The sequence below is a fragment of the Oryza sativa genome, chromosome 2, assembly GCF_034140825.1.
Source record: "Oryza sativa Japonica Group chromosome 2, ASM3414082v1".
NCBI classification, from domain to species: Eukaryota; Viridiplantae; Streptophyta; class Magnoliopsida; order Poales; family Poaceae; genus Oryza; species Oryza sativa.
Genome location: NC_089036.1, coordinates 8,256,523 through 8,373,606, shown reverse-complemented (window position 1 = coordinate 8,373,606; position 117,084 = coordinate 8,256,523). Strand labels below are relative to the sequence as shown.

Here is a 117,084-nt window from a genome sequence, read left to right as displayed (position 1 = left end):
TAACTAGCTACAAACTCAGCATACATCGTCAATGATGCTATGACGGTTTGCTTGAAGCTTTTCCACGAAATAGCCCCTTTGCGAGAGTGAATATGTAGCATGATGTGGACTTTCTATCATCTACATCTCCCGCAAAATCTGCATCTGAATACCATTCTATCTCTAGGGAATCAGTTCTTATGTACGTTAGCATGAGGCCTTTTGTGCCTTGCACATAACGCAAAGCTTTCTTTACCATTCTCCAGTGATCTATTCCTGGATTTCCTTGATATCTGCCAAGTATCCCGGTAACAAAAGCTAAGTCAGGGCGCGTACATACTTGAGCATACTGTAAGCTTTCGACAACCGAAGCATATGGAACCGCTTTCATTTAATCGATCTCATACTGGTTCTTGGGAGATTGAATTTTCCCAAACCTATCGCCCTTGACTATGGGAGCAGGTGTAGGCTTACTCGCATCCATATTGTATTTCTTTAGAACTTTTTCCAGATATGCCTTTTGCGATAATCCTAAAACCCCTTTTCTTCTATCTCGGTGAATCTCTATTCCCAGAACAAATGAGGCTTCACCAAGATCTTTCATATCGAAATTCGAGGACAAAAACTTTTTCGTCTCCAATAATAAATCAACATCACTACTAGCTAGTAGGATGTCATATACATATAGGATTAGGAAAATAAATCTCTCATTTCTGAACTTTGCGTAAACGCAATTGTCCTCTTCATTCTCATTAAACCCAAACCGTCTTATTACTTCATCAAACTTTAAGTACCATTGTCTGGAGGCCTATTTTAATCCATAAATGGATTTCTTCAGATGGCATCTATTTGTTCTTTCCTTTCCACAACAAAACCCTTGAGTTGTGCCATATAAACGTTTTCATATAGATCCCCGTTAAGGAATGCTGTCTTTACATCCATTTGATGTAGCTCTAGATCATAATGTGAAACAAGTGCCATTACGATCCTGAAGGAATCTTTACATGACACCGGAGAAAAGGTCTCATTATAATCAATTCCTTCTCTTTGAGTAAACCCTTTTGCCACAAGTCATGCTTTATATCTTTCTACATTCCCTTTGGAGTCACATTTTGTTTTGTAGACCCATTTGCAGCCTACTGTTTTGGCTCCTTTAGGAATTTCTACTAAGTCCCAAACTTTGTTGGTACTCATTGATCTCATTTCATCTTCCATGGCTTCAAGCCATTTTGATGAATGAGCACTTCTCATGGCTTCTTCAAACGAGGTGGGATCACCCTCTGTTTGAACTTCTTCACTAGAATAAACTTGGTAGTCACTAGGAATAGCTGTCCTTCTCTCTCTTTGAGATCTTCTGAGTTGTGGTACTTCTTCTATTTGGGGCTGATGTTGCTCTTCCTCTTGTGTGACAACTTGTTCTGGAGGATCCTGAATCTCAGGTTACTCGTGCTCATTTATTGTTATCACAGGAGAACTAACATCAGGTGTTGTCACCGCAGCGTTCTGTACTGTCGGTGCAGCAGCAGCAGGTATCGAGAAAAAAAGGTTCTTGAATCATCGGAGTAGGTACACATACCCGCTTCTCTTCAAGACTAATTTCTCGGGGTACCATGCTCCCCCTAACTATGTCATGCTCTAGAAACACTGCGTGTCTCGTTTCTACAAACTTAGTGTGTCTGTCAGGACAGTAGAAACGTAAACCTTTTGATTTCTCAGGGTAGCCAATGAAATGGCAACTTACTGTCTTGGGATCTAGCTTCCCAATAGTTGGGTTAAATAACTTTGCCTCAGCTGGACAGCCCCACACGGTGTTTTAGCGTGGGTTTCCTTCCTGTCCATAGCTCATACGGTGTTTTGGGCACCGCCTTACTTGGTACTCGATTAAGAATATGGGCAGAAGTTTTTAATGCCTCCATCCATAGACTTATCGTTAAAGTGGAGTGGCTTAGGATACTACACACCATGTCCATTAGAGTGCGGTTGCGTCTTTCTGCTACTCCTTCTGCTGAGGCTTGCCCGGTGTTGAGTACTGGGCTACTATGCCATTTTCATGTAGAAACCTTGCAAAAGGTCCATGTATTTGGCCATAAGGGGTATTTAATTGGATAAATGTAGCCATAATGCGAATAATCATCTGTGAATGTTATAAAGGTAGTTGCCAGGTCAACAATGATGCATTTGTTTTAAAGATTCTAGATTCGAACTAAACCTACGTCAAGTTACAAACTAGACCTTCTGCGGTATAAGGTCAAAAATAAGATCCACTTTCATCAATGGGACCAATGAGGGAAGTATCTCATCAATGGGACCAATGAGGCATATTTCTATGCATTTGACTTCAATTCAGCATGTTGCTCAAGATTCATTGGATTGACGTCAGCATCAAAATTAGTGTAATTAGCAAAGCATTGCTGAGAATCAATTCATGTTATATATTTTGCACCAAAGTTTGTATCATGTTATTGCTTACTATTATAATGAAGCGGTTGTACTAAGTGACATTGAGAATCAGTGTTATTTGTAATAACAACGAGGTCATGTCCATGGTTTGATTCTAAGACACCGACATTGTATCTATGAACAGCTTGCTGTTACAGTAATGTGATAAGTCTAATTTTATTCACCACCGGAGAATTTTGTAGTATACACAATTTCAATCTAAATGAATTGATACATTTAGGTTTAATTACTATGCACATTGTTGATCTTCGATAGCACTTCGATAGGGTGCACAACGAGCGCCAAAATGTCTAGTGCCGCCAATGCTTATCAGCTCACCACCTATGCAAACCCAACAAACTAACAAACCAACGCTGTTGACAGCGACATGTTTTGTGAAATTGGAGTTATCTTATATACTACCTCTGTTTTTTAATATATGAAACCATTGACTTTTTGATAAACATTTGGCTATTTATCTTATTCATTTTTTTTGCACATATAAAAAAATTAAGTCATGCTTAAATAACATTTGACGATAATCAAGTCATAATAAAGTAAAATGATAAGTACATAAATTTTTTAATACGACGAATAGCTAAAAGTATCTTAAAAAGTCAACGGCGTCGTATATTAAAAAACGGAGGGAGTAATTTCTTACTTTTTCACCATTTATTTCCGGTTCAACTAGAGGATAGAGTGGATGTTTAATGCAATGGAAAATAAAGCGGACTTAGCAATATGTAATGGAGATGGTTGCTACAGATGGGAGAATCATTAGAATGAGTCTGCAGTTAATGTGGACCGAGGGCCCACCTGACATATACATGAGGTACAAGCACAACTACCTTACCTTGGGCTAAATACTTATATGGAATGGACGAAAAACTACAGTTAATATGGACCAAGGGCCCACCTGACATATACATGAGGCACAAGCACAACTATCTTGGGTTAAATACTTATATGGAATGGACAAACACTAGAAGAAATATGACCTTCTGTGGTGAATTCCTCGTGACATCCGAGCCCTCGTGACATCGAAAAACTCTAGGGAATAATGTTTCCCTTTATTTTACCCTATGAAAGCTATCCTAAGGACTTGCATGCACGAGATTTGATATGCACGGGATTTGATTGGGGGGCCAAGGCCCTCTTGTGATAGTGAAATGAAGGGAATTGCTACCGCTCTGTTGACAACAATTCCTTTTTGCCGTTGGATGTTGTTTGAGAATCGCACTGGCTGATTCGCCCTAAGATTTGTGCATGGCAAGGACTACCCCTATGTTGACATAATGTGATTGCTAAATCTTACATTTATTTTCACCATTCAATGGTATATGATGAGAAGCACACTGGCCGTTTGATTTGCCCTAAGATTATTGCATGGCAAGGACTACCCCTGTGTTGACTGAAATTTCTTTTGGACATCAAGAACCCACAACCAAAGACTTTCAGGCACCATTGATGGTGACCAGCAGCTTGGCGCCTGACTTGAGGAGCGCGTAGTACATCCAACACTAAAACCTCAAAATATAATAGGATCTATTCTCTTCGTTCTAAAATATAAGGGATTTTGCTCATACAATTACATGAGTAAAATCCCTTATATTTTAGGACTACGGTATTAAATAAGAGGATGGTGAAAATGCTCTAATTATGGATATGTACGCAACGTATAAGAGCGAGTACAATAGCATGCTACAAGTTAGCTATAAGCACGTGTGGATGAGATAAGAGAAGGGAGAGACGGAAAGCGGTCAACAGATTTGTAGCTAACTGCAGTACGGACTCCAAAATGTTATGTGTGTATGAGAGGTGGGACCATGTATTAACAATGTAGTATATATGCATATGTAACTATTATATGAATGGACTATTAAATTGACTATAAATGATTTGGAGCTAGTAGTTGGCTATACTATTAAGAGTAAATTTCACAAAACTACGTGTATTTTGACCAAATTATCACAAAGCTACAGATTTAGTACCAAATTTATCACAAAACTGCAGATTTAAGGTTAAGTATCACAAAATATTTATTTAATATTGAAGTTATCACAAAACTACAACTTTGGAGTTTAAATCCCTAGCACCATTGTTATGGTGGAGCTAATAGTTGGCTATACTATTAAACTTACTAAACATATGGTTTTGTGACACTTCATTTTAAATGTGTAGTTTTGTGATAAATTTGATGTTAAATGTGTAGTTTTGTGATAAGCCGAGTTAAATATGTAGTTTTGTGATAATTTGATATAGTATATGTAGTTTCGTGAAATTTACTCTACCATTAAACTTGCTCTAACTAATAGATTTTAGTTAGATGATGGTTGTCAATCTTCACTTGGTGTAGAAACCCAAAGTTACAATAGGAGTGTGGTCAGGAAGCCCAAGTGTAATCAGGAAGGCCCATATGTTTCATTGGGCCCAACATGGTCATAAACTGGGCCTAGTGGGCCTCCACATACTCTCTTCTCCCAACCCCCCCTCCTCCCCCTCTTTTCCGTTTGCGCGAACCAACCCCCGCCGCCGCCACCGCCACCGCCGCCGCCGCCGCATCCTCCTCCTCGCGCCTCTCGCTATCCATGGCATTGCACGCGCCGGTGCTCGTGCTCAGTGAGTTACCTCTCCATCTCTCTCACCTCCCATATGCTAGGGTTCTTGCCACCGCGGGATTTTTCTCCTTTCTTTTTTTTGAGAAATTCATTTGTCTTCTTTCACCCCGCTGCGGCTGCTGGCGAGGTCGGGCTGGCTTGTCCATCCGGCATCCTTTCTCCGTCTCGTGATCCACTGATGATGCTTTAGTAGCTCAATTTGGATTCTTGATCTGATCCTTCGCTCGGCTGGGGTGTGCTGTGCTTTGTCACTAATCTGAGTTATTTCCCCCTTTTTTTTTTTTTTGTTTGGCAATGCAGAGGATTCTTTGAAGCGGGAGTCTGGCACCAAGGTGCATCATGCCAACATCCAGGCAGCCAAGGTACAACTGGTCACCTCTTTAGGCTTCATGTAGTTAACTCCATGTTGTGTTTGATGTCATTGACAGGTTGTTGAGTAATAAGAATGATGATGTAACCGGCTTCCCATGTTTGAGCCCATTTTTTTTTAATTACTTGATGATACCATTCGATCTGTTTTTGCAGGCTGTGGCGGATATCATACGCACAACATTGGGCCCTCAGTCAATGTTGAAGATGCTTCTTGATGCTGCAGGAGGTGCGCGACTCAATCTATGAAGTTTTTGTTCAAATCATTATTGTTTTGCAGTTTGTACGATTGTCTATGCTATGTTAGCTTGGACTGAATGAGTGGCTTCGTAGCAATATTTTGATATAGGTGATATTGCTAACCTTCATGTTGTAACATGATAGCATCGTATGAGTTGCAATTTACAACTGCCCTGTTCATGGTATGATAGAATATGTGTCCTTTCTCTTTTTGTTTCAGAACCTTTCAGGTGCATTGTACAACTCTAGCTTCATTGGTTTCATGGAAATTACCTAGTGATGTTGGGAAGATTATGTTTCATTACCTTTTCTGGGTCATAATGAAAAGAAGCTGAATATTTATCTTTGGACCAACTTTTGCATTCTTTTCCAACTTATTTGGGTTTCTTATCTACCTTCTTTATTTTATCTGCATCCAACTTGTCCTATAATCATAATTAATACAATAATTCTATCGAATTATTTGGACAATGCATTAAGGATTGTGTTCTTTAAATGTAACTTCTATGGTTATACAGTTGTTTCAAGGAATAGTTTGAATGGTGCATTAAGCATTTTATTTAGAGTTGATGGTGGATAGATTTTTGCATTCATATGTCAGTAAAACACTCCGAATATAGATGCTACATTTGTAGAACTGTCAGGACATTTTTCACCATATTTGAATTATTTCCTTGGTTCTGCAGGTATTGTTGTAACTAATGATGGCAATTGTATATTGCGGGAGCTAGACCTTGCACACCCAGCTGCAAAGGTTGGTCCACTCCAATATTAAGTTATCATAGTTTTGGTGGTCGTGCATGATTAAGGCCTGGTTGATTAGATCTAGTGAAGATAAAACAGCTGAATTTTGTTCATTTGTTATTTAAATTCATCTTAAGCTTAGCTTGTTTTGTGCACACGCCCTTATGTGTACCTTGAAGTCGTCTTATGGCTATTGTTTGTGCTGCTCACTTGGTTCACCCAGAGCATGCAGCCACATGAAAAATAAATTTCAAAACGATCACTTTATGTTGTGACATTGTAAAAAGGTCATCTGTGGTTAATTCTTCTGAATCACACAAAATATCATAGACAAGGCTGACATATAGAGTCACTAGGAGCCAGATCAACGACCATATTGCTAGATGTCAGATTTAAAACTTAGAAGGGGGCATCACATTAAACATTGTGGTATGCTACTTGCATGTTAAATCTTTGGTCGATATGCCACCACAAAGATTTTTATTTTTTTGGTGAACGATATGCCATGCCAAACAATGAAACTGCACGTAGCTCCTAAACCTTGAGCTCTTTTCTTAGCCCTATTCTCGATGCTCAGTCCTGTATTCCTAATACTTTATGAGTTGTCCATGCAGTCTATGATTGAGCTAAGCCGCACACAGGATGAAGAAGTAGGAGATGGCACGACATCTGTTATTGTTCTTGGTATGCCGTTTTTGGTCCCTTATGCTTATTTTAAGAGACCAGTTGGTTAATATTGAACGCGCAGAGATGTAGCCTAGAGGGGGGGGGGGTGAATAGGCTTTCCTGAAATTTTCTCAACAATCGCAGCGATTAAATTAACAGGGCCCGGAACCTCCTGGTGAAGAATACCGGAACTTCCTGGCAGAGATGAGCAGCCCGGAACTTCCGGAGTTTTTGAGCCAGGAACTTCCGGGCAACAGAGAAAATCAAAATTTGGGGAAGCAAAACAGGTCCTAGCTATAGACAATCAGGCACAAGGTTGCACAAGATGTAAATCACAAGATACTAGCAGATTCAAACACAGATCATGCACAAGAGAGACAAAGGCGATTTTTTCCTGAAGTTCGGATCACACGGATCCTACTCTCCGTTGAGGTGCTCAAAGAGCCGGGTCTCGATTAACCCCTTGCCTCACTTATGCAAAGATCCCAGAAGAAGTCCACAGCCTTCAACTCAACACTTCTAGGTCATTTTCTAGAATTGAGTGACCACCAAGATCCAACTCACAATTCCTTCTAGAAAAGACCACAAGTGCAAGTTGCTCTACCTAGGACAACCTCTGAAAACTCAACACAAGAATCTTTACTCACTTACCTCGTTTCCTTGCGGAGGTGAGGAAAACCTTCACAAACTTTCCCGGGACATCCACAAGATCTTTGGAAGCTCACGGGCGACACCTAACCGTCTAGGAGAAGATCTCCAAGAGTAATAAGCCCAAGTGACAGCCCACAAGGTATCCAAAGTGCTCAAACAAACATAATCTTCAAGCCATCTCCAAAACACTCCTACACTCTAATCTAATCTCTCAATCTTACAAGATAGGCTGTAGATTTGAGTGGAGGAAGCAAAGGAAGCTTAGGAGTGGCTAGAAAACCCTAGAACATGAAAGAACTGAAGTGGAATGGCCAAAGGGTGACCTGGGGACGAAATCCATATATATAACGGCTAGGTGACGTCATCTAGCCGTTACTCACAAGATTGAACTGGAAACCTGCCAGGAGGTTCCGGGCAAAAGTGCTAGGAACTTCCGGGCAGCACTTAGGAAAAAACTAGCTAAACTTCGGTGCCCGGAAGTTCCGGCCAGAACCTCCGGGTAGCCCTCTCTGTCCCGGGGAGAAAATAAACTTTGGTGTCCGGAGGTTCCGGCCAGAACCTCCGGGTAGGCCTCTCTGTCCCGGGGAAAATCATTTCCAAAAAAAAGTTCCAAAAACCTTTAGACTCATGGAAATGACTAAGATCACTTTGTATACCCTAGAACCACACTTGAAACCCCTCTTAACAGTACGGTTTTTCCTAAACTCAATTTCGAAAGAGAAAAACCTAGTCTAATCACCTTCGATGTTTTTCGCACTTAGGAACATTCAAATTGGGGGGTCTCCTTGCATTCTTAGCCATCACAACTTGCTTTGGGGCTAAACTCCTGTGAATAAACTTGATAAACACGTTAGTCCCCTTTAACCACCTTGTCATTAATCACCAAAACCCACTAGGGGTTTAAGTGCATCTTCAATCTCCCCCTTTTTGGTGATTGATGACAACATGGTTAAAGCACACAAAAAGATAATAGAATTTAAATTTGGAATGATGAGAGAAGTATGAAGCTCCCCTTAAAGATATGCATATAATAAAATGAGATGAAATACAATATGCATAAAAACGAAGGAAAGCTCAAAGGAAACTTCACACTATCCTTAATCAAATAAGATGCAGATGAGAGAGCTTAAATAAAGAGTGATGCAAATAGAAAGACTAGATGACATGGCAATCACTCAAAAAGATGAAAAGAACACATCATCACATCAAAATGCAACATCCATATGGTCTAACTTGCTGACATAAAGGATAAAAAAGCATCTAACAATCATTACATCCAACCAATAGAGAATATGATTACATGTCCATAGAGAGAGAGATAAAAGAGGGGAAATCTGCCAGGCCGGAACCTCCGGATCACAAGACCCGGAACTTCCGGCCAAATGACCAGACAACAGTCAAGGCAGCAAAAAGATTTAAATGACCCCCTTCAATTCACAATTTCTCCCCCTTTGGCATCAAGGCACCAAAAAGCAAGAAACCATGAAGGGAAGAAGAGGATCACTCATCTCCATCTCCATCTCCATCGGAGGGAACAATCTCGGTATCGCCGGAGAGATGAGACTCATCGGACTGTGCAGCGGTGTCTACATCAGTGGGAGCATCCTCAGCAGCTGCGTCAGTGTCATCCTCATCATCATCATCATCATCATCTAATTGGGAAGACTCTTCATTGAAATAGGTGGATGAACCTTCACCGGCAACATTGCGGGCTGCCTCATAAGCCTCAAAAGGATCCACATAGACCTCATCTTCAGAATCATCTGACACTTCTTTCCCAGCCTCTCTTCTATCTTCCTTCTGACGCCTTTCTATCTTCTTCACTTTCTTTGTAGTCTTAGCACACATACATTCTTTGCAGTCTTAGCACACATACAGAAGATTGCCTGAAGTGCCTTCTTGATGGGAGAAGAGCTCGAGGATTGCGGTGGGGCACTAGAAGAAGGACCAGCTGAGGTAGAAGGGATGGATCTAGGTGCCACTGGAGAAGAGGAAGGTGGAACACAAGGACGAAAAGGATTGTGGCGCCCATCTTTGATGTAGAACACCCCGGTGACTGTCTCAATCATCTTCATAATGAATGGAGCATAGATGCAACCTCGCTTAGGCTCAAGAATGGTGTTGGCAATCTCATACCAAATCAACTTCATCACACTGAAAAGTGGCTGATTGTAGCGCATGCGACTGAGAAGATGAGCATGTTTGGAAGGCAAAGCAGTGGCATCTCCAACCTTTGGAAGCAAAGACCAACGAAAGATGGTACAACACCTTGTAGTTTGGATGCAAACCATGAGTAGTTCCCATACAAGTCCTAGGAGCATCCTTAGTATACATGAACTTAGTCTTGATCATGGGGAGGGGTGCTTCACTATGAATATTAGGCCTATTGAGATCCTCATCCTCTAAGCCCAATATCTCAGCAAACTGTGCTATGGAAATCTTGTGCCTAACACCCGCAGTCATCCACTTTACATAAGGAGTTCCCTTCCTAGTAGTACCAAAGAATGCTGTCGCATAGAACTGTGCAATGACCTCCTCAGTCCAATCATACTCCAAGGCAAGAATATCTCCAAGATTCTTGTTGTGGCAAACTTGCATTGCTTGGTTGAACACTTCATTGTTCTTCTTCCTCATGTAAGTCCAATCAATCCACTTCATCTCAACCACTGGATTGTCTCTAGCCATAATCATTGAGTTGTACCAATCCAACTGAGTTAAAGTTCTGAAACGTGGATCTTGTGACTCCTCAGGCTGTGTCTCTGGATCAATCAAACGGTCCCTTCTGCACTTGGCAAGCTGATGAAGGTAGTTGGACTTGGGTCTTCCAATGTGATGAATAGGAGTGGTGTCAAAACCAATAGTCTTGTAGAGCCGAACGGGATTCTCACGAAATCCAACAGGGAAATCATGAGAGGCCCTTCCAGCCCCAGAAGTGCGACCACCACCTCTCCCACGACCTCTTGAAGAAGGAGCATCACTACCTTGACCACTGTCAACATCACGAATCTGAACTGGGCGATTGCTGGATTGCCTGGTAAACCTGGGAGAGGTACGAGTGCCACTGCCACTGCCACCTTCAACCACTTTCTCTTTTCCCAAACGACCACGAGGAAAACGAATAGGAGGACTCTCATCACCGGACACATCCTGAGAAGCTTTCTGTCTTTTCTCACGAGTCATAGTGCTTACTGCAACAGGAATCAATAAATTGGAGTGCAGTAGTTAGGTAAAAAAAAAGAGAGAATCAAGAGTGGCTGGCTGGCTGGACAGCGCCCGGAGGTTCCGGGTGAAAGAACACCGAAACTTCCGGCCGGCAAAAATGAAGAACAGTGGTCTCAAAAATAGCCAGTGCATGTGAACAAATCCTATAGATCGGTGATCTACAAGGTAGCAGAAACAAGACTATCCAAGTGGTTTTCTCCCTAGGTTCACAGATTTAGAGATCGGGATAAAAACACAATGAACCGAGAGAGGGAATCAAAAAGTGCTACCTTGAGAGAGGAAATCGCAGAACTATCGCGGGAAGATCCTCCTAGCCACCAATGTGGTTGATTCCACGAAGAAGAATCAAATTTTCACAGGTTGAAAAGGAAATCGCCACTAGGGGCACTGTAGCGGCGGCTAGGGCTGGCGTCGGGCAGGGAGTAGAAATGAGGAGAGAGACTAGGGTTTCCAACTCCCCCCGAGAGAAAATACTCCCCGACACCCGGAGGTTCCGGACAGGAAGGCCCGGAACTTCCGGCCTGACAGATAAAGGGCAGTCAGGCCCAAAAACAAGGAGGTGATGAGAATTCAACGAAGGGAAATTAGGAACTATGGACATGAAAAGACTTATGATGTATATGACCAGCCAACAAATAACATTACATAACTATGGTCACAATACATCACAAGAAGGAAATAAAAACCAAATTTTCGCAATAAAAGGCACACAAAGGATTTTGCAAAAATTTTCACAAAAGGGTTTTTGGATAAAAGGGGAATGGTTGAGCTTTATTCCTGGTATCAAGACCATCTTCTATACAAGAAGTGATCTCAAGACACAAAAGCTCATTTTTTTTAATTTACATTTTAGTGACATATGTTTGACTATAAATTAGCCAATCACCCATCACCTAATGATGCGAGAATCTAAGATATTGAGCTCACTCCTAAGCTCGCAAAATCTTTTCTCATCTAAAGGCTTGGTGAAAATGTCGGCTAATTGGGTTTTGGTTCTCACATGGGTAAGGCATATGTCTCCTTTGGTCTCATGATCTCTCAAAAAGTGGTGGCGAATATCTATGTGTTTGGTTCGAGAATGTTGAACGGGATTATTGGCTATTTTGATGGCACTCTCATTGTCACATAGGAGTGGGATCTTGGTGAAGTTGTAGCCAAAGTCTTTTAGGGTTTGTTTCATCCAAAGGAGTTGGGCACAACAAGAACCGGCGGCGACATATTCGGCTTCGGCGGTGGATAAAGCAATGGAATTTTGCTTCTTGGAGGACCAAGAAACAAGGGACCGCCCAAGAAATTGGCAAGTCCCGGTTGTGCTTTTTCTATCAACCTTACACCCGGCGTAATCCGAATCGGAATAGCCCAAAAGCTCAAAGTCACAACCCTTAGGATACCACAAGCCAAGATTAGGAGTATGGACTAAATATCTTAGAATTCTCTTGACGGCAATCAAATGACACTCTTTAGGCTCTGCTTGAAAGCGAGCACACATGCATACACTAAGCATGATATCGGGACGAGATGCACATAAGTAAAGCAAGGATCCTATCATGAAGCGATAAACCTTTTGGTCCACACATTTACCATTATCGTCGAGGTCTAGGTGGCCATTAGTAGGCATGGGCGTCTTGATGGGTTTGGCATCTTCCATCCCAAACTTCTTGAGAATATCCTTCACGTACTTGGTTTGAGAGATGAAAGTGCCCTCTTGAGCTTGTTTCACTTGTAGCCCAAGGAAGAAGGTCAACTCACCCATCATAGACATCTCGAACCTTTTAGTCATGATACTACTAAATTCTTCACAAAAAGAGGCATTAGTAGAACCAAATATTATGTCATCGACATAAATTTGGCATATGAATAAATCACTCTTAAATTTTTTAGTGAAGAGAGTAGTATCCGCCTTTCCAATTTCAAAACCATTTTTCAAAAGAAAATCTCGGAGACATTCATACCAAGCCCTAGGGGCTTGTTTGAGCCCGTAGAGCGCCTTGTGGAGCTTGTACACATGGTTTGGCAACTTTGGATCCTCAATCCCCGGTGGTTGCTCCACAAAGACCAACTCCGAGATAGGTCCATTGAGAAAGGCACTCTTGACATCCATTTGGAATAACCTGAAATTATGGTGAGCGGCATAGGCTAAAAGGATTCGAATTGACTCAAGGCGAGCAACGGGTGCGAAGGTTTCACCAAAATCGAGACCCTCGACTTGGGTGAACCCTTGCGCAATCGGGCTTTGTTCCTTAGAACCACTCCATGTTCATCTTGCTTGTTGCGAAAGATCCACTTAGTGCCGATGACATTTTGGTTGGGTCTCTCCACCAACATCCATACTTGATTGCGAGTGAAGTTATTCAATTCCTCTTGCATAGCCATCACCCAATCTGGATCACCAAGTGCATCTTCAACCCTGGTTGGTTCCAAAGAAGAGACAAACGAATAGTGTTGACAAAAGCTAGCGACACGAGAACGAGTAGTTACCCCCTTTCTTATGTCACCAAGTATGTTGTCGACGGGATGATCTCTTTGGACAGTGATGTATTCTTGGATGGTGCACCGAGGGGACCTGAGCCTGATCAGGATGCTCTACAGTGCCCTCGGCATCAATCCCATCCACTTGTGCCGTAGGCACGCCTTGACTGTCCTCTGCCCGGAACTTCTTGGCAGATGGACCCGGAACTTCCTGGCCTGGAGAGGTCTGGAGGTTCCGACCATCTGGTCCCGGAACTTTCGGGTCGACTGACACTTGACTCAATGTAGGGCTATTGGATGTCGATGACGAAGGTTGATCCCTGTCTTCTTGGTCATCCTGCGTCTCGACTGGTCGTATGTCTCCAATAGCCTTAGTACCTATAGCTTGACTTGGATCCATATCACCTACAACATGTACAACAACTTGCTCTCCTTGGGAGCCATTAGATTCATCAAATGTCACATCCCTAGTGACTTCAACACTACCGGAGGTTTTGTTGAAGACACGATAGGCATGTGCATTTGATTCATAGCCAAGTAAGAATCCCTCATCCACCTTAGGTGAGAACTTAGATGAGCGAGGCCTCTTACTCAAAATAAAGCATTTGCTCCCAAAGACACGAAAATATGAAACATTAGGTTTCTTACCACTCAAGAGCTCATATGAAGTTTTCTTTAAGATCTTGTGGAGGTACAAGCGGTTGATGGCATGACATGCGGTACTCACGGCCTCTGCCCAAAAAATATCCGAAGTCTTGTACTCATCAAGCATTGATCTTGCGGCTTCAATAAGAGTTCGGTTCTTCCTCTCAACAATGCCATTTTGAGGAGGATCATATGGGGTGGAAAACTCATGCTTGATTCCCACTTCATCAAGGAATTCCTCCACTTGAGTGTTCCTGAATTCTCCTCCATTGTCGCTTCGCACCCTCTTGATGGTGAGATCATAGAGGTTTTGGGCTTGCTTGGCGAAGCGCTTGAAGACATCTTGAGCCTCACTCTTGTTATGGAGAAAATACACCCAAGTGAAGCGGGAAAAATCATCAACAATGACAAAACCATACTTGTTACCTCCAATACTTATGTAGGCCACGGGCCCGAATAAATCCATATGTAGAAGCTCAAGAGGGCGTGTTGTAGTCATGATGTTCTTGATAGGATGTGGATTCCCAACTTGTTTCCCGGCTTGGCAAGCACTACACACACGATCTTTCTCAAATGTGACATTAGTGAGCCCGAGGATGTGTTCCCCCTTTAGAAGAGTTGCCAAATTCCGCATTCCAACATGGGCTAGTCTACGATGCCATAGCCAACCCATGGAGGATTTAGCAATCAAACAAGCTTCCGGATTCACTCTATCCACATTGAAATCGACAAGATAGAGATCACCCTTTAACTTGCCTTTGAATGCTACGGAGGAGTCATCCCTTCTAAAGACGGTCACATCCTCATCGGTAAACAAGCAATTGTAACCCAACTTACATAATTGAGAAACGGATAATAAATTGTAGCTTAATGAATTGACAAGAAGAACATTGGAGAGAGATTGATTATTGGAGATGGCAATTTTACCTAGACCCATTACCTTTCCTTTACCATCATCTCCAAACACAATATTCTCACGAGTTCCGTTCTCCTCATCAAGACTTGTAAACATACTCCTCTCTCCAGTCATATGATTGGTGCAACCACTGTCCACAACCCAACTTAAACCACCGGAGGAGTATGTCTACAAAAGAAATCAAGCTTGGGATTTAGGAACCCAAACTTGTCTAAGTTTGGGTCCCTTGATGTTAGTTACCAAAGCCTTTGGCACCCACACACAAGTGCGATATTCATCATTGTAATTCCCATTAAAATAAACAACCACTTTGCCCTCTGAATTTTTGGAAATTACATATGAATCATAGTAAAGACCATCTGGCCGGAACCTCCTGGCATTATGCCTGGAACTTCCGGTCATGTCTTGTGCACGGCCATTGGCCCGGAACTTCCCGGCAAACTGGCCGGAACTTCCTGGTGGGAATTTTTGAGAGACAGAAACTCCCACCCAGAGGTTTTGGCCGGTTTGTCCAGATGTTCCGAGTCCCTGGCTGCTCACAAGATTAGTCACCTCACTTGCTTGTGGTGCTTTTCCTTCTCTCACAAACATCAAGCATTCTTTTCCATTTACCATCACACGCTTAGACACAGGACTTCCACCCGAAAACCTGAGCCCGTGTCCATCCTTGTTAGGATGAGCGGTGATAGTCTTGTAAAGGGCATCTTTTGAATGGTATGTCTTCATGCATCCATATTTCACCAATGTGTCCAACCTTTCATTCTCTTTCTTAAGAGCTTGCATAGCATCAATATTAGTAGCATAAGAGTTCAAATCAATATTGTAACACCTAGCACAACCATTGCTAGTAGAAGGGTTAGAGGAATTAGAAACCACATTTGGTTGAGAGGTACTATTCCAAAGAGTGTCAAATTGAACTTCAAGATCTTTATGACTTTTGTCTAAACAAGCAAATTTCTCTTGAAGAGTCTCATTGGCATCTCTAAGGCTAGCTAAAGAACCATTAGCAAAATTAAGCTCATTAGCTAGTTGTTCATTTTTAGCACATTCTTTAGCTAAGCTCTCCTCTAAGGCAAGGTTTCTTTTCTTCTCAAGAATAAGCAATTCTTCTTGCCTTTCGAGTAATTGTTCTTTACTATCCAAAGCTCTCATTAACTTAGCCAAATGTTGCATAGCGGGTTTGCTAAAGCTCTTAAGCACATCATCTAATTCATTATCACTTTCCTCATCACTAGACTCAACATCAAGAGAAGTGTGAGAGGGCTTTTGAGTCATCACCTTGCGGCCTTGGGCCATGAAGCAAGAGTAGTGGTAGGAATCGTCGTCGTCATCATCACTCAAGTTGTTGAAGAGATGCTCCTTGCTTGAAGAGGATGACTTGAAGGCGACGGTAGCAACACCACCTTCTCCTTCAACCTTGTCTTTTGACTTGGGCTTGGGCTTGACTTCGGGATCTTCTTCATCTCCGGAGTACCACACTTCCGCCATGTGTGCCTCCGCCACATGAGCACGTTCCGGCTTCTTCTTGCCTCCCTTAGCCTTAGCTTCATTTGACTTGGGACAATCGGCAATGAAATGGCCAAATTCGCCACAATTGAAGCACGCTCTCTTTGATTGCCTCTTTCCCTTGTCATCATCCTTCCTCCCTTTGCCATAGCCACTCTTGCGAAGAAAGTGCTTGAATCTCTTGACAATAAAAGCCATTTCTTCATCTTCACTTTCTTCACCACTTGACTCTTCTTCTTGTTTTGCCTTCAAAGCAACTTCTTGATTTTTGATCATGGCGGCATTCTTCACCATTTGTCTCACTTCACGAGCTTCCTCTTCTTGCATCTCATGAGACACAATTCTTCCAAGAATGTCACTTGGGGTGAGTCTCTTGAAGTCTTTCCTTTCCCGTATCATTGAAACAAGAGTGGGATTTCTTGGACCAAAAGCACGGAGAAGTCTCTTGACAACAAAGTGATTTGTCATGTCCTCACTCCCAAGTCCTTTAATCTTGTTGACAAGGATCATCATCCTGTCATACATCTCTTGTGGTGTCTCCTTGTCATCCATCACAAATCTTCTCCCAAGTCCTTTAATCTTGTTGACAAGGATCATCATCCTGTCATACATCTCTTGTGGTGTCTCCTTGTCATCCATCACAAATCTTCCTAGCCTTCCTTCCAATAATTCAATCTTTGCCTCACGAACGGCGGGTGATCCCTCATGAGCCAATTGCAAAGTATCCCATATCTCCTTGGCTTCCTCTAGTCCGTCAACCTTGTTGAATTCCTCCGGACTCAAGGCGGAGAGAATTGCATTGGAAGCTTGAGCATTGCAGTGGATGAGTTGTTCTTGCTCCGAAGTGAGCTCCATGTCCTCATGAGGTACGTCAATACCTGTACACACGACTTTCCAAATACTTGGATGCAAAGAGATTAGATGCAACTTCATCTTGTGCTTCCAAGCGGCGTAATGTGTCCCATCAAATTGAGGAGCACGCCCAGAAGGCATGGAGACGAAGTTGTGAGAGGGAATGGTAAGTTTGCTGTAATCAAAAGGTATAGTGGCTCCCTTGGGAGATGGAGTTCCCTTGCTGCTCGCTCCATCTTCATTTCTAATTTCCCCGTCCTTTCCCCCTAAGTCCGACATCGTGGATCGCTCAAAGCGGTGAAGCTTGAATCAAGAGCACCTTGCTCTGATACCAATTGAACGCGCAGAGATGTAGCCTAGAGGGGGGGGTGAATAGGCTTTCCTGAAATTTTCTCAACAATCGCAGCGGTTAAATTAACAGGGCCCAGAACCTCCTGGTGAAGAACACCGGAACTTCCTGGCAGAGATGAGCAGCCTGGAACTTCCGGAGTTCTTGAGCCAGGAACTTCCGGGCAACAGAGAAAATCAAAATTTGGGGAAGTAAAACAGGTCTTAGCTATAGACAATCAGGCACAAGGTTGCACAAGATGTAAATCACAAGATACCAGCAGATTCAAACACAGAACATGCACAAGAGAGACAAAGGCGATTTTTTCCCGAAGTTCAGATCACACAGATCCTACTCTCCGTTGAGGTGCTCAAAGAGCCGGGTCTCGATTAACCCCTTGCCTCACTTATGCAAAGATCCCAGAAGAAGTCCACAGCTTTCAACTCAACACTTCTAGGTCATTTTCTAGAATTGAGTGACCACCAAGATCCAACTCACAATTCCTTCTAGAAAAGACCACAAGTGCAAGTTGCTCTACCTAGGACAACCTCTGAAAACTCAGCACAAGAATCTTTACTCACTTACCTCGTTTCCTTGCGGAGGTGAGGAAAACCTTCACAAACTTTCCCGGGACATCCACAAGATCTTTGGAAGCTCACGGGCGACACCTAACTTTCTAGGAGAAGATCTCCAAGAGTAATAAGCCCAAGTGACAGCCCACAAAGTATCCAAAGTGCTCAAACAAACATAATCTTCAAGCCATCTCCAAAACACTCCTACACTCTAATCTAATCTCTCAATCTCACAAGATAGGCTGTAGATTTGAGTGGAGGAAGCAAAGGAAGCTTGGGAGTGGCTAGAAAACCCTAGAACATGAAAGAACTGAAGTGGAATGGCCAAAGGGTGACCTGGGGACGAAATCCATATATATAACGGCTAGGTGACGTCATCTAGCCGTTACTCACAAGATTGAACTGGAAACCTGCCAGGAGGTTCCGGGCAAAAGTGCTAGGAACTTCCGGGCAGCACTTAGGAAAAAACTAGCTAAACTTCGGTGCCCGGAAGTTCTGGCCAGAACCTTCGGGTAGCCCTCTCTGTCCCGTGGAGAAAATAAACTTTGGTGTCCGGAGGTTCCGGCCAGAACCTCCGGGTAGGCCTCTCTGTCCCGGGGAAAATCATTTCCAAAAAAAAGTTCCAAAAACCTTTAGACTCATGGAAATGACTAAGAGCACTTTGTATACCCTGGAACCACACTTGAAACCCCTCATAATAGTACGGTTTTTCCTAAACTCAATTTCGAAAGAGAAAAACCTAGTCTAATCACCTTCGATGTTTTTCGCACTTAGGAACATTCAAATTGGAGGGTCTCCTTGCATTCTTAGCCATCACAACTTGTTTTGGGGCTAAACTCCTATGAATAAACTTGATAAACACGTTAGTCCCCTTTAACCACCTTGTCATTAATCACCAAAACCCACTAGGGGTTTAAGTGCATCTTCAAATATGACAGAATAGCATAACATCTTGTATTTACATTTGAATTTCATGAAATGAATCATTTAGGGTTATCTGACAGATTGACCCACATAAACTGCACAAGCGTCATCCTGGATTAGCTGACCATTTTATCAATATTAAAACATATATGCTGCAAAGATAATATTAGAGAAGTTCACAAATCATATCAAATTAGTATGATCTGAATAAAGACTCATTTCAAGTTGACCTTCCCTGTTTAGAAGGGCCGAAGAATATATGTATGCTTGATCTGTTTTGTTGCTGTACTTAAGCAGTTGTCTGCATGAGCAAATTTCATTTGATTTATGCCCTTCTAATACACGTATGTATTCTTTAGCTGGTGAAATGCTCCATGTTGCGCAAGCATTCATCGACAAGAACTACCATCCCACCGTTATTTGTAGAGGTAATTTTCTGAAGAATTAGAAACATGCCTCTGAAATCAACACCTTCTATATGTCATAGAATTCTTTTTTTTTCTTTTATTTTTTGCAGCATACACCAAAGCTCTTGACGATGCTCTATCTGTTCTTGATAAGATTGCTATTCCTGTTGACGTGGACGACCGTAAGTAGACTAAGTTCAGCATATCAAATATTTATTTGAATCATCATCTGTTCTTGAAGTTCTCTTGGAGATTCATATTAGTGATGCTTTTCATAATTCATAATTTAGGTGTTGCAATGCTTGGTCTGGTGAAGAGTTCCATCGGTACAAAATTTACTGGTCAGTTTGGTGACCTTATTGCGGTAAGTACCTTTCTTTAAATGAAATCAACTCCATTTTCTTCCAGTATCTCTTTTTTAGAGCTGCTAATAAAATTTCTTGCTTCAGGATCTTGCTATCGATGCTACCACAACAGCTGGTGTTGACCTGGGTCAAGGCATTCGTGAAGTTGATATCAAGAAGTACATCAAAGTAGAGAAGGTTCCTGGAGGCCAGCTGGAAGATTCCAAGGTTCTTAAAGGAGTTATGATCAATAAAGATGTTGTTGCTCCTGGGAAAATGAGAAGAAAAATAGTTAACCCACGCATCATTCTCCTGGATTGCCCTCTTGAATACAAGAAAGGAGAAAACCAGACCAATGCTGAGTTGATGAAAGAAGAAGATTGGTAAGGGATCTGAATGCATATTTTAAGTCAAAATAGACAGGCAATTCAAATTCTTCTGTGCATATATTTTACTGTGGTTTAATGGCTTATTGCAGGCAGGTGATGCTACAGATGGAAGAGGAATATATAGAGAACCTGTGTGCACAGATTCTGAAATTCAAGCCTGATTTGGTTATAACAGAGAAAGGGTTGAGTGACCTAGCAGTCCATTATTTAGGAAAGGCTGGTGTAAGTGCAATTCGAAGGCTCAGGAAGACGGACAACAACAGGATCGCAAAGGCTTGTGGAGCAGTTATAGTGAATAGGCCAGAGGAACTTCAAGAATCTGATGTAGGAACAGGAGCTGGCCTCTTTGAGGTCAAGAAGTTTGGTGATGAGTTCTTTGCCTTCATTGTTGACTGCAAAGATCCCAAAGCATGTACTGTTTTGTTGAGGGGAGCAAGCAAGGATGTCTTGAATGAGGTTGAGAGGAACTTGCAGGTGCGCTTATGTTTTCCCCTGTTATGCTGTTATATTCTATAGTGGAAATATATCTTCTAAACTTTCTGGTTTGTAGGATGCTATGTCTATGGCAAGGAACATTTGGAAAAACCCTAAACTGCTACCTGGAGGTGGTGCTACTGAATTAACTGTATCTGCAACATTGAAACAAAAGAGTTCTTCAGTTGAAGGTGTAGAGAAGGTATGATTCAGATTTCAGATAGCCAATGCATGAAACCTGCAGATAGCGAACCTCTTCCTGTATGTGCATGAATACTTTTAGTAGTATTCTTTCTCAAATAGAGCTGTCGATGATGTGTATGATATAGGTCATGTATAACTTAGCTTGGTATAATTATCTATGTGATCATTAACTCAACTGATGTAAGTCAACTTTGCTGTCTGTGTACCAGTGGCCCTATGAAGCTGCCGCATTAGCATTTGAGGCAATTCCAAGAACTCTTTTACAGAATTGTGGCCTGAACGTTATTAGGACAATGACACAACTTCAGGGAAAGGTAAAATCTGATTCTTCATTAATTCAACAAGTTGTCTTCAGTTTTGTGCCTAACATGTATATCATGATATTTTTTAGTTGAATAATATATTGTTTTACAGTTTCCTGTGCTTTATCTTGGATTTGTTTTCACTAACATGCCAAATAATTGCAGCATGCAAATGGTGAAAATGCTTGGGTTGGCATTGATGGAAGCAGTGGTGATATTGTGGATATGAAAGAGCGGAAGGTCTCTCTCCCCCCCTCGTGCTTGTGCTTTTGCGTGTTTGCATTCATCTTGAAACCTCATTATCTATCCTTTTCAGATCTGGGACTCGTACAGTGTCAAGGCGCAGACATTCAAGACAGCTATTGAGGCTGCCTGCATGCTCCTGAGGATCGATGATATTGTCAGTGGCATCAAGAAGAAGCAAGCTCCTGGAGCCAGTTCAGCTCCAAAGCAACCTCAAATAGAACAAGAGGGTGATGCAGACAATGAACAGATGATCCCAGAGTAGAATGTCACATGAATGCATCAATCACACTTAACCTAACATATAAATCAGTCTGTTGAAATTCTTTAAATTTTTGTGGTAGCCTTTATAATCATTTCCCAACACAACTTTTGTATCTGTCAGTTTGTATGGCTGTTAGCCATCCATGTTTATGTTGGTCACATAGTTGAGTACTCAATGAGTTTGCTTCTAATTATTATTTTCTGTGTTCTAACACGGTTTGTGTTTCAATTGAAATTTTTACGGCTCTTAATTCTCTGTGCTATGATTATATAGTTTGTATGCGAGGGGGAGGGGGGAAGGATCCAGTTGAATCAGCTAAATTTGAGATAAAGAAAGCTGAATTTGTGTTTGGGTGTTTCTGCTCTTGTGCCAGCAACCATTTGTCCTTCTATTTCATTTATCTGATATTTGTTATACACTGTAAACTTGTACAAAACATCAGATAAGTTCATTGCTATCTCAGAGTTGTCACCAGTTTCCTTCCATTTCATTTATCGGAACTTAGCATAAACTAGATTAGCTGCATTTTGCAAGAATACACAAAACTGCTGAAAGCAACCACCTTTTCTGGACAAATGTAATTGGGGTCCAAACAATACATCCACATCAATTCTCCCATCCCAGCACAATTTTTTTGCTAGGATGAGCAAAACGAAACATAACATTATAAAGAAACAACAAAATCAACCAACTTTTTAACAAGCTGCACAAAACTACTGACCAAGCTGTGTCATCTTACACATGGCAAATTGCCAAAAAAAAAAAAAAAAAATCCCCACCGGCCGACGGTCACCGGTCACCGGTGGCCTTCCGCTATCGCATCGCCGCTCCCTCGCACGCCAGCAGCTCATGCTTGGCCTGCATTGAGGCCGCCGTGGCGATGTCGGCGCCTCCGGTGGCCTTGATCTGCTGCTGGTGGTACACTTGGCGTAGCCGCTCAATCTCCTTCTTCAGAGCCTCCTGGTGAGCTGCATTGCACATGAATTTTTGGGAATGAGTTTACTGAAATGTTTACAGGATCCTCATGGCTAGTTAGAAAGCAATCATAAACAAGTTTCGCAAGTTTGTTTGAAAAGAGTAGCTCAGAACATTTACGATTGCGGTTACTGCAATTGTAAAAATTCTATGCAAAAGATGGATAGGGAGATTTGGTACCATCTTTGAAGATCTTGTCTTGTGCGAGGGCGGCGATTCTTTGCTTGAGATGGCTGTTGCCGACGGTGAGCAGCGACCGCTGATGATCAAGGAAGGCCACACGAGGTGACAGTGCTGACACCTCCATCTGCAGTAACAATCAGCCAAACATTCAGAATTTCAGATCACAAATGCATTTTTGAGAGAATTTTGCTCAGTTGCAGTCGTTTTCTTTCCCTTTCTTTTTGTTTTTTTTTGAGAGAGAGTTGAATTGATGGATCACCTGGAGAGTGGTGACGCTGCGCTCAAGCTCAGAGATGTACTGCAACTTTCTCACCCTTGACCGCTGCGCCGACTGCCTGTTTGCCAAAATCCTGAAAACAGAAGCAAAGCATGCCAGAATTACAGCTAAATTCAACACGATTTGTCACTCGAATTCACGGTCTTTGGTGAATTTCAAATGGTTCATGCACATGGCATTTAGTATACAGTTAATTACGGGCAAGTACATGTTTCAGTAAAGCAGATTGTTGACATGGAAGAACATGTATATTCAAGTCTTTTTGTTATGCACAATTCTCTTGAATTTTAGACCTGAAAAATTCACTCAAATGTTGTGCATTTGTCTCCGAAAATTACATCGTGCAAAGCTTGGAATTGTGCGAAATTTTGTTTTGACATGACTGTTACTCTTAACATTGTTTATGGATAAATATTACTCTTTTTTATGGTAAATAGAAAAACAGAATATTTTTACTGCAAAATTAATTGCCACTAACCTCTTGACTCTCTTGGGGTCGGCAATGCCGTCCGCGGCGGCGGCGGCCGCCGCCGCCGCCATTGCGCCAGCGCCGGCCGGCGAGGTCGCCCCCATCCCGTCGTCCCCGTCACCCATGTCCATGAGGTGCGCCTCCCCGGCCGGCCCCCTCTCGCCGCCGCCGTCGGACACCGCCGGCGCCTCGACGTCGGAGAACATGGACATGAGCTGTTCGTCGTCGAGCCGGTCGAACTCGCCGCCGCCGCCGACGCCGACGATGACGTCGTCCATCGGCACCGCCGCCTCCATCAGGAACGCCGCCGAGTCGCTCGCCGACCTCCTGTGCGCCCCCCTCCTCGCCGCCGCGAACCCAAGAAACTCCCCCGCCGCCGCCATCGCCGACCACTCCTGCCCCGCCGCCGCCGCCGCGCTCGGCGCCCTCGGCGGCAACTGCGCCATCCTAGCTCCTCCTCCTCCTAGCTAGGCTACTACTAGTAGTAGGCTAGTAGCTAGCTATAGCTAAGCTAGTGTCCTTGTCTAGATGTATGACATGTGCAAGTAGAGATAGCAAAGAGAGAATGTGTAAGGTGAGTATAGGTGGTGAAGGTGAGTATATATTGTGGAAAGATAGATGGCACATGCAAGTATGCAATTGTGGGGGCATATATATGCAATGCATTTGTGTGTGTGTGTGTGTGAGTGCAAGCTATCATATAAAGCTAGCTAGCATTAATTAGCATCATGCATGTGATTAGAGCCATGCATGCAACAAGTGTATCAAGATCCAAGAGATTTGGTAGTTAGTAATTAGGACTACTACCATAGTATACTACCATGCATGCATGACAATACACTCATACACAAAAAGCTTAATCCATGTCTAGCTGATTCTTTTTTTTTAAGTCATCACCAACTTTGCTAAGCAAACTAACTACACACAGTATTATTACCTGTTGCAAGCTGTTAAGGTGTAAGTTGCAATGTGTGATAATTGATGGCATGTGGAAGGGCTTTGGGTGATATAAGAGATGAGATGGTTTAACCTGTAATTAGTCACATAGTTAGTTAGAGAAGAAGAGTTTGTTAGTACTATTTTTTTTTAATGGGAAAAGGTATTGCATGCAGCTAGGAACAAGGATGGAAGTCACATGATGGGGGGAAAGGGGACAGCTAGCAACAGCTAAGTGAGAGACAGTGCTACTACTACTAGTAGTACTAGTACTATTGTGCAGTGCATGCATACAGATGAAGCAGTAGATGAGCAGTATATGCAATTCTCGATCTCCATTACATCCTCTTTAAAAAAATAAAATTTAGAGATAAATTAGACAAACAATTCATCATCAGAAGTTATCCTTTTTCGGACCAAGGGAGTACTACTATAAGTCTCAAAATATAGTAATTTAAAATCGGATAAGACACATCATACTATTATAAATAGACATATATCTAATTACTATATTTATTTTAAAGTAAACAAACATAATATGTAATATATACATCGCACTATAAATTTAAATAAAGTATTAGAATATTTCATATCCTATGCTAAATTTAGTTTATTTTGATATAGATGGAGTATACGTATTTTGGAAGAGAGGGGGTAGTTGTTGCGGTTAAGCATGGAGTGGCTGCAGAGGCCGGTGAGTGAGAGAGAGTACGTTATCCCTGCACGTACTGCTCCTCTTCTGGAGCTGAGGCTTCAGCTGGCGGTTGGTTCATCATCAGGGCCGGCCTCGGAAACCACGTGCTGCATTCAGTGGGCCCCACTGTCAGTGTGTCAGTATGTGTGTGTGAGAGACAGTGAGAGACATGTCACTATATGCAATGGATACCTCGGCCGTGGTTAGATTCAAAATTTTTACATCAAACTTTTAACTTTTTTATCACATTAAATATTTAGACATATGTATAGATTATTAAATATAGAAGAAAAAAACTAATTACACAGTTTGCATGTAAATCGTGAGACGAATCTTTTGATCCTAATTATGTCATGATGTGACAATGTGATGCTACAGTAAACATTTGCTAATAACGGATTAATTAGGCTTAATAAATTCGTCTCGCAGTTTACACACGGAATCTGTAATTTGTTTTATTAGTAGTCTATGTTTAATACTTTAAATGTGTGTCCGTATACTTAAAAAAAATTTGGCACACTAACCATGCCATTGCAATGGACGTCAAATCGAGCATCTGTTTGCTTTCCAGATCCAGATTCTTGCAAGGATGAAAACTACGAACTGGAGATCGTAGATAATGATATCCTAGCTTTGCTGGTGTTACTGAAAATACATGTCATTCCGAATCCATGAGGCGCCTTTTCTCGCGTTGGCTTCAATTAGGGCTTCAAATTAAGGTGTGGTAGTTCTCCAAAATAATAATAATAATAATAATAATAATAATAATAATAATAATAATAATAATAATAATAATAATAATAATAATAATAATAATAATAAGGTGTGGTCCCCTAGCTTGTTTGCAAAATTGCATTGACTTGAATTTAACTTGAGTGAATTTTCGACAGCATAGTACTATTGCCCTCCCCCCCACCATATATATTTAGTTCTTGTTTAGCTAGGGAGCTGAGATTTGAAAAGGCTGATATTTTAAGAAGCTAGATACGAAAAACCGATCCGGATTAAGTAGGAGTAATTCATTCAGTTTGAGAAACCTAGGACAAAATGTTTGGCATAAGAGTTGAAGTGGTAAATGAACTACTGCAAAAGTTAAGGGAATAATTAATTCAGACATTTTTCTTAGTTCTATACTATCTCATACATATTAGAGTTTATAACTTACTCCCTCCGTCCCATAAAAAACGAATCTAAAACCGAACGTGACATATTCTAGTACTACAAATTTCGACATATGTCCATCCAGATTCGTAGTACTACGATTTATCGCATCCGGTACTAGGTTGTTTTTTTACGGGACGGAGGGAGTATGGTGTACATTTGGTGCCGTAAGATTCGATGTAGTTGTATTATTTTAGGTCACTAAAAATTTGCAAATATTTAGACGCCTGAAATCACTACTATACAAATTGTAATAGGTACCGTGGAAACCCCACATGGTGCTGGATTTTCCAACCGACACCTCACAGGAGGAATCAAAGGTATTGATTTAGGAACCAATACCTTTAATGTTGCACGAATGCAAAAAAAAAAAAGCTTGCTCGATGCGTTGGCGAGCCGCTCCCCCATCACATCTAGGCCACCATCGATTCCCCCAATCAAATTCACAAGAGTCGCCACCGTCGAGGGGCCAGGATGGACGCCACAGTGGTGGAGAGGGGACAAGGAGGGGCTGTGGTGGTGGGGTTGGAGAGAGGAGAGACGCCGCCACCGCCGGATCCACCCACGAGAGAAGCCGCTGCCATCAGATCTGCCCGTGGGAGAAGCCGTCGCCGTCGGATCCGGTGCCGCAACATCGCCATGCTTCCCACCAACCCAAGGAGAAACCGCACACCAACCGTGTCCGGAGGGGAGGGGAGGGGAGGCGGACGAAGAGGAGGAGGAGGAGGAGGCAGGCGTTTGTCGAGTGGGAATTATAGGTACCGATTAATTTAAAAACCGTGATTAGACTGATCGACCTTATCCAACCCTCTTCCCATGCACCCCATCAACTTATCCTTATCCACATCTCTTTCTCTCTCTCCCGCTCTCTTTCCCACTCGACAAATGCCTGCCTCCTCCTATAATATATTAGGGAGGGGAACCTATGTGTACATGTACAAATTTTCATCAAAAACTATAAATGATTTTATTTTCTAAAAACACCTATATAAGAAATTGTCGGATTTAATGACTCATGCTTTGCAATTTTGGGAATTAGCTAATTGTTTGTATACTCATTCAGTTATATTAATTACTATGTAAGACTTGTTGTAACAAATAATTTTAGTGATCCATCTTGGAAAAATAAAAGTACCCTTCTTCAATTGTCATTTCTATATATCCTTAAAAAGGCGTAAAATCATCATATATTTGGTCCTCATTGCTAGCCCATTTTTGGGGCGAAATAGATGGATTATATATCTCCATCTCATGGTCAAATTTACTAGGAGTATTCTTAATAATTAGTTAATTAGTAGACAGATCAATATATAAGTAATTACTTAAGAGCGTTGTACCTCTATGTATATCAACTCATGATTGTATACAGTTAGTTGTCGTCCTAACTGTATAGGCGTAGAGAATTAAAAATGTAAATTTGATTGGAACATGGAATGTTCTATTTGTTCTTTGTCCTATATATTTTGGAGATTTCGTTTTTTTTTTGCCACCAAGGTGAAAATGAATGTTCTATTGTACAGTGGAAATTAAAGACAATTCGCACGGCAAAAGCAAGATAATCTTTTTAGCGATGCCAAAAACAATTGTTGGCAAATCATTTACTCCCTCCGTTTAATAATGTAAGTCATTATAGCATTGTCCATATTTATAGATGTTAATGAATCTAGACATATGCATATGTATATATTCATTAACATCTATATGAATGTGGACAATGCTAGAATAACTTATATTATGAAACGGAGTAAGTATATTATAAGTAACTTAATTAACACAGAGCAAGATATAATTATAATAATATTATATTATTAGAGATGCTACCCGGCGAAGCCAAGATCATATATATCGAGAGGGTTGAAACGGTGGGCCTGCATGCAAATCCTAGCTTTATTTTGCTCCCTACTGTCATGCGCTGTCTGGCTGCAGTTAATTAATTTATATACTTTATATTATATTATATATCAGGATGGAAAAACATATAATGATATAAAGCTAGCATAGCCGACGGCACATGAACGTGACTCGGTGAGAGGCTTTGAGAGAGCAAATAAGCTAGCTAGCCAGCGTTGCATATACGCTCAACGTGCAGTGTGGATGATGCTGCCTGTGAAGTGGTTAGCAAGAAAACATGCTTGCTGGTTAAATTATTCTGACTCTCCATCAAAGTCCACCCTCTAGCTAATGCTCCCCTCTAATCATCAATTATTCCCCCCAGCTGCAATAATATATATTGACACACCAGTTAGAGAGAGAGATTAAGTATATATGACGTACGTACTCTGTTTGGGAAGTTTCTGACATTCACTTTTACTTGCAGCTACTCCGAAATCTTCAGCTAATTAACTAGCTATTTCACAGACAATCCCGATTCTAACACTAAGTCACAAACTAGCAATGGAATCCAAAAATGAGTAATGGAATCCAAAAATGACTAGTAAGAAAATGGGATTATTATTATCTACTACCTCTGTACCAATGTATATGGTTAACTTTTTAGTGTAAATTTTAAAACAGAAAGGTAGGAATAGTTAGTATATTTTAAGACAGAGATAGTAAATTCTTTACATTCTTACTAACTTTGTACTCCCTTCGTTCTAAAATAATTTTTTTCCCTTCCATTTGTCCCGAAATAAATTTATTTTTAAATAATCATTTTGCATCGGAATTTTGTAAATGTTGATATAAAACACAACGGGTTAGATAAAGTAAAGAATAATATATTGTATTGCAATTTGATAAAATGCAGATATTATAATCTTTTTGATTTTGTATTGATATGTGAGGAAAAATAAAAAAAATAAATTTATTTTGAGATGGAGAGAGTACTCATTAGCTACTTTTCAGATTCTACGATTTCCTATCTACAATGACATATTGGCATGGGCATATAGGGTGAGGAAGGGCAAGGAAACAAGGTAGCTAGCTAGCTAGTGGGGAAATAATGCGATGCGGCCCAATGGAGCATGCAAGCATGTGCGTGGGTGGCCGTAGGACATTCTCACGAACGAACGAACAGGGTCGATCATTTCCACATGCATGTCACATGCAACGGCCTCTCCTTTGCTCCCTCCACCCAGCTAGCAAAGCATCGCAAATACGCGTGCATATTTTTGCATGCCTACTGTACACTCATCGACCGATCTACTTCCCAACTTGCTTATTTACATCTACTAGCTAGCTAGCTACTACTAGAATGTAAGTATTTTTCTGAGTATTCTTTTGTTAAAATATATCTGAACATCCCTCCATTCGAATACATTTTGAAAACATACTGAAAAATACTTATATTTTAAAACCGAGGAAATGAGTATATGCAGGGGCGGAACCAGGAGTAGGGCATCCCTATTCCTGACCCTAAATACCCATGGGAATAACACTTCAAATTTTTTTAAAAAATTAGAAGAATAAAGACTAATATATGAAAATTACATTAGTTGAGCTGTGGTTTGAGAAATTTTTTACCCCTCCACCGTATATGTTTAGTTCATCTTTGCAAGTTGCATTCTAACTGCATCATATCTCTGCCATTTCTGTAGTAGTACAAGTGCACATGTAAATGTATATACAAAATGGTAAGATTATTCTGCCATATGCACATTTGCATTTCCATCGATCCTTGCCGTGTTCGTAACGCGCGTACTTACGTCTCTTGCTGTCTTTGCATGCTGTCCTACGGCTGTCCTAGCTCCTGAATACAATTCTTTGTTTTTTTGAAATGTTTACTCATGTGCAGTGCTGGGACGTACTAGTCTAGTGCCACTCGCGAACGTGATTCTTTTGGGCAGCCAGGGTACGTAGCACATGCTTATGCATTGCTGCTGGTCCCTGTTTTAATTAATTAATTTGTGGTGTTAATTAAATCGACATCTCTCTCGCAGATTATGTTGGTGTCAGAGGCATGTAGACATGTAGTTGGAGAAGCGAAGCATGATGCAGTGGCTCTTTGATTTGTTTCTTTCAAGTTCTGCAGCTGCAGAATTCAGACCCGGCGCTAGAGGCTTCAATTACAAAATCAACTGGAATCTGTTGGTCTGTGGGCCAACTTCAGTTATACTATGCTATACTACCGTATTAGGCCAGACACTGTTGCTGCATTACAGTTCTTTCAGACTGTGGCACAATAAACAAAACAAAGGTAGTACAATGTTTTGGTTATCCTGATTTATTGTGACTTAAAGCGTTTTCAAATTCATTTGTAAATCTTCTGTTAAGTGCTGCAGATCGCAAGACAAACGAATAAAAAAAAAATGTTTTGATAGGCCCATTCACACTCAACTCAAGAGATGCTCTCCTGGAACAAAGCATGCCTTTGATAGCTTGCAGGCACAAAAAACAAATGAGAATGCTACGCGAATATATCTTCATGTAAACTCCCAAGTGATATACATAGCATAGAAAAATAAACTTTAAGCAAGCATAACAAGAAAAAGCTGCTCTGAGAAACAGAAGAATCGATGCTGAAATCCCCAATAAAATCACAGGTGTATTTCAGTAATTTGAGAGCAAATATCCGTGATGTTGTATAATCTAACATGACTTTCGTCCAAGAGCAATAGCACGGCATTTCTGTGTTACAGAAAGTAAGAAATGGTATGTGAAGATAAAACTAAGTCTAGATTTAAACTCTACATAAAAACTGAGATGCTAAATCCGTCAAACTCGTATGGGCTAATTAAAGAATGATGGATCACACTGTATACCGTATAATATGTACACCAGGATACAGAGAATTATTATCATCCTGACCAACCAATGGATCGTATTCACAACTCCAATTAACAAAGCCATCAGTTATTACCTCCGTTTGGTTTTCCCTGCAATAAAAGGTTGGATCTGCAACTGCCTAGAAAATGCCCTGTTGAAAAGAACCCTGGTTTGGATGGCGGAGATAACAGGCATCCATGCTAATGCAGCGATCGGAAAAAATAGCAGTGAACCCATTCCGTAGTCGTAAGCATGAGCAATAACCTGAATAGGCTCCCATATGGCATAGTATTCAATTTTTGGCCTCAAAACTTGAACGATCTGCACCAGCAAGAAACCATTAGGGTGACAGAGACGAGAAATAATCTTGGGATAAATGGTTACCATACTGTTGACACTTACAAGGAGGAGGCCCCAACCAGTTGGTATGAAAGCGAGGCAACAGATGATCAAATCCATGATGGATAGTTGGCAGAGGCAAGAGAGAAGGATTAAGGAGGTCATCACTGAGAGGAATATTAACAATTTGATAAGCCTGAAGACAAGCTGGTGCTTTGAGCTCAACCGACGGCTAGCACAATTAACAAGCTGCATAGAGTATTACACAACCATTAGAATTTTCCAATAAATGGACATGAGGATGAATGAAGACAATTGCATGAAACAACAATGCATCGAAATTTTTGAGATTAAGCGTTCACCTTAACTAACCCAACAATGGCAATAATAACAACCCAAGAAAGCAAGTAGACTAGGAAATTTTTGTTGTCTTGAGATATCTTGAGATGATAGACAAGTCCGTATTGATACATGAAGAAGCGCAAGGAGAGCAACACTTCAAGAATCCTAGAACTCAGTACTGAGTGACGAAGATGTGCATTCTCAGCATTCCACCATGATTCCCAGCTCTTTTCTGGTTGCACTCCTATGCCCCCTTGGTTCCTCATCCATATTGTCCAGTCTGCCCAATCCTCAACAATCTTACGCCAAGCAAAACCAGCTGGGTTAAAAAGAAAAGGTGCAAACAGCCAAGTCACTGCCATAAACCACGTTGAGTATGTGATCATCACATGTACCACAGTGCTCACATACGATCTTCTAAAAATATGGTAAATTATCAGAAGGAAGACCAATTCAAATCCTTTGACAAAATGACTTCGGGAGTATAACTGGTAGTTTTCTGTAAAGCTTGCATGGAATGCCACAAATTTGCGCCCTGTTGGTCGGTATTTTGCACCACCGTGAAGAATAGTACGTCCATAATAGTGAGCTTTTGTTCCAAGAGAGAATGTGAAGAAAACTGAAGCCAACTGCAGTTGCATGAGGATAAAGTCACTCAAAGCTACTCGGAAACCTTTTTCCAGACCTAGCTCCATCACCATAGGTAATCCTGTAAGCAGACCCAGCTGGAGAAAAGACTGAGATACCAGGGCAGTTTCTAAGGACTTCATATTCTGAGTCTCAGCTTCAATTAACAGAGCTCTCTGTAGGCCGCTAAGAACCAAATACAATTGTCCATAGAGGAAAACATAAACGCCTACAACTGATATCTGCAAACACATGGACCAATTGAAACAATTAGACTCAGTGCCCCTGTGTGTATTCAAATAAGACACAAAGGAGGCAAGGATCATGATTATTAAGAAGCATATAAATGTTGTCAAACCCTTAAACATTCAAAATTTCATCGAACGAATATGTTTTCGATGAAATTTAAACATGGAAGTGTAAAAGGTAATATTGTTAATGATTCAATATCTCTAGAATAAGATTCTCAAAAGGTAACCGTGGAAACTTCAGGTTTCATCCTTCTAGTTGTTCCCAATGACCTGTTTGAAAGATAGTCTTAATATTAGGATGGAGTTGTCCATAATTGACCATCCACTGATTTCTGTGGCAGCTCTACTGTCATTGTGGCCATATTGAATGGCACGGGATGGATCAACCCAATTCATTCCTCAAAATAAAAAGGATGGCCATGTTCATAGTACCTATTAATGGTTCAAGGATCGGTGCAAAATCAGATGTATAGAGATGTTTTTTCATAATAACTATAACAAGGTGAAAGAGGTCAGAGGCTGCTCTGCTATTTCCTAGAGTATTGAATGTTTATTGAAAAAATACGGAGGGGCATGCTTGGCCTGCATGCACAGCCAAACCACCCACACCCGGTGGATGGCACCGATGAACAGCAGTTCAACCGGAGAACCGCGTATCAGCAGTCTCACTCACCCATGCGAGGAGGCAAACCCAACCAAAAAATATGTGTCACCCAACGAGATAGCCAGAAAAAATATCAAAAAAATGAGAAACAGTATGATTGTGGTTGTTATCAGCTGATGATGTGCCTGCTTAGAGAAAAGGACTAGGAATATTAGAGCAGAATACTAAAGCAGCTAATCTCAGAAAAAGGAGGGAACCAAAGCTTAGTCCATAAATTCAAAAAAAAAAAAAAAAACTTAGTCCAGTCTGGCTATATGACTAGGCCATTCTCAAACCAATTTTGAGCTGGCAAAGACAGCCGATTGAACCAGAGAGCTTTAAAAAGAGCAGCTAGATGGGATTGCTGAACAAGATGACCCTTTAACTTCTTTTACTGTAAGTAAGATTTGAATGGACCTCTAGATAAATAAAGACGTGCTACGTGACAATGAAAAGGTTACACAAAATAACAGATTCATGTTTACTGTAATTTTATAATTCTTGCACAATTTTTTCTACTTATTTGTTGTTAGTCTACTCTAAGCTTTGCTGAAGAAAGGACCATTAGTACACATCTCATAGTAAAAAGTACTTGTAGTCCTGATAATTGGTGTGCGGAAGGAGAGAGATCATACTAGACTATTGAAGTAAAATCCCACTGTTGTGAAATAACAAGAGAGCATCCTGAAAAAATCAAAGCGTCGCCCTAGCCGATGGATATCACGGCTAAGAGTTTGTTCACTATTCCCATTTGCAACTTTAGCTTCAAATTTTGATATCTGATTAAGACCAACATCACGCCCTTTGCCAACTTGAATGTACTCATTATAAGTTATATGTCCACGGCGCAATATGGAATTATACCCTGCAGAATAAATGTTAAAGCTGCAACTGCATATCAATTTAATAGAAAGATTTTGTTTCAACAGAAGAAAAGGTTCAACTTACCAGCAAACACGTCCTCACTTAAGTTAATAGTTTTAGACGCTTTGCTTATGCCACCTCTTGTCAAATGAAACATCCGATCAAAAATGTCTGGATGACCATAATGAAACCGCACCCTGCAGCCATGGGAGTGACCTTTTAAATAACAGAGTGCTTTTATATATTATGCTCTCTAGGAATCAATGGGCTGGTAACAGGGAGGCAGTTTAATGACCATTTTTGGTGCTATCCTTTATTGAACGCTAGAGCTTCTGGCTAATTGTTGAAAAAGAAAGATAGGCCTCTTACATAAAAGTTCTATCGGAGTATGAATACTTATGATGTAAAAGGAAATCGATATCTAACACATGCCACATGTAACATGAACTTTATACAAATCAGAAACTCAAATATAAAAAGTTAGTTTGTGCCATCACTGCAAAAACTATTTAGATCAAGAACAAAGAGAATGCTTTCACCTGAGGGGGTCAGCAAGAAATCTTTGTCCAATTGTAACAAAGCTGGTTTCTTGATATGACATGAATCCAGCAAGTGAAGAAACACTGCACACACATAGAGAAAATACTCTTTAAATATAAAGACAGAAACAAGTTTGAAAGACATGTTGCAAATAATACAGACCTTCCAGTGAAGATGTGCTCTCTAAGCCCAAGGATAGTTGGAGCTTTGCCCCTAGGATGCCTAACAAATTCTTGAAGCACGTTTCTCATCTTATAAGCTTCTTCCAGATAGTTGTCCTGATAGCACGATAGTCTTTATGAGCAGTCTTTATAAAGAAACAAAAAATATAGAAGAATGTCCAATTAGTTACTTGGTTCATATCGATTGTTTGTAGAGCTTCTCCACGGGTGAATATAATAGCGTGATTTTGATTTTCAGGCTTCCCTTCTCCAATAAGGGGTGGACCAGGCAGCTTTATACGGTAAATTTCCTATGCAAATAATTAACAAGCACAATTATCCGAGAAGCTGGAGAGAGAATATTAATGGAAATACACATTATAATTTAAAAGGTACAGTCACACTGATAAATAATAAATGTTGAAAAGATATATAAACAAGCTTAGATCTAAAGAAAGAATGGAATTCTGTACTCGCTAAATCATAAGTTAAGATCATTACCTGGTCTAAATTGTTTTCTGCTTTTATTAAAACTGATGAATAAACCTTATGAGGCCTATTATCTACTATGATCTCCTTCTCTTCAATGTAGGCGACACGTAGAGCTGGATACCTTTATTGGGCACATCAGAAGTGGCAATTATCAGCATTATTCAGGTGATAAATCATTAATTTGCAGGTTTCTATTTCTCAAATTATACCTTGTCATTAGATCGATAATGTCTTGAGCATGAGGATTACCACTAGATTTCTGTTCCCCAAACTTCTGACATGAGATGACGTACGAAAATTTCATATCAGCAAGTGCGTCTAGTTCAGTTGATAATGATTGGTGCATGTTCTTAGTTTGTCGCCCATTCGCCGCAGGTCCTTTGCATAATTCTGTGCAAGTTTTTGCTCAAAAAATTAAACCAAAGAAGTATGAAGGTGACAGGTATGAAATCATCAGAACTGTTATCTGATAGTATTCTGATTTCTGATCTAGTTGGTTTGAAATACAACCAGCTATGGGAAGCTATTTCTAAATTTCATAATGAAGCAGAAAATTCTATATGCACCTTGGTCATTTGTCCTGTCTAAGAAAGCCTGTAGTCTCAGTGCTTTTCTGTAATACATCATTCCTCGGACTAGAGTGCATGACAGAAAGAGTCAGACAGCTTGGAGACATGGACTTAGATGACGAGTTTACAATAAATGATAATATTTCTGTAGATTACCAGTTCGGCTTAATGTTTGACCATGGAAAGAAGCCCAGTATCTGATTTCTTCTTGTGTGACCTTTGGACCAAGCCGTTCCAAAAAGTTTCTCCATTCATCTAAAACAATGAGAAACATGACCATGTTTTATGGAAAAGAATACCAGATCTCAGTAACAAAATGAAATCAATGCAAGCAATTGTAATAATAGTGAAGGGATCTAGCTATGGAAGACAAATGACCTGGATATATCTTTTGCATGTAGGAAAGGATGGATGCCTCGTCTTGATCTGAATGAAGTTCGTCCTCTGAAAACTTTACCTCTTCGTTGAAATATGGAGTTATTATGCTGGATAAAGTGTCCTGATGTTAGGGTGCTATCAGAAGTATATTATACTTGCTTAAATCTGATTTTGTTGTAATTGTGATGGTGTATGAATCTCCAAAAAGAGTTAATTGACAGGATGACGTTTATATCAATGGAAAAGTTGGCCTCAGGCACCACCCAGATGGCCAGCCACCGCCTATTAGGTGTGGCTACCTATGCAGTGATTAGGCAGATCACTAAAGCTCAGTCAACCAGACAACACCTTTGACGAAAATGGATTAGGCGGCATGAGGAAGGGGATGTACCTGTGGCATTCCTACCTAACCCAAGCTACTAGGGTTTGCACCTCATTTGAATTGTCGGAATAGACATAATACAGTCTGTGTTGGCCTTAATCTCTTCAATTTCATGATGATTGAGGAGTGCTAACACTAGGTATTGTGATTTTTATGGAGTCAACCCAATGCCATGAAACAACTTGAAATATGCTGTACCAGCTCATTAACGTGTAAAATTAGTATAATAGGCATCATGTTAGTGCACATGAGAATCATGATGGTTTCTGTGGATGTTGCATGGAGTAGTTTATTAGAAAAGGTCTAGTTGTGCGATGTCTATACCTTCTATAAAGTTACAACTCACTAAGCGCCTAAAGCTCAACATGCAAACATAGGAATTATTAGTTAACATGCTTAAGCATGTCACATCGACCCACTAAACACCAAAAGGTTAGCATGCAAGCATGACAATTATTAGTACATACTAAAACTTAAAATGCAACTATACTACATCTACAAATTATAACATACAAGCATGCTAAATCATTATTCCTTATATCATTTCCACAATATTTCAACATTAAATTATCCCTATTTCTACAACATTTTACATAATATTTATCTATATTTTCCGCAGCAAAACGCGGGGTGTCATGTAGTTATATATAAAAAAGCTACAATTTTGCTAAATTGCTGAGGTATTTTGAAAGGTTATCCATGACCATTAGACATAAGGTGCCTAGAGTACTAGATATAATTTGTGTGAGAGAGCAATGGGTGATATGCTACATAGGCTGCCTTAAATGGAAAGGCTTTATAAATCGATATTAATCAAAACAGACTGAAATAAGTTCGAGAAAGTTTTTAATAGTACAGATATTACCTAAATGACAGCATACTGCTGACTTTCGGAGCAGATGGCATATCCATAAAAAGAGACGTGGCAAAAAATGAAATGCGTCGCCGAGCCTCTAAATTTGACGGTACTTCCACGACCTTTTCTTTAGTATTAAGCAGAAGGTAGAGGCGTTTCACCTGAATATACCACATTATCTCATCATTAATGGAGGCACTATCAACTATGAATACGTAATCTGTCTGTAAATAATCAAAGGTGGGCCCAAACCTGCTCTTTTAGTGGGCCATTCTCAGGAAATGGAAAACGTATGTTCGATATTGAGCTGATAGATGCAAAGAGCTCTGGTTTGTAGTACTCAAAGGTTCCATCATCATCCGAGATCAGTGTTTCAGAAGAATTAATCAGACCTAATACACTGTTGAAAGAAGAGGTCATTGTTGTGGTTACCAAAAAAAAAAAAATGAGAGAAAGATATGATTAAATATATTCTTACCTTTGAGCATCTACAAGCATATCTTGGACCAGAATATCAATGATATCTTGGAGTAAAATTGTCACTTCATATCGAAGTTCTTGTTTGTTCGTGTACTGGGGAGTCATACAAGAAAATTTCATTATACGGGCAAAACAAAATCAAACCAAGTCTATATATATCAACACAATAATGTTAAAAAAAATGCTATATCCACTCCCCATCAGTATAATAGTTCTTTGTTAGCTATAAGTTTCTGCAAATTTCTACTGCCATCCTTTGTAGGTCGCTACCTATAGATGTTTGGTTCCTTTTATGGGTTGTTTTTAGTGGCAATGTCATGTTTTTTTTTTTTGGCGGGGAAAAGAGGATAGTGGAATGTCATGTTGTGACGCTTTTTTTCATTTTAGGATCTCTTGAGAGACACTTTCGATCTCTCTTTTGTAAATATTTCTCTTCTCCTTAATGAAATGAAACGCGGTCCTCCTGCGTGATTTCCTGAACCCCAGGGAAGTAACTATCCGATACAGAACCTACATATCTCCATCATGTTCATTGCCATTCCTTATGATTAATTCTATTATTCCAGCCACCTTTACCATCACAATTGTTATCCTTTGATCATGGGCTAAGGTTCAAAAGGAAGAAAATAAAAGGGGAAATCACCAAAAACCTATAGAAAACAACCAGTCCAAGTTCTGGTACCTGGCCTGGATTCACTTCAAACCACGTTCAGTTCAACTTCTTAGCAACATTCTTATTGTTGTGTCTAATTCATATCCAAAACTCAAATTTGTAAAGCATATGTTTCCAAAATTTTAATAAGAAATAGATTAGCTTGACTAACAAAAGCTGAATCTAGAACTCCTCTGGTTTAAAGTCTGTTTATGGTTCTTGAAACCCTGTACCTGGCCAAAGATTGGTTTCAAAAGATGCAATGCAAAAATCCTCCCAATTTCGAAAACCAGAAAATGGAGAAGAAAACCAACATATTACTGTGATTAAATGGTGAATCCAAACCACAAAAGGGAAAAAGATAGAAGTATCACAGTAATGTTAGTAAGGTTATTACCAGAAGCTCAGCCAATCTGTCAAACTTGGCAACCAGTGAAGGCAAATGGTCCATCTTAAAATCAACCAATAGACTTGCATTCTGAATACTCTTTTCGATTTCAGTGTAGATGGCAGCTATTACCCTGGATAGAATCTGTAGAACATCATAATAATATTCACAGGGACATGCACTTGAAAAGCTTTGAAACAAGAAAAAAAGTAATATTACAGGTATGATGAAGTAAAATGATTACCTCTTCTCTACATCACCAATAACCAGATGCCTCAAAATACTTTTTGTCAATTCGTAGAAATCATTGATTGCACAAAGCATGTAATTATCCTTCTTAATTATACAGAAGAGTCGTGTACTTTTTCCAGTAAAATTGGCTACCATATCTACTGCTTCTGAAAACTGCCATTGAAGGAAAACGAGCATAAGATGATATAGAGTTTTCGTTGGTAGATTTGATATATAGAGATATTATACCTAATGACAGAAATTAGTAAAGACTTCAAATAGTTTCCAAATGAGAGCTAATGATACAATAATTATGTCCGTCATGGTTGAGATTGATGATAAAATTTGTGGTATAGAAAGAGTAGCTAGTTCTCGTGACTAACAAAAAAAAAGCAAATCCAATATTTGAATTATCCTAGTAAGTTTATTAAAGTTTTTAGCTAACCTGATATACAATTTTCAAGTATTTACGCAAAAAAAAAAGGCTGCAGGATAAAAAAAACTATTGGCAGGTTGTGTGCTAAACTACATTATACTTGAAGTACTAACTTAAGTGGCCTCTCAAAAAAGGTGAGTATATTGCCATGGGATGTTACGTATCATAGGGTAGATCAGCACACCTTTTTGGCGAGTAAAAACATGGGCCAACGAATAGAACCAGACCTATGTTCTAGTGACATGGGCATTGTCATCAAGTCCATCTCTCTGCAGAATCAACAAAAACAAATAATAAAGAGTATGAAGTTTAAGTTGCAGTAAAAAGATCAGGCCTTACCTATTACTTATTAAATCCTCTGAGCGGAAGCTATTTATTATTTGATTCCAAACAAGAGCAAACTTTATTGGATCATGTCTTTCAGCTTTACCAAAATTCTGAAATTGAACATCATCTAAGAAAAGGGCAAGAAGGAAGAAATGATATGATACAACAACAACCAAAGAGGAGATGAAGAGCTTTCACCTTAAATATTTTCTTTTCCAAGAAACTAGGCAATATTCCCTTTTTCTTTGTCATCATTGAATGAGGAACAAGAGAGGTATTGAACGCCTCTAGCAAGGTACAGAATCGACTTCTCACCATTCCCATTGTACGAATCTAGATGAGTATTCCAAATAAGAATATATAAACACCTGAAATAAATTCCAGTTTTTATGGCACCTGATCTCACCTCACCAAGATGATGAATAATACCACACATACCACCAAAGATGGTACAGAATACAGAATACCAAATCTGTGTGTCCATGAAATAGACCTGTTGGAAATGTAAAGACAATTATATAATTTCTGATCCATATCCAAATTAATATAAAGGTTTACAGAGTCCTTACAAGAATTATAGGGGCCCATACAGCAAGAATAGCTCCAGCGTTGCTTTTGACTGGTGCCAAAAAAAAAAATGATCACATGGGCTTGAGTGTAAACTAGTACTGCAAATACCATATTGAGTGAAAAAGGGAAAACAGATGAAGAGTGTAGGGAGCACCTTGAGGAAAGAATTCATGCCACTCATATTTATTCACATTGACCTTCATAATTTCTTTCGTGGGTTCAACAAGAGGCTTAATCTGGATAATCAATGGTCAGGGGGTGGTTTAATTATAAAACAAAATGGTCAGGAGGAGGCTTAATCTGAGTTAGTATGTATGTGCGTGTGTGTGTGTGTGTGTGTGAGAGAGAGAGAGAGAGAGAGAGAGAGAGAGCACCTCAAAGTAGTAGCTAAATAAAAATTTGCTTGACAAGAGAATTGTCCAAAATGTTGTATACCTGTGAGGCGTAGAAAGACTGTTTAGTTCATATCAAATAACCAAAATGAAATATAGGAAATGTAATGCACATATTTTACTTTAGTAAAGGTACTTGGCCTTCTTGCATTCCTCGTCCAACATATAACTCAGGCTGCACATATCATCATTATTAATTCATTTTGCTATAGTATCATGCACAAGATATGAAAGTCAACTAACACTGCACACAGCTATGTAGAAGCTCTGTAAAAGGATAAAAATAAATATTGAACTCCCAATGACTGATTTTGTATTGGAAAATAAATTTCATGACAATGTATTCCACTGAATTGATTCTTGACATGAATCGCAATGTACTCCACTGGATTAATTATGGCGTGAAACAATGTCCAATATCAAATGCAACATGCAAGATAAAAGGTAAGCATATATTCAACTTTGAGTTGGGCTAAACATACCTGACACCACCAGGCTAACATATTGCAAATTCTCCAAGTAGATGTCTCTAAAAAACTGCTTACAGCAGGAACAAAAAACAATGCCATCCCAATCACATTGCTTGTAAGGTACAATGCAACGACCACCATATATTTCGACAAGCAGAAGATCCCCAGAAAAGTTTTAGGTCGTCTAGCTGAACAAGACAAGTAGTTTTGGGAACTAGCATAAAATATGGGAAGAATGATGGCCCATGCCACAGCAATAGAAAGTTTTACAGCAAATCTTAGCTTCTGACTAAATCTCATCGTTCTCTTGGTTCTCCATGAGAAAGTAATATCAAGAATAACTGCACAAAAGAAGTATATCACAGAAGAGTGAAGATAGAGCACAAGGAATTAACGAAATAGATATATCAGTATATTAAGAACTAATTCATCGAAGCAAGGCAATCAATAACATACATAAGAAAAATGAAAAGTCAAATTAACCTTGAATAACTCGAAGTACTGAATTGGTTATGAAAATACTCAGAACATCCTGAAAAATTATTGGATCAAGTAACTGGAGAGGACTTTCTAATCCATGCCATGCCATTATTATAAGAACCTGAAATAAAATCAACAACAAAATGCGCCAAAAGTTCCGACAGAATAAGAAGAATGAGATTAATTATAGAAGTATACACTTCATAACTATTAATGTAAGAACCAAACCTGAAGCCCAAGCACAAGGAGTGTCCACATCCTATCAAAGCTTCTGAAGATATGCCAAAAGGATCGGACCTCAACAAAATTTGTCTTTCCTAACCACTTCTGTTGAGATGTGTCGCTTGTAGTTTGCTATATGCAATACCAGGAAAAATTAAACAAAAGCTAGTGAACAATTATACTCATGTAAATACACTTAAATCTATGCATATGTGAGATGTTAATGTACAGAAAAAGCCTTAAACTTTTGTCATGGGCATTAGGCCGAAAGGCCGAGGCCCATAGGCAGCCCACACCAGGCAAGTTAGAGATAAGATTGCTTAAGATAAGATTAGATAGAGTTCTTACTTAGGAGTCAAGTTATTCCATCTATATAAGGATGGGATTGTGTCTATTATCGTTAAGCAATGAATATCAATTAGTCTAATCTCTCTCCCCAATATTCTCTCCCTAGTCTAAATCTACATCCTTTCCCCGGTAGCCGACATCGCCCGGCTCTCCTCCGGCGGTGGTTATCTTGTCATGGCTTCAAGTCATGACAACAGCTTGATGAGTTACTTTGTAGAAAGTTATGATATGGTAAGCTTGAGGACATGGGAATTCATATTAGTTATTTATAACAGTAAAGCATTGCAATGTCCTCTTAAACTAAAATGTACCCCCACCACCTTTTCCAAAATTGAAGTCACCCTACAATGAAGTCAATCAACTTTATACATGAAGGAAATACTATATAATTAATTTTTCATACAATATACTTCCAAAATATATGATAGTATATTATTTTTTTATTGCATATCATGATTAAAATCCATAGCCAAAGTTCTACATCTGAGATTGTGAAAACATTTTGGGACAGAGGGAGTAGCTTTACTCACTACAGAACAATAGTTCTATGATTAACCCCAAAAAATAAACAAAAACATATAACAAAATTTAAATATTAAAACTAGCACATGCATGAAACAACCAGCATCATAGATGCTAGTGGATATCAACCTATTTAGCCAATTAGCTATTATGTTCTCAATGTTTAGTGTGGGATAAGTACATAATCCTATATATATGATCGAAATATTGCAATGTTCGAGGAACAGTCATTCTTCAGGTAATAAGTACCTGTTGTGTTTGCCCCGGTGCTTCGGGATTGAGCATATTTTGAAACGATGAGGATCCATTGGGTGTTCTCAATTGGGTGTTTCGTTGCTCAGTTTGCTGAGATGTTCTCAATTGGGTGTTTTGTTGATCAGTTTGCTGAGATGTTCTCAATTGGTTGATTTGTTGCTCGGTTTGCTGAACTGGTGGAACAATGGGAAGCCGAGAATTCTTATTTTTGTTTGACGTAAAAAAGAAGTCATTATTCAGGCGCATGGGCCAGCCAAGCTTGAAGCAATCTGCAGACCTGCACCGTAAAAGAAATTAGTACCTGTTACTAGCAAAAGCTATTACCCAATAAAGCATAGTATCTAACCAGAAGAACTCGTTGAGGTCATCATAGTTTCTCCATGTTGAGTGATCAGATACTCCATTCTTGTTCTTTAGTGATTCCTTCATTAGATAAAGTAGATGAGCATTTCATTTCAAAATTGCAAAGCTGAGTTGAGAAGTTGAAAAGAAAATGATATCAGACCTCATATATCTCTTTGTATATTGGCGTCACTACTTTTTTCAAAAATGATTCATCATCTCCTCCATATGCAGGTCTGACTTTTTCGCCAGTAATTAAGCTTACAGCTCCTGAGAGTACTCCATATAACTCATACGACATCTGAAACAGGAAGTGTGGTTACCTTTATCTCTCAAAGTGAGAACACCTTTTGGGCCAAAAATTCTGTGCCTCATTTATACTGGAGAACCCAGATATACTGCTTAGAACAAGTGAAGTAGGTTTGTTTCTTTAATTAGAAACACATAAAAGCACTAGTTATCTAGATCAACTCCTTTTAGCAAGAACTTTATCTGGGAAGACAGAAACTAATCAGACGTTAAGAGTTTGCTAAAGAAATACTTATTCAAAAAGTAGTACTACATAAAACAGGATAGAACTAAACAAAAACTACATTTACATGGTATTTTTATTTGCCACCAATGCAAATTTAGCTGCACAGACAAGGCAACTTAAGCATAAATCTATTGTTCATAAATGATTTGAAGAAAGATCCAATATAAACTGTAGTTTCGAATCACTAGTACATTGCAAGCACAGAGAAAATATGAAGTGGAAAGACTTACATGATGAAAGATGTAGCATAAACATTCTGGCATAAGTCGTAAGTTTGATGCTTCTCCCCATATAAGAAGATAAAGAGATATGTACAGAAGTTTATGTTGCTGGATTTCCTGCTTCACAGAGGGCAACCTGTGGATTGCAATACAAAGAGGTGGTGTTGTTAAGACAATACTTCCTAGAAATGCGCCTGAACTGATTTTCAGTTATTTGTGCAAGTATTTTGAGAAATAAAACACAGTCTACCATATGTTGCTTTTTCTCCCCAAAAACTTGCACCAGGTCAGATAGTTCTCAAATGTTTTTGCCAATAGTTCATCTACTGCTCTGTCATCAAGCTAAAGAAGACATATTAGAATGTTATTCTATATGAAGGAAATAAGACAGGCAAAGCAAAATATTCACGTATGAATACCATTGTTTCAGAGGATGACTTGGGGTTCAAGCGAGCATGCATATTTGCAAGCAAAAGAATGAGATGCTCCCTTTGATTGGCAACATTTCCTTTCTAACAAAAAAAAAATACTGAGCTGAAATGCAATTTGCATGAGAACAATACTTGGTACTAGTCTGACAATTAAATACCAAGACAAATAACTAGTCTACCTGGAATCCAAACCAACTTTGCATCCATAGAAAAATATCCATCTGATTTTTGTGATCCTTGGTGTTAGCAAATGGAAGACTGCGAACATTAAACACCGCACACACTGCAACTTTGATCTGTATAAAAGTATACTAGATAAATACACATGCATTTGCTGTAGATAAAAAATAAATTATACATGTCCTAATATTTTTCTAAACAAATGGAAGATTCATTGAACACACAATTCAAGTTTTTACAGTGAATACTTTACAAGGTTTACGAAACTCTATATTCTAGTCATAAATTAGATTGCCTACTACATATATATATGTGGCAATCCGGTTATCTTGAAACTTTCCATGTTAAATTTGTATATTAGAAGGCTAAATAAGATTTTTTTTTTTTTGAGCAAAGGGCAGAGCCCTCCATTTCCATTAAAGAAACGCAGGGCTAAATAAGAATATAGCATACCTTTTCCTAAAAGTTCATATTGAAAGTGTAGGGTTGAGAGGTGAAATAGCATATTCACCACCATCACTACCTTTTTCTAAAAGCAGTATGTATAGATTATAATTAACTTCACACAAGTTGATTCATGCATTTTCACTTGAAATGCATACTGCAAACGCTATAATTAACATGTTAAAAGTATTAGGATTCTGACAAGTAAATTACTAGAGTAATGTATTGCTTTTTGTTATGAGAAAGTTTGGTACTAAAATTACATAGACTGTTAATTTATTAAAAAAAATGATTCTTTACTATGCTACTTAGCCACATTATTTGTAGAGCAAATATATCCTGTAGGAAGGAGGTCTGATCATTTTTCTTCCAAATTCCATCTGGGCAACTCGGTACAGATCCCAGTGTGAAGAAAGTTTCAGAGCTTTTTTTACCATACCAAACATGAAGATTCGCTTGGTATTATAAGCATGTCATATCTGAATTGTCCTTTAGCACAATAAATCTGAAGAACACTTTTTGAGATTTTCAGTAGGAAAAAATATGGCAAACCTCAGGGAGAAGCATAATTGGTTGTTTAGTTGATCCAGGATACAGAGGAAGAATATTATATCGGAATAAGGCCGACTTATCTGCAAAAGTTTCGCTAGCAATGCGTTTCTGTTTCTGCAATTTCATTGAAAGCATTAAATATTGAGCATTTGGTACATAAATAAATCTTGTTTTGTAAATATATCCTACCTCCTTGCCAGTTCCAATCTGAACAGCCCTCAGAACTTCTGCCAGGACAGGCAAAAGTTCACGCTCATCAGCTTTCTCTTTCCTGTAAAAAGATACAGAAACAGGAATGAAATCGCATTTTGGTTTGGGTTCAGGAGTTGAATAATGTTGCAGAAACTAGTCTACATTACACAGTTCCGACTTGTATGATCTGAGAAAAAAATCTTACTTCTCATAAAATAATCTGATCTCTTGAGAATCACTTTTTGCCATTCTCTTTGTAAATGTGCTTTTCTCATCCTGTTTGAAAACAAAATACAACATGAGGTACATTCTTAATCAACGATGATACTAGTACTAATTAGTGACAAGATATGTCTATGAGGAAAAAAAAAGGTGCATTTGTGTTACAGAACTAGGGAAGTTCTCTAAGCACACAAATGATGCTTAAATGCATCACACAAACCTTGAATGAATGCAATTATCTGGCAACAGTATATGCACCTGTTCAAGTCTCTGAAGAAGTGCAGTTTTAAATTGACGAACACCCCTCCCTGTTGAACGTGGATCCATCATATGAGCCTTTTCAAAGGCGTGAAATCGACCTGTCAAATGACACATTTTCAGTATTTTGCAGGTGACTCTTATAGGCAAGACTTCCTTTTTCTTTGTAGCATCCATTGATTACAATCCTTTGTTACATAGTGGAAATAAACTTTTGAACAAAAAAATGCTCAGCAATGTGAAAGAAAAACAAAGGGACAGTGGAAATAAACTTTTGACCAAAAAAATGCTCAGCAATGTGAAAGAAAAAAAAGGGACAGGTTTAACTAGGTTGGAACAAGATTGTATTAGAGGTATTCGGTATTTCCCAGGGAAAGCACTTGAGTGATGCAATATTATGAGTTATGTCACCTAAAGGAAAGGACAAGAGATCTTCTGTAACCAAGGTTAAGGGCTTTATTTTAGAACCCAAACTATGGTACCTTTGACTTGCCTGCTTGTAAACCCACCACAGGTTTCAACTCTCAAGGCTTCCAACAACCTACCCACTCAGCTAATCATGGGAACACATGCAACAGCTGTGGCAGAATAATGTTCCGTGCAGAATAAACTCCAACTGATTCGCCCATGATAGATAATTGACAAGTGAATCTTAGCAGAGACCATTCAACATTGGATATTATAGACAGCTAACATCTGATATCTATCTCTTCTTTTCCCCTTAAAGGGAACTCCAGAATATTCCCGACGATTATGTGCCAAGCAATCTCTTTCACTTCGAGGAATCTTGGGAGCATAGGTTGAGGAAGATGCATGACAGCAGCAGATGACCAAACACGGGGTAGTATCTCGGATCACTAACCATCATTTCCAGCGAGAGAGTATCGCAGAATATTCCCAAGCCGGAACAAGTGGCACCAAAACCACCTCGAATCTTCTATCCTGTCTCGTTAACCCCCTCATACGCCATCATCTCGGGTAGAATCTCAAAACGGCAAAAGCGTCCAATCCGTCCCACTCCCACGCCTCAAGCGCTCAAGCGCATTCACTGTTCCCTTTACTTCGTCTTCGGCATTTCGACGAACACGTCGCAGGCGGACCAGGGACAAAAAAAAAAAAAAAAAAAAAGAACAGGAAAACTAGAGAGACGCAAGGCGGCGCGGGGCGGGGGACGAGGAGCGAGGAGCTCTTACAGAGGTAGGCGACGCGGGGGGACTCGTGCTCGATCTGGTTGGCGACGCGGAGGAACGGGCGGATCTCCGACACCAGCGTCTGCGGCAGCTTCTCGCTGTCGAACTGATTCGCCGCGGACGCAACCGCCGCCGCGTCCCCGGCGCCCGACGACGACGCCGCGGAGGCGGCAGGAGGAGGTGGCAGCGGGGGAGGAGGCGGAGGAAGCGGCGTCGGTGTCGGCCTCCACCGCTGCTGCGCCGGCACGTACCGCAGCGGCCGGCTCGACGGCCCCACCTCGACGATCTCCACCTCCATCGCGGCGGCCACAGGAGGAAGAAGGATGGAGGAGGAGGAGGAGGCCAGCTTCCGCGCGCAAAGGCTGCGCCATGGCGGCTTTTATGCCGGCGAGGGTGGGGTGGCTTTGGCTTTCGCCTTCGCCACTAAGCTTTACCGCTTTTTCGCCGGCGGGCGCAGAGGCGGAGGTGGGCTTTTGCTTTTTTGGGCGATCGCGGCTGATGGATGCAGGCTCGCTTTTGATCTCCGATTTGGTTTCGATTTTTTTTTTTTTTTGTGAGAGGGGGAAGGAGGTGGTGGAAGAACCGGGAGGGAAACGGCTTTTTCGAACGTTGGTGGGGCAACGGCTCTGCCTTCGACCTTCGTAACCTTCAGGCAGGAAACAAATGGCTTTTGAAGGAATTTTTGGAGGATATCCTTCGAAATAAATAAATGGCTCTCCTAAACTGCTTTGGAATTCATTAGAGTTGTCTTTAAATCATATATAGGAATTTTGAAGGATTTTTCAAAATGAGGTTCAACATCTTGAAAAAAAAATTTGTTTGTGCATAGACATTTCTACATTGAAAAAAAATCCTCCATTGATATACTTGTGTTTTTTATACACTCCATCCAACATAGGCATTTCTATATTTATTAGTTCTCTTATGTATTTCCATTTGTAGGATTTTAGGTGCCAGGTCACTCTAACCCTACGGGTTTCTTTTTATTCATGTGTTTCGAAAAAAAACCATTCTTACCAAGCTCATCTTGCCGTTAAAAAAACTAAATGGTTTAGATTGTAATATCATATATAACTTTATAAACATGTAAATATAATTCAATTTAGATAGTGAGGGGGAATACAAATTCAACAGCTGGCGCTAGTAATTTAGCGGCTAGATTTCATTTGGTACCCAGTAGTACCATTAGCTCGAGGTATTTTCTGTCATACCATAACAAACCTTCTCTAAGAATGTGGTGCATTTCACCGCTGGTTTTTTCCAACCTTCAATTGTAAATAGGTTTATGCATATATATTTGTAGAAGTGAGCGACACTATTATATAATTCGTCGAGATATTTTCACTGTTACTTAGATGCTACGAGAGAAATGGGTCTAATATTACAGTCGAAATAAAAAATTTCCTCGTGCTTAGATTGAGTTTGTTGTTTGTTACCGTGTTTTAGTCTTGCAAGGTGTATGGTCTAGTGTGAGATTTAGTAGAATTCTTTACATCTCGTTTGTGTGAGTATTTTCTTTACCTTTTTTCTATGAGTGATTGCTTTTTGTGTGGTGTGATGACTGATGACTGTGTGTCGTTTGCTAGGTGGGTAAGGGTGCTTTAGGGAGCACTAAGTGGTCTACTTTGCCATCTCAAGGGGAAAAAGTAATCTGCTTTGGGGGAAATAATGCATGGTGATGGGCTAGCTACCTCATGGTGGCCAAAGGCTGAGGTTTTGGGCTATATGATATACTATGTGACAATAATGTCAAATATTAATTCACAAAATTTGACTTTGTTCTTTATCAGGTTGTGATGTTATTTTCTTTTATGTTGACCATTTTTACGAAACAATTCCATCACATCACTGTACTACCTCCATCTCAAAAATATCTTATTTCCGGCTATGTTCATGTGCATAGCTAAAAATGGTCACAAGAAGGAAAATTTCAACACAATACTACGTGTATTTTTTTTTAACAATGAATAGCAGTAAACCTAAACAATAACTATGAATGCACACAACTATTTCAATATCTTTCTCAATTATAGGACAAGTCTAAATTGCACATATATTAAAGGAAGAAGATAATGGCTACTCCAGTGGTTGTTAAGAAGTTTAACTCTGTGGAGACCCTTTTTATTACAGTATGTAAAGGTAAATAATGTTGGGATGATTGTGTGATCCCGAATTCCCGATCGATCGGTGTCGGTGGGATGGACCATTCATAATATGTTTGGTGTACTTGGTGAGTTTTACACGATCGATCGATATGATTTTTGCTCTAAAGCAACATTGTACTCGAAAGCAACAAAAAGAAGCTAAGCGCGTATGTAAAGCCACGCACCTACCAAATCATTCGAGGAATCCATGTGCTATGCATATACTTAGTTCCCAAGTATTGCACTACATGCATGTCCTGTGTGACCAGTTGTGGTTGGCAATTTCAATTCCATTTCTGGGTAATTCAGTTGATGAATCTATTGTCGATTGGCATATCCACGTATGTAGGTTGTCTAATCAATATTGGAATAATATATACCCATTCCGAGGACATAAATATTTGACATTTTTGATAGAATATGATCAAACTTTTATGAAACTTTAGGCCATCAGTTTAATATTAAATTATTTTTATAAAGTGTAAGAGGTTTATATATTAGGACAGAGATTGGAGGCAAATCATTGAATATTTGAATGCCATTTTTTATTTCTAAACTAAGCATCGAGAAATTATTGAGGGTTAAAGTTTTAAGAGTTTAATCATGTTTTTAATAATAAATATGAACCAAACCGTGTACTCTAAAGATTAATTTATGAACGAAAGGAGTATGTATAACCATCTTCCATCATTTTGCATGTTTACTACATCAACCCGACATGGATATATAAACTACTATCTATCTCTACAAATATAATAGATCCATGCGGGAGCGCCTAATGGGCGGGTGATCATGGCACGCGATTGGCCCACACCCGAGGCGCACACGACTCCCACCCTAACTCCCAACCCCCTCCCACGGTGTGACTTGTTAAAAATATATTTTAGATTGATTAAAAAACAACCAAAAAAGAAAAAAAATCAAATGCGCTAAAAATATACATGGGTATAGACTTTATACATAAAAATATATATACATTGTAAACTTTGCAGGTACAAACTTTTGGTAATAACAAAAAAAATATTTAAATTCAAATATGAATTTGAGTTGGATATATAAACTTCCGACTATAAACTTTTAAGTGTGTAAACTTTAGGTGTATAAACTTTTCGTATATAAAGTTTAGGTATATAAATATGCGGTTCTAGAAAAGGAAAAGATAAGAAAAAAAAAGGGGAAAAGGTGATTGCGGGGAGCGATCACACGGTAATTAGCAAATTCAGATCCATGTTGCTATGTACAGGTGCAATCCTGCACCTACCATATAGTTCACCAACTGAGTTTTACACCTGCGTTACTCATTCTTCAAATCCAACTAACCGTATTCATCCACATTCAATTGAACGACTCAAGAGATCATCCCATGCTCAACCTCCCCTCCTCTCTCGCACGGAAGCTAGCGCCCATCTCCGCACACCCTCTCCACCGCACTCCCATCCTCTCTCTCTCTCTCTCTTGCACTCACCCAGAAACCCTATGCCCGCGCCCCCTTCTCCACCATGCTGCCACCACCATCGAATCCCTCTCCACAGTGATCTGCTACGGATCCTGCGTCTTCTGCTATCCATCACGCCGCCACCGGGACTCCTCACCCACGCATGCCATCGATCCCGATTTACCTTGGCCTTGGTCTTGGTCTTGTTTTCTTTTTGCTGACCATGCTTTGCCTTGTTCTTGTTTTCTTTTTGCTGTTTGCATGGCTGATGTGGAAAACCTAGCTGATTGAGTGACTAGATAATTAGTTGATTGAGTGACTAATTAAAGGAAGACTAGCAAAGGCGACATGGATAGATCAGGAACAAAAGGTGAACAGTGTGTTTTAGATGGACGTAGTTCTAGTTACTAGACATGCGTTTTTTACCTGAGCACACCGGCACAGCACTCAGCCAAGCACGTCTTGGCTCACTTTAAGACCGTGTAACTTCAAAAGGTGAAAAATAACTAAAGTTGCCTGATTATATTAATTAGGGGACGAGCCACTTGTACACAACTAGATCGATGAAGTGACCTTTGAGAAAGATGCCAGAGATTTCAACATGCTTTGCATTTTGTAAGCAAAGCTATCCACAAAGCCATTGTGTCCCAGCTCCAGACTGACTGTGCATACAGATCGAGTGTGAATGCGTGATTGGTACTATGCTTTGGTAGCCTAGCATGCACCGATAGTGCAGTGGTAAGAGGTGTGTGATTTTAACCCCGAAGTCTCATGTTTAATTTTTAACATGCTCACAATTTCTTCTTACAAAATGTTTGGAGGGAGTCCCTCCAAATCTCGTTTTTTTTTAAAAAAAAAACTTTGGTAGCAGCTTCCAGCAAAACAAAAACGAAATTGCTAAAAAACCGTCGCAAGTTTTTTGTGCAAAAATAATATAGCTGTAGTGTAACTACAGTGTAATTATACTACAGTTACATTGTTACTACATTGTAGTCTCTACATATAAAGTTGCATATATTATTTTAATACTTATATAAAATTTATATTTTAGTTATAGTTGAATTATATTATAGTTAGATTTGATAGTTTTTTTAAAGATAGTCCTAATAAAAAAACAGAGAGAGAGAGAGAGAGGGTCTTGGTTGCTGGGCCTCCACAGAGTAGAATTGCCAAGTGCACCATCGGCCTATGAAAAGCTCAACACTAACAGAAGCCCGGTCGTCCTCTTCTGGCCCAAGGTTTGTCTCAGCCCAGTCTCATTTACTTGGATGTTTTGAAGTTATTCATTTTTCTTACATTTTTCAAGGACGTAACTACACAGCTAGTGGTAGTTAGTTTGTCTAAATCAGCTACCATTCTATCTATAAAAAACACCATCCACCTATACTTTAAGTACAATTTTCTCTTAAACTACTCATCCGATCTACGATTTGATTACACCGTTGTGTTCATAACAATTAAATCTTTACAACAAGATCTCACATCATTATATTTTGATAAAAAATCACAAATTACTTTTATGATATGTCTAAATTACTTTTAGATTTCACTAAGTTACTTCTTAGATATATAAAAGTAAATTCAGTAAAGCCTAAAAGTATTTTACATATATTATAGAAGTAACTTAGAACAAAACGAAGGTAACTTCGGCATGTCATTTGAATTAAATCCGTTGTAGAAATAAAAACATGACTCTATCTAGAAATTAAATTAATCAGCACAAATTATGGAATTAACTAAAAACAATAATAAAAGTAATCACCTCAAAGCATTACGAATGTATAGGAAGTATTTTAATCAAATCTAAAAAGTAAATTATATATATGATAATTTGTTCAATGAAAAAAAACATTAATTAAAGTTACTTTCTTTTTATATAAGTTACTTCTATAATATATGTAAATTACTTTTAGGCTTTACTAAATTTACTTTTATATGTCTAAGAAGTAACTTAGTGAAATCTAAAAGTAATTTAGACATATCATAAAAGTAATTTGTGATTTTTCATCAAAATATAATCATGTGAGATCTTGTTGTAAAGATTTAATTATTACGAACACAACGGTATAATCGGATTAGTAATTTAAAAGAAAATTTTATTTGAAGCATAGATAATAGAAATATTTCCCCTACTTACTTAATGGATTAGTACTATAGTAAAGTAAGATTCTTCCAGCTAACACATATATGGATTCTGGATGTCCGTCGCTATTTATGACTAAATTGAGAGTGCTCTCGAATTAGATTTTGCGATTTTTCAAGTACAAGCCAACGCTCACACAAACACCATATATACTCATGTCCACACGATTACACGGAGCGTTCAAACACAGGGTCTAAATACGATTGAAGGCCAAGCCTTACACATGCTTTGACCCCTGAACACATCCAAACAAACAAATTCTAGGAATTAGGAGAGAAAATGCAATAATTATATAATTCAGAAAATGAACTAGAAGTCAGGAGCTAAAAAAACCCAGTTTTTTCATATTCTTATAAATTGGCTACCAACCAGTAGCTTCTCATAATGTTAATCTTCCCCTAAACAGGCCCAGAGATTTGAATCCATTAGATCCGTGAGAAGCTATCCTAACCGAATTATACCCTTTTATTTAAGCTATATTGAATTTTAGGAATTCACAAAGGTGATGGCCGGGACAACACTACTACACTAGGCGGACGTGCCCCACGAGACACGATCAGGGGGTGCGCGCATTATTTCGATTATAGAAGGAAAAAGAGAAATTCTAAATTTTACCATCGACATTATCGGAGCCATCGGAATTATAAGTGAAACAGCATATTTGCAAACAAAGAATAATTTGTGAATAAAACTTTTATATACATGTTCTTAGCGATATAAAAGCAAATGCTGAAAAATAAATTTCGATGAAAAAAACCTTAAAATCAGCTCCAAATTTAAGGTTAACAATTTAAATTTTGCCTGATGAGCATAAGCATAAGCGAAAAGATAAAGCCATATGTCGTTAATAGATGTAAAGTTCTACCGAATGCCATCTTACGGGTAATTTTATCCCTTTTCGTTATCGCCTTCATTTGCCCACTCATCGCCGAGGTGCCCACCCATAAGTTAAACCATATATGAGCCGCGCCTATGAGTTTGTTAAAGTTTTGTGAGGGCATTTTAGACATTTTAAATAAATAAAATCGGACTAACTGAATGGGATGGACGAAAACCTGCATATGATGGCATTTATAAGACAAACTCATTTATGCACTTTACTGATGGCATTTGTTAGAATTTCTCAAGGAAAAAAAAAAGAGGATTGATTGGCAAGCAGGGTACGTTGTACACTGAACAAGCAGAGCTTATATTGGTACAAATATTTTTTTTTCAATTTTTTCTGGAGAAATGCTAACACTGTGATATATATCCACGGATTTTCATAATTTACTCTATGCACATCAACCTATTTCCCTAATTTCTACAACAATTCATCGATTTATTCATATTTATTGCTCCCACAAGGGGCTGTACACTTGCTCATCAATGGAGCCATCTCCATAGTACAAATGCTCGTCGTCGTACACGCACCAGCTCGCCGCCGCCGGCAACGCCAACTCCGGCGGCCAGCCGTACCCGAACGCCCCGCCGCCGTAGCCGTCGAGGTCGTCGGAAAACATGTCCTCCAGCCGTCTGATCCCAGCTGCTGCTGCGCCGTCGTCGTCGCTCGCCGGCCCGGCGGCGGCCATGCTCTCGTCGCTGTCCCTCGTCGCCGTCGCCGCCGCCACCGCCCCGGTGGCGCCGCCACCGCCGATCTCGGCCTCGAGCGACCGGATCACGCGGCTCAGCTGATCGGCGTCGCCGTCGCCGTCGGTCGTTGCCGCCGGCGACGGCGAGTAGTCGTCCCCCATCTCCTCCTCGCCATCAAGAAGCTCCATGAGGAGCACCACTCCGTCGTCGTCGGACGTCGCCGGCGCCGCCACGGCCATCTCCTGGTCGACGAGGCCGCCGGCGCCGGTGCCGCCATGGTAGTAGTACTGGTACTCGCCGGCGACACCGCCGCCGCCCTGGCTCCGCATCATCTTGTCCATCTGCGAGCAATGGATGGAGAGATGATTTCTTGGCTTCTCGCCCTTCTTGGTTGCCAAGGTGCAATGGGGTTTATATATATGGTTATCAGCTAGCTTAATTAGCTTGCAATTAATTAACTAGTTTAATTAGCCACTTGGTTAGTTAATACCTCCATTCAATTCTACCTCCCACCTGTCATGTGTACCCTCTTCATCTCTCATAAAACATAAATATAGTAGCAGATACGATATATTCTAGATCTTCGAATCTAAATATAAATATGTTCAGATTCGTAGTACTACTATGCGTCACATCTAATTTTATATTCGTTTTTTTATTATGTAGGGAGTATCATGATTGGTGTCATCGATTAGATCATTAGCAATTTGGTTTTTATTTAATACAAATGGATTAGTGATCATAATTGGTTTTCGGGTGGACAATTAACGGCCGTGCTTAATTATAGTAGGAACGGTAGGTTTTGGGAGGCAACAAGAGAGGAGGTGATTGGATTGTGAGTTGATCATGGAGAGGTGAGGAGACAGCTAACAGGTTGGGCAGGATCCTGCATTGGCCTACATTATTGCCAAATTATCCTGCTATCCACGTCAGTGTAGCGTACGTCCTTGCCTGTGTACTTGATTGTGAATCTGCTTATGACAGTTTTCTGCGAATATTTTTAGGTACACTTATAGGCACCATGATTTGAACCGTAAGATTGGATATATATCCACTAAAGCCTCGTTCTTTTTCATACTACATCATAAAAACCGATTTTCGTGACACCGACTACCTGCGAAAATAGATCCACTTTTACGCAGACCTCTAGGCCAATTTCTCGTGATGGCAAGCTTGCCGAAAGACTGTGGCAAGCTTCTTTCTGGGCGTCAGTCCTTTTCCGGCAGCGGCTTGCCACCGCAAGATGGCCATGCTAGATGGGTCAGTGCGGGATAGAGGCTATGTTACCTGGATACGTCACAAATGCAACGTATCCGTATCAGATACGTGGAGGGATACGGATACGTATCGGATACGATCCGATACGTATCGCGTACGTATCAGCGATTTTCGCAATTTTCGAACAATTAAAATAAATCTGGATACGTTCTCGATACGTCCGCATGGCAACGATCAATATGCTGTCTCCACTTTTCTCGCCTGATGCCCAACCCTCGCGGCACTTTCCCCCGCCGCCGCCGCCGCCCGAGACGCCAAAGGCCGAACTCTGAGCCGCCGCCGCCAAGCGCCGAACGCAGCGCCACCGTCGCTACATGCCGGACCTTCAGACGCCGAATGCAGATCTGCGTCTAGATGTATTCACCGCCTCCACCACCGGACCCAACGCCAACAGGCACAATGCCGCCGTAGCAGCCACTGACTTCCTGCTCCCGGTGAGGCAAGTTCCATTGAACGATTTGACTTGTTTTGCTTGCCTCTTCGATGCTTGAGTGCATGTGATCTTATCTGTTCGATCTTGTTCCTCTTTCCTGTTTTCTTGGCAGAAGTGCAATATACAGAGATAGCTAGTATTTTTTTTAGATCTGATGATTTTTGGGATTGGAAGTGTCAATGCATCTAGCACTCCTAGAGCTAGTGCGGTTGCTAATCTAGCTGCAGATTCATCATTCCTCCAAATGATGGTGAGAAGAAGCCACTGTGGGATGCGGTGATATGTTGAGTTGTTAGAGAAGAAATAGAATAGTCAAAGAGTATACGGAAAAATCAAAGAGTTTTTTTTAGATATATTAGTTGTGCTATTTCTCAACTAGTCTACACCTGCCATCGTTTCACTTTCACCCACCTGAATCAACTACAAGAGATAATCAGAAAAATTGCTACATTGTAATTAGCTAATTTCTTTGAATAGTTGATATTTGTCTTTATATATAGATATTTATATACATATATGTGAACGTATCCCCGTATCCATGTTTTTCAGAAAATGACGTATCCCCGTATCGACGTATCGCGTATCCGTATCCGTATCCCCGTATCTGGGTAACGTAGGATAGAGGGGAAGACAGGGGATCCATTCTTCTCTCTCACCCTCTCCCTTTCCAACCCAACCACGTGGACGAAGCTGGAGAACACCGGAGTTCAAGACCCTTCTTTGTTGGTCGGCCGACGACGAGGCATCGGCGCGGTGCCTGCGCGTCGAAGGGGACTAGCTGGTGGTTACTGCTGAATCTAACATGTCTCATTGGTGCGGGAGAGTAGGAACTACGGGCGAAAGCCTAGCCTTCAGGCCGGCAATGGCGACGCCTACGGGCGTCGCTTTCCCCATGGTTCGTTGCTGCGTTTTCTCTCCTCTCCCAATGGTTTCTTCAAGTGAAAACCACGTCCTGGTTCTCTAGGACGGGCAGCGGCGGTGCTCTTGGCGTCATTTCCTTCTTGGAGGCGTCGTTTAGAAGACCCATCCCTTAGGGGTGTTATGGGCTTGTTCTGTTTTTAACAGTAGGATCAGACGTAGACGCGTGGTGTGGTTATCTTTTCTTTTTCCTGACTATAGTCTCCCAGGACTGTAGACTTATATTTTTTTCCTATTATATCAATAGAAACGTCGCACTATCTTGTGCGAGTTGTTTTAAAAAAAATGCTCGTGAAAATACCGGCCTACATGCTTGAGGAAAACAACTATTGGTATAAAATCAAGTGAGGCGCAGGCGAGAGCGACGACACTCACTAAGTTCCCGGCCCTCCCCCGCCCCAGCAAATCCACTGGCCCTCTCTCCGTCTCCTCTCCCTTCTAGCTTCGTCTCTCGCTTGTCCTACCTCCCCTCTCTCTCGACTGCGAATCGGTCAGCGACGGGAGTAGGAGGTGTCAACAAGCCCTGGGAGTGGCGGAGCGACGATGGGCCTAGCGGGGAGCGGTAGATACTGCACCCATAGTTGCCGGGCGCCGTGGATCAACAGCAGTGGGCTCGGGAAGCGACGGATCGATGATGGGCATACAACGGGGAGCAGCAGATTCGACGGCTGCGCCCCTCAAGAGTGGCGGCTTCGGCGCCCACAATCACCGGGAACAAAGTGGTGGATCGATCGACGGCGGCATGCTCGAGAGGTAGCGAACTGGCAATCAAAGCGATGTGCTCGGGGAGGTGATGAATCAACAATTCAACAGCCACGGGCCCAGGAAGAGGTGGATTCGACTATCGTGATTGTCGGCACCGGCAGATGGATGGCGATGGGCCAAGCGGGGTTCGGCGGATCTAGTGACCACAATGGATTGCTGCGGTGAGGATGGCAGCTTCAGTGATGAATTTTTGCAAATGGGTATCGAAGCGGGGTTCTGGAATTATTTTTTTTGGTTTTTTAGTTCTTTTTTCAAAACTTTGTGCAATTGGGAGTATTGATGTACCCGTTTAGGAAAATCATTTTTTCTAGATGGCCCTCTTAAGGAGGCTTTCTACGAAAATCATTTTCATATACGGTTTCGGTACCCGCTTGTAAAAATCGTAACTTTTCATACATACATCTTGCTGGAGGCAGTAGTGGTGCCCGTATGTGAAAAACCATTTTAACCATTTGGGAAGATCTGTTTTGTAGTAGTGCTAGGATTTGAAGTGTTCGTGCCCGAATCCGTTTGTATATATAGTGGTAACTTGTGTTGAAGCCTAGGGAGGGGTTTCTTCTTCTATGCCTCGACTGATAGGGTAGTCAGCGAGCAAAGGTACTGTGGATCGAATGTACCCACGCTGGCGATGGCGAAGGAATTGGCCAAAGGTGAGGGTTGGTAAAGACCGAGGGATGAGATAGGATAGAAATAAACTTATTTTGTGATACTTATTTTGTGATTAATAAATGGGACTAAAAATAAATTTATTTTAAGACTGAGTAACTTAGATGTGAGTAGCAGCAGCACGACATGCCGCAGACTTCGATAATTAATTAATTAATCGCCGCTGCAATTTAAAATCACGTCGGCGCCGTCGTGTGGCTGGACGGGAGTTGGCCCACTACCTGTACGTGTGTTCGTTGGCTTCTTCGTCGTGACCGATTGGATATTTAATTTTCCAAAGAAACTTACAATTAGGTCGCGTTTTAGTTGATGTTTCGTGTCTGGTGTCCCTTTCTTCTTCCTTGCTCTCGGAAGCAACTTGCATTGTGCAGTTAAGCTGTTTCAAGCAGGGTTTACAAGACCATTTTTTTTTTTGTGAAAACCATTTGAAAACCGTTCATTATAGCTAAATTCAATCCTACCACATAACAGACTATCTTCGACGTTCACCGACAGTGATAAAAATATCACTTCTATGCTTGTTCGCACCAAACCCGCTCAAAATCTGAAGAATCAACGGTGATACAATGGTGCTACTACGTACCGTGAACCAGAAACTGATACCTAAACCTCAATTATTAGTTCGGGGACACCTCCTAAGTCCGAGGAGCCTGTTCTCCTCAGACTAGAGGTCTGTGAGGGCAAATTTTCAGCTCTAAAACCTTTAAAGGCCGATAAAAGCTCGATGCACGATTTCACGCAGTTTTTTTTTCTTATTTCAAAGTATATGGCCATTTTTGTGCGTTGTATGTTTTATTTGGTCATTTATATTGATCTATTTTCGACTATTCTCTAAATATAACTATCATTTTATCACAAACAAGATTAACTATATAGTTACTAAAACTGTACGAAAATATAGACATAGTAGAGTTCGAGATTTTTAAGGCTACAATTGCTAGTAACTCCCGAAGTATTGGGATTGGTTTACTTAACTCCGTAAAGGACGAAACCGGATATTCTACCCCTGAAGTATGAAAACCGGTTCAAATAACCCCTACCATAGTTTTGTAGGTGATTTTGTCATGTAAATGATTACGTGCCAGCGGTATTGGCTTGCATGACACAAAGATTAGTCTAATAAACCCAAGTTTGTCTAACTATTACTTTTCACTCACTGATCGGCAAGATTAAAATTTATTACTCCATCTATCCAATAGTATAAGGCATGGTCAAACTTGGTACGGTTGACTTATAATTTCTCATGTACTATAAAGTTTATAGCAACAAAACTATAATCATATGAAAGTAAATTCAAATGTCAATACAATATAATATTCTTAACAAATAAAATTTAATTTATATTATACTAATTAATGGTTAAATATTTTAGAAGTTGAATCTTGAAATGCTTACAAGTCTTATATCATGGGATGGAGGGAGTATATCTTAATACTAATTTACATCATTCTTAGGCTGATTCACTTATTGCATAGCCTGTTACAATAGTCTCCTTTAGGTCCAAGAGGCCAAAATCATTGCCATGTCATCATGTGCATAGCAAAACCATTCTAGAGGGTTATTTAAACTGGTTTTGATATATATACATTTTTTTTGTGGGGGGGGGGGGGGTTAGAATATCATGTTTTGTACTTCGGCGGTTACATAGACTAGCCTCAATAATTCAGAGGTGAAGTAGACTTATTCCAAACTCCTATTTCTTCTTAACAATTCCCTCTAACCAAACGCACTTAACGTATTTCAATATTTTTAAGCACATATCTTAGCGTATTGCATAGAAAAAACATACTTTTAAGCACCTATTAAACATCTAGGTTTTAGAGGTGGCATTTATGAATTCAGCCCCAATACTTCAGGGATGAAGTAGACTTATTTCTATGAATTTAAAGTGCGAGGTCTCTGTATGTAAAAAACAAAACTCCCATAACCAATTCCTCCACTAGCTTCATCCTATAAACTCTCAATTTCTTCCTTTCTTCTGGGTTTCCTTACAAGCAGCACAAGGGACATGTTCAATACGAGATTAAGCGTGCCTCATGCGTCAACGTCGCACGAAACGCCTCGCCCATATCTGACATGGCAACAATATCGGATATTTTTAAAGCTACCCTCTAACTGTGCGTTGGAGGTGGTCTAATGACTCTAGCTAGAGACGATCCACTGTGTGCGGTGTCTTGATTTTGCTGTTGATTTGATTCTCACTCATTAATTACTCTAGATTAAATAAGCTGATTTCTTTGATTTTCTTTTACTGCACGTGTGAACAGTGATATTTAATGACAATATATTCACCCCATCATAAATAAATATATATTATTTAACTTTCTTTAGTCTTTAAAGTAAAACTTTAACAATAATTTTATATTAGAATAAGTACTACGATAATACTCCCTGTGGAGGGAGTACCCCTTTGGACATGTAGAATGATGTTTAATAACGGGCTCTCTTCGTTATCATGTAAGTAAATTTGGTAATAATGTGGAAGAAAAAGAAGGAAGAAAAGAAAAACGTCGTTGCTACACGTGACATTGGCTCAGAGTCGACTCTTAGCATTTAGTATTTATTAACGAAAAATTTGTTACATGAGGGTGGAGAAAAGGAAAAAGTGATAATAAAAAATATTTAGTGCATTAATGGTTAAAGACCTTATTATCTCTACTATTGCAGTAGGATGCTCTCTAACGACATGAATTATTAATACAGAGAGTTAATATTAGACTCTACTTCGTACCTTTTTACATGGCTTAAAGGCAAATCAAACAAAGCATTAATTCTATAAGTTATATATTGATTATTGTCAGTATTTCAAAATATCAAAACTTTGATTAAGTATTATTTTAGACTTTAAATATATTTATAACCGAAAAGAGTAATGTATAATTCTTTCTATAAGAAAATAATTAAATTGTCCTTGTCCTATTTAGCCGACACTGAGCTAGCTAGCCCCTCTCATGCATTACATAGAGGCCAATGGCCGGATCACATGGAGATGTCTGCTTAATCAGTTGCTTCTGCACGATGCCATCCATGATCGATAGGCCGATATGATCGATTTGTGTGCCTTGTAGATTTGGATCTGATCGATGATATCCGGGGGAATTTCCCAGCTGCCAAGTGCCAACTAGTGATAGGAAACCGACGGCCACCATTGAACGTGCGCCCTACTAGCCACGGTGCTGGGCGTCCATCCATCCGTCCATGTCAAAGGTGCTTTCCTCGTGGGCTTGTGGTCGTATTCTAGTAGTCCTTGCAAGGTATGGTTGTCAACAGCAATAATCGAAACCATTTATATATTATTTTGTTGTTTCAATTTGTACTATCAATTATACTGTATTTCATTATCGTATTATTATAGTCCTATTCGGATGTCTAGGCAATGGCTATAACCCAGTGCCATAAGCACAGATAAGCAGTGGACTCAGCAGCCGCAGCCATAAAAGATAAAACCATATGTTGAACAGATTCTATAGCCCACCTTTAGTATGAGTGTAACAGTATATAATATGTAGTGACCCGTTCAAAACATTTTCTTAAAGATAGACATCGCATGCAACACTGTAGGTACTCCGAAATATTAATTGTTATGTAAATTTCACCGTCTATAAAGGAAAATTTTGGTCATGATAAAGCTGAAATATTGCAAGGAATTGAAATCTGAAAATTTTGATCACCTTAGTTATGTCTAAGATTTTTTTTTAAGTAAGGTTATGTCTAAGAATTAAGGAATTGGAATCGTCAAGAAAGCTATTCTACAAGCTAGTTCTACACCCTAATTATATAGTTTTGTGTTTGCCAGGAGGGAAAAGAAAAACATAAGAATTGAAGTTTTATATAGATGTATACATGCTTAGAATCGTATGCACAATCATTCATAAGTGCGCACATCTTCGGTTTTCGGCGCATCTATCTGCTCATTGTGACTGCTGCGGTCCCAGATTCGGATTATATCAATCTCTTTGATGATGTCCTCTCATCTAGGCATAGGTCATGTACTATATGAACTTTGGATGTACTTCCTCATCACTCTTTTCTTTTTACAAATGATGTTTTAATTTACCCTAGAGCACAAATTAAGTCCAATAGCTCCTACTAATAGCCCCCACGCATGCATCATTTCCAACCAATTCATTTCAAATATTCCATTATCATGTTCCTATTAAAAAAAAACTCCACCGGCAAAAGAAAGACCACCCCAACCGCTTTTTCAAGCTAAGAGAAACCTCAACCAAAGCTAATAGCGAAAGGGCACACACTCTGGCATCTTGACACACAGATCCGCCCTCACGGTTTGGGCCTTAACATGTGTTTTGAGACCATTGCCTTGTGTATGACTGCCGACTTACCATAGGTCAGTTTTTAACATTTGTTTTGATCCAAGGGATGAGTGAGTGATCATTTTTAAATCAAGTCCGAAAATTCACTTGCTAGTGGAGTCAAACTCGGGAACTGGTAGTTGCTACTAAAGCATTATAGTGAATATAATAGCAGACTACAAGTTAGCTGTAAGCATACATGGAGGAGATAAGAGAAGAAAGAGAAGGAAAGCGGATTACAGATTTATAGCCAGCTGCAACACGGACTCCAATACGTTATGTGTATAAGATGTGGGAGCATATATTAATGATGTAGTATATGTTTATAGATAATTATTGTATGAATGAGCTATTAAATTGGCTATAAATGAATTGGAGTCGATAGTTGGCTATACTATTAAACTTGCTCTTACAACCACTATGATACAAATCACAAGGTTGTTTTTATTTCTATGGGTTGGGAACCATTTCCTGCGCTCGGAAAACGGAAGGGTCCATTAGCGCGTGATTAATTCAGTATTAGCTAATTTTTTTTCAAAAATGAATCAATATTTTTTTAAAACAACTTTCGTATACTTTTTTTTAAAAAAAACGCACCATTTAGCAGCTTGAAGAACGTACGTGCGGAACACGAGGAAGACGGGTTGGGAACACTGAGCAAAGAACACAGGGTTAGAAAACATCGAAGGAGACCACCTCTCGCATGGCTTAGATATATAGCATGGTGCGAAAGATTAACGACAAAATTATATAACTGTAGACAACCATGAATTAGCTAGGGCGTGTCCGTTGGAAGGAGATAGAGCGAAAAAAAATATTTGCTTTTTCATGTGCACATTTTCTGAACCGTTAAATGGCACATTCTTCTTTTAAAGAAATATATAGAAAAGTTTTCTTTACAAAATCTTATTAATCTACTTTTAAGTTTAGAATAATTAATATTTAATTAATAATATGTTGATCATTCACATCGTTTTACATATATTCTCAATCTTCTTTTTCTCCTCTCAAACACATCCTTACCCCTTAGGAATTCACCAGAAAGCAGACATACATTATGCAAGTACTACTAATTAATTGTCTTATTGTATGCTGGCAACTTCGAGAGAATCCTGAGAATTTTTGGTTGCCAGCTCACTGAAATCACATATGAATGTGATCTCAAGAAAATGTAGGATTTTCTGATCTTGTGTCGGCCGAAACTTCTCATGGACGCATCAAGGACAATGTACCACTTGCTTGATCATTCCTGTGCCCAACTGCCTAATTGTCTCCATGGCATCAGGGCATAGGCACCTGGACCAGGAATCAATCTACCGGCAAGGCCGACCAAACTCTTGTTGCTAATTAATCACCCAACTTGATTTATCTTAAAGTCCATGATTAAAAACCGAAGTGATAAAGGCAATAATTATGCTTGTTAGCTCTAATTAAGTCTACCGGTCAGAAGGTAGCTGTTGGATATATCATATATATTCGGGTGTCTAGGTTGGGGCCCTTGGTGATTAGTCTCCATTTGTCATAAAATAAATTAACTTTTATATACGAATTTAGACATAGGCTATGTTAAGATTTATTTTGGGATATATGAAGTATGTTCCTATTGTTCCTCCATCCAAAAGTCAGACCTGTTTCTTTTGGCATCAAGACTAAAAAATAATTAACTCATTCACAACGTGACAAAACCAACAAACATGTAATCAATAAGTATAAAATAGCTTTTTAGTTTCGATTAACAATTTAATTTAGCACATAGTGACTACAAATAGGATTTATTTCTTTTTGAAAAACCAAAGAGTTGAATAGTTCTTAGAATTTTAGCAGGAGGGAGTAGTATAGACTACGGGTGTTTAATTAAGATGAGATTAGAGAAGGCATTAATAAGTGATGATTAATTGGGTTGGGATCGTGTGTAGGAGGATTTGACCCACTATAAATGCGCATAATGCAAAGGTGACATGCATATGTGCTGCATTTTTTTTTCGATTGATGATTGTGTGATTGAAAAGATGCCAAGTGAGATCTAAGTGAGCTGGAGACCAAATCTTTGCCGATATTTGATACGAACCAGCCTGGAGTACAGGAGGAGATGACATAAGCTGCCCTGATCTTTGCAGCGTGTGGTCGCGTACTTTGCCCAAGTATTGCATACTCCATTATTTAGAGCCACACGGGACATAAATTTATAATAACTCTGATTCCATTTCTTTCATATAATGAAATGAAATAATTGCCGCACCAAATTTGATTTCACAAGGATCTAGAAAGACGTCTCTAAACAAAAATAATTTTCAAAATTAATCATAGAGAATTCTACCATCGTCAGAAGGTTGTATTATTTCTTAAAAAAACACAGCACAAATGTAGATGGTCACAACTCACAACACACACTCTACTTTTATAAACATCTTCAAAATACTGGACCAATATATCTTGAGATTAATAAAGTTAGCATGAACATCTAACTGTTAACGGGTATATCGTTACAACTGACAGAAATTACTCGTGATAAATCTCAGTAAATTCATCAGGCACAATCGCAAGTACCTGAGGCAATCGAGTGCAATGATAACAGTTGATGATAATTTTCCTCTACTTTTTTTCTGCGAGGGGCGTTGATATCTTTCATTGGTGGTACGGATCTAATTACTGTCACGAATTCGGCCGACGACGGCCACGATATAACTGAATTTTTTTTAATTTTTAATTTTATTTAGTAAAATATTGACAAAACTATTTTTAATTAAAGTTTTACAAATCTACACCCCTAACGTCCTTGGGAGGGTGTTTTTAAAAAATCACTCTTCTAGAGGACATTTTTTAAAAATCACCCTTCTAGAGAACATTTTTTATGATATGGCACACGTCCTTTGGCGTTTTTTAATGGTTGTGTGAAATTTAAAAGGTGACACCCTTTAGCACTCTAGGACGGCGGTAATAGGGCTACCTGTTAAATAGCGACCTACGATATTTTGCAAACAGCCCCCTCATAGCACTCTAGAAGGGCGGCAAGGGGTCAACCTGCAAAATAGCCAGGCACCCTCCATGTGGTTATTAGAATACACCAACGGACATGTGCCACGTCATAAAAAACATCCTTTGAAAGGATGATTTTTTAAAAAAGCCCTCCCTGAGGATGTTAAGGGTGTAGATATATAAAACTTTGATGAAAAAAATTATTTTTGTAAATATTTTATTAAATAAATTAAAAATTTTAAAAATTCGACATAGCTTGACCTACTACTGAATTCAGCCCACCTACTTCTGCTCAAAGACACGAGTGAATTAAGCCCACCTATTTTGGACAACGAAATCAGCCCACGAGTCAACTAAGATGCCTACTTAAGGTGTGTTTAGTTCACGCTAAAATTGGAAAGACTAAAGTGTACGGACAGTCCTTGGGGTGTGTCTCTAAGTTCCTAAACTCTCAAAATATATATCCAAATCCTAGAACTTGTCATAGTGTGTCATTTAGGTCCCAAATCGCCACAACCCCTTCAGCATCCTACGTGGCGTTGATGTGGCATGCCACATGGATATGATGTGGCATCGTTTTGACTGACAAATGGGACCCATTTAAATTTTTTTCCTTTTTCTTTTTTCTTCTCTTTTTCCCCTTTTGTCTCCTTTCTCTGTGACCCGAGCAGAAGAAAAAAAAGAAGAATGAGAAGAAAACGAAAAAGAAAAATAAAAGAAGAAAAAAAGAAAATGACATGTCACGTCTATGTGGCATGCCACATCAGCGCCACGTAGGATCCTAGAGGGGATGTGTCGATTTGGGACCTAAATGATACACTTTGATAAGTTCTAGGACCTGGATATGCGTTTTGAGAGTTTAGGGACCTATATGACACAACCCTATAAGTTTAAGGACCGCCAATGCACTTTACTCAATTGGAAATTTGATTGAAATTAGAACGATGTGACGGGAAAGTTAGAAGTTTATGTGTGTAGGAAAGTTTTGATGTGATGGAAAAGTTAAGAAGTTTAAAGAAAAAGTTGGGAACTAACCCAAGCCTTAATTCAGAGCAAGAGTGGATTAAGCCGACAACGACCCCATCAACTAATTAGGCCTTTAAATTCAGCCCACTGCTCTGCTCTAATCACGTCCGGGTTCGGGGATTACAAAAAAGAAAACTCCATAGTGCCTCCTTCAACTATGGAGCAAGTATGATTTACCTCCCGCAACCGTATACTATAACACATTCTTTTAACATTCAAAACCAGACCAATTTGCCTCCTTTGGTGCTTTGCATATTGGTTTTATCCAATGTGACGCGGTTTTACCTGACGTGCCACATTTAACTTGATTCACATGTTCTCACACATGTTATTCAAGGAAAAAAAATAAAAATAATAGTACGGCCCACATGTTAGCCCTCCCTTACTGCTTCCCCCTCTCTCCCTCATGCTCTTTCCTCTAACTAGACATTTGGGCGCACGTTGTGCGCCCTATCAGTGAGGGCAGGTAGCACAACAATGAGAGCACTCGAGCAAACCAAATAATCCAAAGCATAGTTCTATTGGGGAGTCCATGAAAGTATAATAAAATATATTGCTGTAGACGGAATTTATGTTTTTACTTGTCAATATCAGATAAAACCATAACCATATGGAACAACATAACCATTTTTTGGACAGATAGTACGTAAAAAATGTGCCAGAAAAAACATTCTTTCCACTGTTACATAGTTTGCAGTACATAACAAATTGTGCCACGGAAATATCAGCCAATGTGTTGCGCATCCTATCAATGGACAGACAGTATAATCAAGGAGCCAAAGGGCTAATATTTAGAACACCACATAGTTGGTTGTCTGAAAGGCCATTCTTAAGGCTTGATTATAATCAGTTTTTATATGCAATACAATCAATAAAATTTGCCAACCACATTGGCTCGCTAAACTGTAGAATACATGCAACACCGGAGTTTCATCTAAGCAAAAGTAACGGAACAACATTAGCTTTCAGTCTTGAAGTACCTCAGAACCTTAGTATGTTTAACTGCTATAGTAAGTTTAAGTGCTATGCATCTAAAATTAGATAATATATACCCCATCTGTATTTTAATGTATGACGCCGTTGACCTTTTGATAAACGTTTGACCTTTCGTCTTATTCAAAAAATTTATGTAATTATCATTTATTTTATTATGACTTCATTTATAATCAAATATTCTTTAAGCATGACATAAGTATTTTTATATTTACATAATAAAATTGAATAAGACGAATGGTCAAACGTTGGTTAAAAAGTAAACGACGTCATTAAAATACGGAGGGAGTATAATTGAAGCAGTGCTTCAGAGAGATGCCGTTGGGGAGTGCGCATAAGCTGCAGCTCATGGTTTTTGTAACGTTGATCCTGCAACACCTTCTTGATGGCAACTCTTTTCCTGTCTCCAAGCACTTAGCGTAAATGTCAAAACCACATCATTTCGATTCAGAACATATCAAAGAAATGTACTCCCTCCGTTTTAAAATGTTTGACACCGTTGACTTTTTAGTACGTGTTTGACCATTCGTCTTATTCAAAAAATTTAAGTAATTATTTATTCTTTTCATATCATTTGATTTATTGTTAAATATACTTTCATGTACACATATAGTTTTACATATTTCACAATTCTTTTTGAATAGACGAACGGTCAAACATGTGCTAAAAAGTCAACGGTGTCAAACATTTCGAAACGGGGGAAGTATAATACACACTAAGCATGCATTTCCATAAGACCAAGCACATTACGTGGAAGACAATCCCGAATGAATCATTTCCTAGAACTCGCTCTGCCATATATCTAATTGTCTGCAGTGAAGGTAAAAAGCATCACATGAGAAATAGAGCACAATATCTCAGATTGACATATTCTATGTTGTGCATCAGAGTCCCAGCTTACCATGACTAACTAAAATTAGAAGTGAAGCATATCTATTACCTTCCCTAGAAAGAACAGATTGTGAAATAGCGAACATAAAAGGAAATCATCTTTCATAAACCGTTGCATCAACTTTGTTCTATCTATGGTAGAGGAATAGACCAAATGAAACCTCCTGTATTACATGCACAGTATCAAATGGAACCAAATTTCTTGTTTGCAATTTTTTAACGGCGAGAATCTTAAGTTGAACAACAAAAAAATATGGGGAAGGGAACACTACAACCTCATCAAGGAAAAAAGTGGAAGCAAGGTATGCTCTGTCATAGTGGCTGGTGGAATCAGAGAATGAAAATCAGTCTTCAGAACTTCTCTGTCAAGGTAGAAGTGGAAGGAAAATTGCTCCAGCTTCTGTGTTGTGCTTCTGACCACACAATTTCCATCATATTGTTAGGCTGTGCCATCCATCAGCTGATATTGTGAGACATTGTATGCATTATGAGATTGTAGAACATATTGGCAGGTTGGTAGCTGATATTATACCATAAGGAACTATATGCATTATGAAACTGTAGAGCAAATGATTTCAGATCTAACCTGCATTGTCCAGATTAACTTGCTAGGTTATTATATGCCACTTGGACATGAAACATCAGATTGATCAAGTCTCAACCACCTTCTGTTAGTAATTCTCAGAAGATAATGACCATCTTCTGTTAGTAATTCTCAGATGATAATGATTAAATGAATGTTGCAATTTAGGCTGCATGGATTGATTAAACAAAAAGCAGTAATGCAAACAAATGATTCAATATTTCCATCCTTTATTTTACTTCAATGGGTAAATTGAAATTAGAAATAATCTGCAACAGAGAAGCTACAAACAGTAGCCTAGGAAGTATAAAGAGAATGCAGTGGTGATCGATTGATCTAGCCTAAAAGTTGCTTTGACACATACATTTCGAAGTACCAACAGATAAAACTCAACTCTGAAGACCACATTGCTTAACTCACAACTTTTGTTATTGTAAAAAGAACTGCAATTCATAAATTGAATAATGGAAAACATAGTGATTCAACAAACGATGGATAAACAGATTACTCTGAGGTGACTGCAGCAGAGCCACCAGCTGCTCAATGCTAAGCCATTGTTGTTGCTTCATCAGCTATGTGTACTCTCTTAGCTGCTTAATAAGATAGTAGCAGAAGGAGCAAGCACGGAAGTCCAGATTAGCCTTACCATGGACCAGATCTGGTTTCTTCTAATAGGAACGACCAGCGCCTGCCCATGCGGCTCCTTCGCTCCACCACGCGGGGCCACGCTAGCGTGGGCTCTGCTAGTCTGCTTGTCTTGACCGCTGGACACTCAAGGCATGCACCGCCGTGAGGACTGCGAAAGCAGCTTCGCCCAAGGCACCGCCTGCTGCTGATGTTGCTGCTCCTTCCAGCGCGAGCTCTCCGCCACAGTGACCGCCGGAGGAATCATTTCTGATCCGCGTGGGAGGGTCTCACCTTGGGACGCTCCGGCGGAGGAGGAAGGGGACGGAGAGGATTGCTTGGAGGCAACCACGGTGGTGGAGCTTCGGCAAATCTCCACCATGGCGCCAGTCGGGGCAGCAATGGAGTGGCATGATCTGGAGGGGGTGTCGATGGCAGAGTGTAGTGGAGGGCACGTGGGAGTGGTCGTCAACGGCGGAGAAAAGCGAGCGATGGCCGGCCGGCCGTCGCCGCCGTGAGGGCAAGAGAGAGAGCAAGAGGGGAACAGCGGTCGAGTGGCGGCTAGGGTTTGGGGGAGGTGGAGCCTGGAGGGATGTTCGGTTTCGCAAAAAGACCCCTCACTTTACGCTTTTCAGAGCGCACTCCTGTTTTCCGAATTTTCTCTTCTTAGCATAAGATATTTCATATTTCAGAGGGCCGGGGCGTAAGAATACATGGCTGAGGAATGTACGTCTAGGGATCTATAACAAATTATCGGTAAAATCAAGAGGTTTTTTGAAAAGTGATCAGTCCCACAACCCGGCGCTCGCTCGCGAAATCTTGCTACCTGGGCGTTCGGGGGCGACGTGGATAGCGCGGCGATCGAACACACGACTCCAAATCGCTGTGGGAGCTTCAGTTGGGGGCAGGTTTTAATTTAACCGATTCTTGTGTCCTCCTCCAACACCTTTCATCTCTACGAGGGTTTTCACTTTCGATTTCACCGAAAATTTTGACCTTTTCGATAAAACTGATATTCCCAAAATTTTGAGATCCTCGGCACTTTTTGGACAAAAAGTTTATGAAATTTTAACACAATTTAATTGAATTAAACTAAAATTTGACCAAATTCACAAAAAATTGAGAAAAACCAAAATTTTTGGTCGAGATAGTGGCTTGCCGAGGAGAGGGGGTATCCAAAATTGCAATCACTGATCCCTACCACCATGCCTCTCCCATGCACTACCTTCGCTCTAGCCACACTCTCTCAACAGGCCTTCTCCGGGCGTGTAGCCACCCACACGGTGGTTGGTCTGGGTGTCCATGGAGTTTTTATTTGTCAAGGCAATAAGTTATATGCGGTACTTCATCTGTTTATAAATATTTTGATACGTAAAACAAGATTTAGTCAAAAGTTAAAACTTAGACAATCACTTTTGTATTACAGTAAGTTTATAAAGAATCTAGTAATTAAGTTTATGATATTACATACAACAATGCTTTTCAAAGCAAATATACTCATACTATTTTTTTTACTTTTAAAGTAAGCATTATATTTGAGAAACTTTTGATAGCTAAAGTTTTAAAAGTTCGTCCTAACATCAAATATATGAATGGAGACAGTAAATAAATACTCCATTAGTCATTATTTTTTAATAAACGGTGCCATTGACTTTTAGGATAACGTTTAACCATTCATCTATTTTTTAAAAAAAATTATATAAATATCATTTATTTTTTTTGGCATGTTTTATCATTAAAGAAACTTTAAGTTTGTCTTATACTTTAGCATATACTCCCTCCGTTTCGTAATGTAAGTCATTCTAGCATTACCTATATTCATATATATGTCTAGATTTATTAACATCTATATGAATATGTGCAATGCTAGAATGACTTACATTATGAAATAGAGGAAGTATATGTTAATTTTTAAAATAAGACAAAGGCTGTGTTCGCTGGTGCTCGTTCCCAGCAGGAACAGTATGCACAGAAAACGAAACGGTCTATTAGCGTGTGATTAATTAAGTATTAGCTAATTTTTTTTAAAAAAATGGATCAATATGTTTTTTTAAGCAACTTTCGTATAGAAATTTTTTTTAAAAAAAACACACCGTTTAGCAGTTTGAAAAGCGTGCATACGGAAAATGAGGGAGAGGGTTGGTAACCTGGAGGTCTGAACACAGCCAAAGGAGCAAACGTTATTTGAACACAGCAAAAATTAAAGATGTTTTTGCCGGTACTTTTGGTACGTCATCCGTGTATGAGTCGGTTTTTAAGTTCATTCACTTTTAGAAATACAAATCCGTATTTGAGTCGGTTTTTAAGTTACTTCATTTTTGGGAATATATAAGGAATCGTATAAATAATCTCTTAAAAAACTCGCATGCTAACTTAAGATGATCGGGCTTCTAATTGTAGCACATGTTTTTCTAACAAAATATATATCCAAGCGAATTTAACACAATGAATTTCACCTTAACTAAACCTATAATAATAATAAGATTAAAATAGTCTTCACCTATTGCAACGCACATGCATTTTTCTAGTCTACTAGCAAATATGCCCGTGCGTTGCAACGGGTGAAAAAACGTAATGATAATATACGTTTTTCATGCATAACCATGTCGATAACAATTAGAAAATTAGAACTACGAAACTTTATTTTCTAGATAACAATTAGAAAATTAGAACTACGAAACTTTATTTTCTAGCGCGTTTTCTTTTGTGCTTTTTTCTGACATTTTTCCCTCACGTGTTTTTTTAAACCGTTTTTATTTTCTCGCGCATTTATTCCTTTTTTAATATACTGTAGAAACTTCTCTTTTTATAGTTAGATTAGATTAGATTAGAGATAAAGAAGATATATAAATGGACTAAAAAACGACGAATATAAATTTGACTTTTTTCCTCCGCGCTTTTTTCCGTCCTTTTAATTTTTTTCTCGTGCATTTCTTTTACGAAGGGTTTTTTTCACCACTTTCACATAGTGTCAAACCTTTCTAGATATAATAGGATTCGATTTTTTTTACCGCATCACGTATAATTCCTTTTTCTTTAGAAACAGACAATTTTTTCGCCCTTTTTTATCGCGTCAACGGAGTCGGAATTGTTTTGATTTTTTCCCCTTTTTTTGGATCGGACAGATTTTTTTTTTGCCCGGTTTATTTCGCCCGATCGATTTTTTTTACCGCGTCACATATAATTCCTTTTACTTTGTATTTTTTTCGCCCTTTTTTTACCGCGTCGACGGAGTCGGATTCGTTTTGATTTTTTTCTCCCTTTACTTTGGAATTTTTTCGCCCTGTTTTCACCACGTCGACGGAGTCGGATTCGTTTTGATTTTTCCCCTTTTTGGCTTTTTTTGATAGGACAGATTTGTTTTTTTTTCGCCCCGTTTTTTTATCGGACTTTTATCTTTTTTTTCGCCTGGTTTTTTTATTTTTTTTACCGCGTCACATATAATTCCTTTTTCTTTATCGGAAAGTTTTTTTTCGCCTTTTTTTACCGCGTCGATGGAGTCAGATTCTTTTCAGCTTTTTCCTTTTCTTTTATCGGACAAATTTTTTTTTTCGCCCATTTTTTTTCTCCTGTTTTTTTCGGATCGGACTATTTTTTTCTTTTTTCGCCCGGTCGATTTTTTTACCACGATATATATAATTCCTTTTTCTTTGGAATAGGACAGTTTTCTTTTTATTTTTTTAAACTCTTTTTACCGCGTCGATGTAGTCGGATTCGTTTCGATTTTTTTCCTTTTTTTGCTTTCTTTTTTGTCGGACAGATTTGTTTTTTTTCCACCCGGTTTTTTTCCGCCCAGGTTTTTTTATCGGACTTTTCTTTTTTTTTTTGCTCCACGATACATATAATTCATTTTTCTTTGGAATAGGACAGTTTTCTTTTCATTTTTTTAAACTCTTTTTACCGCGTCAATGTAGTCGGATTCGTTTCGGTATTTTTTCCTTTTTTCCCTTTTTTTTTGTCGGACATATTTGTTTTTTTTCCGCCCGGTTTTTTTTCGCCAGGTTTTTTTATCGGACTTTTCTTTTTTTTTCGCTCGGTTTTTTTCTCCCGTTTTTTGACGGACGACAGAAGCACCTAGAGAAGTGTTTTTTTTCTTTTCTCCAATCCAATACAGATCGGATCTCTTCCAGGGAAATCAGATTTTTTTTCTCCAGGGAATCGGACTCTTTTTTTCGCTTTTTTTATTCATTAAACGGTTTGTCTCTCGGACTTTTTTTTCCTTTTTAAGGGATCGGGTGTTTTTTTGCCAGGGACGGGTGTTTTTTTCGCCCGGTTTTTTTTTTCACTTTTTTTTTGGATCAGACTTTTTTTTTCGTCCGGTTTTTTTGATCAGACAAACTTGGTTTTTTCTGCCCGTTTTTTTTCACCCGGTTTTTTTGACGGACGATGGAAGCACCTCTTATTTTTTAAGTAGATAGTAGATAGATAGATTAAAAAGATGTAGTAAAAACACGTACGAAAAAAGTGGCTACTTTCAAATGCTACTTTAACAACTGTTGCTACTTTCAACTCTGGCTGGAAATAGTTGGCATATGTGACGTGGTCTCATGTCTATTCGTGTATTAGTGTATTCTAATTCTACTAATCGGATTAGGATAGGCCGATCATAGAGTTGATATATAGCCTCTTCTCCAACGGTAATCTCCCTCCGACGATGCACTGGTAGAGAAACCATCTTTGGTCGGTCGACCCATATCCATAATAGTCCCGGTTCCATTAAAAACCGGGACTAAAAATGATTTTTAGTCCCGGTTAATAAGAGGAAGATCTTTAGTCCCGGTTGTTGTTACCAACCGGGACTAAAGATCATCTTTAGTCCCGGTTGGTAACTCCAACCGGGACTAAAGATGATCTTTAGTCCCGGTTGATTCCATGTCAGGTTGTGTCAGGGCCCTATGATCTTTATTCCCGGTTAGTAACACCAACCGGGACTAAAAACCTATTTTTAGTCCCGGTTGGTGTTACTAACCGGGAATAAAAATCAAAACACACTATATAATCCATAGTACCGATCCTCTTTTCCCGTCCACACAACAAACTCCTCCCTCTATCTCTTTTTTTCCTCTCTAACTTCTTATCTCTTTCCTTATCTTTAACTCCCCTCCTCTCCGTCCTTTTGTCCTTCACCACAGTGCAGGCGGCCGGTGCGGAGGCGGCGACGCAGGGGACGGCGCGGAGGCGGCCTGCATGGCGGCCGGCGCGGCAGCGCGGGGGGCCACGCGGCGGCGGCGGTGGGCGGCCGGCGCGGCGGCGCGGGAGGCCGCGCGGAGGCGGCGGCTGCGGTGGGCGGCCGCTCGGCGGCAACCGGCGCGGCGCTGGCCGGCCGGCGTGGAGGGGAGGAGGGGAGGCGGCAGTGGCCGCCGGCTGGATTTTTTTTCTTTTTTTTTTAGATGTGAATCTGTGATGTATTTTTGTGTGAGATGTGAATCTGTGATGAATTTTTTAGAACCCTGTGATGTAATTTTTTTAAGAGTTTGTAATGTATTTGGAGATGATTTGTTTGAGGATTTGGAGATGTTCTATAATATGTGATGATTTGGATATGGGAGGGGATGGTGTGAAATCAATATTCAATATTAAAAGCAGAAAAAAAAAGAAAAAATATCTTTAGTCCCGGTTGGTGTTATCAACCGGGACTAAAGATGCTCCCATCTTTAGTCCCGGTTATTTAAACCGGGACTAAAGATAGCGATCTTTAGTCCCGGATTCGTAGTCCCGGTTAAAAAACCGGGACTACAGGGGGTTACGAACCGGGACTAAAAAGCATTTCTCCACCAGTTATGGTATTCTCCACGAGTATGACATACTTTGGACATGCAAGGACTCAAAGGAGAATGTGAAGACGTAACTGATTACATATTATATACTGTACATTACAATTAAGAAAAACATGCAAGACAATACAGCAGTTAACTAGTAAGAGAAACATTAGGTACCCACCGTTTCTATCGATAGGCCGGAATACAATTTCTTACGTGACCAACGATCGAGGCAACGACCCCGTATATATATATATACAGCATGAATGCACACAGCTGGATCTCAAGAAGGAAAGAAAAGCTAATCTATTATATTATTAAAGAAATAGAAAAATGAGCCTCTACGTTCGCTCTCATGGCCTAGAAATTCTCACATTAATTGGAGAAAAAGAAAAAGCAGAGTCCATATAAAAATACAATTTAGAAATAGCTGAAATTCGGAATTAAAAAATAAAGAATATTAGAAGAGGAGACTAGAGTTCATATAGAAATATAATTAGAAAATAGCTGAAATTCGGAATTAAAAATAAGGAATATTAGAAGATGAGTATAGAGTCCATATAAAAATATAATTAGGAAATAATAAAAATTCGTAATTAAAAATAAGGAATATTAGAAGTAGAGTATAGTGTCCATATAGAAATACAATTAAGAAAAAAAATAGAAATTCGGAATTAAAAAATAAGGAATATTAGAAGTAGAGTATAAAGTCCATATAGAAATACAATTAGAAAATAATAGAAATTCGGAATTAAAAATAAGGAATATTAGAAGTAGAGTAGAGTCCATATATAAATACAATTAAGAAAAAAAATAGAAATTCGGAATTAAAAAAATAAGGAATATTAGAAGTAGAGTATAAAGTCCATACTAAAATTCGGAATAAACATAATAAAATTAAAAGTAGTGCTTAGAGTCCGTATAAAAATATAATTTATAAATAACTAAAATTCAAAATTAAGAAAAACATGGGAAGAAGAGTTTAAAGTCAATATAGGAATACAATTTAGAAGTAACTGAAATTTGAAATTAAGTTTAGAGTCCACGTAGAAATACAATTAGAAATAATGAAAATTCAGAAATTAAAACAATAAATATTAAAAGACGAGTCTAAAGTCCATATAAGAAGAATATATATAATTTACAGATAACTAAAATTTAATATTAAAAATAATTAATAACTAACACGTATGTAAAATACAATATGAATATTACACATTAGTGGTTTCGTAAAGTTATTGCAAAATTTAAAATGATGTTGTCATTTTAATATATTTGAATAATATAATGAGAAAACATATGTGCTATTATATGAGAGAAAATATAATGATACTAGCCGCACAATCTGTACGGGCCACCATGCTAGTTAAGGTGAAGACAATTGATTAAGAAGCAACCTTGATCGAGCTAGCAACAACAGCGTCGACCAGAGAGGAGGAAGAAGAGATCGAAGAAGATATGGCGGTGGCGGCGCCATCCTTCCCCGGGATGGTGCAATGGTGGGAGGAGTGGCAGCTCCGCGTGCTCGCTCTCACCAGCCTCTTCCTCCAGCTCTTCCTCCTCGTCTCGGCCACGTTCCGCAAGTACCGCGTCCCGGCGCTCCTCCGGTCATGCATCTGGCTGGCCTACCTCGGCGGCGACGCGCTGGCGATCTACGCCCTCGCCACCGTCTTCAACCGGCACAGGCAAACGGCCAGCACAGATCATGGCTCCGTGCTGGAGGTGATGTGGGTGCCCGTCTTCCTCGTCCACCTCGGCGGCCAGGACAGCATAACCGCGTACAACATCGAGGACAACGAGCTGTGGGCGCGGCACGCCGTGGCCATGTCGTCCGAGGCGGCGGTGGCCGTCTACGTGTTCTGGAGGTCATGGTCCGGCGGCCAGGTGCCGGAGAGCTCCCCGGCGCTGTTGCTGTTCGCCGCTGGGTTCCTCAAGCTAGGCGAGCGGCTGTGGGCTCTCCGGCGAGCCAGCTTTACCAGGCTAGCCGCCGTGAGGTCCTCCGCCGCCGGCCGGAGGACGCCGGCGAGGGAGGAGGAGGAGGACGCCGGCGATGATCATATTCCGTTAGAGAGCTATGTACACCTAGCAAGCGGCTACGTACAGAGCCAGGCTACTGGTGACCATGTCCCTAGGCCCAAAGACAATTACGTGTTCCATGTCCATCCGCTGATCGAACCCGAGCTCCAAGATGTGCTCATGGAGCTCTTCGTCGACTTCCCTGCACCCTATCCTCGCCGCCTTGCCTACCTCAGGTCGTTCTTGGCGCTTGAGGACGACGACGCCTACGAGGAGCTCTGCGCCCTGCTAAATCAGGCGTTCCAGTTCTTCTACACCAAGAAAGAGGCCGCGTACACCGTCGTCGGCATCTACCTTCGCACCCTTCACCATGCTCCTGGGCATCGCGGCCATTGCAAGCTTCAACGACAGTCGCAAGGACGGGTTTGACGGCAGCGATGTCGTGGTGTCATACGTCCTGCTCTGCTCGACGCTCGTGCTCGAGATCTGCGCCCTGCTGTGGCTAGCCGATTGGCGATTCGTCACGTCGCGGATCCAGCCGGAGATGCAGCGCACGGTTGCGCAGTTCAACCTAATCGGCTTCGCCACTCGTAGACGGTGGCCAACCATGGTGGTGATGCGGATAGCGGCGTTGTTCAGATGCAAAAAGTATGTCAACCAGCACTGGTATCTTGGGCATCTTTCGTCAACCCCCATAATCATAGAGTTCATCGGCAAAGACTTGAAATCTAGATGGGTGGATGATCTAACCAACGCCGCCGCCTACCGGAGATTCAATGACCGGAGAGGCCAGTGGACTCTCCGGCGAGAGAGGTGCTACCAAGAGTTGGGATGGAGCGTGACCGAGCTGCCGTTTGACGAGGCCGTCCTTGTCTGGCACATCGCCACGGACATCTACCTCGATTGCAATAATGGCATCGAAAATCCACCGGCTACCGCCGATGAGCGCGCCGCCGTGAAATGCTCGCGTGAGATATCCAACTACATGATGTACCTGCTCTTGTTCCAACCGGACATGCTAATGCCCGGCACCCGACAGAGCCTGTTTGCTGTGGCCTGTCGCGAAATCAAGCACGCGTTGAGGGACCAGAGGCAGCGGCTCGATGAGAGGGGAGTTGCACGTTGGATTTCTGAAAACCCAAATGCTGCACAACCTGGAGACCATCTCGCAGCTGCACGTAGGCTTGCCGAAGCGATGATGCAGATGAACGATGCAGGAAGGATGTTGAAGGTTATCAGTGGGGTGTGGGTGGAGATGATATGCTACTCCGCGAGCAGATGCAGGGGATTCCTGCACGCCAAGAGCTTGGGTGCCGGCGGGGAGTTCCTCACTGTCGTCTGGCTCCTACTACATAGAATGGGCATGGAGGTCTTGGCCGACAAGCTCCAGAAGCCGGAGATTCCTCGACATGTACAAATTCTTCCTTAGCTTTGTTTTTAATCCATAATCCTCTGTTAAAATGTTTTGAGGACAATTGTCATCTACATGTTGAATGAATGAATGAAATTAATGAATCAGACATTTGAGGGTGATCATTGTGTAAACAACCATTCTAGTTCTTGTATTCTATCTATCTACCATATATAGTTCACCAACTGAGCGGGGTCTCATGTACATATACAACTGACACTTATATTACTTATTCATCAAATCCAATGTCCCACGTACATATACAATAATTAGATGGTCACGATTGACTCCACATCCCTCTGACACCCGCCGCCTCATCCCACCCGACCCACGCCCCGCTACCCTCTCCACCCGTGATCCCTCCCCTAACCCTAATGTGCGCCGATGCCAGTAACGATGAAGAAAGGGAAAGAGAGGAGGGAGGGAGAGAAGACCCGGTCAAACCAAACATGTAGACACCACGTCAGCTGAAACCGTCATCCAAACTGTCTTAGGATCAAGTTTGCACCGGTTTTTAGAGTTGAAGGTTGCATTGCATCTCGTATTTTAGTTCAATGATGAATTTTAGACTCGGTGTCAAAATGAAGGATCTAAAGTGAACTTATTCCATGAACCCACACCACGTACTTCCCATCAAAGAATTCGTCGGTCCAACCCACACGAACTGGCGAAATTGGTTGGGAATAAGTTCACTTAGACTCCCGTTGAGTAATCAAATCTTATTTGTATCCCTGAACTACAATACCAGATAGCTCGACCACCCAACTATTAAAACCGATGCAACTTGACTCCCTCGACAGTTTTCAAGGGCGGTTTCGCTAATGTTGCGCCTACGTGGTGGTATTGACCTAGTCTTCGTTTCATGTGATGTTGACATGGCTCTTATGTGGCATTAAAATTAAAAAAAATACATGTGGGACCTATTTCTCATTCACATAAAAATATTATAAAACCCACTGACGTGGTAGGGCCCACGTGTCATTCTCTCTCCTTCCCTTCTTCCTCTTCCCTTCTCTCTCTTTCTTTCCGTATTTCTCCTCCCCTTTGACGTGCGCGGGGAGCAGGGGCCAGATCGGTAGTGGTGGCGGTGGCAGGTGGGGGTTGGAGAGGCGGACGGGCGCTGGAGCGGCGACGGCAGCATGTGGAGAGAGGGAAGAGGATAAGGAAGGATGAGGTGGCTACCTTGCGACGGTGCGAGAATTTGGATTGGTGGCGATGGCAGCCGGAGAGGGAAGAGAGAGAGAGAGAGAAGGGGGCGGTGGTGGATGAGGATTTGGGAGCGGGAAGGCGAGCATGGGGTAGTGTGGCGAAAAGCGAAGCTCGCTGGCCTTTTTATAGGTGAGCGCTAGTGCTACACGGTGCGGGAGAGAGGCGGTGGTGTGGCTCCCGGTGTGGCATGTATGTGCTGGCCGTGGCAGTGGCACAATGAGCATTTGGCGTGGGTGACAGCGCCATGATGACGTTGGGCAGCGTGGGGAAGATGGGATGCAGGGCGGCCGCGACGCGACGATGATGGGTTGAGTTGGACGGCGCCCTTTCCGCCATCCAATTGGTCGCAGGCGGCGATTTAAATGACACGCTTCCAACAGGCGTCGCTGTCCTTCTCCCGTCCTTTCCCTCCTAATCCAAGCTGTCCACACGACTCCCGTCCTCCACTCTTTGCTTCGGTATCTTTCGTTCATCGAGAACCGCCGCCATTCACCAGAATACCGTCAGCCACCATCGGTCGTCGATGCGCTCGCCTGCCTCCACGTCGCACGGCTTCAGCAAGAGGTGGCCGCTGATCGCCCCACCACGCTCAGGGCGCTCGACATGGGGCTAATCATAGGGGGGAAACCTCTTCCGGGCCGACCTCGAGCCCGCCATAGCGCGCATCATCGCCGACCCTGGTAACGACGGTGAAGCGAAGGCCATCGATGAGGAGACCCAGCCGGTCCTTGGTTATCTCCCGCAGCAGCGTAGCCCTCCGCCCCTCCTCCGCCGGCGGCGCCCTAGCCCGTGGCCAAATGCCACCGCCTATGCTCCTGCTCCCGCCCCCCCCCTCCAAACGAAGAGAAAGGGGAGAGAGAAAGAGAGAAGGGAAGAGGAAGAAGGGAAGGAGAGAGAATGATACGTTGGCCTCACATGTCAGTGAGTCCTACAATATTTTTTTATGTAAATGATAAATGGATCACACATACATTTTTTTAATTCTAATACTACATAAGCACCATATCAACATCACGTGAAATGAAGACCAAATCAATATTGCTACGTAGGCACAACGTCAACGAAATCACCCTCCAAAACCGCTGAGGAAGTCAAGTTGCACCGGTTTTAATAGTTGAGGAGTCGAGATATTCGGTATTGTAGTTCAGGATACGAATCAAATTCGGTCACTAGATAAGGGAATCACACTGAACTTATTCCAATTGGCTGACATATTTTTAGCCTACGATTCAGCCCATCCAAAGACGAAAGAATTAGGCCAGATAGGCCGGGAATGCATCTCATCTCATGTTAGAATTGCTCGCCACGGCAGGCCTGCAGCAGACTTGATATAGTTTCTTTACGAGAACCCTTCAATTGAGAGTTCAGACAAGCTCAGATGGCAGGAAAAATGCAATTATCACATCAATTATGCTAATACTGGGAGTCTGGGACGCCCCAAAAGGAAAAGAAACAAGAAAAGCTAATCCAGGGACAGAAGCCACCACAAGCTAATAATTCACTAATAATCTTGTATGGAGTGCCAAACTTTTACATCCAAAAAGTTCCAAATAACATGAAAACCTGGAAATTTCAGAGCACATGCATTTCACTTTCCTTCTGTTCTCCCCTCTTTTTTCTACCAGAAACGCTAATTCCAAACGGAGAAGTGGAGGGCAAAATAACCAGCAAAACAGGTGTGGCCTATGCCTTTGCCTGTACAGCCTGCATCTTCTGTTGCAACTTGAAGATCTACAGAAACAAATATATTTTTTAGTGAGGTCTTCAAAATAATCCTATTTCATAGGGTTCAACTAAATGCAATGTCATTATTGTCCTATGTCATGCTCTGATGATGTGCAAAGTACAGCCAAGTCAATAGTTCTAGAAAAGATTTGTAGCAATTAAACTAAACTAATCTGTTAACCGTGCCAAGATAATTGAACCTTTTACGGTTAGTATGGCATCATGTAAGAATGCAGGAACCTACCAGCAAAACAATTTCACCAATACTATCTCAGTGTCATGCTCAAAATAGAGAAGTCAGATTAAGATTCTTTCCAAAAACATATATCCCAGTTTTTAATCTCAGTCCTAAGACTGAAAAGACATTGCAAACCTGTATGAGCACACATATTGCAGCAGTTTCAGCTAGTTTGATAAGATGTATTTGGTTTGTACTCTACTGTCTAGTTTCTAGATGTCTACTCCAAAGAACCAGACAACTTCAGCACAGAACATACAGTAGATGTCCAAGCAAAGAAGACAAAAGAACGTCTAGGGGGCCGCCCCGTCTTCAATAAGGAACTATCTTTCTGGGCAACACACATGTTGATGTATTATAGGCTGAAAACAACCGAAATACCCAATCGTGGTGATCAATGGATGAGGATGCAAACTGAAATTTTTTAAAAAAACTACAAACTTTAAGGCTCTCTGCGTAATCAAACAGATAAAGAGAGAGGAATGCACGGGAGACCCTGAGAGGAAGGAAGATTTCAGATAGTTGCGTCAAGAGTCACGACCAGCTTGCAAGCCAACCATGGCACGGGTTCAGCACTAGCTTCCTCACCTCCAAGCTGCTGCCTTTTTCATTCAGTATGCCTCTCCTATTTGACTCAGCATACTATTTGCCATAGCATACTGAATGACTCTGTGTCCTAGTTGATTCAGCACAAGACCACCTACTATTCCATCTCACAAAAGTACAAAAACCTTTACAAGCATCAAAGCTATGGCAAAGATTTGGGGTAGTTGTATGGTGGATCAAGACTGCAAAATAATCCTAGCTACTTGGATTAGCCCAAAAATAAGTCCCAGCGAGAAGGAAATATGGGCTTATAAGAAACATAATCAAGTATCCCTAAGTTCACGCCAAGAGTCAAAGAGAACATCACCATGTTTGAATACTTGAACAACCAAATTTATTTTATTTCACAACTCTTTAACCAACCATTCTCACCAACAATGTGGCATATAAGTTTAAACATTGATGGATATCATTCTAATCCTTTTGCCAAGTACCTTCTTTGTAGTTCCTCCATTTTCAAATACTTGGTGCACCAGACTTCTCGAAAAAATTTATCACGATTTACCCCTATGCATGCACCTACTTTTCCACCTCGTCATCAGTTCTTGAGATAATAATATGGTATTGTTTGTCATTTTTTATTCAAAGTACAATTGCATATATGCATGTCCTGGTTAAGAGTATAAATTATTCAAAAACAGAGGGGTAATTTCTTCTTCAGCAAGGGATCTCAAGTATTTTTTTTTCTTTATTTTCAATTTCCATCAACGTGTCCAATTCAACCTATCATTAAAACTAAACTAGGGGCAGGCAGTAGCTATGCATAGTTTAGAAATTGCACATCATATTCATCTGTAAAAAATCAGGTATTTATTATCTATATTGATCAGAAAATCAAATAGATTGTAGAGTATATAGCCTGTGAAAACAGTAATGTCTACTCCGAAATTCAGGCCACAATTTTAAATGGTCCTACATAAAAAGGAAGGACAAATCTCTCATAACCACTGAAATTTCACCAATTCAGTTATTTGGCATACGTTGTCTTAAATGCCCGTCTAGGTCCAGGGCCTATGTGTCACAGACATTAAACGATCGTGCGAAATCTACAATTCCAGTAGGGAATCGCCACCAAAAAAGAAACAATTACTTCTATGCTAGTCCGCGTATCACCTTTGAATTGATGTTCCTAACTGACCTGCCAATAAAACCAGAAATAATAACAAGAAGATGAACATACCGATTCCTTCTTGCTGTTCTGCTTTTCCTCCAAGTCCTTGAGCGCTCGATCCATCCGCTTCCTGCCGCCAAAGAATCAACCCCCCAGCATCAGCACAACTCGATACACCCCAAAAACAGATCAAGTTAATCAGATCACCAAACAACATCATCTCAATGGCTACTCACAGCTCAGCGGAGATGTACTCGATGCGCTTCTTGACGTTGGCCTTCGCCTCCGCGAGATCCTGCTTGACCAGCACCGGCCCGATCAGCTTGTACACGTTCGCCTCGTCATTCACCAGCTCCAGCTCCTGCGCGAGACCAGATCGAATCAGAAACCCACACCAAAAAAAAAGAGGAAAAATCCACATAGAGCGGAAGCAAGAGAGCGCGGCGAGCAGGGCATGCCTTGAGGACGAGCTCGTTCTCGCCGACCTGGATGGTGTACTGCTTGCGGACCTGGTGGTTCTTGGAGATGTCTGCGAGGGGGAAGGAACGGACAGAGCTAGGGTTAGGGTTTCGGGATTCCGAGGTGACGAGAAGGAAGGGGAGGGGAAGGGGGGGTTTCGAGCGTGCCTTTCTGGATCTTGCTGAGGGCGTTGGCCTGGGACTCGAGGTCGCGCTGCATCTCGCGGACGGCCGCCGGGGTGGACGACGACGCCGCCGCCGCCGCCATTGGTGGTGCTGCCTCTGCTCCCCTCCGCCGCCGCCGCCGCCGGATTCCGGTGTGGTGCGGAATGCTAGAGTTGGTGTGGTTTGGCCGTTTGGGCTTTCGCTGGCTTTCTTTTCCCTTTGTTCTGAGTTCTGACATCGGGTACTATTTTGGGCCTAGATGGGCTCAATTTGGCCTAGCTAATCTAACCCAAAAAATGCAAAATGGGCTGAGAAAAGCAAATGTTATTGTTTGGGGGAAAAAGTACACCGAAGGTCCCTCAAAAACGCCCTCAAACCGCAAAACCAGATATGCGGTGTCCCTTAACTATACAAAACCATTCACCCGAGGTCCTTCGGTGGTTATGACCCCAGTTTTGGCCTATGTGGGACCCACGTGGGCCCCACATATCACTGTGCCACGTCATCACCATCTCTCTCTTTCCCTTCGTCCTCTCTCTCTCACTTTTCCTCTCTCTAGGCTGGCGACAGGCGACGCTGGAACAGGCCTCCCATCCCGACAGCCAACGCCTCGCTCTTCTTCACCTACAACGAGGCCACGCACCCGCTCACGCCGCCGGCCTCCTCTGTTTGTGTTTGGTGAGTGGTGTTTGATCGGCGTCGGTGTTTGGTGGATGCCGTGCAAGCCGAGCGGATGCGCGCGGGGCTGGAGGAAGCGCAGCGACGGCACGTCCGGGCGCTGGTGGCGGCCGCGGCGCGCGCCCCGACGGGGAGGGTGCGTGCGGCGGAGGCCAAGCTGGATCGCGCATGCTGCCGCAACGCGGAGCTAGAGGAGAAGGTCCGCCAGATGAGGGCGGAGGGGCAGGCGTGGATGGGCGTTGCCAAGAGCCACGAGGCCGTTGCCACCGGCCTCCACGCCACACTCGACTAGCTCCTCCAGTCCCCCTATGCCGTCGCCGCCGCCACGGGGGAGGGCGACGCCGAGGACGCGCAGTCATGCTGCTTCGAGACCCCAGGCGGCGGCGCCGCCGCCACTGCCGCTGACGCGGTGTCCGGGGCGACGTCGTGCAAGGCCTGCCGTGTCACGGAGGCGTTTGTGCCGTTGCTCCCGTGCCGCCGCCTGTGCCTGTGCGGCACCTGCGAGGCCGCCGTTGATGCTTGCCCCGTCTGCGCCACCACCAAGATTGCCTCCGTCCATGTCCTCCTCTCCTGCAGTCACTCATATGTGCCACACCAGCCACTTCATGGAGTAGGAAATTTCGATAGCGCAACAGCTATGGCCAGACCGAAACCGGGCATCCGTCAGCCAACTCCGGTGTCAAGCAAGCTAACAACAATCATCCTGTCCCAAGTTACATGGAAATTCATGCTAGGGAAGCCACGGTTCTGTGCATCAGTGATCTCCGGGCCATGCGAGTTTTGTCGGTGGAAACAACAGTGTTCGGTGCGGTGAATTGAATGGTTGATTGCCGATCTCATCTGCCGCAGGTACCATTGCTTCAAATATTTGGCAGCCCGGGTCGGCACGCACGCCGCCCCGTCTCCCCGTCGGCCGTTGCTCGTCGGTTGTCCTCCCCATCGGCCGCCGCCCGTCCCGGTACCCCTTCTCCCCGCCGATCCTCACCTGTCGACGACGTCCCGGCGCCGCTCCCCACTCGCCGGCCACCGCAGCTCCGCGCCTCCGCTTCGCTGGCCGCCGCGCGCTCACACGCCGCCTCCGCCGTTCGCCACTCAACCCCCCCTCGCCGCCCGGTTGTCTGCTCCCTACCCGTCGGCCGGCCTGAGAAGAGTGCGAGAGAGAGAGAATGGAGGAAGGGAGAGAAGAAGAGGGGAAAGGGGAATTGACGTGGCACGCTGACATGTGGAGCCCACGTGGGTCCCACGCGCCACATAGGCTAAAACTGAGGTCAAAACCACTCAAAGGACCTCAGGTCACTGGTTTTGTATAGTTAAGGGACCCCGCATATCTGGTTTTGCGGTTCGAGGACGTTTTTTATCCCGATGACAAGTTGAGGGACCTTCGGTGTACTTTTTCCTTGTTTGGGATCACCTATACATTTGTCAATAGATGTAATTATAGTACAATCGAGAAGTAATTACACTGCAACTTGCATGTGACTTGTATGTAACTTTCAAATATCTCTCCGTAACATGATTTTGGTGAAACGGAAGTCGTGGGGATGAATCCTTTCACTGTGTGCGCATAGTGACTTTTTTCCTTCTTCACTTGTACAAATCTTGAAAAAAATATAATGGTTCAAAATTATGTGAAAGTTACATTGAATTATATGTAAGCTGTATGTAAATTACAGTGTAATTACATGCAAGTTAGCATGTAATTATACTACGATTATAGTGTGATTACATCTGTCAAATTTTTAGGAGAAAATTTATCGACAAATATATAGCAAAATTGTATTGTTTTGTGGCTCAATGTCCATAAAAGACAGAGTTTTTTAAAAAAATTACAGTAATATATTTTTCTTTTACAAATTTACGAAAATATACTTCTCCCACCCTTTAGGAGGTTATCTTTTTTATAAACCGCCTTCTGAGAGAGCAGCTCTAATGGGTTTGTTCGTTAGCAGGATGCTACAACCGGCTGCGGTGATAGCTGCACTGCAAGCAGTGTAATTTCTGCTACTCTACTGTAGCGGCTTATGAATCTCTCTACTGAATAGGTCCAATGACATAGCGCGGAGGGGTTGGAGTTTAACATATTGTTTGCATGAACAGATATGTGTAGAACCTGGTTTTTGCTGGAATTAAATGGAATTATCGAGGGAGTGGGATAAACTGTGTCTTTCCCATAGGACTTCATTTGCCACAATCACGTACGCCTGTAAAAAAAAAATTAAAATCCTATTTGGGTCCTTCCCGCTCTCTATCTAGACGGTAACTCGAAAACCGTCTATTAGAAGGACAGAAAGGGCCTATATGCAAAATTTCTAACGTGTCCCTAGGCCCCGAACCCTCTACGTCATTTCATTAGATATATCCTCTAGGATTGTAAAAAAGAATAATGTATTTCTATAAACTTAAAAGGAAAAATAGTTGAAAACATTGAAAAAGCAAGTGTTGGAAGATGGGCCGGCCTATATTGGATTAGACTTCTAGCCGAGAACATTTTTTGCAAGGTAGGCCCATGTACTTTGTTAGTTGCATATATTTTGCAAAAGTAAACTCCTCTGTGTTTCTCTTCCTCTTGCTATGGTTGTTTCTTTTTTAATGAGTTTTTTTTTGTTTTCAAAAAGTGGGTCTCTTTCAATGGTAATTTATCTTTTATGAGTTCCTTTTTTTCCCTTTTTTTGTGGAGGAGACTTAGGAGAACTTCTTGGTGTACCACAAGCTACAAAAAAGAGACTCCAAACTTGCAACTTGGGAGGATTCCTCAGCCCATCATATGCAAAGGCCAAGATGAGCTTCTCTGCAGAACAAATGATTGGGTTTGGACTGGCCAACAGCCATGCTTGCAAACAACACCAAGAGCAAGTAGTCAAAACAGCACCTTCTTTTCCTCCGTTTCCCCATCAAATTCCCTCTCTCATCCTCTCTTTACAAGGAATTTCTTCTTGATGGCCTTCTTTCTAATTCCTCTTTCAAAAATTCCCCACTGTTCATTTTGTGCCTACAAAACATGAAAGAAGAATCATAACGGCCATTGATTATAAAACTATATATGTTGCCACAATTGATGGAATGGAACCATTTGGGCGACCCATTTGTGTGCACGCTTTGCCTACATTGGTACTACTACTTTTGCATAATATCAAGACCGCCAATTTGAGAATCTGAGCCTAACCCAAAAGGAGCATATGAATATATGATCTCCTTTTGTTTTCCTCTTCCACTTCTTGTTCTTCTCATAAAATGTTGGCACTTGGATGCATATTATTGGATCCTCAGCCCCACATACTTGTGGAGGTCTCTCCTTAGACTCCAACCCACTTTCTCGAGATAATTCCTAGAAAAAGCTAATTGCATTGTGTTGCCCCCTCTTCCAAATTTGATTGTGTGGGGAGGACAAGAGAATATCGGTGCACTCCCACTTAAACTAACTCTTGGTGCTAGTGGAAGTTATGGTTAATTGCTTTCTTTATTGAAAGAAAGGGTGAGAGTGTGAGACTTCCCTTTGATGGACACCTTGAGGACCACACAATCTCAGCCAACTATTGCCAATTCGACGCTCACTATCAATCTCATTTTGGGGTCCATTGATTTGTACATCTAGTTTTCTAGGACTGGTCTAAAAAACAATGCAAGAACATTGCTGCACAATGAGTCCCAAAAGAGACTATGGTTTGTATGCAAGTTTTTAGGAACCAAACTGAATATGTTGACGGCTCTTTCAGTGAGATCTTGAAAAGTATGATCTATTCTATATCAAAGAATCAATTGTGTATATGCACAATGTAACACTGAAATTTTTAAAATTAATTATATATACTTTAATAACTTTATTTCTAATATATATATAATTTAATAGATTTTATTTACAGAAATGTGATGCCAATGGAATATCATTTGTTATCTGTATAATTACAATGTAAAAAAGGAGATAAAACTAGTTAAAAGGAAGTGCACGAGTTTATTAGAATCAGGTAGAAATAGTATGATAAATATTATCATGGTCATACATATTTTTTGTGGTTCCTAATTATGCACATAGCTTAGCTAGGACCAGATGAATACCATATGACCAGAAATCCAGAATTGTATCAACCTAGTTTATTTTGCACTAGGGATAGTAGGGGTTTCTCTAGTAGCGCTTGTTTGCATAGTTTAAGTGTTCAAGTTGCTACTTATTTTTACCAATATTATCATTTTTGCATGCAAATGAGCAATTTCATCAATATAACCTGCGTTATTTCACACCAATAAATTATTAGGAGTTCGTATGCTAATATAAATTTCTGGTTTGAAATGGTACAGATAGAAAGGAATTACGTCACCTGGTCACAAAAGACACTTTTATCCCATAGAGGCAATTTTCGCCTCTATATTGTAGAATCATACACCTAGAAAAATTTTACAAGTTTATGAGATTTTTTTATGACAAACATGCACCTATCATTCTTCACACATTCAAAGCTCCAAGCTATACATTCTAGATTAAAAAGTAGGGTTAATTGGATCCATGCCATTGCAAATTTATCTATTCAGAAAAATATCACTACAATTTGTCTATACGTAGCTGTGCTACTGGAATTTTACAAAATTAGAACCATACCACTGCCGTCACGTTCTCCATCCATCTCTTTTTTTTTTGTCTTCTTCCTTCTTTCTCCCGTATCCTCTCACTCTGCTTTCTTTGCCCGGCACGGCGAAGGCCAAGGTGGTCGCCATGGCCACTAACCCTCCGACCACGGCCTAGCCACTAATGGAGCCGCTCCTCCAGCTCGGCCGCGCGGCAACGGGTGGCGTCGAGCTCAACCTCGTTCTCCCACAGCCGCCGCACCGCTGACGCCAATGCGTCTCGAAGCAGCAGCACTGGGCGTCATCAGCCACGCCAATGAGGGGTCAAAGTTGTTGACTTGGGCAGGGACGGCATGAAGGAGGAGGTCAAGACATGTGGCGGTGACCTCGTCAGTTAGAGAGCGAGGCGGAAGGAGCTTGGGTCGATCTGGTCGCTGTCGCTGGCATCCAGTGCAGCTCATTACCTGGTCGTTGTCGATCCCGTCGCTGGCCTTCCTAGATAGGAGGACGGCAAGGCGCGCGGCGCGGTCAGAGTCACCGACTTGGGCGGGGACGACGCGGAGGAGGTGGAGACAAGATGGCGGTGGCCTCATCGGCGAGAGAGTGTGGTGGAAGGAGCTCGGATCGATCTGGTCGCCGTCGAAGGCATCCAGCACGGCTCAGATCTGGTCACCGTTGATCCCGTTGCTGGCCCGCCTGGACAGGAGGAAGGCGAGGCACGCGGCGCAATCAAAGTCACCGACTTGGGCAGGGACAATGCGAAGGAGGTGGAGACAAGCGGCGGTGACCTCGTCGGTGAGAGAGCAAGGCGGAAGGAGCTCGGGTCGATCTGGTCGTCGTCATTGTCGTTCCCATCGCTGGTATCCGACGCAGCTTAGATCTGGTCGCTGTCGATCCCATCGTAGACCGGCCTAGACAGGAGGACGACACGCGCGTCGGCGAGGCGCACGGTGCCGAAGTGCCGAACATGAGCCCTCGCTGGCACCCAGCACCGCGGCACGTAGCTACTTGGTTTGCCTAGCGTCGCTGCCACGCCGTGAATGGCTTCCTCTTCCTCCTTGGCTCCACCATGGTCATCTTGGTCTCGCCGTACAGCCATGTTCGAGCTCAAGAGACGGGAGAAAGAAGGAAGAAGACAGGAAAAAAAAAAGATATGGATGGAAAACGTGACGGCAGTGACATGGTCCTAATTTTGTAAAATTCCAGTGACATGGCTACAAATAGATGAACTGTAACAACATTTTTCTTAAATGGCAAATTTGTAATGACATGGGTCCAATTAACCCTAAAAAATATCATAAACAATAGCATCTTCAGCTCCATGCATGGTTCACGAAATCGATCAGTTTTCGTGAAACCTCTAGGTCTCGGCTTATAAAAATCAGTCAGTATTTGGTGGTTTCTGTACAGCATTGACCGAAAGTCAATTGGTTTTACCAGTTTTTAGTAAATCAGTGAGGAGCGATTTTCACTTCGAAAACGAAAGGTGACCACTGACTTCAATACTTCATGCATTCAGCATTTTTCTTAAGAGTAAATTTCACAAAACTACATGTATTTTGCACAATTTATCACAAAACTACAGATTTAAGAGCTTGTTTCACAAAACTACAGATTTAGTATGCCCGTTTATCACAAAACTACAGGTACTTTGTACAATCTATCATAAAACTACAGATTTAAGAACTTGTTTCACAAAACTATAGAATTAGTGTATTCGTTTATCATAGAACTACACATTGAGTGTCTTCATTTATCACAAAACTACAAATTTAGTGTCTCCATTATCACAAAACTACAGGTTTTGACAATGCTAAAACCTGTAGTTTTGTGATAATGAAGACATTAAACCTATAGTTTTATGATAAATGAAGATATTAAATCTGTAGTTTTGTGAAACAAGTTCTTAAATCTGTAGTTTTGTGATATATTGTGTAAAATACCTGTAGTTTTGTGATAAACGAAGACATTAAATTTGTAGTTTTGTGAAATAAGTTCTTAAATCTGTAGTATTGTGATAGATCATGCAAAGTATATGTAGTTTTATGAAATTTACTCTTTTCTTAATGACCGGAGAGGGGATGGTGCTTAATTTTAGAATTTAATTTAAAGGGTTTTTTTTCATGCTTTCTGTTTTTTAAGTTGTGTTTCCATCAGAAAATAATTTTATTTTGCACTCATCTCACACAAACCAATACAAAGACAAAAAAAAGAGAGATCAAAATAACATCCAATTTAACAAACCCCAATGCAATTATCTCCCACTCTAACAAACTCCAATGCATTAATCCTCCACTTTATTCCCTCGCTTTTTATTACACTAGAAAAAATGCCCATCCGTTGCAACGGGTGAAAACTATTTAAATTTTGTTATTGTTATAGGTTTAGTTAAAGTGAAATTTACTATGGGATTCGCTTGAATATATATTTTCTTAGAAAATCATGAGTTGCAGCTAGGAGTCTAATCGTCTTAAGTTAGCATGCGAGTTTATTTTAAAGAGATTTCTATACAACTCCTTTTGTATTTTCAAAAGCGGACCAACTTAAAAACGGAGTCAAACATGGATATGTATTTTCAAATGCGAATGAAACTTAAAAACCGACTCAAACACGAATGACCTACCAAAGTACCGGCAAAAACATCTTTAATTTTTATAATTGTAGAGATACACTAAAGTACTTTTTATTTGCTTCTGGCTTGTATATCTCTTCTCTACTATTATAAAAATTGAAGATATTTTTGCCGGTATATTTATACATCATCATTGTTTGAGTCGGTTTTAAGTTCGTTCTCTTTTGGAAATACATATTTGTGTTTAAGTCAAATTTTAAGTTCGCTTGCTTTTAGAAATATAAAAGGAGTCGTATAAGAAATCTCTTTAAAAAAACTCGTATACTAATTTAAGATGCAAATCGGACTAATAATTGCAGCTCATGATTTTCTAAAAGAAAAATATGTCCAAGCAAATTCACACAGTTAAGTTCACCTTAGCTAAACCGTATAACAATAATAAGATTAAAATAATCTTCACCCGTTGCAATGCACGAGTATTTTTTCTAGTCCCATAAAAAAGTAAAAAAAAAATCTGGAAAACAGTGTTTTTTTTAATCACCGGTGCCAATCGTCTGTAGTACAAGAAAGAAAGACGCATGCATTGCCTTGGGCCCTAGGTGATAACTAAGTACAAATTCCACCTTTAAAAAGTTCTTTCGTGAGTATTTTAATTGGTCAATTATCTAGTGGCTCCAGGGGCTTGATCATCTGCCAAACTCTCTTGTGCTCCAGTAAGTCCCCCCCATGAAGAACAAGAACCGAATAGTACCCTTACACACCTCTAGAGAACTCAAAAGGCATCGATCCATCTTATCCTTGCACTGATCGATCTTCCAAAGTCCAAACTCAACTTAAACTACCACTATGGCGTAAAACAAACTACAGCTGCTCATCATCATCATTGGCTCATTGTCACACATTTGAGATCGACTGATCATGTAACGTGAAGATCGAGCTGGCGCCGCCCTGCAGTGCCGCTGCATGCTGCTGCTCCTGCTCCGTGCCGAACTCGATTCTTTCTCCTCGTGGCTTTCGTGACTAAAGAGGAGAAAAAAAAAATCTTTAGAGCAGCATATGCCATGGCTGAATAGCCAGATGATTTCCGATAATTATTTAAGTGTGCAAACAAATGAATTAACTATTTTAAAATTTGATTTAGAATATTTCTCTCAGAAAACATACATCGTTTTTTTTTTTTTGCAAAAATCACATCATTTAAAAATCACTTGGCTGGGAATTTGTCTTGGGTAACACACGACTAAAGCAACAGAAAATAACATTAAAACAGGTGAAAAGAAAACACCTAAACTAATTAAAATTAAATCTCGAAATTCAAACTATGGCTTATAATACATAGACTAATTTGAAATTAAATCTCAAAATTCAAATTATGGCTTTGTTTGATTTAGATTATTGACGCGAATTTATCTATTTGATTATTGATCACAAGAATAGTTAAAATATTTTAACAAAGAAAACTAACTAATAACTCAGAACGTATAAGCAATTCAGCGAAAGAAAGTTGTCTGAGAAAACATATTTCTCGAAACATGGAGCAAAATTATCCGTTTCAATAATCCGATAAACACACAGAAAAGGACATGCGCACAAATGTAATTAAGCGGGCAAGCTGCAGAGGTACTCCCTCCGTCCCGAAAAGTCACATCCAGTACTACGAATCTAGACATCTCTATCCAGATTCGTTGTATTAGAACGGAGGGAGTACACAACTACACAAACGCGCATGCAACACGAAGTTGATCTGTCGGTCGGCACAGCGGCCGTGGCAGCATCGACGGCCATTTGTCGAAGCTGCATGGACGCTGCCCTCTGGGCGAACCTACTACTAATCTCCCGAGAGGAACGGGGAGGAGGCCGACCACCACTGGGGTCGTTTTCTGGAGCCTCTGCCTATGCAATATTGCATGTAATTTGCATTTGCACACCCGGCCGGTGGCCACTGCCGGTGCAGGTGCAGCAGCGACGTACTACTAGTCTACTACTACTACTACTACTACTTCTACCTCATCCCCCTGGATGGATAGCTCATAGCTGGGTTCAGACTTGATCTAGCTACATCGTCATCATCAGTGATGTGAAACTAACATTGGCTTAGCTAGCTAGCTAGGTGCGCATCGCACCGCATGCAGCAGTGAGTGGCTCATATGTGCTGGGAGTTGGGACCAGACCGGTTTGGTCAGAATTATCGGCAACCGGTGGTAAACGGCCAATATCATTACAAATTTAAATTTGTTTTATTATTTTTTCATTCTCAAGTTTGTAACTGCACGGCCGGATGTGAGGACCTGCAAGTCACAGTGATGTGTGAGGTTTACATACAAGAATAGAGTTAAATACCCGTCCACGAATATAAGAACTTCTAGCATTTAAAATTTTATCCATAAATATAAGCATTTCCGAAGAACTACTTCCCCCTCCAACCACCCCTCAGTAACTGTTTGCGCAGTTTTATCCCAATTGTAGTATTATAAAGGGCCTTTCCCATCTCAAAAGCTAGCCGTTGAGGTGAGGAGCTCCCCTACTTATATATTAGGTCCATTGCCCTTTCACAACCAATATAAGACTATTCAACACCAATCACCCCTTATTTAACCATAGGCATCATAGTCTTTTCGCTTCATTTTTAATCTCTCTAGAAGCCCTTATATTTGTGGACGGAGAGACCGAGAGAGAATAGACAACGCTGTCAATGATTAATCAGGGTGTGGCATGAATTGTTCAATGGGGGTCTACCAGAGGTACTAACATGTAATGACCAAAGGATCAAGTGGCTGGATGATCAAGAATTCGTTGTTGGAACCTTATCATGATCATTGATTTAATTGACAGCTCACTTAGAGAGGAGAGGCTCCATTAATCTGCATGGCCAAATTATTTGGACTGTGATTATCTATAATTTGCAGAGGTTCAGGTATGCTCAATCTGGTAAATTCCTGGAATCATTTTCTCTTTCTGGTTCATATAAGAACACTAAATTATTTCCATATAATCCTCTAAGATAAGCAATCACAAGATATGAAGGAAATATTGACACGCAATTAAGGAATTTTTCACTTTAAAAACAAACAATTCCTCCTTTTTTTTTAAAAAAAAAAGAAACAATTCCTTACCTCTCATATCATATCCCAAATCTTCATTCATAAGGTCTGGCAAAGATTCTAAATCACCCCTGGAATCATTTCGTTGTCGACAGCACTATCACCTTTCACAAATTCTGCTTCATCTGTTTGTGGAAATTGTACTCTGAAAGGGACCAATACAAATAGAAGGCAGTAAGTTAGTAATCAACCATGGCGTGCACATTCAACATGTTATTTTCGTGAATCCAAGTAAAAATCAATAAATTCGACAAAGACTAAAGATATATCGATCACACCCATAATCATGTGCACGGTAATATCCTTGTTGCAAATATCTGTGTCCAAATTTTGACACACCTTGTCAGCCATGAAAAACAAGCAACTTATTGACCAATTTTATTATCAGATAAAATAGTATAAGCTAAAATTATAACAAATTATCATTGTAACTGTGAAAGGCAAAAGCGTATCAACCACGCTGTCATCAAGTTCACAAACAGAACCATGATACCAAAAAGGGCATGCAAAAGGTATGGCCGTGTACGCAAACAAATGATTCCAAAATGCTGATATGGGAACAGGAGTGCTCAAAGAGCAGATCATATAAGCCAGATAACAACAAGGAATAGAATTAGATAAGACCAATCAAAAGTACAGAATATAAAGAGAAAAGAAGATGTTACTGAAAATGACTAATCAGGATGGAACCATATCACTGACGATTTAAAGATCTGAACTGACCATGGTCTATAGAATAGGAAGTTAACCCTCAACATAAAAAATTTCACAAGTGGCTGTAACATTATTAGCCTTCAGCAACAGCTAAATATGGCATTCAATTGATAAGCAGATTAAATTAGATTTGAACTTCACACATAATTTTTGAGACGTTGCAATCAGCATGGTCTATGTATTAATGGTACTACCCATGTGAGACCTTCCCCTGTGTTGTTTGAACATAATTGCAACAACGTTTCAACCAGCTCATCATTATAAAGACGAACACCATCGCCACATCTCCTAATAAGTAAGAACACCATCATCCACAGTTGAAAGATGCAACAAGAAAATGGGAATGGACACATGCATGCACATGCCTGCAAGGACCGCCACTTCATCGTTCACCACTCTCACATGATCACCTGTGATAATGCAGACGACATCCCAACAGAAGCAAGATATCAGGAACACAAGAAACACAAGGAAGTGGCTGAAAATTCTGGTTGTCAGATTGTTTTAATGGTCCTGTAAAGCACCAGCTTTTCATAGAACAATCTATTAAAAGTACTGTATAAAAGATATTAGCACAAAAGTGTGTTTGTAATACATCCCCTCCAAGCTAGTTGATATTGTAAAACCATCAAACCGTTAGTCTGCTTCACCTGGACTATATTTTTAGTATTATATTCTTTTTTCAAAAATTAGAATAAAAAATCTAGGAGCAGTGCTGAACAAGGCCCTTCAAAAAGCAGTAGAAATTCGTTGATATCAAAAGATAATTATTCCATCTTAATGGGATAAACTCAATGTAGTTGATAAGAATCGAAATTACAGAAGATGCAAACGAATCAACAAAAAAAATGCATATTTAATAGAAAAAAGGTTGACATCCCAGGTAGAGGATGGACCAGTAGTCACCTGTATGGAATTCTGCCTCTGAAAGTATATTGAAGAGCATACCAGATAGGGACTCGTATGGTTTAGCTTTTGGCCAGGCCCACAAAGATAGTACTAATACACAAATAGCCCTGAAATTTCTATTTCCTCGTGTCCTTCAAACACGTGCAATGGCATAATGATGGCTAGGCAACAATGGATAACTAATGCATTTATCATTGCTAAATTATAGACAAGTTCAACATAGTTCCTTTTTTCTGGAAAGGTTTTTAAAATAGAAAATGAGTAACATTGGACGTTATTTTACAATTTAAAAAAATGTATAGTTTACCTTCAAGGAAAAGATTTAACCAGTATATGATTGTCAATGACTTTGACATCAATACCAGAAAATTACAGAAGATGTACGAAAAAAGTATCCCCAGCAGCACATCCTAACATCAAAGTAGGCACCACTTATTGTTGTCAGCCAGTATGCCATAGTACCCTGCATGACATGTGAGCATCTGTCAGGATAGCAATTAGCAAGTGCTATATCCAGCCAGCAAAATCATTACAAAAGTAAATCATACGCTTATTATTCAGTTATAACATCGACAAGCCCAACAATTAGTGTACCAAGAAGAAGGTTTTTTCCTTTGTCTAGAATATAACTTCGGGGTCCATTGCAAAGCACAAGATATGAAGTGGGTACCATCTGACCAAGTACTGGCTGATTCACCAAGAACGCGATACAAGACAGAACTTCAAATAAGATTGTAAACAAGTGAAACTTTTGCCAGAGATCACAATAATGGAGATACAGTCTGTTCATTCCTCACTGGTCCCATGAAAACAGGCAGCCCAATCAGTGCACCGGATAAACACTAATTGCAGCAACTGGTAGGCATCAGAACACGGAGGCTACTTAGACTGAGTGACTGACAAGAGATTGTGGATGATCTTATTAGCCATTCATCTGCTTTAATTAGTTGAGATGAACGTAGAGAATGGATCCTTCACCCCCACTAAAACAAATCTTAGTTGAACACAACTACCAAAAGAATATACCCAACGATTAAGTCCATTGCAGATTACTGGCAGAAATGACATCCATGATTCCGGCCGTCCTGTTCACATTTGCACAAACATGTGGATGGCAGTGCTAAGAAAAACATATGTCAGAAGTAAATTTGACTGAGATTAACAGAATGCCACTTACTGATGCACGAGTTCTTTTTTTAACCTTTGACTTGGGAACCAATGGCTACTACAAAAGTAACAATTATGAAGAAGCATAGCTATCCAGAAATTAATTACTAGTCACAATTGCCACTTCAGCACAAGGACTGGATGCACAACACACCAGCAAAACAATACACACCACAGACTGTTCTTGGTTGAATCGAGGAGAGCACCAGTCCACAGAAGGAGCCTGCACATTCACCAGAGCAAATGGTTGGAGAGGAGCCTGTTGGTTCTTGCTCAACAGAAGGCATTCGCAAGAGAATCTATCCTTGCAGATCAGCTGGAAATAAATTGCTTCAGGAGTTAATTTGACTGCAGCTGATCATCTACCAAAAGAAGTCAACTCTGTCTCGTGATAGAATCTGCCGACTTGTCTTAGCTAACAGCTTCCCACATCTCCCATCTAAAACACGCATGCCCTGTCCGTTGTTTTCCTCGTAAGGTACAGGACACGAGCAGTTTCCGGTTCCCTTCTTTTTAAAATTCCTCACCTTGACCCTGCATGTTCATCATGTGCAGCATACATATATATATATATATAAAGACCCAGCCTCCACACCCTCTGCAAACAGAGTTGGGTGGCCAAGAACAAGAACAGCAAAGCAACCATGACCCAAGCTCACTCAAAATCTTGCTTCCACCAGTTCTGGGATGGACTCCAGATCAAGAGGAGCAGCGATAGCTTCACTGTAGAGCTACTGCCATCCCTTGGTGCAACTATAAACCACTCCAACAAGTTGCAGAAGTTCATCATATCGCCTTATGATCCCCGGTACAGGTGAGGTTCACACTGCACTTTCTGTACCTATCACATGCTGCAAGGCATATAAGTAAACAGCAGTTGCTGACATGATCTTTGTTTGCTTTGTCTGTGTGTCTCTCAGATCCTGGGAGCTGTTCCTTATAGTCCTAGTTGTTTACTCTGCCTGGATTTGTCCGTTTGAACTAGCATTCCTGAGGGACTTACCATCTAAGCTTTTGCTAGTTGAGAACATTGTGGATATATTCTTTGCCATTGATATTGTTTTGACGTTCTTCGTTGCTTATGTCGATAGCAAAACACATCTTCTTGTGGATGACCGAAAGAGAATTGCAATGAGGTGTGTTCCTGCGTTACTCATTCCTATGATACTTTCATGTTAGAAACCCCACATTTGGAATTGAAAAAGGCCCAAACGATTCTGCCCTGACATTAGCAAACTACGATCATCTGCAGGTACCTATCCACTTGGTTTATCTTTGATGTATGTTCAACAGCACCATTTCAACCAATCATCCTTCTATTTACACACAAGGGGAATGACATTGCTTTCAAGGTACTCAATTTGCTCAGGCTGTGGCGTCTTCACCGAGTCAGTTCACTATTTGCCAGGTTCAAAATCTTGTCCAGGTTCTCCATAATTTGATGGCGAATCACAAGTGACAACTGCAACAATTTAATCATTCTATTTTATCAGGCTGGAGAAAGACATCCGATTCAACTATTTCTGGACTAGGTGCTCAAAACTTATTTCTGTAAGTCCTTCTGAACAAAAGAAACTTACCTTCTGTGTTCTGTGCAAAAATTTTTCTATCTTGCAAAGTACTAGTTATGTGCCTATAGGAAGAAATAAGCTGGTTCTTATGTGTATAAAATATGTATTGACCAAAATGCAGGTGACCCTCTTCGCAGTACATTGTGCAGGATGCTTCAATTATATGATTGCTGACAGATATCCCAACCCAGAGAAAACATGGATAGGAGCTGTGATGTCAACTTTCAGATCAGAGAGCTTATGGACTAGATATATTACTGCTCTTTACTGGTCCATTACAACACTGACAACAACAGGATATGGGGACCTACATGCTGAAAATCCAACAGAGATGCTATTTGATATTGTCTATATGATGTTTAATCTGGGCTTGACAGCTTATCTCATTGGCAACATGACCAACCTAGTTGTCCATGGGACCAGCCGCACCAGGAAATTTGTAAGTTTCTCTACTTACCAGCAAAAATGTCAATGGCAAATCTTCTGTCTACAGAAAGATCATTCAGAAATGTAGTTTTTAGTGAGATTTATATAGTGCTGAATGCAGCAGATTATGGCAGACAAGTGAAAATTTTAGCATTTGGAATGCCATTACAGATGTGATACACTACCCTTTGATCATAAAAATACAAATAAGCTGCATATGGATGCCATACAAATAAATGATGTCAAAGATCTGAGAACAAACTAGCATTTTGGTTTTATGCGTGGTGGGATGTATGGTTACATATAAAATCATGCTTATTCAAGAGCATCTACACAGTTATACAATTTATATGAATTGTGTCATAGGAATTAGTTATATCTAAGACATCCAGGGGATCAACACCCTAAGAACTAAGCACCATACATTCATAATATCCAATGGGTATAAGAACTATTATAGTTTCATTTACAAAAAAAAATGGTCATGCTGGACCATTCTTTTAAGTTCTTGTGCAAATGGCAGAGGCGGGTTTTCAACCATAGAGCAAAGCAAGGGAATAAATGAATAGAATCCTGTTCTTGTAGTATTCCACAAGGTACAAGTTCTTGTATCCCTACGTCATTTGACCATTCTAAGGGACAACAACATCAACAAAATATCATTCAACTCAAGGGCAAGAATACTAAAAGAGGTCTGAAGTGAATGCAAATAGCATAGTCATCATTTTAACTAAAACGGTTACTACTACCAGCATTGTTGTTCCAATATATGTACTGCTATATTGATGATCCTTTAAAAAATATATGTGCAGAGGGACTCAATCCAAGCAGCATCAGAGTTTGCAGCACGCAATCAGCTACCTGAGAACATAAAGCAGCAAGTGCTATCTCACTTCTGCCTACAATTCAAGACAGAGGGACTCAACCAGCAGGTCATGTTAGACTGTCTACCAAAAGGAATCCGCTCAAGCATAGCATACAGCTTATTCTTTCCGATCATCCGGCAAGCCTATCTCTTCAATGGAGTATCTGGCAATTTCATTGCAGAACTGGTAAAATCATGAAATAATTCAATATTTTCGTAGTACCATACAAAAGCAATACTTTCCAGTCTTTACTAATTGAATATGTTGAACAAAACAGGTCATGGAAGTGCAGGCTGAGTACTTCCCACCAAAGGAAGATATAATATTGCAGAATGAAGGAGAAGCAGATGTTTACATAGTAGTTTCAGGAGCAGTGGTTAGTATTCTATCTCCAATTTAGTTCAGACATGAAATTTCACTAAGGCTTTATCTGTACGCTAATTGCGCTTTTCTTAATGCTTTTTCTATGTAGAATATAATAACAACAATACATGGGAATGAGCAGGTACAGGTTTTCTCTGTATATATCTATTCCAGATATCAGTAAGATTTATTCAGATTTACCAAAAATTATGAATTGTTTGAAAACAGGTATATGAGAAAATTGCAGAGGGAGAAATGTTTGGAGAGGTTGGTTCTTTATGTAACATACCCCAGCCATTTACTTGCCGCACAGCGGAGCTATCACAGCTTTTAAGAATAAGCAAAACAAGGCTTAGAGAGATCATTGAAGAAAACAGGGAAGACAGTAACATTCTAATGAACAACCTAGTTCAGGTATAACTTCAATTTTATTTTCAAACAATTATACTGCATTTTTTACAGCTAATCAGAAGTTAACAACTCTATTCCAATGTACAGAAGCTGAAGCTACGAGAAAGTTTACCTGACATGAATCAACCAGACCGAAGATTCTTGAGCAAGTATGAGCTATTCCACGTTCCTCGAGAAGCATGGCTGCTGAAAAAGTCACAACTACATTACACAGAGCACACAAGTAGGGATTCTAGTAACAACACTCCAGTATTTGGAGGTGACAGATATTCCAGACAGTTACTTGGAGAAGCAACCCGATCTTCGGCATCAGAAAACGAAAATAGCAGTATGACAGATAAAGAAGAGAACCATGATGAAGTTCACACAAACTGTGAGATCAAAAAAAGAACGGAAGAGCACTGTATCCAGATAAACTCTGAAGATAGCAGCTCCACATACAGTCAGCGAACAATGAATGCAACAGTGCAGACAGGGTCTCCACATAAAACAGAAGAAAACATAACAAGAAGAATTCCAGATGAGTACTACATAAAAGAAGCAAACAAAAGAGTTACAATTCACAAATATCGTCATAACTCAACAGTCTCTGCTGCGCAAAATGGAAAGCTTATCAAGCTGCCTACATCATTGGAGGAACTGTTCAAAATTGGCAGTAAGTAAAATTAAGTTTTAAACTACCTATTTTAACTGTGTTTCGCCTATGCAATTTACTGAGTGGATAGCAGATGTAAATCTGCAATTTACTGTATATCAGCTACGGTAGTATGTATTTACTCTCATCATATATATTCTTCGCATGGCAGGTCAGAAGTTTCAAGGTTTTCATCCTAGAAAGGTGGTCAGTAGAGATTATGCTGAAATAGATGATGTCAGTGTTATCCGCGATGGCGACCATCTATTCCTTCTTGAGATGTAGAGAAGAAAACGCCATAACAACCTAACTGGACAAGTTAGAACTCTGGCATAAGTAATGGATGCACATCAAGATTCAGAACTGAAGATATGAAGAGGAATGACATTTTGACACTTCAATTTGTTTAATAGTTACTGACATGATGTAAATGCCTGATATTGTATGACAAATAAGCAAGGCAGCCTTAATGCATGCAGTCATGCAAAAAATCATGAAAGCATGTGGCCGAAAGCAGTTGTGTAGGTTTCTACTGCAAGGATTTTTAACCTGAAATTGTACATCCATTCATCTCTTTTAATAGGAAGAAAATGAGCATGTTAATAACAGCCCTGATTCATTACTTCCCTAGACTTGACGACTTGTGCTACACAATAATAGGAGTATATTGTTCCTCTTGGTGTTTGTGCTCTATTGTATCGTAATTGGTGTAGTCCGATGCAACTACTTCATATTTCAAGGACTATCAAGGTGTATCTTGTACTCTCTTTATCCCAATTTGATCATCACTTGTTTATTTGTGTCAAGACTAAATGAGCATCACTTAATGCACTACGTGCAACCCACCAAGATTAATTTCTGTTGGTCCAACTACATGCAATATTTAAAACTTGATGTAATCCATGGAACACAAAAAAACGTAGCACCTTAACCGATGAGAATCAATTACAGAATGATGAATGTTTTATTGTCCTTGATCTATGCTCCCTTTGCTTAGGTGATGATCAAAATGGGATGGAGGGAGTAATGCCTAACTAGTAATCAGTAAAACTTTTTCAACTTAAGTTCTGAAATACCATGAGTCAATAAATGAACAGCAGCAAGACTATTGGATTTTACTGTTGACTTCTTGAGACGTGTACTAAAGCAATAGTAGATACTGCGATTCTCGTCATCCAAAACATATCCAGCGGTGATCTAGCCAGCCTAACTAAAAATGTGTCCATAATCCCCAGAACTCTAATACATCTAATTCTGCATCAGTCACTTTGAAGAAAAAAAATAACTCCAAAATCTCAAAATTAGACGAGAGCACTTCACTCACAAACAAACAAACAAACAAACAAGAAAGGCGTAGGGTGCGGGGTGCCCCGCCAGAATACCTGCAATTTTGCGAGGGCCCAAGTGCAAAACTCGCCCCTACAGTGCGTGCGAGAAAGAGACGAGGAGATGGTGGTAGGTCACCTGGCGACGGCGCCGGTCGGAGAGCAGAGCGGCCCCGCCCGTGGTGGCGGGCTCCACGCGGAGCCACCGGTGGAAGCCGGCGGCGAGGAGGCAGAGGATCGTTGGCACGCGCGTGGGTTGGGGTGGGGGGGGGGGGTTGGAGGCGCGAATGCAGGCGCCATTGACGGCCCGTCCCCACGAGCCGCGGCGAGCGATCGCGCCGGCCGTGTGGGACCCGACGGCCGCCGTGGTGTGGCCGCGCCGCGTGGGACCCTATCCGGGGATGGAAACAGTGAACTGGACCGTCGACCATTTTTCTCACACGGATCCACCAAATCTGTGTAGGTCCATTTTGCCTCCCTCGGCTATAGCCTCACCCTGATATTTCAATTTTGATATACATCTGTTGATAAATTTTCTCCTAAAATTTAGCAAATATAATTACATACATTGTAACTTGCATATACTTCCGAGCGTCCAAAAAAACCAACCTAGAGGAACCAGATTCGTTATACTAGGAGGGGAAGGTTGGCTCTTTTTGGAACGGAGGGAGTACAGTGTAATTTGCATGTAACTTTCAAAATTCTCTTCATAACATGATATTTCGTTGAAACGGAGGTCATGGGAACGAATCCTCTTACATGTGTGCGCGTGCTGCGACTTTTTTCCTTTCTCACTTGCACAAATCTTGAAGCAAATCTAACGGTTTAAAATTATATAAAAGTTACATACAATGTACAATTATATTGTAGTTAAATGCAAATTACAGTGTAATTATACTACGGTTGTACTGGGATTACATCTATCAAAATTTTAAAATAAAAATTTATCGACAAATGTATAGGTGATCCCGATAATGAATTTGGACACCTCTCCTCCTAGGTTGAGTTTTTTTTTCTGTTGGACGGTGGGAGTATAGGTGCCATTACATTCAACAAAAGAAAATTTAAGAAAAAATAAAAATAAGGTGATGTGTAGCAATTCCCAAAAATATGGCGCAGCAGATACGATCCGTGTAAGGAAGATGGAGGCCTTGTTACCAAACTAGCCATGCTCCAACGATCTGAGATGCATTACTCCGAGAATAAGTTCATCTAAGGTCCTTTAATTTTACACCTAATCAGATTTTCGCGTCCTTGAACAATCTCAAAACCAGATACAACCGGTCCCTAAAATGTCAAATCGGGGGCAAATAAGGTCCCTCGGCGGTTTAAAAGGTGGTTTTGGCTGACGTGACGTCTATGTGGCTAGTTTGACTGGTTTTTTTTTCCCACGTAGCATTGACGTGGCGGTTACGTGGCAATTATATCTTGGAAAAATAATAAAAATCATGGACCCACATGCCAGCTTAAAAAATGGTGGGACCCATGTGTTAGCGACAAAAAAAAATAAATATGGTGGGGACAACGTGGGCCCCACGAGTCATTTCCTCTCCTCTCGGCTCTTCCTCTCCTTCCCGGATTGGGATTCGATGACATTCCCCCGCCGACCCCGACCTCTTCTTCGTCATCCTCAGCCAGTTCGGCGTCATCACCCGTGCCCACATCCCTCTCCCCCTGCGCCCCGACCTCAGAAAAGTAAGAGAGAGGGAGAGCCGCCGAGGTCCATCGAGATCACCTCGCCCCGCCCGTGCCCCTGCCACGGCGGCCGCGCCGCCACCAGTCCACCACCGTCGCGCAGAACCCTGTCGCGCTGCTGCAGCTCTGGGTCGACCGCAGGTGCCTCATCTTCCCGTTCCTCCACGCCGACTACATCCCGGGCTCCCTCCGCCGCTTCCTCGCCGGCGCCGCGGACTGCTTCGTCGGTGTCAGCGTGGACAAGGACGCCGAGCGGCTGAGCGACGACCACAGCCTCCCCGCGGGGAACACCGCCGACCTTCGCACCCTCGCGGCGCAGAGGCTGGGCTGCCCGGAGCTCATACAGGCCGGCCTACAGGCCGTGGTGCACGTCATCATGGGCGCCCACCTCGTCAAGCTGCAGAGGGTGACCATGAGCCGCTGGGACGCCTTCTGCCTCTCCAACGAGTAGATCTGGTACACTGCATCGACGCCTACGTCTCCTTCGAGGTCGGCCGGAGGCTGCTCCGCGCTTGATACTGAGGCCATCCACAATGGGTACCCCTGGGTCGTCTCCCCGCTCACGCCGTTCGCCGTCCGTCCGCTGCGCGTGTCCCTGGAGAGAGGCGAGACCCCCACGTGGGGAATGCGTGCCTCTAGCTCCTCAGCTCCCTTTTTCCGGAGACACTCCCTCGAGACTACGCATTGCAGCGACCCGGTGCCCCGTCCCCTGTCTCCTCCCCCAGTGTTTCCCCTTTTTGCCCTCACCGGCGGCATGGCAACGAGAGAGTGAGAGAAAGGAGAGATGCGACGGCGACGAGGATCCGCGACGGCGACGACCAGATCCGGCCACCGCCGCGGTAGCCGTCGGCCACCAGCCAGCGACGGGCGAAGACGGCTTCCTCGCGCCGCGGCAGCCGCCGGCCACCAGCTGGCGACGGGCTCGGCTTCCGCGACGGAGACGGTGACGATGACCTGGCGACGACCCCACATGCACCTCGGCTTCCTCCACCGCCACCGCCGGCCCCGCCACGGTCTCCTGGCGGATCTGGCCACGGGGGGCTAGATCCGCCCACGATGGCGCCGGATCTGCCCCCTCCGGCCGGCGGCGGCGGCGAGTAAGAGAGGCGGCGGCGAGGGGGAGAGAGAGAGTGGCGCGGCGGCGAGAGGGAGATGCGCACGGCGCGGCGGCGAGAGGGAGACGCGCACGGCGCGGCGGCGAGAGGGAGAGAGAGGGGCGCGGTGGCGAGAGGGGGCGAGAGGGAGAGGCACGCGGTGGCGAAGAAAAAGAGAAGAGGGCATGGTGGCGAAGAAAAAGAGAAGAGGGGTAGGAAAGTAAAAATATGAGTGGGGACTTTGTGGGCTAGGACACTCATTGTGTACAGGAGTATCTCTACCAGGTTGCTTTAGATCTTGAGGAGTCCATCCAAGGATACCCTACACTGCGAGCTGAGTTTTTCTACGATGTCCTCAGTTAGTGAGGATATTCTAGGAGTGTCTCACATTGTGATGCCCTGATAGACCGTCGATCGAGGCGGTCACCGTGGCACGAACCGCAATTGCTTGCATCCTCCGTGCCTAATTCTACCTAGATTAGAGATTAGATTCAGTTGCTGTTGTCTTTCGCTCATGCTCTCACGTAATGTTAGGCAAGGATTTATGAGATTTGAGGTGTTATGGGTTTATGCTTAGCACTGAAGAAATTGAAGAATCGGATGAAAAAAAAGGTGCCGATCTTCTGATCTAGACTATGGTTAATGAAACTAGCTGGGTGGCCTGCGCAATTGCGCGGCTAGCACCCAAACAAAATCATATATTTTTTAGTATGATTTTACTTAAAATTTATTAAATAGCTATCTCCGTATTTCTAATTATATAAAGTCATACCAGCTGCTACCCCTTACTTCTGTCATATCTTTTTTTAAGTTAATTGCACTTTGGTCCACCTTTTATTACCAAAGTTTCACTTTGGGCTATCCTCTAGCTCATATTTTCACTTTGGACCAGGTAAGATTACCTTGACCACCCCAAGTCATTTTCTTTAGCTGTATTTACTCTATAATATTGTAAAGAATTACATGCGTAAGTTGGAAAAGATTATCGGGTTACGGGTTGCTGATGTGTTTAAAGTTGAAAAAGTCTTTTATGTATTCATAAAAAGTTTATGCGGGTGGTCCAAAGTAAAAGAAAAGTAAAGTAACCTAGCTCAAAATGAAAAAATGTATTAAAAGGGTGGTCCAAAGTGAAACATTGGTAATAAAAGGTGGCCCTAAATGCAATTTACTCCTTTTTTTTATTTGCTTGCTCGGTCTACCATTATTTCTATTCATTCTCCTTGAAACCTTTAAAAATTGGATCTTATAGTTTTTTGAGTTTATTATCTTGTTGAATTTCGTTTTTATAATTTCTAGAAGTCCCACCAAACGCGGCCATTATACTCCTCTACGATCCGTCCACTGTCTTTTTCTCTTTATTGTCATTGAGATTTTACAAATCGAAAATAATTATCGTTCGAGTTCATTTTTTACTTTCTATAAGTCCCGCCAAACCGTCAGCGACTTTTCTATTGTACTCCTTGGCTCGCCCGCTGCCTCCCTTCTTTATCGTCATTGAGATTTTAAAATCGAACATAATTATCATTGTTTTTTTTTACTTCTTAGAAGTTCTGAACCTTTAAAATAGTTTTTAGAGTTTATTGTCTCAATGGTTTTTTTATATAATCTTTAGAAGTCTCGTCAAACGATACTACTGTACTCCTCTACGGCTCATCCGCCGCCTATTCTTTATTGTCATTGGGATTCTAAAAATTGAACATAACCATCATTGGAATTCATTTTTTTATTTTCTAAAAGTCTCGCCAACCGCCAGTGGCTCTGCAACTGTACTCCTATACACCCTGCACGTTGCTTCTTTTTATTGTCATTGAGATTTTAAAATCGAATATGATTATCAATGGGGTTTATTTTTCTTACTTTCTAGAAGTCACGACAACCGTCTTTCCCGTTTGCTTCACGGCATGCCTGTCGTCCCTCCTTTTAATCATCATTAGGATTCTATCTGGTGTTTTACTAACAGTTATTATATATCGTATCAACCGCCAGCACTCTAATCTTTTATAGATTTGTTACTTAATTTATCTCGTCATGTGTTTTAGATGGTCTTTTTTTCAATAGTCTTTATTTTTTATCATCAATTTTTGTTATTTATAAATTGTATTCCTAATTGAATTTTTTTTATTTCAGAATTTATATTTTTTTTCAAAATTTAATTAATACCGTATATTGTTCTTTCAATTTTTTTTTTGAATTTCAGTTGTTTCAAAATCTACTTGTGCTCTCTTTTAATTTTTCTAAATTTGGATATTATTATATTATTTTATTCTAAATTTTAATTAATATCGTATTGGGTTCTTATATGGATTCTTCTTTCAATATTGCTTATTTTTAATTCCGAATTTTAGTTGATTTTAAATTGTATTCCTACTTGAACTCTTATTTTATTTTTGCTAATTTTGGATTTTATTTTTATTTTTATTCCGAATATTAACTAATCTCGTATTGGGTTCTTATATGGACGCTTCTGTCAATATTCCTTATTTTTAATTCTGAATTTCAATTATTTTTAAATTATATTCCTACTTGGACTCTCCTTTTATTTTCTAATTTCGGATTTTATTTTATTTTTATTCATAATTTTGATTAATCTCGTATTGGATTCTTATATGAACTCTTCTTTCAATATTTCTTATTTTTAATTCTAAATTTCAGCTATTTTTAAATTGTATTTCTACTTGGACTCTCCTTTTCTTTTTCTCCGATTAATGTGAGAATTTCTAGCCCCCACGGTGAACGTGGTGCCTCCTTTTAAAGCTGTTTTAATAATATAATAGATTCCCTAATTATAATTGCGGAAATGATGCCTACCGGGCGCCTGGCGGGGGTGAAGCAGATCGGGCGCTCCCCCTGTTGGCGGATGTTAAATGACCGATTCTATACTGCCAACATATGCATAAAGTTTAGATAATAAAACATCCAACATAGTGATAGGTGCTTAATCTCACATATTCCACAAGTGTTGGTGTATAGTTGTATGCAGATGATAAACCCTGAAGTTGGGAGGCAAATCGGACTAAAGTGAGGAAAATTATGTATCCATACAAGGAGGGGTTGTGAACTTCATCGAAACATCCGTAATTCAACCCAAAACTCCGAGAAATGGATGGAGGAAGGTCTAGGGAGTCTACCGACCGAAGGCCAGGCCAGATGGGCCTGGTTCGGCCGAACCACCACTTCCACCGTTGGATGTGGGGTTTGGCGTGGACGTCCCAGATGCATCCCTGATGACGGTTGGAGGGCACTTCGGACATTTCCCCTTCGCCAACCATCATACCTACCTCTATATAAAGGCTTCACTTCCTCATTTCATACACACACTTCCAAGCTTGAGCTGAATTATAAGAGGCTTTATTGTACTATATTGTATACTAGAATAGGAAGAGAGTAGAATAGAAGGAGTCGGAAGAATTCCGGAGTTGTCGGTAATCTTCTCCTATTTCTTTTATTCTGTTTATTACTCTGAATTCAATATAATATTCTTCTTGAGTAATTTAGATTTATCTTGTGAGAATTATCTCTTGGTTAGTTCCTAAATAGCATACAGAATTATTGTTCGCTATAATCAACTAAAATATAGTGATTGCTTTGGTGAGTTATAAACACTAAATTAAATATTAATTGCTTAAACGTGGTGATTAGGTAATTATTATCCAGTAATTGCTACGTATCCCACAGTACGTTTGAGGTGGGTGTAGAGGTGGTGACAGCCCTCGAGATCACTTAAGTCCTCCCTGTCCGGATATGTAGTAGAGCAACATCTGAGAACAGCGGGTTGCCAGTGCCTGAAGTATTGTGTTAGGATTAAAGTTAAGCTTTCCCTAGACACTGTTTCTTACTTGTAAATCCTCTCTATCCTGGTCTATCCTTTGCTTGGTGTCCTTGGATGAATCGGAGGAAGATCTGATCACACACGTTCCCTTGGATTCGATACCCTTGAAATACTCCGTAGGGGAAGTGCTACATCGGTATATCCGTACGCTTGCGGATTTTATTTGTGACCGTATTAAATACCAACCCCCTCCCCCCGCGCGCCCGGCCACCACGAGCGTGATGCAGGTGCCTGGCCCCACCACGTTCTCTGCCCCCACCTACCATGTGTCTCCATCACATACTCCATTGCAACAAATAACCCATATTTTTTGAAAACCCTCTATTAAGGAAATTCGTTTCATTTTTTGTTTCACTAAAAATATTTCACCTAGTATACTCATAATGTTTCACTATATATAGATCTATATATAGATCTAATGTAGTAGTGAATGATCCTTTTAAAACAAATCCCTAGTAGAAAAAGCCGGACAGGTCATCGAACCATCTGGACGTCTGGGTCACAGGTCGAGCGGTTGGACCACCGGGTCAACCAGTTCAAGTGCAAGTGAAAAACCATTATTTACTCCATGTATTCCTTTCAAATACTATATATGTGTTGCTCTATTGGCTAGCAAAGTGTGCGATCTCCCCAGAGACCCACGTTCGAATCCCGGGCCACAAATTACTGGTTTGAAACATTGTTTTATATAAGGTGAAACAACACTCGATTGGTGTTTAAACGATTGAACATTGTTTTATATAAGGTGTTTAAACGATTGAACATTGTTTGATTGAACATTGTTTTATATAAGGTGTTTAAACGATTGAACATTGTTTTATATAAGGTGAAACAACACCCGATTTAAACGATTGAAACATTACGATTGAAACATTTTCGATCTACTTACTGAAACAATTCCGATATACTTGGTGGAGCATCGTGCAACATTTTTAAAAAAATCAATAATAAGCTAAAAGAAATTTTCGTAATGTTTCGATCTACTTAGTGAAACAATTCCGATATAATTGGTGGAGCATCATGCAACATTTTAAAAAAAAATCAATAATAAGCTAAAAGAAATTTTCGTCCCGATTTAAACGATTGAAACATTACGATTAAAACATTTTCGATCTACTTAATGAAACAATTCCGATATACTTGGTGGAGTATAGTGCAACATTTTTAAAAAAATCAATAATAAGCTAAAAGAAATTTTCGTCGGAATATATCCATGTGTGGTCCTTTTTTTAAGATTTAATTGCAACGAATTTAATGGTATAATCGGATCATAATTTGGATAAATAATTTAAGAGAAAAATTAGTTTAAAGTAGTTTTGCACATATACATGGCGCTAACATCATGTCCCAGAGGCCCAGAACCTGGCGAATCTTAAAACGAAGAAATATTAAAGTGTGTGATAGTGTAGCAGCCGACGGCGATGGTTCCTCCTGCGAGACCAATCTCGGTATTGATCCTTCTCGAACATGTTTTCTTTAAAAGACATTTAAGGACATGTTTGTAGCAGCTTGTGATTGTAGGAGTAGTAGTATCTTCATCATTTAGGGAAAGTGTTTTTCATCCTATCGAGCAAATACCCCCTCGTTTTTTACATGTTATCTAATTCTTCATAATTTTCTTATAAAACTAAACAAGATAGATTAATATTAAATATATCACTACACAAATATGCAAATTCAAATTTAACTTCAACAGGTTATAACAAAAATAACACATATAATTGTAAATATATGTTAATTATTTTCATTTTTATTTGTTTTTTTTAACTTGTAGAGGTGAAATTTAGGTTTGCATGTTTGTGGAGTAATATACTTTAAAGTAAATTTCACAATACTACATATATCACAAAACTACATATTTACGAAAGTGTATCACAAAACTAGAGATTTAAAATTATATTTTCCACAAAAACTACATATTTAAAATATGATATCAGAAAACTACATATTTAACATCAATTTCATCACAAAACTACAACTTTTATAACCTCAATATGGCAATGAATGGCAATGAATATAATATTTGATAACTTCGTTACTAAATCTGTAGTTTTGTGATATATATTTTTAAATCTATAGTTTTGTGATAGTTTGGTCAGAGTATATGTAGTTTTGTGAAATTTACTCTATATTTTATATTAATCTATGTTGTCAATATTTTCCTAAAAAAATTATGACTATTTAGGTGGTATGCAAGAATGAGAGAATGTCTCCTTGAGGGATGGAAAGCCATCTCCCTGTCATATATGATTCTCACCATCTATTTCATATATGCAGGTAATTTTCAGGGCAACGCACTGGCTCCGGTTTTGGGCACAGTTACAAAGGTGTGAGGATGATGGGGAGTTCCTAAAGGTTGCATGCCGCAAGTTGGAGTCGATGGTTATGCAACTATTTGCCAATTATAGATGGAGGTTCACAAATAGACTTCAATAAATGTGTTCTCCTTATTTTGGCTTGGTTTCTTCTGTTTTTGTTTGGTGTATCCTATTTAGCTAAACTACGCTCTTTTCTGGATTGCTACAATGTAATAATTGGCTGTAGCTCTTTTTGAGCAAAGGCTGGGATGATAAATTCCATTATCTAAAAAAAATATATGATTCTCAGGAATTTAACTTTGTGTCACTAAAAAGAGGTGATTTTCTGAGGAGAATTTAACTTTTTTTTCGAGGGGAAAGGAAGGAGCCCTGCCAATTGCAATTAAGGAAAATTTATCTATCTTTTGATTAATTTTGAGCATCATCTCTGCAGATGAACAAGATAGGATTTTAATGGTGTTGTCGAGGGCTTGGTATCTCCGGCATGATATAGTGCAGTGCCGCGGTGGAGAGGGATCTGGTGGAGAAGGGGGCGGCGGCGGAGGGGTGGCGGTGGAGCTTGAAGCGCCTGGCACAGCAGTGGTCTGCGTGGGGCGGCGGAGGGAACAACAGCGCTCGGCGGAGACAGGTGGTGGCGGTGGCACAGAGACGGTCGAGGAGAGATCGGGGGCGACGCGGAGGAGGACTAGAGGGAGTTGCGAGGAATGGTGGCGCATAGTTGGTCATCGAGGCGGAGATCGTGGGCGGCTGTCGGTCATCGAGGCAGAGATCGTGGGTGGCGCGGACGGCATGGAGGAGGGCGAGGGGAGCGGCGAAAGATGGGAGGGGATCAACGAGGCGGGCGTCGGTGTCCTGGGGACGTGGTTCGATGGGGGAGTCACCTCCCTGGCGGTGGCGGCAGCTGAGAGGGTAGAGGAGAACGGCGGCGGTGGAGAATCGGGTGTGGAGCGGAAGGGTCGGGAGCGGTGGAGGATGAGGTGAGGACTGAGGAGGGAGGAGCAGCGCGGTGGGGAGGGGCGATCCAATCTTGTGTCAGGTTGGAGTCACCGTCATTGATTGGAGAGGGCGGCGGCGATCATGGGTCTGGAGAGGAGGCCGGCGGGCGTGGCTGGTGAGGAGGCAACGCGGCGGCGGGGTGAGGAGGCGACGCAGGGAGGAGAGCGAAAGACGCGGTGTGGAGGAAGGAGGAGTGGGCGTTGGGAGGAGATCTATCCGTGACGTGATGGTTGAGATTACGCGTGTTTGTCAGATGCGTCTGCTGTGTCAGGAATCAAGATCACCACTACGGATTTTTTAAGCACTAGAGATATAAAACGGTATTAGGAGTCTAGTAGTAGCTACGATCATGAACCAGCAACGCGTCCATCATTTCGTATACTTCCTCCGTTTCTAAATATTTGACGCCTCTTGCTTTTTTAAATATGTTGGACCGTTCGTCTTATTAAAAAAAGTAATTATTAATTCTTTTTTATCATTGTTAAATATACTTATATGTATACATATAGTTTTACATATTTCACAAAAATGTTTTTAATAAGATGAACGGTCAAACATGTGCTAAAAAGTCAACGATGTTAATAAATATTTAAAAATGGAGGGAGTACAATTTTTCACGTGCCTACCGACAACCATATATATAGCGCGTGCGCACAGACTGCACGTACTAGACAATCAAGCAACCATATATATGCAACAAGTAATTATACGGTGCAGCACCTAAGAGGCATTGGCCGGAGAGGAGGAAGACGTACGACATCAGCAAAGATCAAGAGGAAGATGCACTACTACAAAGAAGAGCCAAATCGGTTTTCCTATGCGGTTGGCCAGCCCGTATGGGAGGAAAGGTCTGCGAAAATCGCTATTTTCCCATGTGGCTAGAGCAACCGCATGCGAAAATGTGATTTTTGCATGCGGTTCCCTGAGCCAACCGCATGCAAAGATATTTTTGGCAAAAAAAAAATAAAAATCCAAAAAAAGGCGAAACCCTAGCCGGTCGCCGGCCGCCGCCCACGCTGGATCCGCGCCACCGCGGCCGGCCGCCGGACGAGCCAGATCCACGCCATTGCAGGGCCCGACACCAGATCCGCCGCCGCCACCGCTTTGCCGCTCCCGAGCCAGCCATCGCCGCTCTCGCCGTCGCTCGCCTCGGCTGGATCCACAAGTCCCGGCCTCTCCCGAGCGAGCCGCCACCGCTCTCGCCGTTGCCGTCGCCGTCGACGTCGGCGTGGTCAACCGCGGTGGCGAGGGAGGAGGCGTGGACGCCCGCGGCAGCGAGGGCAGAGGAGAGTTCGCCCGCAGCGTCGTCTGCGGCGGCGAGGTCGTTCCGGCAGTTAGGGAGGATGTGTGGACGCCCGCGACAGCGTCCGCTCCCGCTCCCGGAGGCCGTGGCGGTGGCGGGCGCCCGCTCCCAGCGCCTCGTCATCAGCCGTGCCTCCCGCTGCCCGGCGCTGCCTGCATGCGCGAGAGAAAGAGAGAGGGAGAGGTTGAGGAGAGAATGAGAGAGAGATAGAGTTGAAGGAAGAGAGGGGAAAATATTCGTGGTGGGAGAGAAGAGAGGAGAAGATTGAAAAATTTTAAGGTGGCGAGTAGGGAAAAAACCACTAAATGAATTTCGAATAAAATTTTATGATAGTAAATGAACTCATATGAAAAAGTTACCAAAAACAAAGTTGTAGAACTCGTTGAGATCTACCAATTTTATTTTGGTCATTTCTCCATCCGAGTTTGATTGAACTATATAAAATTTGAGATTTAAAAATATAAGCAATTCAAATAATTTTTTGGGTAGTAAATGATTTCAAATGGAAAAGTTGTCAACAACAAAGTTGTATAACTTATCAAGATCTATAACTTTTGTTGTTTTTATTTTTCTATATGACTTTGTTTGAACAATCTGAATTATAATTTCAAATTATGACAACTTCAAACAATATTTTTAAATACTAAATGATTTCAACTGAAAAAGTCATCAATAACAAAGTTGTATAACTCATCAATATATATAACTTCTATTTTGGTCATTTCTTCATCCCACAAAGTGATTTGTAAAATTGTTCACAAAATGTACATATCTCTAATATAGTTTTATAAACTGTAAATTTTGTGAAAATGTTACTATCACTTTGTTGGATGAAGAAATGACCAAAATAGAAGTTATAAATCTTGATGAGTTATACTTTTTCAGCTGAAATCATTTACTGCTTCATAATATTATTTGAAGTTTTAAAATTCAAATTTTTAATTGATAAAACAAAGTCACAACAAGAAATGGCCAAAATAATAACAGTAAAAACACAATAATGTGATAGAGCATGATTTTAGAAACATTTATGAAAAAAGAATCATCCAATTTAGAGTTCATATGAGTAAGATACACTAGTTTTAAATTTTTCCAAATTTTATTTTCGTATACAGCTCCTTAAGACGCCCGTATGTAAAAATCGAT

The 117,084-nt window shown here is 40.8% G+C and overlaps 7 protein-coding genes, 3 long non-coding RNA genes and 2 pseudogenes across 12 annotated transcripts; 5 read left to right on the top strand and 7 right to left on the bottom strand.

Annotated features, from left to right (window-relative positions):
* Positions 1–4,930: 4,930 nt before the first annotated feature.
* LOC4328872 (T-complex protein 1 subunit gamma) lies at positions 4,931–22,023 on the top strand. The gene is made up of 14 exons (NM_001409918.1): positions 4,931–5,037; positions 5,337–5,398; positions 5,562–5,634; positions 6,332–6,399; positions 7,004–7,073; positions 19,500–19,568; positions 19,658–19,729; positions 19,838–19,911; positions 19,997–20,274; positions 20,370–20,754; positions 20,831–20,956; positions 21,168–21,272; positions 21,426–21,500; positions 21,577–22,023. The coding sequence occupies exons 1-14, from the start codon at positions 5,007–5,009 to the stop codon at positions 21,766–21,768; spliced, it is 1,680 nt and encodes a 559-aa protein (NP_001396847.1). The 5' UTR covers positions 4,931–5,006; the 3' UTR covers positions 21,769–22,023.
* A 291-nt stretch (positions 22,024–22,314) lies between these two features.
* LOC4328871 (basic leucine zipper 19) lies at positions 22,315–24,327 on the bottom strand. The gene is made up of 4 exons (NM_001409953.1): positions 23,682–24,327; positions 23,186–23,276; positions 22,924–23,050; positions 22,315–22,736 (listed from the first exon to the last, which is right to left on the bottom strand). The coding sequence occupies exons 1-4, from the start codon at positions 24,116–24,118 to the stop codon at positions 22,582–22,584; spliced, it is 810 nt and encodes a 269-aa protein (NP_001396882.1). The 5' UTR covers positions 24,119–24,327; the 3' UTR covers positions 22,315–22,581.
* A 6,591-nt stretch (positions 24,328–30,918) lies between these two features.
* LOC4328870 (putative callose synthase 8) lies at positions 30,919–48,438 on the bottom strand. 2 transcript variants are annotated; one of them, XM_015771476.3, is made up of 41 exons: positions 47,955–48,438; positions 46,762–46,862; positions 46,487–46,557; positions 46,279–46,360; positions 46,090–46,203; positions 45,093–45,209; positions 44,902–44,994; positions 44,733–44,824; positions 44,492–44,618; positions 43,890–44,027; positions 43,731–43,807; positions 43,379–43,661; positions 42,266–42,391; positions 42,041–42,158; positions 41,570–41,898; positions 41,210–41,262; positions 41,070–41,130; positions 40,850–40,931; positions 40,695–40,744; positions 40,532–40,618; positions 40,324–40,458; positions 40,138–40,235; positions 39,983–40,067; positions 39,376–39,536; positions 39,141–39,264; positions 38,090–38,184; positions 37,864–38,011; positions 37,621–37,772; positions 36,374–36,480; positions 36,152–36,250; positions 35,993–36,061; positions 35,636–35,816; positions 35,436–35,547; positions 35,126–35,245; positions 34,936–35,051; positions 34,773–34,856; positions 34,318–34,430; positions 34,005–34,234; positions 31,869–32,717; positions 31,570–31,755; positions 30,919–31,488 (listed from the first exon to the last, which is right to left on the bottom strand). In XM_015771476.3, the coding sequence occupies exons 1-41, from the start codon at positions 48,247–48,249 to the stop codon at positions 31,258–31,260; spliced, it is 5,991 nt and encodes a 1,996-aa protein (XP_015626962.1). In that variant the 5' UTR covers positions 48,250–48,438; the 3' UTR covers positions 30,919–31,257. The 2 variants fall into 2 exon arrangements, with proteins under 2 accessions (XP_015626962.1, XP_015626964.1); XM_015771478.3 differs by lacking the exons at positions 46,279–46,360; positions 46,487–46,557; positions 46,762–46,862; positions 47,955–48,438 and having other exon boundaries at positions 44,902–44,990.
* A 6,427-nt stretch (positions 48,439–54,865) lies between these two features.
* On the bottom strand, positions 54,866–55,833 carry LOC4328869 (uncharacterized). The gene has a single exon (XM_015769347.3). It carries the CDS (start codon positions 55,584–55,586, stop codon positions 55,005–55,007), a length of 582 nt encoding a protein of 193 aa, XP_015624833.1. The 5' UTR covers positions 55,587–55,833; the 3' UTR covers positions 54,866–55,004.
* Positions 55,834–69,650: 13,817 nt separating this feature from the next.
* LOC4328868 (uncharacterized) lies at positions 69,651–71,259 on the bottom strand. Of its 2 annotated transcripts, XR_010739638.1 has the most exons (3): positions 70,734–71,259; positions 70,091–70,172; positions 69,651–69,964 (listed from the first exon to the last, which is right to left on the bottom strand). It is a non-coding gene; the product is annotated as an uncharacterized lncRNA (long non-coding RNA). The 2 variants fall into 2 exon arrangements; XR_010739639.1 differs by lacking the exon at positions 70,091–70,172.
* Positions 71,260–79,030: 7,771 nt separating this feature from the next.
* LOC107276973 (uncharacterized) lies at positions 79,031–79,915 on the top strand. The gene has a single exon (XM_015768884.2). The coding sequence runs from the start codon at positions 79,031–79,033 to the stop codon at positions 79,913–79,915; it is 885 nt and encodes a 294-aa protein (XP_015624370.2).
* Positions 79,916–82,485: 2,570 nt separating this feature from the next.
* On the bottom strand, positions 82,486–85,602 carry LOC4328867 (prefoldin subunit 6). Its single transcript, XM_015767897.3, has 5 exons — positions 85,413–85,602; positions 85,245–85,315; positions 85,023–85,147; positions 84,856–84,916; positions 82,486–82,837 (listed from the first exon to the last, which is right to left on the bottom strand). The coding sequence occupies exons 1-5, from the start codon at positions 85,510–85,512 to the stop codon at positions 82,790–82,792; spliced, it is 405 nt and encodes a 134-aa protein (XP_015623383.1). The 5' UTR covers positions 85,513–85,602; the 3' UTR covers positions 82,486–82,789.
* Positions 85,603–85,705: 103 nt separating this feature from the next.
* LOC107277533 (probable BOI-related E3 ubiquitin-protein ligase 2) lies at positions 85,706–86,901 on the top strand (annotated as a pseudogene).
* Positions 86,902–93,718: 6,817 nt separating this feature from the next.
* Positions 93,719–97,538, bottom strand: LOC136355322 (uncharacterized). The gene is made up of 3 exons (XR_010739490.1): positions 97,397–97,538; positions 96,330–96,462; positions 93,719–94,236 (listed from the first exon to the last, which is right to left on the bottom strand). It is a non-coding gene; the product is annotated as an uncharacterized lncRNA (long non-coding RNA).
* Positions 97,539–98,488: 950 nt separating this feature from the next.
* Positions 98,489–105,106, bottom strand: LOC112937960 (uncharacterized). Its single transcript, XR_003240924.2, has 4 exons — positions 104,843–105,106; positions 102,857–102,930; positions 99,118–100,569; positions 98,489–99,025 (listed from the first exon to the last, which is right to left on the bottom strand). It is a non-coding gene; the product is annotated as an uncharacterized lncRNA (long non-coding RNA).
* LOC4328864 (potassium channel KAT1-like) lies at positions 99,197–104,172 on the top strand. Its single transcript, NM_001409916.1, has 12 exons — positions 99,197–99,585; positions 99,663–99,921; positions 100,028–100,243; positions 100,360–100,515; positions 100,601–100,658; positions 100,800–101,117; positions 101,917–102,156; positions 102,248–102,346; positions 102,443–102,475; positions 102,562–102,747; positions 102,832–103,399; positions 103,551–104,172. Exons 2-12 carry the CDS (start codon positions 99,752–99,754, stop codon positions 103,661–103,663), a joined length of 2,157 nt encoding a protein of 718 aa, NP_001396845.1. The 5' UTR covers positions 99,197–99,585; positions 99,663–99,751; the 3' UTR covers positions 103,664–104,172.
* Positions 105,107–106,477: 1,371 nt separating the features above from the next.
* LOC107279971 (3'-5' exonuclease-like) lies at positions 106,478–106,914 on the top strand (annotated as a pseudogene).
* The last annotated feature ends 10,170 nt before the right edge of the window (positions 106,915–117,084 follow it).

What these genes read in the sequence shown, in the direction of transcription:
- LOC4328872 (NM_001409918.1), top strand. Translation starts at nt 5,007, where the DNA reads ATGGCATTGCACGCGCCGGTGCTCGTGCTCA. An exon ending in TCCTGTTGACGTGGACGACC is followed by an intron (nt 19,730 to 19,837) that starts GTAAGTAGACTA and finishes TTCATAATTTAG; the next exon opens with GTGTTGCAATGCTTGGTCTG. An exon ending in TGGATATGAAAGAGCGGAAG is followed by an intron (nt 21,501 to 21,576) that starts GTCTCTCTCCCC and finishes TATCCTTTTCAG; the next exon opens with ATCTGGGACTCGTACAGTGT.
- LOC107276973 (XM_015768884.2), top strand. Translation starts at nt 79,031, where the DNA reads ATGCAGCGCACGGTTGCGCAGTTCAACCTAATCGGCTTCGCCACTCGT.
- LOC4328869 (XM_015769347.3), bottom strand. Translation starts at nt 55,586, where the DNA reads ATGGACAAGATGATGCGGAGCCAGGGCGGCGGCGGTGTCGCCGGCGAG.
- LOC4328864 (NM_001409916.1), top strand. Translation starts at nt 99,752, where the DNA reads ATGACCCAAGCTCACTCAAAATCTTGCTTCCACCAGTTCTGGGATGGA. An exon ending in CGAAAGAGAATTGCAATGAG is followed by an intron (nt 100,244 to 100,359) that starts GTGTGTTCCTGC and finishes GATCATCTGCAG; the next exon opens with GTACCTATCCACTTGGTTTA. An exon ending in GGAACTGTTCAAAATTGGCA is followed by an intron (nt 103,400 to 103,550) that starts GTAAGTAAAATT and finishes TTCGCATGGCAG; the next exon opens with GTCAGAAGTTTCAAGGTTTT.
- LOC4328867 (XM_015767897.3), bottom strand. Translation starts at nt 85,512, where the DNA reads ATGGCGGCGGCGGCGGCGTCGTCGTCCACCCCGGCGGCCGTCCGCGAG. An exon ending in AGAACGAGCTCGTCCTCAAG is followed by an intron (nt 85,148 to 85,244) that starts GCATGCCCTGCT and finishes GGTCTCGCGCAG; the next exon opens with GAGCTGGAGCTGGTGAATGA. An exon ending in AGAACAGCAAGAAGGAATCG is followed by an intron (nt 82,838 to 84,855) that starts GTATGTTCATCT and finishes TTGTTTCTGTAG; the next exon opens with ATCTTCAAGTTGCAACAGAA.
- LOC4328871 (NM_001409953.1), bottom strand. Translation starts at nt 24,118, where the DNA reads ATGGCGCAGTTGCCGCCGAGGGCGCCGAGCGCGGCGGCGGCGGCGGGG. An exon ending in GCAGCGTCACCACTCTCCAG is followed by an intron (nt 23,051 to 23,185) that starts GTGATCCATCAA and finishes TTGTTACTGCAG; the next exon opens with ATGGAGGTGTCAGCACTGTC. An exon ending in AGACAAGATCTTCAAAGATG is followed by an intron (nt 22,737 to 22,923) that starts GTACCAAATCTC and finishes TGTGCAATGCAG; the next exon opens with CTCACCAGGAGGCTCTGAAG.
- LOC4328870 (XM_015771476.3), bottom strand. Translation starts at nt 48,249, where the DNA reads ATGGAGGTGGAGATCGTCGAGGTGGGGCCGTCGAGCCGGCCGCTGCGG. An exon ending in TATACAAAGAGATATATGAG is followed by an intron (nt 43,808 to 43,889) that starts GTCTGATATCAT and finishes TATCTAATGAAG; the next exon opens with GAATCACTAAAGAACAAGAA. An exon ending in ATGGCCCACTAAAAGAGCAG is followed by an intron (nt 37,773 to 37,863) that starts GTTTGGGCCCAC and finishes TGGTATATTCAG; the next exon opens with GTGAAACGCCTCTACCTTCT.